General features: G+C 34.9%; 6 protein-coding genes and 1 non-coding gene across 10 annotated transcripts in view; 4 read left to right on the top strand and 3 right to left on the bottom strand.

The window, feature by feature from the left end:
* Positions 1-3,269: 3,269 nt before the first annotated feature.
* Positions 3,270-13,290, bottom strand: LOC132040542 (ubiquitin carboxyl-terminal hydrolase 23). 2 transcript variants are annotated; one of them, XM_059431193.1, is made up of 10 exons: positions 12,698-13,290; positions 9,557-9,671; positions 8,962-9,072; positions 8,262-8,434; positions 7,786-8,112; positions 7,161-7,286; positions 5,947-6,570; positions 4,506-5,151; positions 4,317-4,410; positions 3,270-3,818 (listed from the first exon to the last, which is right to left on the bottom strand). In XM_059431193.1, the coding sequence occupies exons 1-10, from the start codon at positions 12,998-13,000 to the stop codon at positions 3,656-3,658; spliced, it is 2,682 nt and encodes an 893-aa protein (XP_059287176.1). In that variant the 5' UTR covers positions 13,001-13,290; the 3' UTR covers positions 3,270-3,655. The 2 variants fall into 2 exon arrangements, with proteins under 2 accessions (XP_059287176.1, XP_059287177.1); XM_059431194.1 differs by having other exon boundaries at positions 5,968-6,570.
* A 9,569-nt stretch (positions 13,291-22,859) lies between these two features.
* Positions 22,860-23,886, bottom strand: LOC132039190 (protein ANTAGONIST OF LIKE HETEROCHROMATIN PROTEIN 1-like). Its single transcript, XM_059429727.1, has 3 exons — positions 23,535-23,886; positions 23,227-23,451; positions 22,860-23,134 (listed from the first exon to the last, which is right to left on the bottom strand). Exons 1-3 carry the CDS (start codon positions 23,884-23,886, stop codon positions 22,860-22,862), a joined length of 852 nt encoding a protein of 283 aa, XP_059285710.1.
* Positions 23,887-38,085: 14,199 nt separating this feature from the next.
* Positions 38,086-38,191, top strand: LOC132041291 (small nucleolar RNA R71). The gene has a single exon (XR_009410987.1). It is a non-coding gene; the product is annotated as a small nucleolar RNA R71 (small nucleolar RNA).
* Positions 38,192-73,736: 35,545 nt separating this feature from the next.
* LOC132039597 (BTB/POZ domain-containing protein At2g24240-like) lies at positions 73,737-76,049 on the top strand. Its single transcript, XM_059430096.1, has one exon. It carries the CDS (start codon positions 74,421-74,423, stop codon positions 75,747-75,749), a length of 1,329 nt encoding a protein of 442 aa, XP_059286079.1. The 5' UTR covers positions 73,737-74,420; the 3' UTR covers positions 75,750-76,049.
* Positions 76,050-77,551: 1,502 nt separating this feature from the next.
* LOC132041205 (omega-6 fatty acid desaturase, chloroplastic) lies at positions 77,552-85,130 on the bottom strand. 2 transcript variants are annotated; one of them, XM_059432042.1, is made up of 11 exons: positions 84,893-85,130; positions 84,739-84,793; positions 84,205-84,249; positions 83,780-84,018; positions 82,840-82,983; positions 81,934-82,085; positions 80,913-81,035; positions 80,548-80,725; positions 79,945-80,063; positions 78,765-78,879; positions 77,552-78,035 (listed from the first exon to the last, which is right to left on the bottom strand). In XM_059432042.1, exons 1-11 carry the CDS (start codon positions 84,929-84,931, stop codon positions 77,874-77,876), a joined length of 1,371 nt encoding a protein of 456 aa, XP_059288025.1. In that variant the 5' UTR covers positions 84,932-85,130; the 3' UTR covers positions 77,552-77,873. The 2 variants fall into 2 exon arrangements, with proteins under 2 accessions (XP_059288025.1, XP_059288026.1); XM_059432043.1 differs by lacking the exon at positions 84,205-84,249 and having other exon boundaries at positions 84,893-85,129.
* An 11,454-nt stretch (positions 85,131-96,584) lies between these two features.
* On the top strand, positions 96,585-112,919 carry LOC132039540 (formin-like protein 13). 2 transcript variants are annotated; one of them, XM_059430012.1, is made up of 18 exons: positions 96,618-96,863; positions 99,700-100,400; positions 101,077-101,298; positions 101,405-103,824; positions 103,931-104,063; positions 105,965-106,036; positions 107,254-107,352; positions 107,451-107,492; positions 107,607-107,687; positions 107,773-107,823; positions 107,941-108,022; positions 108,934-109,028; positions 109,426-109,497; positions 109,576-109,692; positions 111,094-111,162; positions 111,261-111,327; positions 112,198-112,566; positions 112,645-112,919. In XM_059430012.1, the coding sequence occupies exons 1-17, from the start codon at positions 96,791-96,793 to the stop codon at positions 112,335-112,337; spliced, it is 4,536 nt and encodes a 1,511-aa protein (XP_059285995.1). In that variant the 5' UTR covers positions 96,618-96,790; the 3' UTR covers positions 112,338-112,566; positions 112,645-112,919. The 2 variants fall into 2 exon arrangements, with proteins under 2 accessions (XP_059285996.1, XP_059285995.1); XM_059430013.1 differs by lacking the exons at positions 103,931-104,063; positions 105,965-106,036; positions 107,254-107,352; ... (9 more) ...; positions 112,198-112,566; positions 112,645-112,919 and having other exon boundaries at positions 96,585-96,863; positions 101,388-101,519.
* Positions 112,920-138,899: 25,980 nt separating this feature from the next.
* Positions 138,900-144,179, top strand: part of LOC132040191 (reticulon-like protein B21) — a 6,589-nt gene continuing 1,309 nt past the window's right edge. The window contains exons 1-7 of the mRNA XM_059430815.1: positions 138,900-140,621; positions 140,833-140,898; positions 141,023-141,125; positions 141,395-141,463; positions 141,605-141,752; positions 141,884-141,953; positions 142,693-142,758. Of these exons, the coding sequence (XP_059286798.1) occupies positions 139,181-140,621; positions 140,833-140,898; positions 141,023-141,125; positions 141,395-141,463; positions 141,605-141,752; positions 141,884-141,953; positions 142,693-142,758 (1,963 nt within the window). The 5' untranslated portion in view covers positions 138,900-139,180. The remainder of the gene's footprint in view (positions 140,622-140,832; positions 140,899-141,022; positions 141,126-141,394; positions 141,464-141,604; positions 141,753-141,883; positions 141,954-142,692; positions 142,759-144,179) is intronic.

Below are 144,179 nucleotides of genomic sequence, written 5' to 3'. Positions count from 1 at the left end.
TTGAAGTTCCCTATGAACTTTTTGTGGAATTTTATACTGTTGATATTTGGATTTTCATCTTTAGATTTTGTGGAGGCATAAACAAATATTAAAAACATAGTCAGGATAAACAAACCAGATGTTCTTTTTCTATTTATCCATAACCCTTTGTTTGTTCTCATTGAAAAAACTTATGTTTTGTTTGGGAATCTTGATAAGTAAGAATAGGAATGAATTTGAAATGTTGGAGGAAACTGAGACCAATGGATTCTTACTTGAGAAAATATAGTGTTAAATATAAAATTTTGGATCTTTTTTTGGTAATTAAATTTTTTATTACCAAGGAAAAATATGTATAAGTCAAAACAATACTTGCTAACCAAGGTCATGATAAAAATCCATTTAGGACGTCTTGATTATTACATATCAATCTCCCCCGAAGCACCTTTTGGAATTCCCCTCTAATTTTTGGATTGATTAATTGAACCTCTCCAATAAGTGAATTGTTAAGATATAATATAGTCAAAAAAAGTAAAAAGCGTGATTCTCTCTAACAGTTTAAATTTTTGAATGAGATAGTCACGTGATTACATACTTCAATATGGTCTCAAATCCATGCAGAGGTCGGGATTGGTCGCGTGTCTGCGAAAACACAGACTTACGGTACTAATGGGCTTTGTGTGTTGGCATTGTGGACAAGTTAGTACATGTTGTGAAAGAGTATTTCATGCAATTGAGATTGAGCAATGAAAACTTGCTTCCCCTAATTATAATAGCTACATCAGTATAAAAGAATCAATGTACATAGTGTATAATCAGTATACACTTTGATTATAGGTAATTTACAATAATGACTTTGGAGGTGGGTGATCTTGACTATCAATCTCACTTGATCCATGGCCAAAACTTCAAGTTTAACAAGTTTTGTCCTTTGACCTTGACTTGAGCAGACGTCAAAAGTCAAAACCACCCATTTCTAAGGTTATTAGGTGTAAGTTCCCCCCCCCCCCCCGGAGTACTCATTGCTTATGCATATTAGCTAAAATCTGTAAGACGTGGTTATAGGATTACTCTTTGTTGTGGGTTTTGTTGTTGTGTAAAACATGCATGGGTTCTCTTTCATTGGATCAAACTTTGGACAGAACCAGCCCACATCCAATCCATTAAGGACTGCTTTAAATGGGCCTAAATTATATCTAGAATACGACTAAGAGCCCGTTTGGATTGACTTATAGCTTAAAAGTTGTTTGCGAACATATGTTCTAAAAAATAAGTTGGGGTAGTCCAACTTATTTTTTTCGCTTATAAGCTATTTTCACTTATAAGGTGCTTTAGATAAACTAAGTTAAATGGGTCAATTATTTTTTGAGCTTATTTTAAGCACAAAATGACTTTAAGTTGCTACACCAAACACTCAAAAAAGAAAACGACTTTATAAGCCAACTTATAAGCCAATCCAAACGGGCTCTAAAAAGAAGAATCGAAGCTCAAGAGTAGGGGTGTACATGGACCGGGTTGGTTCGGATTTTTTAAACACCAAATCAAACCAATTGCGTCGGGTTTTAAAATTTATACACCAAACCAAACCAATAAAATTCGGGTTTTTCAAACTCGGATTTTCTCGGGTTGTTCGGATTGTTCGATTTTCTCGGATTTTTCGGGTTTTTTTTCGGAATGGTCTTGATACAAAACATATAACTTTTACTTTAAATATTTCTTTAGTCCTAGTAAGATACAATTATATAATTAAGGTGTTTCTTAAGAAAATAACACAAAATGTGAGAAGAGTGATGACATTGTATTAAAATATTCAACAAAAGCTAATATAATCGGTTAAAAAAATATTGCTAATTAACAAGCCATAAAAGAAAATGACCATAATCTAAAAATACTAAGTCATGCTAAAATAAGTATTAATTATATGACGAGAGAAAAAAACTTAAGTTATGTATTTTTACTCTCTAAATCAATTATGCAAAACTAAAGAATAGATATCCAACATTATTGTCATTTCTACTCTTGGTAAATTGAATTTCTTTTGTTAGGATTAGTGTTGAGTTGGTTTTGGTTTGGACTTTATTTGAGTTACTAACATCCATAGGATATAAAACTTATTGACATTCAAAATTCTAAGTTCAAGCTTGAATAATATGATAATAGATAAAAAACTAAGAAAAAAATTTAAGAAATATTTATAAATTACTTTACAAATAAATATTTTTATGTATAAAATATTTTAAAAATTGAATACATGTAATGTCGGGTTGGTTTGGTTCGGTTTGACTTTTTTTAGTTAAAACCAAACCAAACCAATTATGGTCGGGTTTTTTTTTCCAACACCAAACCAAGTCAAACCAAACCACTAGTCGGGTTTTTTTCTCGGTTTGACTCGGTTTATCGGGTTGGTGCGGTTTGTCGGTTTACTTTGTACACCCCTACTCAAGAGGATAGGAAAGCTGCATTTATGAGCCCATCGAGAAAGAAACTAGGGGCGGATTGTCCTTCGCTGTGGGTGGTCTTTACTTTTGTCTTTCGCTACAAGTCTTTTGGTTTCAGGTTCGACCCGCTCAGTCAAATTTAAAAAAAAACCCGCAAGGCATAAGTTTGGATTCGCAGAACATAAGTTGGACCCCAACTTATGCCTTGGTTTCAAACTCTGCCTTAAGGCGTCAAAAAAAAAAAAAAAAATTGCTGAAATTTTACAAACATCATCCTTAAGGCCTAATTTTGGATAAAAGCCGGCCTAAAGGCATAAGTTGGGGTCTAACTTTTACCTTAAGGCATAAGTTAGGTCCAATTTACTTTTCTTTTTTTTTTGCACGGATTGTCCTTCATTTGGGGTAATCTTTAATTTTTTTTACTGGGAACCTTTGGGAAGGGCAAAAGTTAAAGACCACCATTTTGAGGGTCAAAAATTAAAGACCACCCCCCACGAAAGCAATCCTGCAAATTGCCCTCCAATTTATGCCTTGCGAATCCTAACTTATGGCTTGCGATATTTTTTTTTTTTTTTACTGACCTCTGAATGTTTAGTGAAGGGCAAATACTAAAGACTACCAATTTGCAGGACAAAAATTAAAGACCACCCCAAAAGGACAATCCGCGCAAAAAAATGAGAAACTAGTCTTTTACTGAAAATTGGAATGGTTTATTCATAGAATTAAGTGATCTAAAAAAAAAAAAAGTGATTTCAAGAGACTAATAGCACTAGAAATAATGTATTAGCAGTGACTGCACCTGAATTTTACTTGGAAAAAAGTTGATGATTTATGAGTGAACAATTACCTCAATTGAAATATTCCTCAAAACAACTCTTTTTAATATTTCACCAGTGTTCACAAATACACAAGTATCATTTATGGACAAACAGAAAGTGAATAAGCATTTTCAAACACAAATGTTATTCATTTAATGAGTCATGATCCAATGTCCAGAACGTTACATCTTTCTTAAGACCTCACACAGCCAAAACTGAGGCAAATCACTGGTAACAAAAAAGGTAAGAGCATACACATTACCCAAGCCTTCAAATAGTAGGCTTACAAATAAGCTTAGCAGCCAGAGCTAAATATGGACCAAGCTGGGATGCAAACCGTTGCCATCTCAGTGAAACTCGTGTTCAATTCGTGGGGTTGTGCTTCTCGATAGGTTAAGTCAAAATATGTCCTGGGATTCATTATAATATCCTGAAAGGCCGGTTTGCAGAGCTAGAACGCTCTAGCCTCGCTTTCTTTACCTTTGCCTTTTTGCTTGCAACTTCTTGGAAAAGGTTTGGTCCACCAAATTCAATTTTGGAGCTCCTAATCTTCTTCCTCTTACCTCTGTCATATTCCTCATCCCTGAAAATAGATATGTAGAAGTCAAAAGTTGTACTTTTTATGAGTGAGAAATCGGTCTGGGGCAAACCTTAGGACCAACTGTAACTTTCGAAACTCGGGGAAAATAACACCCCCCCCCCCCAACAACAACATACCCAGTATAATTCCACAAGTGGAACTAGGGAGGGTGGGCTGTACAGAGACCTTACCCCTACTTTTGTGGGTAGAGAGGTTGTTTCCGATAGACCATCGGCTCAAGAGAATCGTTTTTCAGAACAGGTTTGAAAGAAATGCAAGAGTCAAAAGCCAGCCCCTTTACCTTTCTCCATATGTCTACCAGGCTTAGCTCGCATGGCACATGGCTCAGACCTGTGACCTAAGTCACAAGTCCTTCAACCTTCGCCACTTGAACCAAGGCCGGTAAAACTCAATATTACCCCCCAAAAGAAATATGTACGTCGGGCATATGTTTTGTGATCTTTAAACATAAGTAGGACCATAATAGACAGAGAAACTCACCACTCATCTCCAATGTACCCAATGCTGACACAATTCCCATTCTGTGCTTCAACACCATTCAAGGAAGGAACTTCCATGTCATCCCAACGTGGAACTGCGACAATCAAATAGGAAGCAGCTAAGTTTCAGCTGACAAGAGCAACAATAATAAAATCACAAAGGCACGTGTAGTTGGAAATAAGTACTTACCGCTCGACTCCAAACCTCTCGTAAGCATGTTCAACAGACCTTTCTGTGTTGCAATTACTTTAGTCTCTTTAGCATCCGTTGACCGTCTATTGTCACCACCTTGATTTCCTACGGATGCCAAGCTAGAACTTTTTTGTGGTTGCTTGTCATTTGCTAATACAGTGCCATTGTTCACAACCCTCACATCATCAACTGTAGCAGTTTTTGTATCTAAAGTGGAAGCTTTCTCATTGGAACCAAATTTTGATTTCTTTTTTTGAGAAGGCATTGGAAAAGGGATCAAAGTATGGGATAACTTGGATGTAGACGGACCAAGACCAGAAGAGACACTCTCATCCAAGGAACTGGGACTGCTACGCTTTCTCTTTCCAAGTTTATGTTTCATTCGTTTGGGTTTTTTCTTCCTTTTCAGTCCTAAGGTTGGATCTAAGATCATAAAGCTGAGATTCATCTTGGTAACACGACTCTTGAGAGACTTCCTTTTGGCTTTCAAGCAGGTCTTGTCAACAGCTTCCTTTTCCGTCAAGCTAGTTATAGTTGGTTGGCTCACTGCTCTGGCCGATTCAGCAACTGCTTTTCTCTGTCCAACATCGTTATTGACTTTAACAGCTGAATCACCTAAACTTCCATTGGAGATGTCTTTTACCTGAAAGAAAATGGAATTTATCAATAAACAGAAGGCAAAGTAAAGTATCTTCTTTTCCTAGTTTAAGTGGTGGTGGCTTTCCTTCCTTTTTTTTTTTTTTTTTTTTTTTTTTTTTTTGGTTTTTGGGTGGGGGAGGGGGAAGGACAATGCCATCATTGTATTTAGGCACAATTATATAAGTTCCATATTTTTATTAGATGAGTAGGACATTGCTTGATTGCAACAAATACACACTTTTATTATATTATGATAATTGAAGTGACGAAATTATGGGTGGCAAAATTGGCCCATGAAAACATCACCTGCCCTAGTTTGGCGGGCTATTAAACCCCCCATTTCAGCCCATCTAAAGTTGGGCTGCTATGTAGCCCAAATTGACCCATAGAAACCTTGTCAAAATATATTTAAAAAGACATCTTGTATTTGATATGTTATACATAGCCATAATAAAGAAGATAAAAAGTCTCATTAGGTACTTAAAAAAATTATAAAAGAAGAAGAATTAAAATTTAATAAGAAGCGGGTTGGGTTATGACCCGTTTTTAGCCCATTAGACCCATCAATATCCAGTCCCCCCCCTCCCCCACCCACCCACACACAAACAAAACAATTTGACAACGCCCTAGACAAATGGTCGTGCACAATACGGAAACAGTAACCCAACCCCACAACCATAGAGCTAGAAAATTCTGGAATCCCACATGAAAGAAAGAAGATATGACAAAAGGAGGAGCAAAGCACAATAATCGGAAAGAAAAACACACACACACACACACATATATATATATATATTACCACTCGAGAGTTGGTGTTTGCCTTGCTGCTTTCCTCTTGCTTGTGGATATCTATGTTCAACAGTTTTTCAGAAGTACTTGGATCTTTGTCATTAGTCAACTCTTTGACGTTGACATTGCCATTACATAGTGGGGTAGAGTCTACGCATCTTGTTTCCCCCTTGATTTCAAGTTTATGAATTCCATTGGAAACAGGAACTGTTGGATTAGCTTTAATGCATGGTCCACCCTTCGGGTCTACAACAGACTCCTTTGCCTTGTCACCTGTTTCTGGCACTTTCGACAGATTTTCTGGCTGTCCATTAACTACTACACCATTGACCTTTGGGGGTACCAGACCATTTGTTGAAGTTCTCTCCTTTGAAACTTCGGCACTTAATGTCCCCCTTTGATCTTTTGCACCAGAAAAGGAATCCACATTATTCACATGAAATCCATTTTGAACAGTATCCTTAAATCTCTGGCTGTGATTAGAATATATTTTGTTTCCTATGGCATCAGTAATCACATTATCATTGCGGGCAACATTTACCGACTTCTTCGGCACAGGAGATTTCCTATCCCGAACATAGAACAACATGTATGCCTTCTGCTCCAACACTTTTCTCTCACTCACTTGAACCACCTATAAGTACATGGAAGGGTAGAAATATTCAGAAGCTATTTTTACTACAGTCAAAATACATTACGATAAAGTATAAATCATTTGCTTCAAGTTTTTAAAAGACCACAAAAAGAAACATCCTGAAGTCCTGAAACATTTAAAAGCCAAAAGTATTGAACTCAGAGTTATGTGGGTTCTGAGTAGCATGTCAGAAGTAGCAGCGAGGGAGAGGTGTAAGGACTATATGCTACTCCCTCCGTCCCAATTTAAGTGTCTTACTTTCCTTTCTGGTGTGTCCCAAAAAGAGTGCCTCTTTCTATATTTAGTAAGTTGACAATTCAAACATCCTACATGGCAGGTTTATAACCACAAGATTCAAAGGACATTTTAGTACATTCTACACATATTTAATGTAGGACCACACAATTCAAAGTCTATTTATTCCTTAAATTCCGTGCCTAGTCAAACTAAGACACTTAAATTGAATCGGAGGAAGTCATATAAATGGGAAGAAGAAAACAGGAATTTAACATAGTTTCACAATAAATTTTCAAGATAACAAATGTATCCAAAAAGTAATGAACAGTGAATGGGCAATCACATGGCCAAACCTGATTGTCATCAAGGGAGTACCAATTTCCACTTGAAGTGCGAACAAAGCAATAATAATGACCAGAATGGGTGCTCCAACCAGCATGAACCAGCACACCATAGAGAGTGTACTTCATTTCACCACCCTGCAAAATTAGAGGGGGAACCCCATGAGTTCCAAAATATAGAGGGAATTCAAGATATAAAGGAAATACCAAAAAAGTATCACAGAAGTGTTCAAAGCCGGACAATAGCAAGTAAAGCAGGCACCAGAAATAGCATGCATCAGCCAACTTGAATTGCTTCCACTGTTTGTTATGTCAGGTTGATGACTCATCGGTAAAGTCTTAAATAACTACCATACACACAAGAATATCAGCAATGTTGATGAAAAAACATCTTTCAACTACTTGACATGCAATGCAATGATTTCCTGGCTTTGAAATAATTTTGTCAAAGGTTCAAAGTCATCCTAAACCAACTAGCCAGAACATTCACATCAATTAGTCATCCATTTTATATGCTGCTAGTTTTCTTATTTGGAGATTAGTCAAACCAGAAAATAAGAGCTGGTTCACATGACAAATTCTGAATCAAAGAAGGTAAAGGAGTTCTCGACTGCAAGGAGGAAAAACTAATTCTTACATAGGTATCGGATACAAAATCTTTCAAGTCTAAAGCAGGCCCATAATGAATCTTTTTATCAATCTTTTGCCCAGGGACATGTGAACCAAATCGCTTCAAGTGGATGGTTAGGACATGAGGTGCCTTGTCAATCGTCAACCGCTTGATAGCCTTCACTTTCTGTTTGCACTGCTGACATTGGTACTGCCTCTGACCGCCATCTAATAGCTCTCTGGCAGTGAAATGGTCAAGTGCTTTGCGTAGTGAATCTGCCTTGTGAATTTCTAGACTTAAATCCAGAAATGGGTCAAACTTGTCAGAGCAAAATTTACACTGCATGCACTGCACCTGCAGATCATTTGGAAAAGATTCAGATGGTAAAGGAGTCAAAGAACTTTATAAAAAAATGAGGGGGAGGGGGCACAGGAAGTAAAATTTTCGGAACTCCCAAAAGTTACTAGGTCTACCATACTAACAGAAGAGCAAGTGAACTGTACCCGACTGCGAAGATGCCCACCAAATATCTTATGAACCAAACTTTTCTCGTAAGCACTGGGGGATTCACTTGGCACTCCTGAAGGTAAGCAACATTTATGCATCGACTCAAGCAGATTCACCATGTATTCATGTGCATCCTCCTGTCTGGCATTTCGAAAATTCCGGGATATGCCTAACACATTAATTAAGGATTCAACTCTGATAGTCAAATGTCTAAAAAGCCTTCAAATGTGGAATAAGAAGAAAAATTAGAGGCATATCCTGATGCAGTATACTAGGTATAAATCTTCAGGATAGAGAAGCAAGAATCCTGTTGTCAGCCTTCTAAAAAGAATCTCTACCATCCCCTTATTTAACCGAGGCGTAGTTGTTTATATCATACCTTTTTTAACTTCAGAACTTCCTACTAAACAAATATTGTGTGTGGAAATAAAACAAAGAAAGTCAAACCACCAGACTTTGAAAAGTATTGGACAGCGTAGTAGCATGATAACTCAGCATATGCTAACCAAAAGGAAAGCTTTTCAACCTGACTGAAATTGCACTATGAGAAATGACCCTAAGAGAACAAGCGAGATAGAGGTAAATCAAGCATTGGAAGAAAAAGAGATAACCAGGAGGAACAACTTTAAATTGTAGACCAAAAGTGAAAGTCACAGAGTCAACAAATTAATAAACTACAGGGAATCGAAAGGATACATCGCAAGTTTGACACAAGATCCTTGGGAGCCAGTATTTTCCCAGTTGCCTGCAAAGCACGACTCACATGTTTTTGGATGGCACATAAAGCACAAAAACCCGCCATACGACCTTCAATAAAACAATAAAACCCAAGTTAACAAACATATATGCTCAAAAAAATAATGATCCAAATCGAGAACCAAGGTAAAATATATATGCAGAAACCAAAACCCAAGGATAATTTATGTGAATCAGCTCATATACTCTACTCAAATATTCAATTCTACAAAAGACCAAAAAAGTTCATATAGCCCTCAGCATCAACATGTTTATGACCGTGCAATATAGTTAAAAGACAGACGTTTATTTATTTCAAGTACGCTGAGGCTCTCTGCATCTCCAAAAATACATCTGTAAGAAATTGTTCACAGCTCCACTCCTACTATAGCTTAAACTTCTTTGCATGCAGTACACACCATTAAATTTCATATATTGTCCAGTTTCTATCAAATTTACAGTTCTGGAATACAAATTAATATAAACACTTCCTCTAAGGAGGTCAAGATCTTCAAGTCTACCAGAAAACAGACATGCACACGCAGCAGAGACTCACAGGAATTTTGATGTTTCCCACTTTCCAAGTATGCTGCTAAAGGCTCAGTGTATGTTAGACACTGTAACACTGAATTAAGGAAGCATGTATTCCCAAGATTTTGCAAGCCGGCTCCCTGTAACAAAGACAACCGGTCCCATAATTAAGCAACATGGAGACTTGGATAAAAAAGTTTGGTCTTAGTAGACCTCATTGATTCATCAGGTGATTCTTTTCCAGCAACATTCTTGAACTCGAAAGTTAAACGAGAAGAATGTAAAGCATAAAGTAGTTCATTATGCCCGCAATAGATCAAGATCAAATTCCAAAACCCACGTAAGTGCCGTCAGAGAACCAAGAGGAAGAAACTATAAGTTCCACGCATTCCATCAGCTACAATCTCAGAGCTACTTTTGAAATTAAAATAAAAAAATACATGACTGAACATTTAATTAGACCATAATAGTAAACATGTATATCCATTAATTTTCAGAATAAAAAGGAAACTACAAAGGTGCCTCAATTTAAGGAACAAAAGACAAAACCAAAGAAAGAATCACTCTGCAAAAAAGAAAGTCTAATGGTTGGAATGCCCAAAAACCTCCAAAAATCTTGTCTTACAACTACATAACTCAACACTTAACGCACATGTAACTGATTCTTTGGGGTTCACAATGCAGTTTAATGCAGATTTATGATTATGAGATCGTACGACCAAAAATTGGCCCCGATAACATGTGACAGGATATTGGGCCTCCAATCTAAACCTTAAAAAGAACGGCAAAGCGGCATAAGACGTATATAAACTCTTTTTGTCTCTTATTCAACTCGTGCGGGACAACTATATAAGGGGAAAAACACCCTTTTATCTTATCAAATCAGAGCTTTTAACTTCTACAGCCTTTGTATCTTACCGCATCTCTCTTCTTTATCTTACTTTATAAAAAAAGATCCGAGCATGCCGGAATTTCTTGTGGGTTAACATATAGACTTCAATATAAACTTACAATTGCCAGATCAGCTTACCAAAAGTTGATTATGACAAATGTTAAAGAATCTGTGTATCCTGCCTAAATTTTTTAAGGCAGTGAGCGGCCCAAAAGCTTTATAAACCCTTTTACATCCTTACAGAATCCAAGTGGAATAACTATACAACCTACACCCAAAACACAAAGGCTTTAACTCTTTCCGAAGGAGGACAAAGATTGACAATGGAAGATGCTGCAAGTGTGGACTGCTTCGGATGGATTTAATATAGCTAGTTTAGCACATGCTAAGTATTTTCCTGTGTAGCAGGTGCTATAAATATAAAGGAGAGAAGCATATTGTGTTCTAGATCATACTGTCCAATCGTCTGGGAGTTATCAGCTCCTCACATAGTCAAACAAGGAAGCTAAGAGCTTACTTGTATATAAGTTTTGAACATAGCACCCCCTTGGCACCGCATATAATAAGATCACCGTATGTTTTCATGAAAAAAAAAGAGGGACAAAGATGATTAAAATCATTCAAAAACATGATTCAATCAACCCCAAAAAAAAAAAAAAAAAAAAAAAAAAAAAAAAAGAGGAGGGGGAAGGGGGGGGGGGGGGGGGGGGTAGTTGCTGTTGTTTCCAGGTACAAAGAAGCTATTACACTATACATGCAACCACACAATAACATGCTAAATCAGACCAATCTAGTCATGTCAAAATACTTGAAATATTAATATTGAAATGAAACAAAGAGAAATAGAGGAGAAAGAAGAAGAGAAGACCAAATCCCTTTCGGGAAACAATTTTCCTAGATGTTATCATAACTACTGGACTTTAAGTTACCAAAAAAGTAGGGAGGGTCAAATCAAGTTGCCCCGGTACTATCCGAAATTGAGAAACCTTGCACTCCGTTAAGACTTTTGTTATAGTATTATTCCCGCCATCATGAAAAAGTCTCATTTTTGCCCTTGATCCCTAACGGAGCTCCAATATAAGGGCAATTCTAAACCATGCTCGAGAGTTGCGGGTTAAATTTGGACTTTTCCCTGAAGAATTTGGACACATAGAGTCCACTCATTTCATGCAAAAGTCTATTACTTGCTAATGCAAGGATACGAATGGAATTAAAGTGTAACGGAGAGCAAAACTGAGCCATGAATGGGCAAATTTAGACCTTTCACTAAAGAGAAGAAGAGAATAGTGTAAACTCATAGGACAACTAGTGAGAGTAAACATACTTAGAGCTAGTAAAATCAGCAAAAAAAAAAATTAAAAAAACGAAGAAAAATAAAAGAGGCTTTGGAAGCTAACCATCAAAATGAAATTCAGAATCCGCAAAAATTGTGCTCAATAAAAGAACCACAAAGGCGTATCAAATATTAACGAAAACCCAAACATCAAAAGCCAGGAATTCTAACATATCACTATAACTATCAAGTAATATGCACAACCAAATACAAAGTAAAAACAAAAGCTAAAAATAATGAGAAACAACAACAACAACAACAACATACCCACTATAATCCCATAGGTGTGGTCTAGGGAGGATAGGGTGTACCATAGACCCTCGGTTCAAAAGAAAGATTCCGAGCAAGGGTTGCAAGAAAAACTATGACAGCAAAATAGCAACAGACAAAGCAAATGAAGCAACAAACAGTAATACACATTTAAGAATGAGAAACTACGCTGTTACTATATAATACTACTAAGGCTAGTCCCCTACCTCTCCCACATAAATGTGGAACAACACTCGGCTAACTACTAACCTTCTAACCTAATTCTCCATACCTTCCAAAAAATATACTCCTATATATTACTACCTCTGTCCCAATATATGTTACACTCTTTCCTGTTTTAGTTTGTTCCAAAAAAAAATGACACATTTCCATATATTAGTAACAGTTTAACTTCAAAATGCCCCTTTTACCCTTAACGAAATGACTTACAACCACACAAACATTCAATCAAGGCTTATTTTAGACAACAAGCTCCAAAACCCTACTTTTTTTTCTTAAACTCCGTGTCCAGTCAAACAATGCCACATAAATTGGTACGGAGAGAGTAAGCAAATACACACAACCAAATACAAAGTGAAAAACACAAGCTTAAAAACATTAGAAACAGATACAAAATAAGTTATCACAATAAAACATACAATGATATGTATGATTATTAAGTTATCACTCACAATTCTCATAATTTTTCTGAATGCAATACCAAAGCTCACTTCCATATCCATCCCGTTACTTTCCATCGCCACGTCACCACCGCCTTTTTTCCCCGACCCGTTTTCTTTACGGGTCTCAGTATTCGGGTTCAGTGTTTCAAGCTTAAACCCCCCACTATTATTATTTTTCCCACTGTTAATAAAACCATTAAATGGTTTTCTTGCTAAATGAAACTCAATCCTTCTATGAAACAATGATGAACTATCCGAACCCCGATCCGACCCGGATAATTGTGAACCCAAATTCATTATTGCCTCACCCATTAAGCCCCTATTTCTACTTTCAACATAAAAGTATCAAAATCAAGAATATTTTGCTATTTTCCACTTCAAATATATGAATCAAAATGGTTTTTTGAGCACAAATTCAGTAAACAAATATGAAAAACAGAAAAGGGGTTTGAGTTTTCAACATAAAAGTATCAAAAATAAGTTTTTTTCAATAATATTTCACTATTTTACCCTTCAACTATATGAATCAAAATGGGTTTTTTAGCACAAATTCAGTGAACAAATATGAAAAACATAAAAGGGGTTTGAGTTTTCAGCTGTTTCAACATAAAAGTATCAAAATCAAGAATATTTTGCTATTTTTCACTTCAAATATATGAATCAAAATGGGTTTTTGAGCACAAATTCAGTGAACAAATGTGAAATAGAGAAAAGGGGTTTGAGTTTTAGGATCTTTCTCTATTTTCAACATAAAAGTATCAAAAATCAAGCATTTTTTTTCAAGAATCAGTGTTTTTTTCTCTTGTTTTATAGTGTAAAATATATGAATCAAATGGGGTTTTTGAGATAAAATTCAGTGTAACAAATATGAAAATAGAGAGGAGAGGTTTGAGTTTTTTTTTTCGGCTGAAGAGAAAGAGATGAGCTGAAAAAAGAAACCTTAAAACCCTACAAAACTGAAAGAGATATATGTGTCTCCTTACGCTGTTCCGCGTCGCACTGGATAGGGTTTAACATTTGCTTAATAGGTTTTTGACACGTGTACCTATTGGGGGTACTGGTGTCATTATGGTTTGTGTTCTTATTTATGGTTTTTTGTGTTGTAGAAAAAGTCAAGTGTGATAAATTGTGGTAGAAATTGAACGGGGAAAAATGGTCTTGAGAGGGTTTTTATAAGGCAAAAGGTCGAAAATGCCCCTCTACTTTGAGAAAAGGGCTAAAAGTATTTTTCATTTTAAATTTGGGTCAAAAATACTCCTTCCATTATTAAAACTTTTAAATATACTCCTGTCTTAAAGAAAATTTCCAACATAACCCGATTTTATTTTTAAACCCGCTCCATTTAAAGTCGATTCAACTACATGAAAAAAACATATGAGAGCAACTTGTTTCCGAGTCCTACATCTGAAACCACAAGGCACAGGAGCGGGTAACTCATATGGGTTTTTATTTAGTTGGGTTGCGTTTAAATGTAGCGGCTTTAAAAATGAAATCGGATTATGTTGGGGGTTTCCGTTAAGACACGGTTATATTTGAAAACTTTAATGAGGGGAGGGGTGTTTTTTACCCAAATTTGGATGGAGGATATTTTTAGCCATTTTGCCAAAGTAGAGGTGTATTTTTGACCCTTTTCCCTTTTTATAATGTTAAAATCACTTACCAAACATGTTACCTAAATTAAATTTTGAAACTTGCTATGGTTATAAAGTACCCCCTCCATTTTAATTTGTTTGTCTGGTTTTGATTTGGCACGAGTTTAAGAATGTAAAAAAAAGATTTTCAAATTTCTTGATCTTAAACTAAGGATATGTAGAATGTATCAAGAGGTGTTTTAATCTTATGGTCTTAGACATGTCATGTGAAAATTTGAAATTAAAGAGTTTTTTTTTCCCACTCGGTGTGCGAAACCAGCATTGGAGCTCGACTATATCAGAATTCGCATCACGTAGGGCCCTATTCGTTGGGGGAATGCTCCCTACCAAGGATTTTTCAATACCTAGAGCTCGAACCCGAGACCTTCTGGTTAAACGATGAACAATCTCATCCGCTGCACCACATCCTTTAGTAGTGAATTAAAGAGTTGTTAAAAATGGAAAGAGGCGTTTTTTTTTTTTTTCAAACTGATTAAAAAAGAAAGTAAGACAAACAAATTAAAACGGAGAAGTAGCAAAAAAAAAAAAAAGAGGAAGAAGTTAAGAGGGAGTTTGGATTTTAGTCTTGGGAAAACGTAAAAGTTATTATCATGTGAATGAGAGCTCACGCGTTCAAGTCGTGGATAGAAAAATATGAGATAAAATTATGTATAACAAAATCAATGTGTGATCCAAGCTTTTCTATATCCGATCATAACAAGGTTTACTACATTACTCTTTAATTTTGTGGTCTCAAATGTGTCATGTGAGATGTTGGAAATCAAACAGTTGCCAAGTTTTAAAAGATGCGCTCTTTTTTAAACAGACTAAAAAGGTTAGAAAGACAAAAAAATTGAAAAGGAGGAAGTATATGATCTAATTTTGAGATCTGATATTACATCATGACTGTATCCAATATAATACTTGAGATATTGATGAGATTACTTATATATCATAACAATTTATATTGATTTTAGTAATCTTGTTCAATTCTGCGAACGTTTAGTTGTTTCAGCAAAATTTTACATCATGATTTGTCAACTAAACGTAGGAAAGTTAGAGATAAAAATTTAAACCAATTGAGTTTTTTTTTTTTTCTCTGTTAGTGTTTTTAACTTGATTTTTCTTTTTGTTGTAGATGAACATCAAGTGACAAAGAAATGTTAAATTGAAGGTTAAGGATATCCATAACTTGTAGGCACTTTGTAAAAGGAATCAACGAATTCAACAATAACAAACGATTCCTCGTACTAGTGGTGCTAGGAGTTTTTTTCTAGAATAAGAGTTGAGATGGTACTTTAATACAACATGCTTAGCGATAATTCTTTAGATAAAATATGTTTTAATTAATTAATAATATTTTATTTTATTGGAAATTTCAGAAGAATATGATAAAAGAAGTTGATCGAGGAAAATTGTGGACTGAGATTCGTAAGAAGAAAGATGGGAGTTCTGTGAATGACGAGGCTAGAGATATTGGTGTAAATATTAGTTTCTGGAAACTCCTGATACCAACTTTGACAAATAGTTTTCTTTTCTTTTCCTTCCTTTTCAACAGTCATGAGTAACTGTTAATTGTCCTAAAATTTTGTCAATTAATTTGTGCCAGTTTGAACAATATTTGAGTAAATATGTGTGTTGTCACTACTGGCTTGAACAAGAATCTCAAGAATCCATAAGCACTGCCTCCAGTAATTGTTTTTTTTCTTTTCTTCAAATGGATGAAAAATCTTGGATCACTCTTAATTGCCCTAACATTGAACTAGTTGATTCTCATGGCCAATTTGGCTTGAGATGATATCTTGATAATTAAAAAGGGAATTGATCGAGGAAAGTTGTGGATTGAGACTCAAAAGAGAAAAGACGAGAGTTATGTGAATGATGTTGCTAGGGAGATTGATGTAAGTATTAGTTCCTGGAAACTTCTGATACCAATTTTGACAAATAATTTTCTTTTCTTTTCTGAGTATACTGTTAACTATCCTAAAATTTTGACAGTTTGTCACTACGAGTTTGAACAATATTTGAGTAAATATATGTGTTGTCACTACTAGTTTGAACAAGTTATACTCTAGACTATAACTTGTGTTGGTTCCTCCATATAATTAGTATAAGCAATAAGCAATATTGTTCCATGATTCTAGCTACCTAATTTGGCTTGGTACTCAGGTCATTCAAAAGAAAGGAAGTTTCAAGTATCTTGGGTCTATTATTCAAGGAAATGGAGAGATTAATGATACGCTCAAATTACACCTATTAATGGTATAACGCGGACGTTGTCAAATATAGTAACCCAACAAAGTTGGGGTCGAATCCCACAGGGAATATGGTGTGAAAAGGTTACTAAAGTCGTAGGATGCTACGTTTAGGTCTAATGTCTTAATCCGATGATTTTGGTAAAAGTTGATTTTTCTATGACTAATTGCTATCTACTTGCTTTGGTGGAAATTTATGGTAAAAGAAACTAAGGTTGTGTGCCCGTTAGATAGAGTGTATGATCATGGATATTGATCTTGATATACTTCTAATGGATCATTAAATGAATGCACTTAACCTCTATATGAATCTCTACTATTTTCCAATAAATAAAGATTATCTCTTTCTATGATTTTCCAAATATAAGAAAGTAACTATGAAGAACGATTAATTATGCCAAGTAAATTCTTCTTATTCCTAAGTAAATTTATTAAACAAAGTTTAAAGCTTTGAGTCCTTGTTATTTATTCTTACCAACCCTAATTATTTTCCCAAATAAATCAAGGTTTATGGCTTTAATCAATGTTTGCAACCATTAATTATGAATGAAGAATAAATAAACCTTAATAATCTATTATGTGTATATAAATCACAAACCCAATCACAAAACACCCATCAATTGGGTTCACAACCCTAGTAAGGGAATTTAGCTACTCATGACAAAGAACAAGAAATAAGAAATTGAAGAATTCATAATTACTTACTTTGGAAGAAAAGAGGAATTGATAATACTTGAATTGATGTTTGAACCTTCAAAAACTAGAAAGTATTTAATGTTCTAAGCCAAAAGTCAAAATATAATAACTGATAACAATTAAAACCCTACAATGGACTATTTATAGGTTTCAAAACGTAAAATTACAGAATTTGCACTTAAGTCCCAGGCGGCACTTATACGGTCCGTACAACTTTTCACGGACCGTATAAGACTTATACGGCCTTCATCCATGTGTCTGCAAAGAATGATACGAACTGGCCTTCCACGGTTCGTATAACTTTATACGGCTCGTACAATCGCCGTGAAATATCTTCCAACATCGTCACATCTATTTATACGGCCCGTACAATATTGTACGGTCCGTATAGGTGTCCGTGGTTCAAAGATCTATCCACCGTGACATTCGTTACATTTTGCCACCTTTTGTACGACCAGAAATACGGTCCGTGCAACTTTCTACGGACCGTGAAAATCAAGCTTCAGTGCAACTTTTCTGTAACTTCTACTTCTTGAACCCGAACTCTATGATTCACCTGAAACATGACAAAAACACATCAAAACCACACCCACTTGCCTAAAAACAAGTAAAACTTCTCGTAAAAAGGTATCAATTGTGCCTCAATTTCATAAGACATCAACACCCCCAACTTAAAGTCTTTGCTTATCCTCAAGCAAGTAGTGGACACCACTAGGACTTGACTAACACCTAGGTATCATAGAGTAATAATGTCTACATTGGTTTTGACTCTGAACTACCGGCATGCATGTTTTTCTTCCAAGGACCTCCCCCCAAATTTTTCGATTCTCAAACCATATACACCACCCAAAAACGTTATGACTAACAATGAAGCTTCAATGCATGACATTACATTATTGAACATATCATGTTGCACACAAATGCTACTTTAGGCGGTCGCCTTAATTTGCTCAATTCTCATCCTTATGCCCTCTCATAGACCAAAGAATGTCCCAACACACATATGTACAAAGAGAATGGGACGAAGACGAACGAGAAAAGAAAAACACTCACACTCACAAAGAACTTCATATCTACACATGCAAATACCATAGGCTTGCCCTTATTTTCTCTATTTTCATCCTAGGCTTATTCGGTTGTGATCACATTGTGGACTTGTTTTGGCTTGTAATGTAGGCTTAGGGACGGTAGGATACTTTTTGGATATTAGTGACTCACCCTCCTCGAACGCTACAACATCTCTTCACCTTAATTCACTGTTTCTTTCCTTCCAACCCCTTTTGTTTTCTTTCAAGCTTTCAACTTCGATGTGGTTTTATTCCTAAACAACGTACCATCCTTTTTATGTCACAATTTTCTGATTTCCAAATTTATTTATTTTTCATGCCATTACCACATCGACTCTTCACTAGCAAATTCACTATCCCCAACTTGTGCTTTTACATCTACTTCACATTTAATTCACCCACAACTTAGGCATTTTGCCTCATCTATCTAGTAGCGTCAAGGAGGGAACGGGTACGGAGATAGATTAATTGCACAAAGGGTACAATTTCATAATTGGCTAGCCAAAGAAAAGATCCAAGAGGCTCGAAAAGGGAAACTAGGGATATTTGCAATTTGGTGAGGCTTATTTAGGCAAAGTGACTATTTATACAAAGAAAGCCTAAGATCATTTCTCAACCACACTAACTTTCGGATTTCAAACAAGACCAACCGGGCAAGTTCTGTATTATACATGCATAAACAGAAACAAACTAGCAACTCACACACACATTAGCATAAGGACAATTATTTTTACACTTGTGACCTCCCAAGTAGTCATTCATCACACACGATACCCCAACAATAGTAATGTCATATAAAGAATCAAACATGTCAACCAATAACTGTTCTCAACATGCATTTTTTTCAAATTTCGAGGGGTCCACAATTTCCAACAAACAATAACAACATGCCATCAGTTACAAAACAACACCAAATAAGTCAAAACAACTCTACTCAACCTAAGCAACATCCTAAACATGCCAGTTTCAACAAAATAAAACCCCTCAGGAAAAGAACTCTGGCAAAGAAAAGCCGAGGGGGTTCCTAAATTCCTAAACAAATAGTTAGTGGTCGTTTGGTACGCGGACAAATTTATGCTGGGATTATAGTCCTGGGACTGAATAATCCCTGGATTATTTAGTACTAGTCCTTTGTTTGGTTCATTGGATTAAAGGTGGGATATACCATGTATAATCCAAAGCATGTGTTTGGTTTGAAGTTGGATAAAGCTAGATAAAGTTTTCATTTCCAATTTTAACCTTGATATTCCAATGGCTTATTGTGCATAAGTGCAGAAACATGCAAGAGATCCAACCTGGTGCATAGGTTATAAATTACCCATTATAATGAACTCACTAGTTTGTTTCCTTTTTTTTTTCTTCTTACAACTTTGGTTAGTCACTCAAGCTAGTAAATTGGTTGCCTAGAAACCAAAAAAAACTGAAACTGAAACTAGGTGCTGGAAATGCAAGAATTGTGCATAAAACTGTGCAAAAATGATGCAGAAAATGCAAAAATTATGCAGAAAAATGCAAAAACTGAAGCCAAAAAATGCAGAAAACTGTGCAAAAATGATGCAGAAAATGCAGAAACTGTGCAGAAAAATGCAAAAACTGAAGCCAAAAATGCAGAAACTGTGCAAAAATGATGCAGAAACTGTGTAAAAATGATGCAGAAAATGCAGAAACTGTGCAAAAATGATGCAGAAAATGCAAAAACTGTGCAGAAAAATGCAAAAACTGAAGCAAAAAATACAAAAACTGTGCAAAAATGATGCAGAAAATGCAAAAACTGTAAATGATGCAGAAAATGCAAAAACTGTAAATGATGCAGAAACTGTGCAGAAATGATGCAACAACTGTGCAGAAAAATGCAAAAACTGTGAAAAAATGATGCAGAAAATGCATAAACTATGCAAAAATGATGCAGAAATGATGCAGAAACTGTACAAAAATGACTGCAGAAACTAAAACTAAGATTTGTAGAAACATACACAAAATACCATACTATAAGAAAAGTTCAAAATACATGATTAGCATTCATATATAATATTTACATTTGCATCCTCATGCTCTTCTCCGTCACATATCAAGTTTATAGAGCGGATGCATCAAAATATAATACAACCATTAAACCTTTTGAAGATCGTGAATTTAGCAAAAATTATCAACCCATGGCCAACCCGTACAATCATATTATGTACTTGGAAACCTATCATTGACAACCATCCACACATATAACATTGACATCTACATTCTCATGCTCTTCCCGACTACATATCAAGTTTATAGAGCTGAGGCTTCAAAAACAGATACAATCATTAACCCTTTTGAAGGTCGTCAATTTAGCAAAAATATCAACCCATGGTCAGCCCTTACAATCATATTCATATACTTGAAAACATGTCATTGACAATCATCCACACAATGTTTTGACGTTGAAGTTCACCCATTCGTAAGAACAAATCCATTTTTCTAACATCAGAAGTAAGCCCCATTGATGCTTTGATTTGTTGATCTGGACTATACAACTCTCGATAAGTAGGGGATGAAAGGATATCTAAAACTTTTCCACGAATTTCAAATTCATCACTCGCCCCAAACATGTCAATTAAAGCACCTATTGTTTTCTCGTGATTTGTCGTAAATTCCTTCATAACATCAACTAAATCCCTTAAAGCTGTCTCATTAACATCTTCAACAGTTCTTTTTCTTTTTTTGCTTTTCTCTTTATCATTGACATTAGAAGAGGAGCTTCTAGTATTTTTACCTTCTTGTTGGTTTTGTTGATGTTCGGGATATACACTTTCAGAAGCTCTATCTGCACTTTGAGAAGCTCTACTAGGTCTATGAGCATTTTCCGCTTCTCCAGGGGCTACATCAGGTTCATGTCTAGCATCTTCTTCATCATCTTCATCATCAACTTCAATAAGAAATCCTAATCTCCTGTCATTAGAAACTCCTTGACCTTGGCTCCTAATAATTTCCTCAAAAGCATCTTCCGGCCCTTCTGCAAACTCTCCCGTTGCTCTATCTTTTCCAAATATTTCTTCTCAATCCTCTAACAATGGCCATGTCTTGTTTTGCATTCCTTTGGCATTTGGATCAGCCTATAATAAAATAGGATAAAGCAATATATTCAATCAACCTACGTACTTTATAAGTATAGAAATTAATACCACAAACCATACAAATTGATGCAAAGAAAAGGAATAAGTCCAAGAATAGACATGATATTATAGTCTTGACATAAAACAATATTACTTCCTTTAGTTAAGTTAGTGAAGTTCACAATCCTAACATAGAGCTAATGCGTAGTCTTGACATAAAACAATATTACTTCCTTTAGTTAAGTTAGTGACTTTAGAATTTGAGGACAAGCATAGTAAAGAGCCAAACTACTAAAGCCGTATCTCTCTTTTACTTGGCATATGCAACAGAAATCACATGTTAAGAAGCTTTATTAACAACATATTCAATGAGCAGAAAATAAAATTTTCATTACCTTAACAAACTCATCCCATTTGCTTGGATCATCAACTATAATTCTTCCTTCACCATATTGAAAGCCCAAACCACTACGACTTTTTAATAAAGCTATAGTCCCGTAATTCTTCTTCCATGCTTTCATTTTAGAATTAATATGTGGTTGAGATTTCAATTCACAGTTAGGATGGATTTTGTTTAAATAAAGCTCCAATTCTGTCATGTATCCGGGCCTAAAGGTGCCATTATCCGCTTTCCAACCCTTGACACACAAATCCTTTAAACCATCAATAAGAGTGCGTTCTTCTAGTGTCCATGACCTTCGGCTCCGAAAGGTGTTGCTCGGCCGACCTTTTTGATGCTTGGTCAGAAGATGATGTGTGATTACTCATTCCGTCAATATGATCTTGACCAAAGCTGATCAAATAAACAACATAGCAAGAAATGAGCAAGTATTTGCTATTTGCAATCAAATAATTAAGAACCTTAACAAGAAGATGTGAAGTCACTTACTAACTTATGACTCACTTATAAATATTTTATCCATCACCAAAAAAAAAAATATATACAACTAAATTGTTCAGGAAAACTAATAATGTGAGACTAACTCATAGATACACTGCTTATATTAAAAAAAGAAGTAAAAACATACGTAAAGATTCACTACTTGTCTTCAAAAAGATATTGTTAGATATACATTAAGGTGAATTGTCTCCACAGACAACAATGTCAGACATACAAAAAGATTCACTATTTGTCTTCACAAAATATCACTAGCTACTACATCTTCCAATGGACGAAAACCATACCAAAAGTGTACAAGCACCACAAAATGACAACATAACTTAAAAATTACAAAGACTAATTGCTAGATCTTTCATTCCACATAGACTGAGCTAGCTCATCCCTCCAAGTGGTCCGCTCATCCCTCCAAGTGGTCCACTCATCGGATGGTTCAACGGTATCAATATTTCCATGTTCAGGTTCATGTTGATGCTCCATGTTGAATTCTGTTTCCATGTCTAACGGATCAACTTCCATCTCTCTTCGAATGAAATTATGTAACAAATGAAGATGCACTAATGATTCTAGTATGAATCTTAACCGAGTACCACGAAGGACTTCTAAGAATTCCCCAACATCCTTTCAATACACCAAATGCTCTTTCAATAACATTGCGCGCCCTAGTATGCTTCCTATTAAACAGCTCTTCTCGGCATTGAGGTGGTGGATTGTCACCTTGCCAATCCCTTAGCCAGTATCTATATCCTCGATAAGGGGACAGAAAACCATTTCCATTTGTATATCCTCCGTCACATAAATAATAATTGCCTAAAAAATATAAACAATAATATAATTACTTTAAAATATTATTCTATTTTTGAGGTAATAAGAATAGACAAGTCTTTCTATATAAAGCATACCCTCGGGTACTTTCAAACCATTCCTTCGTACAACAGCATCTCGCAATACACGACCATCAGCGGCTGATCCCTCCCAACCAGGTAAGACATAAGTAAAGTTAAGATTTCTATCACAAACCCCCAAGACATTAGTTGCTATATCTCCTTTTTGTGTCCTGTATCTTGGCTTATCTATAGTTCGAACTCTAATGGGAATGTAAGTACCATCCAATGCACCTAGACAACCTTATAAAATAAATTAACAAAATACTTACATGATAATGTTTTAAATCTTTCTATAGTAAATCAAATGTTATATTGAAATTTACCTACCTTAAACCATTTCCATCGATCATCAGTCTCATCTTCGGCCACTGGATTAGGACTAACAAGTAATAATGGAGTTAGTTTGAGAATTGCTCTTAGACATTCATTAAAGGCTTGACTTACACTCCACCTAGATCTAATATAATCAACTTTGATAGACCTGTTCTTCTCGTGATGAGCCAAAATATTTAAGAACATTGCTAGCTTTTCAGTGCTTGACATATTGTTAGTGTCTGTCAATCCTCCAATATTCGTAGCTAAAGAAGCTAAAATGTGAAAGGTCTTTCTATCCACCCTAAGCTTATCAATACATACAATATCACTCTCACGAATGATAGAATTTAGATGAGACATGATTTTAGAAATTCTAGCACCTGTGCTATATCGAGTGACCCGTCTATTTCTAGATTGTCTTCTTAAAATTATGTTGTAAATAGCCATAAAAAGACAAATAAAGACAACATATGAATGCACCATAATATCCTCAAGGATGATAAAGCATTCGACATCGCACAATTGTTGAGGATCCCTAGACACCTATTTGTCATTTAAAAATTGCAAAATCATTATTAAACTGAGTATATATACTGAAACATAGATATTACATAATATAAAACTGAGTTCTTGTTTTCTTCTCATGTACAAATAAATTTCACCATTGTCACCATCGAATAAGTTTCAACTAGAACAAATAAGTTTCACAACGTAGTTACGTTTTTTCACCGCAATACGGTCCTCTTTTATAACCGGTGACAATTAGAAATAGTATAGTCATCTATAAACACAATAGTTCTAGTTGAATCATTACATCAAAAGAAGGTAAAAAACGTTAATATCCCGCTAAATCTCCATCAGTAACATAAAAATAACATTGAAAAATTTGAAGCTTAAAAAAATCAAAACCAGTACAACAAAAATCCAAACCCCAACATTAGTGATTACAAAATGCGAATCTTCCTCTCATTTTCAATTTTTTTTAACCATTTCTCCACATTAGTACTGATAAGAGGAATACAACCGAAGAAATCTAAGAGGAACTCAGATTTAGCATGGTATTACTCCTGAGAGAAACTAAACAATAAGACCTGCTACTTTATTCAATGATCAATAAACATACAAAATTAAAAAAAAAAATTACAAAAAGAGGAAAGTAAAAAAAAAAAAAAAAGAGGAGGAAAACATGAAGTAGAAGGGAGAAGATTTCTTGTGATACCAAAAACTTATCAATTTGTAAGTAGAATGGTAAAGGGTTTTTTTTTTTTAATGATAATAGATACATGGTAAAGTAACAGAAAAGGAGAAGAAAATAAAAGGACAAACTTACAGAGATGGATTTCTTGGAGTATCAATCTGTTGGATTTCTTGGAGTATCAATCTCCCATAGCTGAGTGCCCAAAGCTCTGGTGGGAGAAGTGAAGATGAGAAAAGAAATTTCTGGAACAGCGTAATACGTATATATGAAACAGGTTAAGGGTCAAGATGGTCATGTAGAAAAGTTATCCCAACATATATTAGTACCGGTATTAGTTATACCAACTAGAAAAGGGGATAATGTTATCCCAATTTATGGTATAATTTTGTACCAGTACTAATTAATAACTCAAACCAAACATGGTACTAATTTAACCCAAAAATTTAGTACCAACATATCCTATCTTATACCCTCTACCAAACGACTCCTTACAGTATTAACCTGATCAGGTACCCCCACCCTAACTGAAGATCATGCAATGTCCCCAATGCATCAACTCTAGGTACAATAAAAAATTTGGTAAAGGATACCTGGGCGCCCTAGGCGCTATGTTCCCAGACTCGGGACTGTGCTGCCTCAGATGCAACAATATCAGGCGTCGCCTCTCGTGGCTGGCTGCCCGACACGCCCATTGGATATGGATAATTTTCGCGCAATGAGCACATGCGCGGCTTGCACCATCTCCTCCAGCCATGTGCAGGCCTCTTGTTACTCTCATTCACATCTTCAACTACGGCATCTAGTGGCCGTTTTCCCCGCGCCTTGTCTCCTTCCTCTCCTTCTTCCTCAGAGTCGAGCAGGTTTTGGACCGGGATATCAATATCCAAGTTAGTGTGCGGTGCCAAAACAAGGTCCTCTACTCGCTCGCGCGCCTTCAGCGCCTCCAATTCAGCCTTAAGCTTTTCCAATTCCATATGAAATGCAGCTGAACCGCCCCCAGATTTCGACTGCTCCAAAGCAAACAACCTCGTCTCAAACCCATCCAATCGTGATTGGAAAACCTCGCGAGACTGAGCATATTCCTCCCGAATTTCTCTCTTGGCAATGTTGATTTGCTTAGTTATTTGGGGGCTTTTGTTAAAGATGATCACCTCAATTTGTTTTTCAGCCTTTAATATTTTGAAGGCTAACTCTCGGTAACTCGCTCTCGAAAATGTACACAAATCAACCGCTGATTATCTTTGCAGGAGGTGGAGCAGATGAAGTGGTACGACCCGCAGAAGTGACGGGTGCAGGGTCGGGAGGTGGTGGTGGATCGGTAGCAAGCGCAGTACCGGCCCCCCTCAACGCCGCGCAACTAGGATCGTGGCACGGGCCCGAGCTATAGCATCGCACCACCGCCCGGCATCTCAAGATCGTGGCAATAGTATCTCCCATGGCCCCAGACTCGGACTCGGGTGGAACCTCTATATTTGCCTTAGGTGGGACCACAAATATCTCCGGTGCATCCCTTTTTTTACCCTTCGCCAGTCCCCAAATTTCTTGTTTTTAATGCATTGGCCCCGATCTGGAATACCGATAACCTGAGCTCGTCTGCACAGCTCCGTGATAAGACGCGGGAATGCTAATGAAGTCATAGGTTGGGGTGCTCTCCGTCGAATTTCATCAGCTATCATACGCCTCATGTTCACTGGATACTGGCTCATTATCGCTGCAATACCTACTGCCTGAGCAACCGTGATTGTATTGTCATTCTGGGTCACTAACATCAGGTGCCACCAGAATCAAGCTTCCTTATTGAGTGAACCCATGACAATCTTCGGGCTCTGTTGGGTCACCCAATCTACCTCCAGGTGGGCAATTACTGTAGCCATCCATTTGATCACCGACTGATGATTTCGACATCCAACTTATCAAAGTACTCTTTCTCATCCTCCGGTGCCTGAAAGTCATCCCCGAAATAAACTCTGTTGACAGCCTCAGCTGAGATGTCAACCTTGACATTCCACACCATAATTTCATCCAAAGAACGGGAGAGCAAAGATTAGTCTGACTGGGCTTTTTCATCTTCAACAACTCAGCCCCGTAGTTGGCATAAAACTCCCGCATAATCTCCGGGCAAAACTCCCTAGCAGAGTCAGGAAACACCTCTAACCTGTAGAATCGGAGTGTTTCGGTTGTGTTGCGAAGAGCTTCAAGACCCTCGAACACCAACTGCCTCTCTTCCCATATACTCAATTCCGCTCACCCCCATGCTTGATAGTAGAGAGAGCACTCCTCCTCGTACAGCTCCCTTTGACCCCGAAACTCCAAACCGTAAAGCATCCTCTGGTAGTGTTTTACTTCGTAGAACCAACCGGCGCTTGCCGTGTGCTGATTCTGGTGAAGTATCAGAGTTTGGAGCTCGGGTGTCTGTTGGCTCAGATGAGCCACACTTGTTCGAATCTCCCTCATCATCTGAGGAGTCACCTGTCTCCGTTCCAGCTTCCCCAGATTTTTCTCCTCCCTCCGAGGTGGAAGGAGTCATGGTTGGGGGTTGAGGATTTCTAGCCCCCCTGACTTTTTTCACTGGTATGACCTCATCGTCCGAACCCTCATCCCGCAAACGAAGGTTTGTCTCTGGTTGGTCGCGGGCTCGATCTTGGCCCTTAGCAGCTCGGGGCCCCGAACCCCTTCGTACATTGCATTTTTGAACCATACCTGCAAAAAAACCTATGTTAGTGATGGGTCTCAGAAAGGACAGCTGACTGAAACATAGTTCTCTTTTTTTTTTTTTTTTGGGTAGTATAAGTCTTATACGGTCCGTATAATATTATACGGGTCGTATAAGTCGTGTGGTGTAGGGGAAACAGACTACTCAGAACCCCATTTGTGAACCACGAACAAGTTTCACGAACTGTATAATATTATACGGTCCATATAACAGCCTGACTCGTGTAATTCATAAATAGGCTCTTCTGCTAACCCGTCAATCCTATACGACTTTTTGGTTACATCATATCATCACACACACAGTATTCCATGGTTTCAATTCTTACGAGGGTAGGGTTACTCAGACTTCACCCATTTTCTTTCTATTTTACAATTCATTAGCATTTTTAGGGAATTTGTATTGGCGGGCATAACAACATCCGAATCCAAAAACTTAGATTCTTCAGTTGAAATGCCCTCCGCCTCAGTAGAGTGTGGAATCACCCTATGAGTTCATAACAACCTATTATGCTCATCCCTAATTTAGAAAATCATCAACCATGGAAAAGTTGAGTCACATCTTAAACCCACTGATATCCAATACACAATTTTCACCACTTCAAGCAAAATTTCGGAATGAAACATCAACATACCTGGCTTTGATGATTTTGATAAGAGTCCTTGAAGAACACCTTGTGCCAACAAGGGCAGAAAGAGAAAAGAATAACCAATTTTTTTTTGTTTTTTTATCTTGAACAGAGGGTTTTTAACTGTGGGGATGAATTTATGGGTTTGGGAATGTGGAATTCGAGTGGGTGAAGGTGGGTGATTTTAGGTGATTGTGGGATGGTCTGTGGTCGTCGTGGGTGTAGTGGAGGAAATGAAACAGATGAAATACAACGGGCAAGTGAAAGGTTTAAAAACCCTCTGTTCGCAATTTTTTTTTTTTTAGAGTTATACGGGCCGTATAAAATTATACGGTCCGTTTAACATCAATTTTATTCACTATCCCATGTTTGAGCACATCCTATTTACACGATCATTTATACGGCCCGTATAAAGTTATATGGTCCGTATAATGTTATACGGTCCGTGAAAATGATCGTATTTGGAGGATGTCTTCAAATAGTGTTCTGCCTGATTTCCTTACCTTCCACGACTGGATTATACGGTCCGTATAAGTCCAGTTTTGTCCAGGCTTCAGTGATTTTTTTGTAATTTTTTTTTTACCTGCACCAAAATAAACGTTACCCTATATTCAAACAGAAACAAGAATGAAAATAAACATTACACTTGGGTTGCCTCCCAAGAAGCGCTTGATTTAACGTAGCGGAATGACGGTGGTAGCCATTCACTCCTTATCTGCGTACACCAGATCATTGTTCGTTCCGAAGTGCTTCAACCGGTATCGGTCAACAATTCTATCTTCCGAAACCATCCCGTGGTAGTGTTTCAACCTCTGCCCATTCACCTTAAATGTCCGAGTTCCATCTCCGGACTTTAACTCAATCGCTCCATGGGGTGAAACGCCTACCACCTCAAACGGACCAGACCACCTTGATTTTAGCTTACCGGGTAACAACTTCAACCGAGAGTAAAATGGCAAAACAGGATCACCCTTGTAAAACTCTCGCTTCAAAATCTTCTTATCATGGTATTGCTTCATCCTTTCTTTATATAGTGGTGCACTCTCGTATGCCTGGTACCGAAACTCATCCATCTCATTTAGTTGAAACAACCTGAGCTTGGTTGCTTCCTCCCAATCCATATTCAATTTCTTCAGCGCCCACATAGCCTTGTGCTCAAGTTCAACCAGCAAGTGACAAGATTTTCCGAGCACAATCTTGAAGGGTGAAGTCCTAATTGGAGTCTTGAAAGCAGTCCGGTATGCCCATAGAGCATCATCGAGCTTGCGGGCCTAATCAGTTCTATTTGCATTTACTGTTTTTGCTAGAATACTCTTGATCTCCCTATTAGATACTTCAACCTGCCCACTTGTCTGAGGATGATAAGGTGTTGCCACCCTATGTTTTACACCATATTTCTCCATCAATCCCGAGAAGGCTCTATTACAAAAGTGGGATCCACCATCGCTGATTATAGCCCTCGGAGTACCAAAATGAGTAAATATGTTTTTCTTGAGGAACCCCATAACACTCTTGGCCTCGTTATTAGGTAAAGCCACCGCTTCTACCCATTTTGACACATAATCCACAGCAACCAAGATGTATTTCATGCCACCCGAACTCACAAAGGGTCCCATAAAGTCAATCCCCCAGACATCGAACACTTCTACCTCCATAACAAAATTCATAGGCATCTCTTGCCTTCTGCCTATATTCCTTTGCCTCTGACATTGATCACAAGACCGCACTAATAAATTAGCATCATGAAAGATGGTTGGCCAGTAATAACCGCATTCAAGTACCTTAGCCGCAGTCCAGTTAACACTTATGATGACCCCTGTTGGGCCCCCAACAGGAGAGTCATGGCACGCCTTTAAAATCGCCATCACTTCACTTTCAGGAACACAGCACCGAATGATGTTATCGGCGCATGTTCGAAACAAGTAAGGCTCATCCCAATAGTACTGTCGAGCATCCCGCAAGAACTTCTTCTTTTGGTAAGCTTTGATATCTTTTGGAACTATGCCTGTTACCAAATAATTGGCAATGTCAGCATACCACGGTGCTACCTCCATTGACACAGCCAACACCCTCTCATCTGGAAAAGCATCATCTATATCTAGCTCATCAGAAGGTCTCTAACTTCTTCAAGCCGAGATAGATGGTCGAACCCGATTCTCGGTGCCTCGCGATCCTTCACCTCAAAATCAAACTCTACAATAGTACCCATCGGATCGCCGCGGCTTTGCCTCCTTTTTTGCCATAAGGTATCTCGGTGATGATCGGTGTATACCACGACCGTGAATCCCAACAAATAGGCCCGAAATTTCTCAAAAGCAAACACAATGGCAAGCAGCTCTTGCTCCGTCACCGTGTAATTCATCTGGGCAGCATTCAGTGTTCTGCTTGTATAATAGATCGGGTGCATAATTTTATTGTGCCTCTGCCCAAGCACAGCACCTATTGCGAACCTACTAGCATCACACATCAATTTAAAGGGTAAGAACCAGTCAGGCGCAACAATAATAAGAGCAGTAGTGAGACGCTCTTTTAACTCCTCAAACGCCTTCCGACACTTATCATCAAACACAAACTTAGCCTCTTTTTCAAGAAGCTTGCACATCGGGTTAGCAATCTTGGAGAAATCTTTGATGAAGCGCCTGTAGAAACCAACATGTCCCAAGAAATTTCGGACACCTTTGACTGAGATAGGTCGTAGAAGTTTTGCAATCACATCAATTTTCGCTTGATTGACCTCGATTCCCTTTTCAGAGATTTTGTGACAGAGGACGATCCCTTATTTCACCATAAAATAGCACTTCTCCCAATTTAGCACGAGATTTGTCTCCTCACATCTTTTTAGCACTTGACCCAGATGGTCAAGACAATCTTCAAACGAGTTACCCACAACAGAGAGGTCATCCATGAACACTTCCAAGAAGTCCTCTTCTATCTCAGAGAAGATTGACATCATGCACCTCTGGAAAGTGGCTGCTGCATTACACAAATCAAAAGGCATCCGGCTAAATGCAAACGTTCCACACGGACACATAAAAGTAGTTTTCTCTTGATCTTCTAAAGCAATGTTGATCTGATTGTAGCCTGAATAACCATCAAGGAAACAATAGTAGGAATGCCTGTTATACCCCATTTTAACCGGGTTAAAGAGTACAACATATTGGAGATTCCTAAATTGCTTATTTTAAGGAGTCGCCACCTGATTGATTTTAAGGTGAATTAGGGCACCTATTTTATTAACTAAGGTAAAGCCTAACTAAACCTCCGTTAATGGTCTGCTTAATCTTAATTCTAGGTAAGGGTTCTAATTATCCTAAAGGGAAGGGATTAGGCATCCTCTAGAATCCGTAACTACGGTTATCCGGCCAAACTTAGGTTAATTAATTAAAGTTAAAGATGCAGTGTTTACATTTTAATAAAAAACGGCTAAGAAATATTGCTAAGATTTAAAAAAAAATGTAATAACATTGTTTAAAATAAAATTTACAGAAAAATAATAATTTGCATAAAAAATAACTTTAAATGCAATTTTAGAAGAAAATTTATAAAAATTTGCTTAGACTTTAAATGAAAGCAATAATGATACTATTTAGGATAATGCTTATAAAAATATAGTAACTTGCATAAAAGAAGATTTTAAATGCTATTTAAAATAAAGCTTATAAATGTTGCTAATGCTTCAAATGCAAGTATGCTAATGTTATTCAAAAATAAGATTTGCAAAAATATGATAATTTACGTATAGGCGAAGAAAATGCAAGTTTACGCAATATTGTAAGAAATATTTGAAACAACTCAAATGATGAGATATTAATTGATTTTGCAGTTTAGGAATATAGACAAGATGGAGTTTTCTTTCTCCTTTTCATTACCTTTTATTAACTATGCTTAATTAAGAAAAATGCATGATTAATTCAAACTTGAAGAGTTATTTATAAAATATACTTGAGCTCATATTTGCGTGTTAATGACGTTTTTGAAATTTTAAGATAGTAAAATAAAACCTAATTCCTTTGATTATGTAATCATGCAGCTTTGCAAATCAATTGTTCCAATAAAATAAATATTATATAGGCTATAAATAGTTTAACATAAGAGAAGCTTATAGGACTAATGGTGAGTTTTCTCTTAATTAACTACCCATTATACTAGAGCTAACCCCACTAAATTTACTAGAATTCATCTAAGTTAAGAAAAACAAAACAAAATAGAGAGTTAAACATGCAATGCAAATTAAATACATCAAAAGGAAAATAACAGGGCCGATAGGCTAAATGGGCTCAGCCCATTTTTTGAGGACTGCTACTGCTGTTGTTTTTTTTTTTTAATTTGGGCTTTGGCCCAGAATTGATTTTCTTTCTTTTGGCCGCTGACAGAACTGGACCGAGAGAAGACGACATTTCGTTGGGCTTTAGCCCAACATCGAATGCGGGAGATGAGTCTCTCGGACTCATACGCGATAGTCATGCAAGAAAATGAAAGAAAAGGATTAGTATCTAATCAATGAATAAGGATAAACATATAAAATATAAACTCAAAACAGGTCAAGAATTATATATATACATGTTATGTATATTAAAGTATATCTCATATATACACAAATCACCACCACACACTTATGATATATAAACGGCAATATTCAAACATAGGCCGAATCAAATAGTGTAGCATTTATTGCTCTTAGATATATATAGAATTTGGACATATACGAAGGTGGTATGCACATAATATTCCGGGCATGTAGTCGGTGGCGGATTAGGGTGTTCACCGAACACCCTTTACAAAAAAAAATTAGATGTATATATAGGGTAAATTTTTGTATTTATGTATATATATTAACTTTCGAACACTCTTGGCAAAAAATTACGAAAGTGTATATTTAGCTTCCTTTTTTTTCTGAACACCCTGGATGAAAATCCTGGATCCGCCCCTGTGCATGGTAACATAAGACTCGCAATAATTGTATAGGCAGTGAGATGACATGCTTTATCTGATTCAAGAAAGGCATCGGCACAGTACACATAACATGCATGAATGATAAAAATACCATGTTATCATTTTCAACTCTTGTCCAAACTTTATGCAAGGCGATTTCAAATCAACAAAACCGAATTAATGCATGATAAGCTTGATTGGATCAGTTAACTCAACAAAGGTTCACACGCAGCAGTGGTATTCGACAAGGATATTCATATTTACAAATAGACATATTTAACAGACACAAAGATGGGATGCCAGGTTCAAATATAGAGGACTAACTCATTATACCATACTCTATAATTCATACATATATTCCGAACTCTCAGGTTAACAAAATTCATGCCTAAGCTTGAAACAGGTTTATTTCTCATGTCTTTTAATCCATTTTAATCAAATAAGCAGCAAGATAAAAGCAGGCTGATTATACTATCGTGCCTAACTAAACTGAATCTAATCATGCCTAGACCTTACTACGTAATAATCAACTAACTACTTTTACCATGGTAGTATATTAACACGGGACACGCATTTAAACTGGACAAATAATACTCACATAATGCCCAAAGATATGCTTAAAACGGACCAGGCCAACAACCAGTCATGCTAAGCAAACTAAATGCCTTAAATCTACTGAACAACAAAATGCAACCAAACTAAGGCATATCAAACTGAACCAAAACAAGAAGGTATCTACCAGAAAAGAAACTGAACAAACAGGGGACTAATTGCCCCAAATTGTGTCTAGTAAACTTAACAAAACAGGAAACTCACCAACATAATCTACACATGATAAGCTAATAAAAACAACAGAAAAGCAACTAATTTTTATAAATTAAACATATAAAATGCGAAATATATAAAAAAAAAAAAAAAAAAAAGAGGAATTACCTTCTTCGGGTGCAGCGAAGTGAGGCGAAGGTTTAGATACAACCTCGAACACTTCAAATCTCCGAGTTTGCGTAGACTCGGATGCGGAACAGCAACGGGGCAAAAAATGAGAATAAAACAAATGACTCGACGCTTCGAATATCAAACAGTGAGTTAATATTTTAGGGAAATTGAGGTGGCTAGAGCTAATATTTTTTAAGGGGATTTCCGTGATTAAAACTTGCTTCCCTTTTTAGGGGATTTCTACGGCTAAAAGACTTATTTTCGGGGGGAGGGGGGGGGGTTTGCTGCGGATGAAAAGCGTTTTTTTTTAGGGGATTTCTGCCGCTCCGTCCAGCTTGTTTCAAACGAACCCCAAGACGATTATTTATAGGGAAAGATTTAGGGTTTTTGCTGAGATTCGAATTTTTTGGGCGGGATTCTTGGTCAACACATTCAAATCCAACGTCAGAACCCTTCTGTCACCGATCAGGAACAGCCCAGAAAGAAACAAAATCCATTAAGCCCTTTTGTACCCGAAAGTAAAAAGTGAACCGATGAAAACGATCTGGGTTCATGAACGAACAAAACTCATTAATGCCTTTTCAGATGTAACAGAAGAGGAAGAAGAAGAAAACAAACATTTAGCCTCTCTCTATGGTTGAATCCGGACAGGGGTGTACAGGGTATTAATTTCCCTTCCCCAAATTGACCATGCACGGTCTGGGGAGGGTGAAAGTCGACTGAGACTTTGCCATTTGTGTTGAAGACGAAAGAAAGAGGAAGAGGAAAGAGAGATGAGCGGCTGAAGAGGAAGCAAACGAAGTTTGCACAAAAATGGGAGGTCAAAACTGTCCATGGTTAAAGGGATGGTGGATTTTAGCCGGAAATAAAAGGAAGGGGAAAGAGAGAGGGAGAGATAGCGGAGGAGAGAGAGAGGAGGCGAAAGAGAGAAGAGAGTAAAGGGAAGGAGAGAGCGGATGGGGGCTGAAGATGAAAAAGAAACCCTAGTGGTTTCTTTGTTTAGAAACTCGGGTCGGGTCAATTCTTTTGGGCCGGGTATTAGAACGTGGGCTGGTCTGAAAATTGGGTTGGGGTGAATTAAAATATGGGCTGGCCTGTTTGCAAATTTTAAAATATGGGCTGGTCCGAAAACATTGTTGTTGGTTGTGCTTTTAGATAAGAGACTCTTTAATTAAACTCGGTATTACCGCGTGCTAAAATACTACCTAATATGTAATTATCAGTGCTCAAATAACAATAAAATTTATGACGTCGTAACAGCCGTGCAATAATATTTTTTGAAAGTCAATAGTAAATAAACGCTATTATTTAATTGCGCAGAAATAAATGCAATGCGTGTGCATACGATGGTAAAAAAATCTTTGAAATAATGATAACGCGAATTATAATAATACTGGTAATTAGCAATAAGGGTAAAAATAATGACCGCTAGTGACTGCACTGGAATAGTGAAACGTCGGTAAAAAAATCCAACAGTTATAGTAAAAAAAAATAATAAAAAAAATAAAATAAAATACGAAGAATCATTTTCTTAAATTGCTAAAAATACTGTAAATGTAAATAAATATTTATGTAAGCGGGAAAAAATTGGGTGTCAACAATGCCCCGCTAGCCTGTCAAGCATTTGATCAATAAAAGGCATAGGGAAATGGTCCTTAAAAGGCATAGGGAAATGGTCCTTACATGTGGCTGAGTTGAGCTTGCGATAGTCCATGCAAACTCTTCATCCGGTGACAGTTCTAGTTGGGATTAACTCATTCTTTGCATTCGGCACAACAGTGATGCCGCCCTTCTTAGGAACACATTGGACTGGGCTCACCCATTTACTATCAGCAATTGGATAAACTACTCCCGCATCTAACCATTTGATGATCTCTTTCTTGACGATCTCTTGTATGTTTTCGTTCAGTCGCCTCTGATGCTCTACACTCGGTTTGCTATCCTCCTCCAACTGGATTTTGTGCTCACAAATCCCAGATAAAATACCTCGAATGTCTGCTATGGTCCAACCAATAGCACGCCTATACTCCCGCAACACCTCCAAAAGCTGTAGAATCTGCTCCTCAGTCAGTAGGGCTGAAACAATCACCGATAATGTATTGTCCGGACCAAGGAACTCATACTTCAGATGTGATGGAAGCTACTTAAGCTCCAACTTAGGTGGCTCAATAATCGAAGGCTTTGCTGGAAGAGTTGTTCTATTTTCCAGATCAAGATTTAGCTTCTTTGGGTGGTAAGAATATGAACCCAACCCAACAAGTGAATTAACTGTCTCCACATAACCTTCCATGTTCTCAGCATCAAAGTTCACAAGAATACCAGCTAGAGCTTCCCCCAAACTTTCTTCTTCCATTTTGAACTCTACTGCTTCATCAACAACATCAAACGAATCAATTACCGAAATATTCTCGTAAGCACTTGGTAACTTCATCCCCTTGCTAGCCTGAAAAGTAACTTCTTCATCATTGACTTGGAACTTGATTTCATTTTTCTCCAAATCCATCAGAGCTCTCCCCGTAGCAAGGAAATGTCTCCCCAGAATAATAGGAATGTCCCGATCAACAAGATTACCAAGAATCACAAAATCGACAACATAAACTCACCAACCCGCACAAGTACATCATCAACCACCCCAACAAGTCTTTTGATAAACCTATCAGCCATTTGTAACCTCATAGTAGTTAGCCTTGGCATCCCCAAACCTGATTGTTTGTATATAGCAAGGGGCATCAAATTAATACTCACCCCATTATCACACAATGCACGAGCAAAATCATGGTGCCCAACAGAACAAGGAATGGTGAACGCCCAGATCTCCCTTTTCTCGAACCAGTAGTAGTTGAGATGATGGAACTCACAGTGTGAGTCAAACTTACGGTTTCATGTTGAACCGTTCTCTTCTTGGTCAGCAGGTCCTTCAAATATTTAGGAAAACTAGGCATCTCCTTGACAGCTTCCAAGAAGGGAAAATTTAGAGATAACTGCTTCAACTGATCATAAAACTTCTCGAACTTAGCATCTTCCTTCTTCTTTACCAACCTCTGAGGAAAGGGAGGTTTAGACTTGAAAAGCTGAGTCAAAGGGCGGAGAGCCCCTTTCACAGTCTGCTTGCTCGTGTTATCAGCATCCTTCACTATCTCTGGAATATCAGCAACCTTCTTGTCAGCAGGATTCTCATCAACAATAATGGGTGCTTCAGATTGCACCTCATCCTCTTCTTCTATTGTCTCAAGATCAACCACCTTCTTATCAGCCCCTTGGAGTATTTTACCACTCCTAGTAGTAATGGCAAACACATGGTTTACACAGCCTTCCCCATTCTTCGGATTCGGAATAGTGTCACTCGGAAGTCCTTCCTTTTTAGGAGGGTGTTGCTCTCTAGAAATATCCTTCATCTGTGACTCAAGCTTCTGAATAGCCGCTGTATAGGAACCCACTGTCTCTATCAGTCCAGATAAAGTCCTCCCAGACTTAGACTGATTGGCCATAATCTTCTCAAGCATTGATTCAACCTTCGAACTACCTTGCTCTGTTGACTGCCCTTTGGGTGGTATATAAGGATTGGAACTCTTGTTCCCAAAATTGTTACCGTTGTTATAGATCCCTTGGTTCGCACCACCATAATTATTATTGTAGTTCCCAGAGTTGTTATAAGCACCTTGACTTTGCTGAGGTCTCCATTGATTCTGATTCTGATAACCACCTTGGTAGTTCTATCTTTGGTAACCCCCTTGAGAGTTATTAACATAATTAGTATCTTCAACCTGCATAGGGGGGCCATCATGGAACGGACCATCTTGAGTATGGTACATCCCTTTTGGCAAAACTGTATCATCCTCACAAACATTTACCTTCTTGATCTGGGATTCATCAAACTTCTTTGTTAGCAAGGAAATATTTATTGCAAGTTCTGCCAATGTTTGCTGGGTATCTTGATTCTCCTTTACTATATTATGGATCATAGCACTACCATACGGTACCACATCAGCATTGTTTGAATGCCAAGCCTGATTATGAGTCGTCAGCTTGTTAAGTATGTTGGTCACTCATCGATAAGATTTGTTCATGAAATAACCATCAGCTGCATTATTAGCAACTGACTGCGTCACTGGATCTAGCCCTCTGTAGAACTTCTCCATTAATACGTGATCCGGAAAGCTATGATTCGGACTCTTCTGCAAATACTCCTTGAATCTCTCCCAGGCTTCATATAGTTGTTCCCCGATCGCTGCTTAAATTCATAGATCTTGTCACGAATTTCAGCCTTCTTGCTAGGGGGGTACCATTTTGTGAGAAAAGCAGTCACCATCTCTGCCCATGAAGTAATCGAATTTCGGGGCAGCTTCTCAAACTATGTTCTTGCTTCTCCAGTTAAGGAATATTTGAATAACCTCAACCGAATAGCATCTTGAGGAACGTTGTTCTGGATGTGATTAGCACACACATCCACAAAATTCTGCAAATGATGTTGAGGGTCATTCTCGGTAGAGTTCCGAAAGTAACCCTCAAGCTTCAACAATTGGTATAGAGAGGAGTCAATTTTCACGCTAGCAGCTGCATGCATAGTCCTCCTCCGGAACAAGATCAGCGAAAATATTCTCATCATCTGATTCATTCGCCTGATTGTTCAACCGATTCCCCTGGTTACCAGCACGTTGATTTTGTTGATTCTGATTCATGTTCACCTGGTTTACACAGAGTAGCAAATAAGGTGTGATGGAATAAGCAAAAGACTTCAATCAAAGTAAACACTATTTAGTAATTTTAAAATCGTATTCCCCGGCAATGGCGCCAAAATTTGATACGCTCAAATTACACCTATTAATAGTATAACGCGGACGTTGTCAAATATAGTAACCCAACAAGGTTGGGGTCGAATCCCACAGGGAATATGGCGTGAAAAGGTTACTAAAGTCGTAGGACGCTACGTTTAGGTCTAATGTCTTAATCCGATGATTTTGGTAAAAGTTAATTTTTCTATGACTAATTGCTATCTACTTGCTTTGGTGGAAATTTATGGTAAAAGAAACTAAGGTTGTGTGCCCGTTAGATAGAGTGTATGATCATGGATATTGATCTTGATATACTTCTAATGGATCATTAAATAAATGCACTTAATCTCTATATGAATCTCTACTATTTCCCAATAAATAAAGATTATCTCTTTCTATGATTTTCCCAAATATAAGAAAGTAACTATGAAGAACGATTAATTATGCCAAGTAAATTCTTCTTATTCCTAAGTGAATTTATTAAACAAAGTTTAAAGCTTTGAGTCCTTGTTATTTATTCTTACCAACCCTAATTATTTTCCCAAATAAATCAAGGTTTATGGCTTTAATCAATGTTTGCAACCATTAATTATGAATGAAGAATGAAGAATAAATAAATCCTAATAATCCATTATGTGTATATAAATCACAAAACCAATCACAAAACACCCATCAATTGGGTTCACAACCCTAGTAAGGGAATTTAGCTACTCATGATAAAGAACAAGAAATAAGAAATTGAAGAATTCATAATTGCTTACTTTGGAAGAAAAGAGGAATTGATAATACTTGAATTGATGTTTGAACCTTCAAAAACTAGAAAGTATTTAATGTTCTAAGCCAAAAGTCAAAATATAATAACTGATAACAATTAAAACCCTACAATGGACTATTTATAGGTTTCAAAACGTAAAATTACAGAATTTGCACTTAAGTACCAGGCGGCACTTATATGGTCCGTACAACTTTTCACGGATTGTATAAGACTTATACGGCCTTCATCCATGTGTCTGCAGAGAATGATACGAACTGGCCTTCCACGGTTCGTATAACTTTATATGGCTCGTACAATCCTGCCCGTGAAACATCTTCCAACATCGTCACATCTACTTATACGGCCCGTACAATATTGTATGGTCCGTATAGGTGTCCGTGGTTCAAAGATCTATCCACTTTGTGACATCTCGTTACTTTGCCACCTTTTGTACGACCAGAAATATGGTCCGTGCAACTTTCTACGGACCGTGAAAATCAAGCTTCAGTGCAACTTTTCTGTAACTTCTACTTCTTGAACCCGAACTCTATGATTCACCTGAAACATGACAAAAACACATCAAAACCACACCCACTTGCCAAAAAACAAGTAAAACTTCTCGTAAAAGGTATCAATTGTGCCTCAATTTCTCGGCACATCAATTGACGAGGATGTCACTCATCGCATTGGTGCAGGGTGGATGAAATGGAGGCTTACATCCGGAGTCTTGTGTGATAAGAAGGTATCACCAAAACTTAAAGGCAAGTTTTACAGAGTGGTGGTTAGACCAACTATGTTGTATGGGGTAGAGTATTGGCCAGTCAATAACTCTCACGTTCAGAAGACGCGGAGATGCGGATCTTTGCGATGCATGTGTGGGCATATTAGGAGAGATAGGATAAGAAATAGAAGCATCTAGGACAAGGTGGGAGTGGCCTCTGTGGAGGATAAGATGCGGGAAGCGAGATTGAGATAGTTCGGGCATATGCAGAGGAGATGCGCGGATGCCCCAGTACGGAGGTGTGAGAGGTTGGCTAGGAATGGTTTTAGGAGAGGTAGAGGTAGGCCTAAGAAGTATTGGGGAGAGGTGATTAGATAAGACATTGCTCAGGTCCGACTTACTAAGGACATGACCTTAGATAGGAGGTTATGGAGGGCACGGATTAGGATAGAAGGTTAGTAAGTATTTGAGTGTTGTCTTACTTATCCGCGGAGATGCGGATGCTGCGATGGATGTGTGGGCATACTAGGAGAGATAGAATAAGAAATAGAAGTATCCGGGACAAGGTGGGAGTGGCCTGTGTGGAGGATAAGATGCGGGAAGCGAGATTGAGATGGTTTGGGCATATGCAGAGGAGATGCGGGGATGCCTCAATACGGAAGTGTGAGAGGTTGGCTAGGGATAGTTTTAGGAGAGGTAAAGGTAGGCCTAAGAAGTATTGGGGAGAAGTGATTAGACAAGACATGGCTCAGGAGGTTATGGAGGGCACATATTAGGGTAGAGAGTTAGTAAGTATTTGCGTGTTGTCTTACTTATCCGCGCATACTAGTAGTAGTCGTAGAAAACTATGACTTTCTATCAGCTAAAGGGTCACCAAAAATACTGTATAAGCATATAATAACCAGTTGTCAGATTTTTTGCTTGTTTGCATGTCTCAGCATTCATTCCACTTCTTCCTTCCATTCCAATGGGACTCTATTGATGTTTTACCAGTAGTTTACTCCATACAGTTGCAGAATATGCACAAGAGAAAAATAAACGATCTACATTTTCCTCTTGAGTTTCACAAGGAGAGCATAGGTTAGTATCAATCAAACCCCACTTCATTACCCTGAAGCCGGCCTTGGGTCATGGAGCTGATAAAGAGTTAAAAAGTTTTTCAAATCATAATCAAATAATTATTAAAATTAATTTAATCAGAAATAGGGCTTAACTTCTTGATAAATAATTAGATTGGTATCATCCATGGTTGGATCATTCCAAGTCATTTTCGCTCGTAGGAATGTTTGATTAATTCAGCTTATCATGAAATAATTTTTTTTTATTTTTTTTATATGCGTTATTCTTTTTTCCCCTTTTATGAGTTTTTTCTTTATGTTGATCGTTCTCTGCTTCTATTTTTACATGCCTTTTTGTGTAAAGGAAACTCTGTTAATCAAAATACATGGTCAATAATTTTCTTTCTGGCAATGTTATTCCAATTACTTAATAGATCACTTTAATTAATCTTTCCTTTTATTCATTTGTGCACTTAATTAACAAGAAGTAATTGCACGGTTTTCCCTTCAAATGCACTGGCCTTTAAATTTTGACCTTCAAATGGGTTGGTCTTTAATTTTTGAATTTCAAAATCGAAATTATGCCTCATTAAGGGTGTTGTCATAACTTGTGATAATTATGATGCGTAACTTATACCCCTATAGGTATAAGTTCAATTTTGAAGGCAAAAATGTAGACCAACCCATTTGAAGTCCATATATTAAAAACCAACACAAAATACAAGTCAAATAGCAGGCTCAATGGGCTTGTATTGATTTGGGCCATATGGAATGGGCTCGAAGTAATTGAACGGTTTGTCTAAATGAACTAGCCTTTAATTTTGGGCAATTTGCAGGATTGGCCTTCACTGGGGTGGTCTTTAATTTTTGGCCCTCAAATTGGTGCTCAGTTCTTCCGGATTACCTATCACATGGTTGAAAGCTTCGGAGTCTATGACTCAGGATGAGTTTTCGGTCTTACTATCCATCTTCCCATTCGGGTTTATTCTCTGGGAATTCAACATATGAATCACAATCTTCCGGATCTCATCGCTCAAATTGTGAAGTCCTGTGCCACCTGTATTCACCGTTCCTGTCTCTTCCAGAGTTCCTTCTTTGAAAACTACGATGTTAGCCTGGTAGTTACCTCTACCATGATCGAATCTTGGTCCACTCCTCTGTTGTTGTTGTTGTTGTTGTTGTCGTCGTCCTCATCCTCTTCCTCCGGTTCTTTCGTCTCCTTTTTTATTTCCCGACCACCAATTCGGATAATCAATGAGTCGAAAACATCCGTCCGGATCTCTTGCAATGTGTGCAGAATGCACCATCGTTTTTCCCTTCACCTTGATCACGCCTCAGTGAGTGTTCCATAGTAATCCACTATGGTCCTTCCCTTTTGCTTGCACTCCGCTAGTTCTGCCTTTAATTGTTGCATACGAGGGCCGTAAATAACGGCGAACCACTTTTAGATGCTCGTCCATAATTCTTCGGGTTTAGTTTTATATACTCTTATGGTATTCTTAATTGAGTTTAGTTTTATGTGAAGAATTCAATGATAACTAGTCTTTCAAAACAAGATTTTGTTGAAAAATAATTCAGTTATAATTTAGTGATTGTAATTTTATAAATGATGAATAAAGTTTCTTTTTTTGTGTGTGGGGTTAAATGAAGTATAAAGTTTCAATAACACCAAAGGTCCTTCTTCTTTTTTCTTCTCTTCTTTGTCTTAAGAAAAATTTATGCAAGTTAGATATATATACTGATAGTGTAAATATATTTTAATTAATCATTTTAATCAATGATAACAATTTTATTAAAAATATTTAATTTTAATTATCTAATAAATCACTTGATTATATAAGTATCTTTTATCTTTGTCAGTGTATACAACCAGGGCTGGCTCATGGGGAAGCAACTAAAATTGCTTAAGCGCCCCACCCCCCCCTCCAAAAAAAAATTAAGGGCCCCAATTTTTTATATTATAGAATATTACTATTATATATAAGAGGGAATGTGAGGACTTTTGTAGTCCTCACAATAATTTCCCAAATTTTTAAAAAAAATTTAATTAATTACTTTTATGTCCTAATTTTATTTATTTAAGTCAATTTTTTTGTTTTTTGTTTTTTAAGTCTACTTTTCAAAAGCTATCGAGCCTGGGGACTTTTGTAGTCCTTACAATAATTTTCAAATTTTTTTTTAAAACTTTTTAATTAATTACTTTTAGGTCCTAATCTTATTTATTTATGTCAATTTTTTTGTTTTTGTTTTTAAAGTCTACTTTTCAAAAGCTATCGAACCTCCTACCTCATTTTTCACGTTCTTTGATTTTCTGATTGGTGCTCGATATCCGCATTTGAGCCTAATTAATCCAGATAATTCGCACTGCATCGCGCCTATTCGGAGGGAGCGCTTCCTCCAAAGATTTTTTTCCATATCCATGTTCGAACCCCTAATCCCTAATTAAGAGAGGAAAACTCCATCTAACGCACAAGTTAAATTATGTATTTGTCTTAAAAGTTCATTAACTATGTATAGATTATTTATTTAGAATTAAATAACTTCAGAAAATTAGGATACATAAGTTATAATGTCAAATTGGTTCCAAATTTGATTTGAATTAAATAATTTCATCAAAATGGAAGTTAAAATATTAAAGGAGTGGAATGAAAATTTTGCTTTTATATAACTACCCACTTGTGGGACTACAATGGGGATATGGTTGTTATTGTACACTTGTACTAACACAAATTATATTTCTTTAGTTAAAATATCTGCTTTTATATCTTGAGTTTGGGCCCGGGCTTAGCACGGGCCTCACATAACTAGTATATATATATATATATATATATTTTAGTTTATGCTTGTTTTTTGAAAAATATTATATATACTATGATGTTTGTTGCAAAAATAATCCCGAAACTTTGGTGAATAGAGTTACTAAATAGCTTCAATGGCGGGAGCTAGCAAGTGGTTTAATATGATCAAGATTAGAGGTGGATCCAGAATTTAAATTTTTTGAGTTCAATATTTAAGGGTTTTTTGTATTAAACTCATATTATTTGTAAAACTATGAGTTAGAGTGCCTATTTCTTGCATTTTAGTGATTTTTATACATACATTTATGCTCCGCATTAAAAGTATCGATATAAATAAACCGATATTTACATGTTGCATCCACCACGGGTGAAGATATGTAAAATATAGTCCGTACACGATCATATCAAAACAAAATGAAAAGAAATCAAATAAACATATATAAATTCTATTAAGATCAGGGCCTTTTTTTGAAATCGGCTTTAGGTCACCATTTTCGTTGAGCCGACCCTATATAAAACTAAACTCTAAAATTAAATTACAAAATATAAAGAAATGAGATGCTTTCTTTCTTAGACAAATCAAAATGAAAGAATCATAAATAAGGTATTTAGAACAATTTATTACGTGGCAAAAATATATTTGGTAATGATATAAAATTTCAAGTAATCTCACCTAATTAAGAAGAATCTTTTTCGTAAAAAATATAGAATATTCATATTTGCTACGAAATTCAAGTCACCTTACCAAACATTTGATTTTTAAATTTAGTTACCAAAAAGAATAAATATTCACACTCAATATCTTACTCCTAATTAGCTCCCTAATCTTCCTTATAAATTTGGATTCACTTACCTAATCAATAAACTCATTTCTCAAACTATAAATTTCACTCTCTACCATATCACATATCATTGCATTTTTAATTCAAAGCAAATTCTTCAAAGTCATGACTAATACCATGACTAAGAACACCTTCTTTTTTTCCTTCTTCTTTTGCATTTTTCTATTATTCAACCTTTGTTTTGCGGATACTTTAGTTGAAAATGTAGGTATCAAAAAATTTCATGTGATAAAAAGTGCAAAGATTCAACCACAACGTGTCTCTCTTTCTCCTCCGCCACCACCAAAATCTGCTGGTGACCCAGGTCAACATGTATCTCCGCCACCATTTCTCATAAGAAGAAATGATTAGTTCTATAAGAATTTCTTAGTAGAATTTTGTGTATTTAATTTCTTGTGATAAATGAGAAGGAAATTTAATATTTAGCTTTATATTTCTTGGTTCAATTTAGATCTTCAAATTAGACTATATATATATATATATATATCCTATTATGGTTTTTTATTGCATTTTCTTAACGCAATTATCTTTATTTTGTTTTTTTTGGGGAGCTAATATATGGGAGAAGTAGATTTTTGGTCCTTTATAAACTCTTTTTAGTTTTTATGACCTTTTTACAAGATATTTTCATTTTTTCCACGTAAGAGATCTGAAAAAAACACATAAGAGATCTGAAAAAGACATTTTCTTCTATTCAAACTGTAAGAGGCCAAAAGATCTTATTTCCTTCTAAAATATACCACCATACAGTGTACCTTGGCAGCTTATTTTATTATGATAGTAAAAAAAAAAAAAAATGTCGAACTAAGATAGTATATATTGGATTATCCGCAATATTTTTTCGTACTTATTTGGATGTAACGTTAGGATAATTTGTCTTCCTTGAAATATTAAAATATGATGAGTTCTATAAGAAATTATTCGTTGAGTTTTCTGTACTTTTATGATGATAAATAGGGATAAAGCAATTGCACCGATGACTATCGAACTTCTTTACGACACACCTTACTTTCCCGTGATCCTATTACCCCCTAAACTTATTTAAAACGGAATAATTACCCCCTAAACGCCGATGCCCACTCATATGGGAGAGTGACATACACTCTCCTTGCCACATGTGTATTTATTTGTTTTTTTTTTTTTTTAAATTTTTTCAGCTTACGTGTCAATTTTTTTAAAAATAAAAATAAAAAACTAAATTTTCATTAAAAAAAAATGAGTTTTAAAACCCGTCTTTTTTTTTTAATTTGAAAATTTAATTTTTTTTAAACCCATTTAAAAAAAAAAACTAAAAACATGGATTAAAAAACTGAATTTTCTTTTAAAAAAAGGATTTTTAAAACCCTTTTAAAAAAAAATTGAAAATTTGTTTTTTTTTTTAAAACCCGTTTTTGAAAAAGAAAAAAAAACTGAAAAATGATTTTTTTTTTTAAATATGGAAAAATGGATTTGTTAAAAATATGGAAAACTTGATTATTTTTTTAAAATGTCTTAAAAAAATCTTGATTTTCATGATTTCATTTTCTTAGGACACTTTTATTTTTCAAATAAAATCCGGAAAAGTGTTTTTCTTGCCAAAATGTGAAAAAACTGAATTTTTATAAAATTTTGAAAAAATTAATTATTTTCTTAACATGTGGAAAATCCGTTTTTTAAAACTAAATGTGGAAGACTAGATTTATTTTCAAATTTTTAAGAAAATGCAGATTTTTAAGGAAAAAAAAATTAAGTTTTCCCCTTTTTTATATTTCTCACTCTCTCAAAGAGAATGAAACACACTCTCCTTGCCACGTCAGTATTTGGAGGGGTAATTATTCTGTTTTAAATAAGTTTAGGGGGTAATAGGGCCCAGGGAAAGGTAAGGTGTGTCGTAGCAAATTCGGGTATAGTTCAGGGGGGTAATGGTGCCTTATCCCATGATAAATAAGAAGGGAGGTTTAATATTTATATCCTTTTATGGGTTTTTATTGCATGTTTTTAACGCACCTTCTCTTTATTGTTGGTTTTTTGGCAGCTAATACATCAGTAGCTAGTACTGTATCTTGGCGACTTATTTTATTAATTAATAATAATAATAAAAAAACTTCAAACGACTAAGATAGTACATCGACCATCCGCAATTATTTTCCAGACTTATTTGGAATTTAACATTACAAGAATTCCTCTTTCTTGAAATACTCAAATATTGAGTTGGAATATTCTCATTGCCAAAATATATTGATCATGTATATCAACAGGGGCGGATCTACACTGTTGGGCATGAGTTCCCAGGAACCAGTAACCTTTGTGATGACCTTGTATTTTATAGGGAGAATTGCAGCCAAATACGATTCGACCATCTAGTTTATAAAATATGTACACAGTGTATATGTAGCGTACAGTTTATACTAAATATACATATAATATACATATCTATACACTATCTATACAACCGAAATGTATAGACAGTGTATACTTCGGCCATGTTTGATAAACTAGATAGCCGAAGGGTACATTTCCGTAAGTTTCCCTATTTTATATTGAGAAATTTATCTGATATTATATAGTCTTTTATGTGGGAACCAAAACCAAAACAGGCTTATGTTTCCTTAGTAGAGAGAAATCCACTAAAAGTTTGTTCATAGAACTTTTAACTTTTGTTGCTTTACGAAACACCACACAGAGTCATACAAGTCTCTTTGAATTTTTAAAAAAATAAAAAGTCAAACGAAAGAGATCACCAAAATAAAAGGCTTAATAAATAGCCGGTCCCTTAACCTTATCATGATATTTCATTTACACACTCGAATTAAGCCCTGTTCCAATTGAATACTCGAATTAAGCCTTGTCCAATTGAGTACTTCAACTCCTAATGAAGTGTCTCAGTTAGACACTTTTGGTTCAAATTTTAAAAGTATTTTTTCGTTTGTCTATTAAATAGTTAAGTTAATCAAATAAAATATGACATCTCCTTTAATTATATGAATTCGTATCAACAAGCCGTAAAACCCCATACATTTTCAACTTGAGATTGATTTCGAAGCTTTCCACCAAAAATTATTCTGATTCTGATTCAAATTTTCAGCTTACGATTTCGTCTTCGAAAGTTCCAAACATTAGAGTCTCGAAATGAGCAGTTATTTCCAAAACTCCTTTCAAAGCTTCTCGATTTAATTGCAAGTGAGTTACTTTCTAAGGTACACTAATTTAACTATGCATAAGTTGAGAGTGTTGATATGAGATGCACTTAAGAACCTAATAATGGTCTAAGTGTACTAATTCAACGGAGCTGAGCATTAAATTTTCATACACTAAATATTGCATGAATGATGATTTGATACAATTTTTTTTATCCTAACTCTTCTTATGGTTGCATAGAGAAGATGAATGATGTTTAGAACTTAAATTGCATGGGTGTGTAGTGATTCTTGAGTCTTGACTTCACAGTGTTTTGCAACTTTAGAAGCAGCTTATTCTAACTCTATTGTTCTGTTTGTTAGCTTAACAGAAATTACGAAGGAAAAGAAATTTTGAAGATTCAAATAAATGTGGCAAGGTGAAAGGTTTTGGTCCTACACAGTCTGGTAGGATTGTATTTGTTGCCAACAAAGTTTAGAAGATGCTTTCTAGCAAGTTTTGTAGTCTCCAACTAATGAGAAGTGTTTGGCATAGGCTACATCAAGTATATGCTTATAAGCTAATTATCAAAGTATAGATCACAATTCAAAACAAAAAGGTTGACACTTGCTTAATAATGGATTTTCTTCATGAAAGTTACAATGTTGTTCTCATTAGGAGAATTTTGGTGCAATGTAATATATGTGTTATTAGGTTGATTGTATGTTCATAGTCAGTTTACGTGTCTAAGAACATGTAGGCATTTGATTAAAGCTTGCAGGATTCACATTGCACTGAACTTTGAGAAATCTTAGTATCGGTATTCTACTACATTCACTACTTTAATTTCTTGACTGTTAAAGAAAGATGACAACGAAAATTATGAAATAGATTAAACAACAATTCAACATTTACTTTGCATAGACATAAAAGTTAGGCCTCAAAGCTCGGGTTCCTTATAGTTGTGTTGTCTGTTTGATGAAATCTTCATATTCCTCCAAATTGTTCGTGTGTTTCATATCTCTTTTGTGTTTTGTTCTGAACATTTGACATGGCTATGATTGTAATTGTTAAGGAAAATAGTGACTGGATAGTTACTTATTTTATATTGAATTCAATTATCATTATAGGGTAAATGGTGGATAGCAATTACAATCATACTAAATTGGGATTACATGTGACATATGAAGCTCACGCATACTTGGCAGCGTGGTTGGTCAGTTGAATTACCCTGAATGTTGAGATCATAAATATCGTTTTGAAAAGGTATGTCAGTAACAACTTTAACAATTTTTTGAGCATTTTTCGAAGCATGATCTTGGTATCGGCCTTGTTGGGTAGTATGCCTTTTCTATGTGGTTATCAACCGATTTAGCAACCTAAGGGACTGGTTTGAGCCTTAAAAGTTTCTTAGCTAAACTTAAGTGCAACTTTTAATCTTTATTTTTTCCCAGATAAGATGTTGTGAATGTATTCTCAACAACTCGCTCATGTTTGTTGTGTTGTCAAAATAATCTGTATAAGTTTAAACAAAGTTTCAACAGAATCTGTAAAACACTTAGTAAAACCAGATTACAAGATAAAATATTTAAAACAAGAAATTACAGAAACGGAAAATGAACGAAATGTTGGAAGATAAAAAATATTTCGAGAATATAATCGAGCCCACTTAGTTCAAAGTGTGTCCTTAAGGAAATTATTCCCCTCAAGACTCGAGGTTGATGGAATATCCCTCCCAGATAGAACGATTATCTTACCAAAATAGTAGTACTCCAAATTCGGTAGCGGCGAACCACTCAACAAAACGTAGTGTATCACACAGAATAAAGAAGAGAGTTTTTAGAGAGAAAGATTTGTAAGCGCAGAAAAAAATTCGTACTCAATTCTGGAAAGAATGAAGGAATTTGAGGGTGGATTTTAAGAAAAGTTTGTCCAAAAGATAATCAATCAATCTTCAATCTTTTGACAAATCCAAATCCAAATCCGAAGCCGAAGCCGAAGCCGAAGCCGAAGCCGAGGGTGGATTTTAAGAAAAGTTTGTCCAAAAGATAATCAATCAATCTTTTGACAAATCCAAATCCAAATCCCAATCCGAAGCCGAAGCCGAAGCCGAAGCCGAGCGAGCGACGACGACGGCGCGAGGGGTCCTTGCCCCCTCAACCCTTTTAGCAACTAGATAAGGTGTAATGTAATATATACACCTCTCCTTTCTCTCTCTTTTCCTATGTGGGACGAATGCTTTAACCAAAGCAAAAAGGACCTTTTACATTCCCTTCACTTTTCATCCCATCATTTCCCATTCACCAATATCAAAACCCAACAATCCCCCACATGAATGGGGAATGGCCATAATATAAAAGAATGCGCGGACAAGTGTGATATACAAGCGAAGATTGTTCGCATCTGGATAAGTAGGTTTCCCTTTGAACTTTCCGTAGTGAACTTATATCGGATATACTCGATCAATCGGTAGATTTGATATCTTTGAACCGTCGAACTTTATTGTATACCTAGACAACATAAGTCACACAATCAACCCTCAACCGTTTATGGTTCTCACGGTTGTGTTCGTTTGACCATGAACACCGCCCGGTTTCATGAGTGCATAGAGAATGGGCCTTCATTGTCATTCCCTTTAAAGCGCTTACACTTAACACTCACATAGGTGATTTCTAAACATGTGGTCCTATAGCCACATTATCTGGTCATACATCGCGTATTTAGATAATCATTAAAAAACCTTAATGCTTTATTAACTCATTAACAAGCCATGAAGTTTATCCTTATTTCTGAACATTGTCTTCATCCGAGAATGGGTTGAGTTATTTGACAATGTTGAACCGTCAGTCACAACTTTGTTTGATCTCCTTGAACCTAGCTCTTAGGATCTCCAATGCGCTAGGTAGAGTTACCGCCATGATGACTTGTCCTCGGCCTTAACCCCATTCCCATTGATGATTTACTAACTCCTCTCTAGATAAGCCTTTTGTAAGCGGATCCGCTACGTTATCTCTTGACTTTACATAGTCAATCGTGATAACGCCACTAGAGAAGGAGTTGTCTAACGGTATTGTGTCTCCGTCGTATGTGACGGGATTTTCCATTATACATTACACTCCCCGCCCTACCTATTCTTTCGTCGACCGTCACAATGTATACATATAGGAGCCAAAGGTTTGGGCCGAATGGAATATCTTCTAAGAAATTAGGAGCCATTCAAACTTCTTCACCTACCTTGTCTAAAGCTATGAATTCGTATTCCATAGTGGAACGGGCGATGCAAGTCCGTTTGGATGATTTCAAGACATTGCTCCACTCCCGATTGTGAAAACATATCCACTTGTGGATTTAACTTCAGGTACGATCTGTGATCCAATTTGCATCACTATATCCCTCAATCACTTCGGGATATTTATTATAATGCAAAGCATAGTCTTGAGTATGTTTTAGATACCCCAAAACTCGTTTCATTGCCATCCAATGTGTGTGATTGGGATTACTTGTAAACCGACTCAGTTTGCTAATAGCACATGCTATATCTGGGTCGTGTACAATTCATGATATACATCAGACTTCCCAACACTCTCGCATAGTCCCCTTGTGATTTACTTTCACCTTCATTCTTTTGAAGTGCATAACTCACATCAATTGATGTTCTGGCAATCTTGAAATCCAAGTACTTGAACTTGTCAAGTATTTTCTCTATGTAGTGAGGCCGTGATAATGCTATACCTTGTGGAGTTCTATGAATTCGATTCCTAGGGATTACATCAAAGCAACTCCTAAGTCTTTCATGTCAAATTTGCTAGCCAAAGATGCGCTTTGTAGCATTTATATCTCGCCATATTTTTGCTCATTATCGCATGTCATCAACATACAAACAAACAATGACTTCGTGGCTTCGGAGTGTTTTTAATGTAAACACATTTATCACACTCATTGATTTTAAAGCCATTTGCCAACATGGTTTGGTCAAATTTAGCATGCCATTGTTTGGGTGCTTGTTTAAGTCCATAAAGCGACTTTACAAGTTTGCACACTTTCTTTTCTTTACCAGGAACCACAAAACCCTCGGGTTGTTCCATGTAAATTTCTTCCTCCAAATCACCATTTAAGAAAGCTGTTTTAACGTCCATTTGGTGAATTTCAAGACCATACACGGCTGCCAGAGCCACTAACGCCCGAATGGATGTTATTCTTGTTACAAAGTAGTATGTGTCAAAATAATCAAGACCTTTTTTTTTGTCTATAACCTTTGACCACAAGCCTTGCCTTATATTTGTCAATAGTGCCGTCAGCTTTCATTTTCCTTTTAAAAATCCATTTAGAACCTAAAGGCTTATTTCCAGGAGGAAGATCAACCACTTCCCATGTGTGGTTATCTAAGATTGATTGAATCTCACTATTGCTTGTGAGTACCATAATAATTTCATGTTATTATGTGCTTGTGATTCTTCAAATTGCATTATTTTTGAAACATTTTACTGACGTCTACTTTGGTGTTGGACCATTTTATCAATATTCATTCGCATTAGTTTTAAATTACACATCCCACAGAGCATTTGTTTTCACTATTTGTTTTCGTATTTGATGAATTCAAATGAAAGATTATCGTTTGAACAGTCGTCTTACTTTTTAGACATTGCCTATTTTTTGAGGAAATTTAGAAGGTGGAGCATCTGCATTATTTAATAGTTCTCTAAATGGAGTGATGGATCTGAGTGAGTTTAGAAAAAGAAAAGAGAAGGAAGTGGTTGATTTGTTTCTGTACTATTGAGGATTCAAAGCACGGAGTGCTTTTCTCCCATATAGATAGTTCATCACATTCATAACTACGTGAAGATATTTCCGGAACAACTACAACCAAAGAAACAAAATCTGCATCGATGATGCAGAGAAGACTAGAAATAACGTGGCATTCATGACGCAGAGGAAAAGAGAGCTATGGTTGAAGCCAGTCGAAGAAAAAAAAATTCTTAAAGCAGAGGAGATGGCTGCCAAGTGTACTATGGGGCATATCCTTGAGAAGTTGTTAGACCTTACTACGAAACACTCTTTATTGTATATTTTGACTCGATACACTTACACTGACTTAAAAGTTTGCTAAAAGAAATTCAAATTGTAACACTTATCTAGTTATATTTATATACACTGTAACTCTTATCTTTAATCTTTCTTTGAAAATCACTTCATTGTTACAGTTCTAGAGTCTTTTATTAAGTTCATCACCTCTTCAACAGTGCATAGATTAGTGATGCTCGCCTCTCGAATGCTAACCAACCCTCTGATTGCCATTCTTCCTGTTCAAGATGCTCGTGTCGATAGGGATAGTAATAGATATGTGGTCGTTCACCTCGCCATTTGCCTCTCCTGTCACATATCCTCCCGTCAGCTGAATGAGGTACGTCTTTAGCTGGACATAACAATCAAAGAGCTCCAAGTTGACTCTCTTTCCTTTGAGACTTGAGGCCTCTTTTGCTTGTCTAGTAGAGGCGCCTCTGGTAGTAAACAGTGATAGCGCTGCCTGGTCTTGGACGGCCTACATATTTTATATTCTTCTATTTTGTCATTATTTTCTCCATATTTAATTTTTCTTTCTTTTTGAATATACAGAGGATTTAACTATTTAGTTGTTTTGTTTGTATTTTATTTAAATTTATATATCTTATGTTTTACTATAATTATTTTCTAATGTATTATCCCATATATATTTGTTTTTCATTTCATGCTTGTTATTGATAGTGTGGTATTCTTACGAGGCACGCGCCTTTAAAATCACAACAAACATCATATAGTAATCTTCATTTATATTGGCAAGGGTTAATTCAAATAGTTAAGAAGGTGTTAGCCATGTATTTGCAATACATTAACTTTTATTTACTAATATAAGATTTGAGTAGTTTAATTTAAATATCTAAAATATTTCTACCGTTAAAAACTTGAAAACTTGAAATAAATTTTGAAAAGGAGACTTACTTGACGTCACAATACAAGGAATAGTGTACTTTTTTTATTATTAATTTAAAAAATTTAAATAATGAATAAAAGGAAATAATGAGTTTTTAAATATTGATTGTAACTTTTTGACAGAGGTGATAGTTTTCTAGTGGTTAAGAAAAACCAAAAATGAATTCTAATTATAAAATTGAATAAAAATCTTGAATTAAGAGTTAATGCATTCATATGCTATCTACAAAATAATGAAATTTGTATTAATTAAAATTAAAAGACACGTGAAATAATATTTGCAACTTTCCTAATGTGACTACAAAAGAAGATAATGACTTTTTATTAAATTCATTACTATTCCCACAATTTTAAGAACTTGGAAAGGAGATCTATTGTGAGTCAATCACAGCCTGTTCGTGGTGGCGTTGTTTCTTCTTATTTCTCATTTCGGATTGTGGCATTTGTTCTTTTGTATTCGGGGTCTATCTAGATGTTTCTTCACTGTGTATTAGAGATTCTTGGATTCATTATGTACTCCTTTTTTTACTCGAGACTTCCGCTTTATCGAGAATTTGTCTTTGAACTTATTTTGATTCTCTTATGATTTGCGTATTCCAGTAAAGATGATCTTATTCTGTGTGAATCCGCTTTGAGTTACAACTGTCTAGCTAGGTGCCTCACATCTTCAGATTTGGATCGTGACATATTTGTTGATCATTTGGTTTACTTGAAGTTCGTAATAACCATTTGTGCTTTGTACCAAATTTGTTTGTTTAAATTAGATTCTTTTTGGGAAGACATTGTCATTTTTCTCCCGAAATATCATTGTTAAAAAATGATACTCCAATAAAGATGATTATCAATGGGGAAAACAAATATTTTGGTCCTTGAATTATTGCTTAATTTCATTTTTAGTCCTTGTGTTATACGACTTAGCATATTTATGTTATCCCTATTTCTCTGCAATATTTTTCTGCTTCTCGCAAATCAAATCAAATCTAATTCATCATAAGAGAACCTAAATAACTGTGTATGTCTTTTCTCTTCCATATAGGTCACTTTACATTAGAGGATCCGATTCATTGAATAGGGCATTAAACACGATCATCACCACTTGTCCTACTTCGATGGGTTGGTTAGTGTATCTTAGCACTGTGAAGATGGAATTTCCAGGTTTTGAGTTTCAAACACACTTCAATGACGACGAGGGTAATTTCAACATTTCGCAATTCTCTTTTAGTTGATGGATAACCAAGTTAAAAAATATTCTGACCTATCTTTGTTTGTAGCACCACGATTTGAGACGGGAGATGAAGTTTACCATACTCTGGAGGAATTTAATAGAGATTCACCTTTTTCGTTAGAGCCCAAAGGAACAACAAATGACCAACAACTGATAATGAACCAAGTGGAAGACATGAAGCGCGAGTTGATGACACCTCTTATGGGTTTGACTGATGCTCTCTTGTCACATATCCTTCCGTCAGCTGAATGAGGCACGTATTTATCCGGCCATAACAATCAAAGAGCTCCAAATTGTCTCTCTTTTCTTTGAGACTTGAGGCCTCTTTTGCTCGTCTAGTAGAGACGCCTCTGGTAGTAAACAGTGACAGCGCTGCATGGTCTTGGACGGCTTACATATTTATATTCTTCTATTTTGTCATTATTTCCTCCATATTTAATTTTTCTTTCTTTTTGAATATACAGAGGATTTAACTATTTAGTTGTTTTGTTTGTATTTTATTTAAATTTATATATTTTTAGTATTTAAATTTATATATTTTTAGTTTTACTACAATTATTTTCTGATGTATTATCCTATATATATTTGTTTTTCATTTCGTGCTTGTTATTGATCTTTGTGGTATTCTTACAAGGCACATGCCTTTAAAATCACAACAAACATCAGATAGTAATCTTCATTTATATTGGCAAGGGTTAATTCAAATAGTTAAGAAGATTTTAGCCATGTATTTGCAATACATTCTCTTGGATCGTGGTATAAAAAAATTTATTTACTAATATGAAGATTTGAGGAGTTTAATTTAAATATCTAAAATATTTCTATTGTTAAAAACTTGAAAAATTGAAATAAAATTTTGAAAAATTGAAAAGGAGACTTACTTAATGTCACAATAAAAGGAATAATATACTTTTTTTTCTTAATTTAAAAAATTTAAATAATCAATAAAAGGAAATAATGAGTTTTAAATATTGATTGTAACTTTTTGACAGAGGTGATAGTTTTCTAGTGGTTAAGAAAGTCATTCCATAGAAAACCAAAAATGACTTGTAATTATGAAATTGAATAAAAATCTTGAATTAAGAGTTAATGCATTCATATGCCTTCTACAAAATAATGAAATTTGTATTAAATAAAATTAAAAGACACGTGAAATAATATTTACAACTTTCCTAATGTGACTACAAAAGAAGATAATGACTTTTTATTAAATTTATTGCTATTCCCACAATTTTAAGAACTTGTAAACGAGATCTGTTGTGAGTCAATCACAGTCTGTTCGTGGTGGCGCTATTTCTTCTTATTTCTCATTTCGGATTGTAGCATTTGTTCTTCTGTATTCGGGGTCTATTTAGATGTTTCTTGACTATATCTGTCTTTGAACTTATTTTGAGTCTCTTATGATTTGCGTATTCTAGTAAAGATGATCTTATTCTGTGTGGATCCGTTTTGAGTTACAACTGTCTAGCTAGGTGCCTATCACATCTTCGGATTTGGATCGTGACATATTTGTTGATCATTTGGTTTATTTGAAGTTCTGAATAACCATTTGTGCTTTGTACCAAATTTGTTAGTTTTAATTAGGTTATTTTTGGGAAGACATTGTCATTTTTCTCCCGAAATATCATTGTTAAAAAATGATACTCCAATAAAGATGATTATCAATTTCATTGATTTACCTACCTTAATTGCCTCATTGAAGATACTAAATAAATTTGATTATCAATTTAATTATTCTAATATAATTCCCATTTTCGTTGGTTTAGTCGCATTCTAGATGTTGTAGGATGTTAATATATTTATCATTTTCTGTGTAAAATGCCCACGTTTGGGTTTTACAGAAATAGTAGCCATTTAAAATCAGAGGATTAAAACTACTTAGAAAAAAGTTACAATTAAAAAGAAATAAAAGCTATATATGCCAGATCTTTTATTTTTTATTTTTTATGTATTGTTTGATTTTCCAGACCTTAATCTTTCGAAAACAGAGGCATCAAATGGTTAGGTTGAGTTGAATTTGGTAGGATTAAAATAGATTGAATTAGTAAATAGATGGATATTGACCAGCCCAAAGATTACGGGCACTAAAATAAGTTTGGTCAAGGAGCTCATAAAGAGTTAAACAGTTTATCAAATATTTATTAAAATTAATTTAATCAGAATAGGGCTTAACTTCTTGATAAATAATTAGATCATTTTTTTGCACGGATTGTCCTTCTTTTGGGGTGGTTTTTAAATTTTGCCCTCCGCTTGAAAAGGTCGCCGAAAATACTGAGGTTCTGGGTTCGATCCCCCGCTCAAGCATAAAAAATAAAAATAATTTCGCAAGGCAAGGCTTTGAGAAAAGCCTGCCTTATGCGGCATAGGTTGTCTTAAGGCATAACTAAAGTTATGCCTGATCCGGCATAGGTTGCCTTAAGGCATAACTAAAATTTTGCCTCATAAGGCAACTTATGCTGGATCCGGCATAACTTTAGTTATGCCTTAAGACAACCCATGCTATCAATGGCAGAGGTTCCCTTAAGGCATAACTAAAGTTATGCCGGATCCAGCATAACTTTAGTTATGCCTTAAGGCGCTTATGCCGGATCCGGTATAACTTTCCCCAAGCCTTGCCTTGCGAAATTATTTTTTATTTTTATGCAGGAGCCGGGGTTCGAACCCAGAATCTCAGGATTTCTAGGCTAAGGGCAAGTGACATAAGTTCTTCAAGGGAGCAAACATAACTTGTGAATATTATGATGCATAACTTATGCCCTTCTAGGCATAAGTTCGATTTTGAAGGCAACAATTAAATACTAGCCCATTTGAAGGACAAACATTAAAGACCAGTACAAAATAGTGTCAAAAATGCAAATGGGCTCCTATCGATTTGGCCCATATGGAATGGGCTATCATAAGCAATAGTTCACATGCTTTCTGTAGCTGCCGTGAAATCATCGACCCTATAATAAAAGTTCCATGGTATAATTTACAATTCAATATTCTCATAATGAACAACTCGAAATATGACCATCCTTGTGTGAGAATAATTTAAAAATATATTAACATCAATAAACATGAATTATCAAATCAATCAAAATAGCTATGAATTGTAAATGTTTGCAAAATAGCTATGAATTGTAAATAACTATGAATTATCATGTCTTCCACTTGAGCGGGGGTTCGAACCCAGAACCCATGGATTTTTAGGCGACGAACAAAAATTAAAGACCAGCAATTTAAGGGCCAAAAATTAAAGACCACCCCCGAATAAGAGTAATCGTGCAAATTGTCCATACTTCACATGATTTGGGCTTTGTCCGCTGTATCTGTCCTGATGTCATCGACCCAATGTTAAAATTGACAAGTCAATTATCTCATCGGAGTCTGCAATTAACAACTTGATACAAGACTATACACTTGTGTGTGAATAATTTAAAAGAATATTTACATCAATAAACATGAATTTTCAAATCAATCAAAATATGTATGAATTGTAAACATGAAATTTTTCCTTAATTGGTTATATGTAGGATTTTTGAAAGTCTGAAAGTTTTGTTAAATGGACGAAACACTATTTGAAAGTGGTTATTGTTCTTAAGCATACTAGTATCATCATGTCCTAAAATATACTAGCATCACGAAACATATAGAATGGACATCTCAGCAATAAATTATGGGAAATTTTCACGGGATAGCCCTCTAAGGACCAGTATTTAATTTTTGACCCTATTAAAAAATATTTGCAAAAAAAGCCTTATCCCATAATTTCTCTTCTGCCTTCTCCTTTCTTTTTCTTCTTCTCCTTCGTGGTGTTGTAGAAACTTGAAGACAATTTACTTATTAATGATTGAAATTGAGTAGATAATGTTCAATTAAGATTATATTATTCACCCTTAATGGTTTAGATTGGTTTGGTTAGAAAAGATTGAAGAACGTCATTGTTGGGTACTTGAGTTTTGTTGAACTTGAAAAAAGAACGTGTGAAGATGAAAAAGTGAGTATATTAATTTTCAAAGGTTTAGGATGAATCTAATTATTAGAAGTTGTTGGGATTGTGTATTAGAAGGTTGATATCAAACTAAAATCATTTGGAGTTGATTTGGATAAATTGAATCAGAAACGTGTTGATGAAGTTTTTTACACAACAAGTTTTGGCAATCCATCAAGAATTTTGTGGCCAAATTTTAGTGATTCGTCAGAATTTGTAGTTAAAATTTCAGCGAAATGTCAGGATTTGCTGAAAATTCTAGATTAGTCTAGAAATATGGCGATTTTTATGACAAGGCAAATTTTGTATATCAATTTGAAACCCCGACGAATTACCTAATACTAGCCGCAAATCTATTTTTGTAACTTTTTTAACAAGGTCAGAGCTTAAACGGTGCCAATGAAAGATCCTATTGTGCAAATCTTCCAAAAATTATCACAAATCAATAATTTATGATACACGCTCATTAACATATTAACATTTATACTTCAAAACCTCACAATAAGTTCACAGTAAGAGTTTTAGAGTTTTCTGGATTTAGATATTAAATTAAAATCAGTAAAATAGACCATGCTAATTTTCTTGCTGATAATTAACAATATTAGGAATTCTCAGAGACGGATCTAGGATTATGTGTTCAATTTTTTAAATTTTTTCAGTATTGAACCATTATACATTTAAACTTATGGGTTCATGTCTATTTATTGTAATTTTAGTAAACTTTTACACATAAAGCTATGCCCGCACTGAAAGTTAGGGGTTCAATTGAACTCATAGTTATAGTGCTACATACATCCGCCTGTGGGAATTCTTTTGAAAAATAACTGATTATTAGGTGATAAACTATTAGTTGTGGTAGATGCAACAAGATCGATTCCATAATAATTAGATTACAGATTATATTGTATTTAATATTCAGCTAACTGTATTTAATTATATTTAATACATATAAATAATAGGTTGAATAATTCAAAATTCCAAACGGATTTTTTTTTTTGATGAATAGCTCTTTAATATTGTGCATTAAAGAAAAAAATTGCAGAGTCCTAGATTGTCTGACTTTTAGTACTACTATATATTAAAACCTGACGTGCGGACTGGTTTCTAACGAACAATCATTATACGTTAAACATGCATGCATGACTTTTACTCATAATAATGTTGTTGCCATTTTCATTTGGTGTTCATACACTCGAAAATTCTTCTTTTTTTCCTTTCTTTCCAATTGAGAAATTGACAATGTGTTGGTTAGAAGATATTTGACTGCCCAACCAACTCTTTGAGGTTATGAGTTATGACACTTTGAAGAGACTTTTTGTCTATTCTAGTTTTCATATATAAGCAAAGACTACTAGATAAGTCAATAGCCCCTTATTCACGGGCGGATTTAGTGCAATATGAAGAAATTGCACGGTTTGTCCTTCAAATGGGTTGGTCTTTAAATCTTTAATTTTTGTCTTCCAAAATTGAACTTATGCCTAGCAGGGCATAAGTTCTTTAAGGACACAAGGCATAACTTGTGAGATATTATGATGCGAAAATATTATTTGGTTTGAGGAGCAAAATTAAAGACCAACACAAAATAGGGGCAAAGTGCAAAATGGCCCGTGCAATATTGGTTACGGGCTTACGTAAATTCGGTAGTTTTTGTCTACATTATGTATTTGTATTAAATTATTCACTAAATATATAAAATAAAATAAATTAGTTCAGAATTCAGTTCTTGGGTTCGGTTATTATTGTCTTGAAATCATTGTAGAAACGCATAAATTTGAAATCATAAATCCGCCTTACACGATTTATCAAAAAGACCAGATGACTTAGAGGTTGTGATCATTCCTGATTGACGTAGCTTCGTCATCTTTTTGGTACGAATGAGACAAAATAGCAGCAACCATGCAAGACTTCTGATCTAGGCCTCAGAGAAAAAAAAACTAAGATAATTGTTGGGTTTGTGTAGTGAATGGGAAATTCAATGACTTTCCCGAAGAGGCACTAGGAGTAAAGGATGTGACTTTTCTGTAAAGTTACCACACCTTTTCATAACACCCATTCGTTGGCTATATAAGTTGAAATTCTGCTTTAGATTTTTAATTCATTGAAGCATAAAAAAACTACTAAAAAATAACAGATTTTTATATCTCTTCTCGCTCTTGCATTCTGCATTTTTTTTTTCAAAAGCAAAACGTAAGTGTCCAGTGTGATTTGCTGCCGCCATTTGAATTCGCTAAAGTTCTGCAATTTGCATTGCCGCTATTGCAGAATAGTTTTCCGTTCTATCCTGGGAGAAATTAATCCATTAACCTTGGCAACTGTGAGGGTATTAGATTTCTTAAGGACAACACAAGAAACTTGTGGGCTCGAAAATTTCATCTACCTATTGTTCTTAACATTGTTTCTGGTTCTTTTTATTGTTTAAACAGAAACTAGTTTTGCTAAAATACTGTTTTCTGTGTTCATTTCTACTCCTAAGTTCTTTTGCTCGCTTTAAAGAATATAAAAACTTTTGTCGAGTTAGTAAATTCGGTTTAAAGAATATCAAAACTTTGCTGAAGTTAGAAAATTGTGTTGGTTTGAACAAATAAAATCTTCACTGATTCTCATTGTTGGTAAGATAGAAAAGTTTTTTTTTTTTTTTTTTCCAAAAATGAAAGTACTCTTTCCTAAGATTTTTTTTTAAAAAGCTACTTTTTTGAGGGATAAAAAAAAAAGCTACTATTTCAGGAATTAAAAAATATTTTTTTTTCAGGAATAAAAAGTTACTTTTTTGGAGACTAAAATCTTCGGATTTTCTACTCCAGTTTTGAGATTAAAGTTTTCGTAACTTTCTCCTCATTTGAAGATATAAAAACTTCATCGAGTATAAGTTTGTGCATTCGGTTTGAAGATCTAAAATTTTTACCGATTTAGTAACTTTTAATTGGCTTGAAGATATAAAATCTTCGCTGGTTGTTTATTCGAGTTGAAGAAGATAAAAACTTCACCGTTTTATTAAATTTGTTTGTGTTAGAGATTATTTGGTTTGAAGATATAAAAAATTCGCCAGTTTATTCTCTGACTAAGAAAACAGGTAGATAAAAATCGGAATTTAATTTCGATAGATGACATCAAACAAAACTGTTTGGCCGTGGAACAAGTTTCTTCATTCTTTTGTATTAATTATTGTACATGATATTGGTGTGGCCAGCCACATCGTTGAATTAATTTTATGACACCAACAAATTACGTTGATGGCACTGGTTTAATCACCAACGGGTTGTGCCGTTTGAGAAAAGGGTGTCAGACGTGTATTTTTTGTTTTGTTTGGGTATCACATTTTTCGATGGTCAATCTAACCATTAAAGTGGTGACATAAAGTACTCTTGCAAGTCATTCGTGTGTTTACTGCACATTTGGAGAGAGTACTACTTTTTACATAAGAGGAAAGTAAAGAAAATGAAAGTCCCGTGGACTCTTCGGTCATGAATTCAAGGGTTTGAAAATTGAGAATTAATTAATTATGATAAAGGGTCTTCATGACTTGTTACGAAGGGGAGTTGTTATTTGGTCTAACCAAATTTGTGTTTTTAAAAGGCACGTACAAATATTAATATAAAAGAGTAGATCAATTTGTGGGGAAAAACAAGTTTGGAAAATTTAACGTCCTCTAGTTTAAAGTCTGTGTGAATGGAGCACATGTCGCAAAAACATGTGCTTTGCTTCAAGGATGAATCAATTCAAGAAGAAAACAGTAGAAATCGGGTTCTACTTTCTTTATTCTGCTCGTCTTTTAATTTCTACTCTTTACGATTTATGAAATTCAATTTTTATAAATGTTAGGGTAGACGTGTATTATTTGATGATCTCAAAATATATTCTATTTGCGTGCCACAAAATCAATTAGTTGGTGTATAATTTGGTAACATGCTTGAAATATGTGGAATATTATTTTCAAGGTAGTAAGACATGAATTAGGCTTACATTAATACTTGAAATTTATTCTAGAGATAATGAAAGTAATATGTGTTTGGCTCCAAAAAAAAAAAAAAATAGATGAAACTCCCTGAAAAGCTTTTGTAAAGCAAATTATTTTATTTTTGGGTGTATGCCAAAATTTTGAAATCTGTCCAGAACTATTCTTTAAGATGAAGAAGAATGAAACATCTTCTTTGATTCCTAGACAGTCACTATCTTTGGGGTTAAATGTCTATAGACAAAGTACTTCATCTAATTTACGGCGACTGATCAACGATGGACAGAAGTTGAATCTGTCTGATAAAATTGTTGCGGCAATTAAAAATGAAATGAACAATAGGCATCTTGTTCCATACTTATATTAAGGCTAATTCATTTTCCATCTTTATTAGGTATACTGATAGTTGGTAATATTTTTTTTATCCGTTAAAAATGTGTCTCGTGTGGAGGGTACTTTTACCATGTAGAATGAAAAATATACCATGAAATTTTTAGCAAAATTTGGTGACTTTATAACAAGTTTATGCCTTACTTTTTTTTCCGGGTAATACAAGTATTTTCTTGAATCAATTTGATAAAATAGAAAGATTGAATCCTAATTGGCAGAACCATAAAAAAAAAATGACGGTTTGATGTCTTTAGTAATTGATTTCATTGTTCCAATTTGACAAGATGTTGTTTTGACATTTGATACTAGAGAACTCTGTCACGTCATTCTTGCATATCATCTAGCAAATGAAATCAATCACGACATCTCAAGAAAATTGCTTAAACCAAAAGCCACGTTTGCTACTAAGAAAAGTATTTTGTGTCATACTTTGTGTCATATCATTACAGGATAACTGAAGTGGCTTGATGAAAATAAAAATTGGGTGTTTTGTGTTGCTTTGTGCAAAAATATTTGGCACCAGTAAGAATGATTGCTTAGCATGAAGTTTGGTTAATAAGACTCTAACATCAAAATGTTTGAGGGTATTTTTTGTGTGCATGTTGACTTGGATCATTAATGTGCATTTTGATTTGATGTAATGAAGAGAAATTCGTCATATTTCCTTTAATTTTGAGTTGCCCAAGAACAATGTACTTAAAATATTTGAAATGTGGGGGCTTCCTGGCTTATGAAAAAGTCAATATTAAGTGTTTAATTTGAAATAATAAGAGAGATGAAAAATAATGGCATTCTTGTATATTACGCCAAACCAACAAAATCTTTAATGAATTTTTGATATGGTGGTCGTTGAGATTAACTAGTACCAAATTGATAATTGGTTATATACATGCTCAGACGAGTTATATTATTTCATGAAAGGGTGTCACAAGAAATGTCGTGACTTTTCATGAATACGTGTCTATCAAAATACAATTATCTGTATGGACATGCATGTTGGTGAAAGGCTACCCGTTGTTTATTGTTTGATAAATATTACGTTCAATTAATCAATGATAATAATGAATGCCTTGTTAATAAATTCTTGTTTCCGGTAGAACTTGTGGGAGGAAGCTATCCTTATTACTACCAGAATACTCAATCGAGTGCCTGTAGGAAAACACAATTTATTCCATATGAAAAATGAAAAGGAAGAAAGCCCAATTTGAATTACTTCAAAATGTGTGGGTGTTTGGCTAAAGTGCAAGTTCCTAAACCTATTAGGGTAAAAATAGGACCGAAAATTGTTAATTGTGTTTTAGGATATGCCACCAATGGTAAAGGATATCGGTTTCTGGTTCAAAAATAATAAAAAAAAAAATCGACAGAGCAAACAAAAATGTTGACTTATCGGCATAATTCTATTAAGTCAACCCCACGATATATGTCCTTGGTGGTATTGACATGGTATGCCCTTGGTGGTATGGATATGCTAGTTAGTCAAATATTCACATAACTCGTTCTGTCTTGGTAAAGACTAGTTGATCGAACTACTAATTTGATGAGGTTGATCATATATCTTTCATTATAGGTCATGTTCATTAATTTCGTGAACGGATGTCACTTGAAAGGTTGTGACTTTTCATGATAAAATGTGTCTGTTGAATACAAGACGGTTCATTGAATGTATAAATTCATTGGTTTATAAATCGAAGAACCAATTGATGACAGTGATAAAAATCGATAATAGCTTGGATGTTCACATCGGTGAGAGTGCTATTAGTTGGATATTTGAAGAAGTAGAGTTACAAGAAGTGGAATGGTTGAGAATATATATATTCTTAAAAGGTTGTGGCCACAACTGATGTCAACCATCCACAGGTATCATGATGTCACTTTAAGTGTAGTCAGCAGTCTGCTATATATTATTATTTTATAGGTTTTGTTTTGCATTATAATAAATATCCCACGGTTATTGAGGCGTATAATGATGCAAATTAAATCACCGGGTCAATCGAAATAAAATCCACAAATGGATATGTTGTTACCATTGGTGGAGGAGTAGTGTCTTGAAAATCGTCCAAATAAAATTGTATCGCCCGCTCCACAATGTAGTCTAAGTTCATAGCTTTAGACATGATCGGTGAAGAAGCTGAATGGCTTCGAAATTTCTTGAAAGATTTTTCACTCTGGCTCAAACCGTTGGCACTAATATGCATACATTGCGATAGCCAAGCAGCAATAGGAAGGGCAGAGAGCGTTATGTATAACGGGAAATCTCGTCACATATGACAGAGACACAATACCGTTCAACAACTACTCTCTAGTGAAGTTATCACAAGACTATGTAAAGTCAAGAGATAACGTGTTGGATCCACTTACAAAAGCCCTAACTAGAGAGGCGGTTGAGAAATCATCAAAAGGAATGGAACTATGGCCGAGGACAAGTCAACATAGCGGTAACTTTACCTAGAAGACTGGAGATCCCAAGATCTAGGTTCAAGGAGATCAAACAAAGTTATGATTGACGGTTCAACATTGTCAAACAAATTTTTGGTCCATTCTCATGATGAAGACAATGTTCAATACCAAGGATAAAACATTAAGGCTTTTTAATAGTTTCTAAGTTTGATACAGGGTATATCAAATTGTGTTTCTAAAGGATTACATGTTTAGAAATCACCTATGTAAGTATGAAGTGTAAGCCGCTTCAAGGAGAATTTTGTAAGGCCAATTCTCTACGCACTTACGAGACCAGGCGCGATTCATGGCTGAAACTAACACAACAAAGAGAACCAAAGACAGTTAAAAGATTGATTGTGTGACATGTGGTTGTCTAGGTATACCCTAAAGTTCGACGGTTCAAAGATATCAAATCTACTGATTAATTGAGTACATCCGACATGTGTGCACTTTGGAAAGTTCAAAGGCAAACCTACTTATCCAGATGCGATTAATCCTTGCTTGCATATCACACAGTTTTTCATGCATGTTTTCATCAGATAGCCATTCCCCATTCATGTGGCGGGATTGTTGGGTTTGTGTAGTGTGAATGGGAAATTCAGTGACTTCCCGAAGAGGCACTAGGAGCAACAAAGGATGTGACTTTTCTGTAAAGTCACCACACCTTTTCATAACACCCATTCGTTGGCTATATAAGTTGAAATTCTGCTTCAGATTTTTAATTCATTGAAACATAAACAAACTACTGAAAAATAACAGATTTTATATCTCCTCTCACTCTTGCATTCTGCATTTTTTTTTTTCAAAAGCAAAACGTAAGTTTAGTCAAATTACCTATTTTTGCCTAGAAATTAGTATTTTCTTAATGTGTGTGCATATGGCTAAGTGGACACTCTTTTTTATCAGGAGGGAGTAATGAATTCGGAGACCTTTTTTTTTTTTGTAAGCTGATGTTTATATTTTTGTTTAGGAAGGTCATTTCCACTCTAATCAACCTATCATATGTTTTAACATAACTATTGTTCACCTAAGATGTCACATTTTAGATAACGATTGTTTAGCTAACACATAGAAGTTCGTACACAGAAAATAAAAGTTAATTATGGGAAAAGGAAAAAGAAGACCCACATATAAGAAAAAGATTGCTCAATAAATTTTAGATATAAAAGGAAAAAAGTTAACATTGGCTCCTTGACTACCGGAACAAACAAAGGTGTTAACTATAACTGACATTAAGACCAAAAAAAATCTTCTTCATTAAATATATGATCATCCGTCGAAATGGATTATCGGTCTATATGAAATTACTAATAAACTTATAGTAAACTTTTATGATGCATAATGTCCAAATTTTCATGTACTAGTCGAATTTGCTCATTTTAACCCTTAGTTATGCTTTGGACTCATTCATACTCTTGTCATTAAAACCGCTTCGTATTTTCCCATGCCGTTAATGAAGTTCCTGCATGAAATGGATGGACATTACATGTCAAAATATCTCGACAAAAAAAAAAAAAATCAAATTTATCCCCTTACTTTTGACTATGATTTAAAAGCATTCTCACCTTAGAGTTCTGTAAGGAGTCAAGGGAAAAATTAGTCTTTTTGCTAACAGCGAGAGTAAGAATAGACTCAAAATATAACGGAAAACGAAATAGCTCAATTTCCAATAGCAGAAGGCCAAGTTTAACCATTTTTCCTGCATTTTAAATGAATGGACTTTTTCACTTTAGACATTCAAATCAAAAAGTCTAGGAGGACCAAATTGCACGTAAAATGACAGTTAAGTCTACGACGATCTTTCTATGTTTTTTCATCACTCGATTGCTAAGCTAGTCAACTTCAAAATTCAACTAAATATAGATAAATGCCGAAATAAGGCATTTAATCTTTTACAGCAGGTTAAATTCCACTGATTGTATAAACAATTATTTCCAGAAATATAAGATAAATCCTTGTATTTTTGGTCTGTTATCAAAATGAAATAGAATGGATCGAATGAAGGGTTCTGAGTTTAATAGTATTTTCATTTGTAAAACCATCAAAATATACAGTGACCTTGTAACTCCTATTTGCCAAACTGCAAATTGACATTGACCAAGTCAAAATTGGAAGTCTTTCTTATCTTTCTGTCTTCCTTTAAAATAAAAAAAGTCTTCATTATTTTATTTTATTTTGAATTTTAGCACAAATTTTGTTATCCAACTTGAATTCAAAATCACTTAGTTCCAAATGGAAAGTTCATAACCTGACCCTACTCCAACCTAAAAAGCAGCCACAAAACCTGAAAAAGAAAATAATAAAAAAAAGTGGTGTGATAGAAAGTTGGCTAAAACAACTCATAGTTATTTATAGCTTAATTATCTGGTCTGCTCTAACAAGACTTTAACTTAGTGATTTAAGGGTGAAAATTCCGACTCTTTATAAGATTTATGAAGACGTGTGTATCAAAAAAAAAAAAAATAGCGAAAACAACTTCCTATATAACGCTAAACAATAAAAATATGTCGCTAATTCTATTTGACGATGAATTAGCAATGTATTACAAAAAAAAATTAGCAATGTATTACAAAAGAAAAATTATGTAAATTACGAGCTATTTAACGATAGATTAGCGAAAGATTTCATAACTAATTCCTGTATTTTTTAACTATGTCCCACTTGTATGTATGTGACTAGTTTTCAATTTATAGTGTAAAGTGTCTATTGTCACCAAAGAATCCATCATAAAATAGTTCAGTCTTTTGTTTTTGATTTTACTTTGACTAGAAGCACTAATGGACTTGGCGAACCGTGTGAAAATTGACAAGCACTAAACTAAAAACCAACCTTTGAGAGTCACCAAAACCCCACAAGCATTCAATGTTACTTGCCATTTGAATTCCCAATTTTAGCAAAACAAAGAAAAATAAAAATTTATTTTATTTAACAATACATGTAGTAGCAGAATTAATGTGAACTTGCATGCATTAAACGGTATTTTTTTTCCAGTACATTAAACGGTATAAACCGGTGGTCAATAGAGTAGGAAGAAAACAAAAAGATCTTTTGGCCACACTATTTTGGCCATAATGGCCCAAATGAAGTAAATTCATATGACTATTTAGGTCAAATTTAATAATCTATGTTTACTTAATGTCATTTCTATCTTTTCTTCTTAAAGTTTATCTTAATTTAAAATTACACAATAGAGGTTATGGTGATTTTTACATAAGCGTGGCCAAATTTAAGTCAAATTGGTGTGGCCATTTAGCAACACTCGGAAGAAAATTATGGAAGATATTAAGGGTTCAAATCCAGCATACACAACAAAATCATATAATGATTACTTCTTATTGTTTAAGCTTTGATAAACACGGTTATCAAGTGCGTATCTTTGCTGGTGAGATAGTAGGTACATGATAGAATAATTGAGGTACCTATAAGTACGGGTAGAGCCACATAAATTAAAGAATGGTCAGTTGTGCACCGTTTGAAAAATTATACTTATTAATATAAAAAATTATTCTGTATATGTAGGTCAAAAATTACTTTTTATACATAAATACTGTATATCTTGAACACCCTTGACGAAAAGCTTGATTTTGTTACTGGGTATATATAATTTAGTCCGGACTTCACCATTACCCCAAGAAAAGAACACGTATGCACCTATATATCAACGTAATTCCTAAACAAGATGAATGTTGATGGCCATCATGATGAGAACTTAAGTAATTAAGGGCACATGATAATGAAATAATTAAGTTTCATGGATCTAACAAACCTATTGTCTCCTTGAGAATGTAATTTGGTTTACCAAACAGCACTATTTCTGGAAGTGTCCATTGAATTGCAATCAAACATGAATCTATCTAATCAAGAAACATGGATTATTGGAACATTTTCTTTTAGATTCAAGCTTAAGCAACCCATAAATTGAAAATTCTACTTAATTAGCTATCAATTCTTTAATCATAATCCATAACAACTCTCACTAGTAGCTATCACATATTATCACGAGACACAGTAGTTGCATCTACCAATTCCACTTTACTTACTTGAAAATTATAAGTTTCCTACTAAAACAAATTAAAGACCACATCCCCAAATAATTTAATTTAATCAATAAAGGAAAAATAGGAATGTGGAGAAGAACATCTAATATTATTAGTAACTCTGAAGGAACAGTTGTAATTTGCTACAAATCCCAAATTGTAACTAACCTAACTTTCCAGCAGTTTAAAGTGATAAGGGTGCAAGAGGAAAAAGATGAAAGTTTTCACATCCTTATCTTGAAAGACACCTCAATACACGAAATATTTCGCGTTTATACAGGATTTTGAAGAAAAGCCGCAACTCAAAGGTATAAGATCTAAACAATTTATTTTAATTAATATAAACATTAGTGGCTAATCTTATAAAAGTTTTGACATTCTAATCTAAAAGGGCAACTCGTACACAAAATATTCGACATTCACGTAGTTCTGGAAATGTAAGCAGTCTTCTCTATTTCAATTATTAATGATTGATTTCACGACTCAAACACGGATAATAACACGAAAATAATTTTATCATTGCTCCAAAATTCTCTATCCTATCCTTATCTTAAAGATTGATAAATAATCTGAAATAACTTTAAAGGTAGCATGGGGCTTCAGGTTTTTTTTACTAAGGAAAAGAAAAAGTGAAGAGGTCTTTTACTGGTTTGCGTCCTCTTGAAGTCTTCTATTAATTCCGTGTCACTTTTCTCTATGAAAAAGTTACAAAATAGTAATAAATGTAATTTCTTCCCACAAGGCTTAAAGCCCCTATAAGTGAAAGCTTTCGACAAATTCTAACATATCTCATGCTACCAATAATTAAAATTTTGGAGTTTCATATTTGACAATAATATGATTATAAAAATAATCGAGATATAATATATTTTCTACATAAAATCACAAACACATATTTTTAACTAATTGAAAATTAAATGTGCTTTGTCAAATATTACGAGGACTAAAATTAAAATTTACCAACAATTTTAAGAGACCAAAGTGATACTATTATACCAATTATCAAAGAACAGGTAAAAACTTACCCGCACCGAGTTTTTACATTAAACCAATAGGTGCATGTGCCATGTGTAAGAATATATAATAACATTACTTAATCGTGGTCAATAAATGTATATATTTACTAAATTAAATTACTTAACTACATTAAATTACACTAATTTGATGTAAACACTCGGTGTGGGTAAATATCTACCGAACAGAACAGCCTAAAGAAAGAATATGGTAGAGATTGTGTTTTTCAAGAATTTGATACAATTGGAGGTGACGGAACCTCTTATATATATACTTATAAAGGAAAGAAATGAGGGGAAAAAAATATAGGAAAGAAATGGACATCCATAAATTAATACAACTATTTTTTGCACCTTTATTTATTCAATATAGTTATTAGTTGCAAAACTAATCGAGTTTGAAGGATACTAAGTTCATCTAACAAACACTTTGTCATCACATGGTAAGGAGTTTTTGCAACAACTTTTATAAGTAAAACATTTAAGGTAATATATGACAGATTTAGTTTGTTCATGATTTTATAGTACAGTTGTGTTTTCTTTGTCTCTTTCATGTGTTTGTTACACAGTTTTGTTTATATCGATTTGTAGTTACTGAGCTTTTCAATATTCATTCCACCTCTTCGTCGGAAATACATAATTTCTAATTTCACCAGGTCAAATAAGATAAAACTATAGAGAAAAGAGTACTTGACCTACATTTAACTATAGTTATAACACCAAACATTTTTCTATGACATTTTGCACAACCCCCCCCCCCCCCCACCCCGCCACCGCCACCCCAACCACCCGCCCTTTGATGTTTTTTAAACGCATTTGATGATTGTGAATTCGTTTGACATATATGTTTACTTATGGATGGGTTTTTCAGAAGGAATTATACTCGAATGAGAAAGTTGATATTGATGTATATAGCATTAGAGGCGGATTCAAAATTTGAATTTTATGAATTTTGAATTCTAGGATAGCAAACTCAAGCTCTGACCTCAGTAACTCAATTCGAAATTTAATTTATACATTTTAAGTGAATTTCCTAAAACATATACAAGGTTTGAGCTAAACTTAGTGAGTTTTATCGAATCTATAGATTAAAAGCTACCTTTGCTCATGTACAACATAGAATGATAAAAAAGCTTACAAAAGCATCAAATTTGCCCTTGTATTATTTCAAATTGAGTAGCAACAACACACCAGTGTAATCCCACAAAGTGGGGTCTGCAGAGGGTAGAGTGTACGCAGACTTTATCCACTTTGAAAGGTAGAGAGCTTGTTTCAAAAAGACCCACGGCTCAACATAATTAAAAGTTGAGGGTAAACTTGAATATTTTTCGCCAAGAATTTGTACACTTGTAATCCACTTATTTTACTTGAAGCTCCATTAATGACATAGGCAAATATGATACGCTAATAACAAGAGTATGAAATAGATGAAAAGTGAGCAATATAGAAACAGATTTGAATATTTTTCCATTCATTAAAATGAAAACTAATCTTTCACAGCCTCAAAAAGAAAATAGGAACTGAAAAGAGAAAGGTGCTTATCTTAACTTTTAAAAAAAACCAAAAACAAAACAACAAAAAAAGAAGGATGAGAATGATGGCTCAATTGATAACTTATTTTAGTACACATATAATTATTGAACAGTCTCCAAGACTTAATAATTTGTCACAATCTCCAATTTTTCCATGACAACTTCCTAAAAGTTCTATTCCATTAAAGAAACAACCATTGGGAAAAATAAACAAACACCTAACGCACAAGACACGCTCTCTTCTTCTTACGCCCAAATGAGCTGACTTTTCCTTTGAAGAAGAATGTAGACTTAACTAACCAACAAACAAATAAATTAATTAACAAATAAATGGGATATTAGCACTTTTAAACCTCAAATATCGTCAAAATCTAATTTTTGAGCTTTTTAATTAAGCACCTTCTTTTATAACGGTGATATCCGAATCAGCTTGCACGCACTTCAATTAATTTCACGGGATACCTGCTAGCTACCTCGTACTGGATAACTATATTTACCAAGGCTTGAATAGATGAAAGAAATCACCGAGTGTTTTTGTCTTGCTAGGAATTGAACCTGAGACCTTATGGTTCTCAATCAACTTCATTGATCACTAGGCCACACTTTTAGGAGCTTTTTATTAAGCACAGTTAACATTTAATTAAGAGATATGTGCATTTTTGATCCCTCTATTTTGAATCTTTATAAATATAACGAATTATTAAGTGCTAAACCATTCAATAATCGACATATTATGTTAAATTTATATTGTTATTTCATATTTGAAGGTCAATTAGTTCTAAAGATACTCTACATATCACATATTTCAGACATAAAGAGACCAAAAACACAGTTAATTGAAGGTTAAATCTATTTAAACAAATATCCCAAAAATCAAAATCAAAATTCTTTAGTAACTAGGACCAACAAAAATATACCCAGTGTAGTCCCATAACTTGAGATCTGAATAGGGTAGAATATACAGTAACCTTTACTCCCATCTTTATGAGGTAGAGAAGTTATTTCTGATAGACTCTTGACTCAACACAAACTAGAACCAAAAGTCCAATTATCCCAAAATAAATATATGAAACGCCATTTAACCATTTTTTAAGAGTACAATACAACCACCTTATTTTTCTTGACCATTTGATCAAAAACCCAAATAATCAAAAGGCCAATAACAAAAGGCAGTTAAGTGGGACCCACATCAGACAATCAATTTATAAAAGAGCTTAGCTTGTGTTCAGACTTAAGCAAGACCTCAAAAAACAAAAAAACAAGAGACTAGAAAAGAAAAGGAAAAAAAAGATCAAAGGAGAAAACACAACAAGATTCAATTTTTGAAACCAAATACCCTCCAAATCCAATTTCTAAACCAAAATTCTCACAAAAAGATTCAAAACCCATCTCTAAAATCCTTCAATCTTCAATACTCAAATCATAGATTTTGTTAAATTTGAATTTTTTTTTTTTTATCTATTTTTCTCTTTTTTCCATCATTTTCCTCTGTTTTTTTTTTTCATCATCATGATAGGTGTCTTGCTAGGACCATCAACTTTAAAAATCTGTTCTTTTTCATGTGATTTGGTATTTCAAGATGTATCCTCTTAATTATTTCATCCATATTGGTCCTTTATTGGAGTCTTGAATTCAAAAAAATTCAAAATTTTCAGTTGAATTTATTGCTTGTTCTTAAAAATTCCCTTTTTATAGAAATTATTGGTTTTTAATCCTTGGTTTCTCTGTTTGTAGTCATATTAGGTGTTTTTCAGTTCAAATTATTGGTCCTTGTATAGAATCTTGAATTTAAATTTCAGTAAAATTTTATTGATTGAGTCTTTGTTTGTATCTTTTTTTTTTTTCAACTTAGGTGTTTTTCAGTTCAATTCTTGATTTCAAGTCCCCTGTTTTTGTATCAAATTCTGAAATTTGAGTTATGGGGATTCAAAAAGACAAGGTGAAATTCAATGTGGGAGGTAGAATTTTTGAAACAACAGCAACAACCTTAGCAAATGCTGGTCGAAATTCACTATTTGGAGCAATGTTTGATGATGAATGGAACCTGAATTCTGATGCAACAACTAATGAACATTTCATTGATAGGAACTCTGATTGTTTTTCAGTACTTCTTGATTTGCTCAGGACAGGAGAGCTTTATTTACCTCAAAATATCCCTGAAAAGTTGTTGTATAGAGAGGCCTTGTTTTATGGCCTTTTGGATCATGTCAGGTCAGCTAAGTGGGGCCCGTTCGATGGGAACAGGCTCCTCCCGGCCCGTTCTGTGACGGGCCGGGCTCCGGGAGACGGCACGGCCATCCGGGCTGGCCCGGATGGCGGGTGCTGTGTGGCTCATGGGAGTATGGTACATGTGTATGATTGGATGATGGAGGAGCACCCTCCTATTAATCTTGATTATCAAAGGGTTAATGATGCTGGTTGGGTTGATTCTGAGAGTATTGTGTTAAGTGCTTGTGAAAGATTAGGTAAAGGTGATGGTGGAATGGGATTGTTTAGTGTATCTACTGGGGATTTAAGGTACAAATTTCATGTGAAACATGAAAATCAAGTCAAGAGTTATACTGCTGGTGCACTTAGTTTTAGTTCAGATTACAAGTTGTTTTCTAGTTGTAAAGGTAGAAGTAATGAGTATGGTATTGGTGTATGGGACCAAGTTACTGGAAAACAGATTGATTTTTTCTATGAGCCACCTGGTTGGTCACTTGGTGAAGCTGATAAGTTGCAATGGTTACATGGTACTAACTGTTTGTTAGTTGCTTCTTTGTTTCCAAGGAAGGACAATTGTTACATAAGTTTGTTGGATTTTAGGGATAAAAGTAATATGGTTTGGTCGTGGTCCGATGTTGGAGCGCCTATAACGGATGAGAGGAGAGTTAGGGACGCGATAGCAATGGAGGAAACGAGTTCGATTTGTGTGGTCAACGAGTATGAAGATTTAGGGTTTATGGATTTGAGGAGGAGCTCGGGAACTCCGAGGTGGTGTTCGAGAAGCAGGTTGATGAAAGGGAAAATGCCTGATGAACCGTGTTATCCTAAGTTGGCATTGCACGAGGGGCAATTGTTCTCATCGATGAATGACTGCATCTCTGTGTTTTGTGGGCCCGATTGGGTTCTTACATCAAGGCTTCGACGGAGTTATGGTGGTTCAATTTGTGATTTCTCGATTGGTGGTGACCGTCTTTTCGCTCTTCATAGTGAAGAAAATGTATTCGATATATGGGAGACGTCGCCTCCACCAATTATATGATTTTTATGAGTGATTTTGTATTGTTAAAGAGTGATGCATCAAAAAAAAGTAAAGCAGATGTTTTTAGGATAGAAAAACTAAATAGAAATGAGTGTTTGTAATACTATTTATGAGTGATTTTATATGGTTAAAGAGTGATGCATCAAAAAAAAAAAAAAAACCCGTAAGGCAGGTGTTTTTAGGATAGAAAAACTAAATAGAAATGAGTGTTTGTAATACTATCTAGATTTTGTTTGTGTATGCATATGAAACTGACATGTTAAAAGGAAACTGATTGCTTAGCAATCAATATCTCAAATTTCACCTTTGCTTTGCTTCTAATAGATGCATTCTTTCAATATCTAATACACTTGTCAGTAAATATATTAACTGTCAGGCTAAACTGAAAACTTCTTTCATTTTTGTTATCTTGAATGGACCACACCTTATGATAAAGTACTGGTAAGTCTCTTTTGAACAAACCCCATACAACAACTTTTCTCTTGACCTAAGCTTTAACAAAGATTATTCCTCTTTATGTAGTTGTAAAACACAATGTAACTTAAAGTTCCGTAAAGATAAATAAGTACTCTTTCATCGTTAACTAGAGGTTTCAAATTCAAACCCCTAGATATGGAGTCACCTTTTTTAGGAAGCTTTTTACCCTCAATGTTGGACTTCACGGCACAAATTCGGATTTAGTCGAGTCCCAATGCGGTACCGGACACTAGGTGAATAACCAAAATAATACTTAAATTTCCCAGTAAGATTCCAGATTGCCCACACTGAAAAGAGTTGTTGAGAGGTGATGTGGGGAGGTGATACCATTTGCATGTGAGCAGTTGTAGCTACTCAGCCAGGCTGCAAATTATTTATTACTGAGTGTTTATCTAAAGGAAAAGCAGGTAAAGTTTTGCTTTATTTTTTCATTTCAGTAGGGTATCTCAGTTTCTGTCCTGTGAAACATAGGGGCATCTTTTTCTCTCTTTATTTGTTTTTCAAAAGGCTGAGTTTGTACCAGTTTACGCGCATCTCAACTATTCCATTGGCATAGAGCTACCAAGCAATTTTGTCCAAGCAGATGGAAAGAAATCACCTAATATTTTTGTTCCTACCGAGAAATCACCAATTCTCTCAGGGGTTTATCCACTTCATTAACCAATAAGCTACACCCCTGAGTGCGGGGCGTCGTTTTCTTCTTTTGCAGTTAAAACAACATAAATCAACAAATGTTGTAGGATCAAAAGGGGGTGGCTAACTATACAACATAAATCAACAAATGTTGTAGGATCAAAAGGGGGTGGCTAACTATAAAAACAATATACTCATATCAACTAATGTTGACTCTTGCATTTTAGTCTGCCATTCATAAAATCTGAAGCCGGCATTATTTGTTTAATGGGACCACTAATCACTTCTTTATGATTAACAATAATATTCATCGAATGGCACGACGCCTAATAACACGACAAAATTTCAAATTTATCATAATAAAATTTCAAATTTATCATAATGCAGATCATTAAAATAAGTTCAAGCTTCTATAATGGGAGCAAATCCCTATTTCAGAAGCCTCACAAACACTAAAAATTCATCCACTCTTTGACTTTCGTCAGCGTATTTCAAGCTTCAAAAACAATCTAGAAAAGCATTATCTCAAAACAAGGGTCATTAAACAATGCAATCAGGATTACTTAAAGTATGACAATACTTTAATGTAAGTGCATCAGATTTACAATGCAAAATAACAACGGACAGAGACATTGTGTAAGAGAAATCACTGTCAACCATCTTTGTTTACATATCTAAAACAAGATTGAGGATACTGACATAACATCAGTCTTGGCAGATTATATTGAATCTATCTCATAAAGAAGAATATAATGAAACTTTAGTATTAAATAAGCAACATGTTATTCATGGGTACTTAATCAAAAAAAGAAGACAAAATGCGATAATAATTGAGAAACTTAAATTATTGTATACTACTACACTTATACTACCAAGAAGTGTCAAAAAAGGTCATCTAATATTTGTGAGAACTTGGCATTTGGGCCTGGACCGCTTGACCGGACCCAAAAAATGGAACGATACCTTCCCAAAGAATGAAGCAAGTGCAAATCGACCTTTTGAGGTGCCCGCTAATCAAGCATAGTCGGGCATTACTTTTTTAAGGAATGTGATTGGCTGGGCTTCTTCAGGGGCGACTTCGTCAAAGGGAACGTAGTTCTGCTCCTTATCATAGACGTGACATATTGTCAATATTGTCTTCATTAGACGCCAGTTCCATGTAGCCTCATTCAGGTACTGTTAGGGTGTCAAGAACAAAATGTCAATGTTGTCAATAGCTATGGAAGAAAATTTTAGAGATCATAATGAAATATTTAGGGATAATTGCACTTTTGGTCCCTCGATTATTGATGAATTCTCATTTTTGTCCTTGTAATATTTGACTTAGAACATTTAACCTTCAACTAACTAAATTGTGTGTTTTTGGTCCCTTTATATAAAATAAATATGTGATTTTTAGACTATTTTTCGAACTATATTACTCTCAAAATATGGAGTAAAAGTATAAACTTAATATAATACATCGATAACTGAATGATTTAAACTTAATGATTCATTAAAGTTGTGAAAATTCACAGTTATAGACTTATAGGGATCAAAAGTGCATATCTCAATTAATTGAAGGTTAAATGTGCTTAACCAAAAATCATAAGGATCAAAATCAGAATTAATCAATTTTTGAGGGACTAAAAGTGCTAATTTCCCAAATATTTATATTCAGTTTTAGTCCTCACTCCTGCTTTTTCTGTCCCCCCCTCCCCCCCAAACCAAACGTGTATGTGTGGGGTGACAAATTTTAGGTGTTGAAAAAACAGGTAGTCTAATTTCATAAAGCATACTGCAAACAAACATGCACCCCCCCCCCCTCCCCTCCTCCCCTCCCAAACCAAAAAAAAAACTGATACCCCATTCAAAGGTCATTAAAAGAAATGAAACAGTGTTATAGAAAATGACGAGTCACGATACCCTTCCCCAATTCTGTTGGAGAGATTGATGAGCTGCCCGAAGATTATAACTTGGTATTCTGGGGGATATGTGGTGGGGAATATGAACATTGATATCATGACAAAGAACCTCAATCCTGTTGAAAAGAAACAGCATATATCAGAAAATAAAAATATGAGACCGGTAAATGAATACTTGCCTAATCTTCAGTATCTTTTTACTTTTATTACTCCTATAATGTGTCCTTCTATAGTGTCCTTTCATTTTTCAGCTTTCTTTAATCTTTGGCTAAAAGGAAAATGCCAAGGTTGCCACTAATAATGGAATAGCCAACCTAGAATCCCATTCCACATTTTAGGTGGGATATGTTTTGGTGGTTCAATATTTCTTGGGCAATGCCAAGAAGTGTGAAAGAGTTGATGGTCAGTTGGAAGAGAAGACGAAGGGCTTGGAAAGTGGTTCCGCTTGCTTTGATGTGGGTAGTTTGGAATGAGAGAAACAAGAGAGTTTTTGAAGGAATAGAGTCACGTTTTTCTCAGTTGAGGAGTAGTCTCCGCTCCCTTATTTTCTTTTGGTGTAATCAGAAAGTTCTGTATAGAGGATTGGGCGAAGTTTGTAGAGAATCATATTTTGTAGATTCTTTATCTTTTGGTATATCCCTTGCATACGGCTGTTTTCCTTTTGGCCATGATTATGAATGAAAATACTTTTACTTGATCAAACAAAAGAATCCCATTCCACATTCTCCATAATCACAATACCAAACTTGGTTTCAAGATCTTATATTGTCACCAGAATAAGCTCAATTAATCTCATGGGCAAAAAGGCAATTAAGAGAGCTTTTTTTTCTTCAAATAATAGTGGTGAGCTGGACTATTTTGCACACTTCGATTATCCCACCGACTACGTGCATCATCCACTAAAGCAAATATCGGCTAACTCTATCCACCAAGACTCATGCAGATGGGAAATTCACCTAGTTTTTGCCTCTATTGGATTCGAATTCTTATATCTGTGATAACTTTTCAACTTCAGTGACCTAAGCCACCCCGGTTGGGTGCGAAGTGGATCTTACTTTTGGTCAAATCCTCGCAACCCCCCCCCCCCCTCCCCCTCCCAAACCCCAAACTAAAGTATTTACAGTTAATTCATACAAGATTAGCCAGTAATTTCGCGGAAGAGGAAAAGAGAGATCAATTACCAACTAGGATAGTCACAGTGAACTGTGCCATTCAGCTGGGCCTGAGCAGCATTCCACTCATCAGAATCTTTGAAGGGTATGTGAGGTGCTGTATGATGAACCATTGTAAAAGTACTCATCTGATCATTTGAATCAAATACGAAAATATTAGTACAGATATTTTTCTAGGGCAAATCTTCAAAAATGAAGTACCAAGATACTAGTCTGTTTGCCCAAGCTTCTAAAATCAACTTATTTTGAAAAATGTTTTTCCGAAAGTATTTTTCCAAAAAGTACTTTGGTGAGAAGCAATTTGTGTTAGGCTAATCAATTTGAAAAACACTTTGGAGCAACAATCAGTGTTTGGCCAAGCTTTTAAAAAGTCCTAAGTTTTTCTCAAAAGTGCTTTTCAAAAAGGACTTTTCGTGGGAAGCTACTTCTTTCCGCTTCCCGAAAACAACTTTTACTTCTACTCAAAAGCACTTCTTCTTCTCCTAAAAGCTTGGCCAAACACCTCAACTTTGAAAAGGAAGCACTTTTTGTAAGGAAAAAAAAAAAAGCACTTTTGGCCTTGGAGAAGCTTGGCCAAACATGCTAGTACAGGGGAGAGCAAATTGCCATTACCCAAAAATGATAACCCAACCATGGCATTAACCAGAACTTGACCCATCCAATAATCCCTGTTTTCCAGATTATCAACGGCCAGCCAATTGCCATAAAAGCAAAGACGCAACCCAAACTTATTTTCACCCTGTTAATTTCATTTGGTCTGAACTTCTTCAAATTGAAATGACAAAGCCACCTAAACCAAGATTTGAAATAGTAGATATGAATCAAGAAGTTAACAGAAGCCAAGAAATTATAAAAGCCCAAAAAAATAATAGCCTGCACACACACACACGCATATACATAATCAGTTTAGATGTACGCCCGTAATTAATTTCGGCCGACGGGCCAAAAATGAAAAACACCCTAGTTATTATGCATACCAATGAGCTATAGACATCCAAGGTCGAAAGGGGCCGTAACCATATACAATTGCCTTCCTTAGAGCAGGGACTGAATCGAACTCCTCCTTCCAAACAGGCTGCCAAGCTGTGTCTTCGTGCAACCTGGAATAGAGAAAAATGTGAAAGTTATAGTTTTGGGATAATAGCACCTCTAGTCCCTAAGTTACTGGTAGATTTTGTTTTTGGTCCTTGTGATATACGACTCGGCATATTTAACCTTTAATTAATTAAAACGTGTGTGGTTGGTCCCTTCGTGTATAAAATATGTTATATTTCACTATTTATATAACTATATTACTGTCAAATATGGAGCAACAATACAAACTTAACATAACACATGAGTAATTAAGTGGTGGAACGGTTAATAATTATGGTACGTTTGTGAATACACGCAAGCAAAGGGATCAAAAGTGCATAATTTAACTAGTTGGAGGTTTAATGTGCTTAGTCAGGTATAACAGATACTAAAATCATAATTTACCAAAAATTGAGGGACTAAAAGTGCTATTAACCTTATATTTTTATGTAGATGAATAATGAGTATGAAGTGCCACAGTCTAATATACTAAACAATTGCAAGGGAAGTGCTATTGATAGACAAAGATTTCTTCAAGTGGCTGTTTTAGACTCTTTTAGTTACCATTACTGGTAAGAGCTGGCATACTATATTAATCTGCAAGTCGGCGACTACTTTTTACCACTTTTAGACATGAAGAGCAAATTTGAACACCAATGAAGCTGATCTCCATTTATTTGAAGCTGTCAACCACATTTATGACTATTCTCCGACTTGTGTAATTGTGTAGGATCAGTTGGAAAAAGTTCTTTGGGTCAAAAAGGTTAGAAAATAAAGTTAGTGTTACAATATTGGCAAGCTATTAAACATCTTCGGAACAGCTAAATGCAATGGAATAAGTCGCTGACATTTCACAGCCCATGCCACAAATAAAGATGTAATTAATTTGAAGAAAATAAATGGAATAGGGTAATTTGAACGAACATATTTGTTTTCGCGTGATGCCGATCATGCTTGAACCGCCATGGCTCATAGGGATATACCAATGGCAAAAAGGCCAGAGTTCCAACAATATCTTCCAATAATTTGTTCTTTGAGAAGGATTTGTGAGCGCAATCATGTCCTATTACAAAGAACTTCACAAATAACACCAAACAAAGAAAATTGACTTTGAGTTTTATGGTTAACAAAAAGGATATAAATGAAAAAGTAAATACGCTAAATCCAGTTTTGGAGCTCGGAAGAAGACGGGCAAGATAATCAAGAAATAGAAAGAGCAGATAGACACGAAAAAGTTGAGAATGACAAAAACGGTCCCTTATGTTTGAGGAGAGGTTCAAAATAGTCCCTTAAGTATGCATCAAACAATTTGGTCCTTTAAGTTCATCAAAAGTTAACACGTCTAATATCCGTCAAATATTTTACCGGACTCCATATGTTAGATTTGATGGGAACTATGAAAAAAAAAAAAAAAAAGGAAATTAGCGGGAACTCACATTTAGAGTTCCAAATTTTGTAGCTTCTACTATTTTTGATTTATTTCTAGAGTCCGACACAGTATTTTGAGGTGTAATTTCTGCTTCTTCCTTTTTTTTCTTTATCTTTGGGCGTCTAGTGCAGTTTGTGTCGCATATATTTGTTGATGAGATTTTCTTGGTGTTTATGGTTAAAAATCTTTTTTCCCATTATTTCTGTCATATCTAACAAACATAATTGTTAGATATTTGATGAAGACTAAAAGTATAAACTGTTGGCTAAGTTAAGCGACCAAAATTGTTCAGTGCATATTTAAGGAACTATTTTGAACCTGCCCTCAAACATGAGGCTCCATTTTCTGTCACTTTCTCTGCTGCTTCAGAGATCACACGGAAAAAGAAAAACAGAACTCACCCCTGTAACTGCCGTTCCGGTCCAAGCCCAGGCCAGCGGAAGTAGATACCATGGAGCTTTGGCAATCATGAAGAGCCCCAGAGTGTATGAAGTTACTGATATCAAAACTGACTTCAATGCCTTTCCGTCGTCAATCTCGAATACCTAACACGGCAAACATATTCTAAAATGAAAGTTGCACCGCGGATAGCAACTTACTTAACAATGAAAACGAAATATTATTTCTGCTTTGGCCGCTATACATGTCCATTTGGTCCCTTCATATTAACAGGGTCAAGTTACACATTTGACCGGTCAGTCAAAAATAATTACATTCGCTAGCCAAATATACAAAAAATACACACTATTATGTATCAATAATGTATATTTTATGTATATATATATTGATATAAAAAAATATACATTTGTTGACTATTATTTTGGTGGGCCGCTATTTGCGTCACTTTTCTCTTTTAACAAAGGAGACTGACTTGAAGATATTTCATCAAAAGGGACTGGATACTCATTTTGTATTTTTTTACATAAGCAGTACATCTCATTCAAAAAAAAGTGTGAGCAACTAATTTACAAATGTCAATCACCAGATTCTAAAGGAAATAAGCGGAACATTTAGTACGCGTTTGACCATAGATTCCAAATATTTTCACTTTATTTGAAATTTATGAAGTTGGAATTAAGATAGAGTAGTGTTTGGTTATATTTTTGCAAAGGAGAGAAGAGAGCACTATATTTGGCATTTATGAAGATGGAGTTGGAAAACAGGTTTGAAACACTTCTCCAAATTTGGAATCCAACTCCAAGTTGGATTTGAAGCTTTTATAAACAAACACTGATTTGGAAAAGAAAAAAAAGTGAAAAATTATTCCGGAAAAAAGTGTAATTCTCATGGACAAACGGCTCCTTAGATTTTCAAAATCCATGTCAGAGGAAATAATAGTACCTTCTTTGGGAGTGTCTCAGTAATATCTCTCATTGTAACGTTATCAGGTAGTGGTTCTCCAATTTGTCTAAAACCATATTTTTCACTTAACCATTTCCTATCCTCTGCACTGTCTAATGGAGAAGGTGCTATCGGAACTGCAACAGCTTGTATGACATTTGTCTTTCTTGAGGAAATTAAGCCGCCTTTCTGTTTCGAGCCTATCTTAGGTAGACTTTCCCACTTTAAACAATATGATCCTGTTCATATGCGCAAACATAAAATTGTCAGACACAATGCAAAATCCATCCAAGGCTTCAATACTTTCAAGCACAGAGATCAAATAGATTCAGCAATTGACATGGTTTTCAGCTCAGTTACTAAAGTTGGCCTAAAACCGTGCAATGCATGGTAATATTAATATTCATATCTTAAAGGTTTAATACCTTGACAACCCCTTAAACGAGCTATGGCTTGTTCCAATTGAGCACCTAACACATGATAAAGTGATCCTATTAGACATTCTAGATTCAAATTTTGAAAAAACTTTTGAGTGTGTTCTCAAGCGTCTATTAGGTGTTAAATTAACCACATAAAATATGACATCTCCTTTAATTATAAACATCAGCCTCAATTGAAACAGGCCTGAGTTTTTATGGCTTATTGAGGTTAATGTGCATAATGAAAAGAGATGATATATTTTAAGTGGTTAACTTATCTACATAATGGGCACCTGAGAACAAACGCAACAAAAAATTCCAAAAAATTTGAACCGAAAGTCTCTAATAGGAATTCTTTATTGTGTGTCCAGGTGCAATTACCATTCAAAGAAGCTACATTTGGGTGTTCCATTATCAAAAAAAAAAAAAAAACACACACACACACACACAATTAACCCAACAACAATGCAGATGAAAATTAACTCAGTTCAAGCAACAATGCAACTCACAAGAAAATACTAACAATTTTCATAAACATACCTGAAGAAGCAAGTTGGTTAATTCTAGTACTATGAATTGGTCTTCTCTTAGGAACCTAAACATTAAAAAACCACAATAACAAAAAACATAAGCTTGCAATTAAAAACTCACCATTACAAGAATAATGCAATGAAAAAAAAAAATGGGATTTTACCAAGAATAGGAAACCAGAGTCTGCAACACTACAAGCCATTAATAGAGCAAATTAGCAGCACAAGAACTCACAAAAATCAAATCTTTGGCCCTTTTTTCCTTACCCTTAACCTTTTTAACCAATAAAAACTGATTCTTTAAAATAAAAATTGGTTTTTTTATTGAAGATAAAGGGTGAAGGGATGAGAAAGGACCAAGAATTTTATTTGTGTTGTTGTATTAGGCTAAGGCCTAAGTGGGGTTAAAATTTTCACATGGGGTTATTTATAGCACTTTGAATTTGAGGTATATACCACATCAAATTGGACATGGCCAATAGCTACGTGGGCTAAGTGTGGATAGAAATTGTTGTGGGATTTTGCGGCCACACTTAGCAGTCTTTTTGTGGTCAATTTGTAATTTGTCAATTTCTTTGGTTCATTAGAGTTCACTAAATTTTCAAATATTGTAGGCTTTTTAATGTAGTAGTAGCACTAGTCCTAAAGCCCGTTTGGATTGGCTTATTTTAGGTGTTTTTAAGAACAAAATAGCTTTTAAGCACTTTTGTAGTGTTTGGCTAAAAGTTAAAAAAAATACTTTTAAGCACTTGTTTTTAAATTAAAATGACAAAAATAAGCTAAAAATCATAAGTTAGAATTCCTAACTTATGGCTTTTGGATAAGCCCATCCAAACAGGCTCTTCTCCTGGGCCGCTAGCAGAAATTTGGGTAATTTACAAGAATGGCCTTTGAGACGAGTGGTTTTGAGTTTTTAACCCTGTTTGTCCGATGACAAAACTTCAATTTTACTAGTAATATTTCATAATCAATTACAAGTTCGTCGTGTGAAAAAGTATTCATAAGGAATGTGTAGGAGCTTTTTCAAGAGATATATAGTTGTAACTCAGAAGTCGGAAAAAGATAAGAAAGTGAAGATTAATTTTTCAACGCCACAAAAACACCTTGAATATTGTAGAAAAACGACATATAGATCTAAGTATATTATTAAAAGAATACACAAATCCAAGTATTAATTACTTGAACCCATATAAACACAACTAACACTCTTAAAATATGATAGAAAGAAAGGATTAGAGCAGGTATAAAATGAAACTAGTGAACTCATGTAGAAACAAATTATTTTAGCATTCAAAAAATGGACATAATCCAGGGGATGAGGGAAATTAAACTCATACAAAATTAACTACCAATAATTGTTCAGAAAAGGTTTAAGTGTAGAAGTTTGGCACATTTTCCCAACTCTCTTTACCATTCATCCTAAAAATCAAACTTAGGTAAGAAAGATCCACTATCCTATATTAGGTCCCAAGCTCTTAAAAAATTATTAAAATACCCTCTAGTTAGGGCTTTTTTAAAAATCAAGTGCTTGAAGCTTATTTTACTTTTGGACCTTTTCCCACTTTAAATATCCATAGAAGCATATTATGGGTCTTAAATGAACACACAACGAGCTAAAGTAATGAGCCGATGGTTATATATTCCTCGAGTTTATTTGACGTGATTTTATGTGAAACTAGAGATATTATGTGTGAATGTTTCTAAATTGACTTGTTTTTAAGTAGGCGAAGACGAATCCTATTTGAAAGCAAGAAGAATGGAGTTACGGAAGAAACAAGTGGGCTCTTGGAAGAAAAAATAGTGCATGACCGTGCACCTTGAAGTCCCACCGTGCAACAGAGGTAGAGGAGCAATAGTCACTGGACGCTCTACGCGGTCATTGCGCGTTTGAGGCTTCAGCTGCGCGACTGCGCAACAGCTTATCAAGGAATATTAAATTAAGGTCAATTCGGGAATTTGTTTGACTTACCTCAATGCTATATAAGGTCCTGACTCGTTCAATTAGGGTATCTTGGATGCTTGGATCAACTTTCGGGAAAAAGAACACACGGAGATGACGAGCAATAGAAGCATTCAATAGTTGCAATTCAATAGTTGCAATTCAATATGAGAGTTTGATTCGACAAATTGGTAGTGATGTCTTTTAGCTTGTTAATTCTAATAGTGATGTATTTTTCCTCCTTCGTGGATTAATTTTTATTGTGGGAACTTGATGATAATTTAATTTAGTCTTTAGTTTCTTGGTTTAATACCTATTGTGTATGCTTGATGGTATATTCCTTGGGATCAACTCTAATCATCTTGATTTCTCTTTAGTATTGACACAGTCAGATTAATTTTTGATAACTTTTTTTAAAAAAAAAACGTCATGTAAGAGTTACAAGTAGAAGTAAGAAAAAAATACCATGCATACTTTCATAGTACTCTGGCAAAAATTCTTTAGACATTTTTTTTTGTTAAACTGAAAAAATTATTTAACCAAATAGGCCAATATGTACAACTAGCTCATGAAACTGAGGCCACTTAATAGCAATGCCAACTTTAACAATTATAACAACTGTGTAAAACAAACATCAGCCAACTAATAAAACAACTAAAACCATTTATTTACAAGTAGGAAACCTATTCAGAGTATCTATAACTGTTATCCATTTTTTCTTCCTTTGGTGTAACTGCAAGACAATATCCTTGATTCTAAATCCGGGGGCTTTGCTTTGTTGTTGAAATCTGCGAGAATTTCTCACTCCATATGTGATATATAGATGCTGCAAATAGAAAACATATAATGTTGTCACTACATTTTCACTGTTTAATAGGTCATAAGTCGAAAGAAATGAAAGACCATCATAATGGAGATCCATCCCACTATTCTATAGTATCTTAAAATAAAATAAAGGAATTTCTCTTCCCTTTCCAGTCACTTTTACACTGAATACTCGTAAGTTAGAGAAATTTTCATAGCTATCGTCCACAGACTATTCTTTCTAATGTTCCACTCGTTTAAAAATACTCATACAACCAAAGAAAATGAACAACACTCGTATGAATGGTGCTAATTCTTATGTTCTTTTTAGTTTCGTTTGTTTCGAGAGCCTCCCTTTCTTTGTCGCTTACTAGTCTTTTGAAAGCTGTCATCCTAAATTTTCTTTCTGTATGCCGGGGAAAGTACCTCACCTCACATTTCTAAATTTATTATTATATAAAATTTCTTAGGGTCTCCTATAAAACAAAATGAAAAGCCTGGGTGGAAGCATAAACAAAAGGAGACAAAAAAAAAGTAGAAAAGTACCTTATTTATTATAGATGTTTCTTGCCGATTGAGCACTATGAAGAAGAAATAGTTCTTTAATATAAAGGTATAGTTAGAAACAATTACTACTAATTATTGTCTTGAATTTCTAAAGCGATTATTATTTTGGGACAAATTTTTTTTGCTAAAATAATACTTATTTTGAAACGGACGGAATACTATTTTAGCATGGATCTACGTCGGATAAATTTAAATTAGTCGGATCAGTAAATTTCAAATTTAGAATGTTCGAAGAAAAACAAAAAGAATCAGGATTCATGGATGGAACGTTTATCATGTGCAATGTAGCACATTTATAATGTTTTAAGATTTCGATCATTCTATTGGACCCTAAAAAAGTTGTCCACCACTTAACTAGGAAGTGCAATGTTAGGCATGGTCGGTGCGACTGTGCTACAAACGGCTCCCTTCTAGAAATGTTAATTATATTTAATTACACAAATCTGAAGATCTTTTCTTTAATTTAGTTTACAAATGAAGAGACGCAATTTGAAGAAATGACGTCAAATCTTTGTGTACTTTCCCTCAATTTAATTATTTAAGATGTTGAAGTGTATCCCATGTCAATTAAACAATTATTTAGTCGATTTTGATAGTTCGAATATGAGGAATGTCTAAATAATTATTTAGTCAATTTTGATTGTTCAAATACGAGTAGTGTCACTGAATTAAATAAGATTTTGGATGTTGTGTTTAAGCCCTAACATCAGAGTTAAATGAAGTAAGAACATGTTCTAGGGAGTTTGAACTTTATGCACGGTCACTGTAAAGATTTTTTTATATCATCATATTACTTATAAGGTAATTGCAAGTAAGTTGCGTGATAAGCATTAATTATTAAGTGGTAGAATCTAGAAATGTTCTAAAACTATCACTACTAGAAATAGAGTTTTTTCTCACCGACATTCAGTGGGAAATTTGTGTTATTAAACATGATTTTTCACCTCATTCCGACCGAACCAGTTTATTGAAAAACGCATAGTGAGAAACATGTTCCCATTGAAACGCTGAGAAATTTTCTAATTTTTCCGTGTGAAAATACTACTACTATTATGTTTTTCCCACCAACATTCTGTGAAAATAGCCATTGAACATTTTTCAGTAGGAAAAATCATAATTTTTTAATAGTGTATTTTATTCTAAAAGAAATTTCAAGAATAGAATTATTCTTTTTCGTGTGTCTCCAATAACTTCATATTGAGATTAACGTAATCTACCTTTACCATTAACAATATGCAGAGTGTAATACCAAAAACTATTTAAAATCTTGGCTGACAATGCTAATAGCAAATTTAATTTTGCATGGTAAATTTTTACTTCTACCTTCTTGTGTATTTAGTACACTCCCCCTTTTTGCTCTAGGTAGTAAGTCATATAATTATAGACGCAATAGTAGCCAAAGGAAGTTAAACTGAAGCCATCATAGCTAGAAACTACAGTCAAACCTATCTATAATTGCCATTCATTATAACGGCATTTCACTATAACAACATGATTTTCTCCAGAACCGATTTTTCATGTTATATTTTACTTCTCTATAACAGCATTCTACCTATAATAGCAGTGACGTTCATTATAGCAGTACACTCTTTGTAAAATTACCTCTCTATAATAGCCATACTTAGATATTGTGTAATACTCCCTCCAATTCAAAAAGAGTGTCCACTTAGCCCTTATTTTTTGGTTCAAAAAGGGTGTCCACTTAACTAATCAAGAAAGAATTAACATTATTTTTTCAGATTAGGTATTAAGTGACCAAGTCCCAATACTTATTTAATTTGGGATAGTTTAGTCAAATGACCCATTTTTGCCTGGAAATTAGTATTTTCTTAAGAGGTGTGCAAATGGCTAAGTGGACAATCTTTTTGAACTAGGGGAAGTAATCTTTTGTAAGAAATATATTATGTATAAAAATTAAGAGGTGTGCAAGTGGCTAAGTGGACAATCTTTTTGAACTAGGGGAAGTAATCTTTTGTAAGAAATATATTATGTATAAAAATAAAATATTAAAATATTTATGGCAATCATCAAGAGAAAGCTATTGAATTCCTTTTTGCTGAAAGTTTGGACAAAAATCTTCGTTAATTCAAGCGTCATATTATCACTAAGAGACTGGAGTTTACGAAACAATCTACAATTGTAGAATTCTTACGTCAAACTTGAAATATTTAAATTTTCAATTAATTTAAAATGCATATGCTCCTTAATACGGTACAACTAGTTATGAATTTATTAGTCACTTCAATTTTTATTAATGAAACAGAAAAATCAATCGAGATTATAAATTAACAAGTATTTTGTTTTCGTTTATAGCATATATAAAAAAAGTATAGAAAAATAAATTTATGCGTACTTTTGTTTATAACAGCTAAATGAGATGGGAGAATAACCTATATATACATAAGAATAGAGTATATTTACAAAATGTGACGATACTTTTCAGTTTACAAAATATACCAATAGATTTCTTACAAAACATATACGAAAATTTGTGTATGAAATGTATATATCTCGCTTAAAGCTTAAAATTTTCTCTCAAAATTTTGTGTATGAAAACTGTATGAAATATGTATATCTCGTTCAAGGCTTAAAAATTTCGCTCAACTTTTGTGTATGAAAACTATATGAAATATGTATATCTCGCTCAAGGCTTAGAATTCTCATATTTTTCGTGTATGAAAACTGTAGAGAAACAGTATGGAATATGTATATAACTGTATAAAATTTGTAAAAAGTTCATGTTAGGTTTTTGGAAATTTAATATGACTACAAAAATATTGTACACAACTTTCATACAAATTTAATGCAAATTTTGAATCTCGCTTCAAAATTCGACTGAAATTTAATACAATTACAACAACATTGTATATAACTTTCATACAATACTAATACAATTACAACAAAATATAAAACTTAAAAAATAACTTTCATACAAACTCAACATATAATTATCATACAACTTTAATACAATTTGAATCTCACTTCAAAATTTGAAGAGAAACAAATCTCATCAGATCCACAATCAGTCTGCTAATTTTTCTTCGTTCTAAATCCGCATAGTGCGATAATCGAATTTGAGATTAACAGAAAGTTTCATATTCTTGAAATTTCCCGATTTGATAGTTGAATTTTCGAGTAATTTAATTATTTTTGCGATGTTTGGAGTTGTTTTCAATCCTTTGAGACCAGCGCTTAACACTACTTTTAGCCTGTACTTAAGACCAAAGAGGAAATTATAATTTGAAAAAAGGAAGTAGAAAGAGGAATTCCTAATGTCTCATATTCAAATAACGGAGACCGAAAACAACAAGTAGAAAAAAAAAATTAAACAAGAACAAAAAAGAAGAGGAATTCAAGTGGGTGGACAAGACGGAGGTATTTGCCACATAAAGGGAACTTTCGTAATGGTACAAACGTGATCTGAACCTAAACTCTAAATTCCTGGATCTGCATTGCCTATATATGATTTGGTATATAGTTGGTAATTTTGAAGAATGGCTTCATTCTCTCAGTATTTTGATTTGGTATATAGTTGCTAATTTTGAAGAATGGCTTCATTCTCTCAGTATTTTTTCTAGATCTGCGCTTTTTCAAATCATGTTTGTTTAGATCTGTCACCAAAGCGTGGCTTCAACTCGCCAAAGAAGACGTCAGAGAAAGGTGGGCGGTGAAATTTTTGGAGGAAACAGAAAATGGGAAGAAAGGGAATTGGGAAAGGAAAGGTGGGGTGGCTCTGTTTTGGATGAAACAGAGAATGGGAAAAAAGGGAAGGGAAGGGTGGACTTTTATGTTTTTCCAGATCCGTTATGCTTTGTAATTAAATTGGTATATTTTGTAAATAAGGAAAAATATTCTTATGTTTTGTAATATGGAGTCTTAAGTGGTATTATTAGGTCATTTTCCCAAATGAGATCCAAACATCAAATGTCAGTATACATACATAATAGCACCTCACTATAGCAGCTATGAAATTTTCGGACAAACGCTGTCACTATAGAGATTTCACTGTATAATAAATAGATAGCTTTTTGGTTAATTGAAATAGAAGCAACTAAATTGCAAATAAAAACCAAATTTCTTTTTCAGTCTTTGTTTTAGGACATATAAAACGTAAAAAGAATTATCACTGATTTGTTCGGAGTCTGGAAATTAGATGCAAAACATATTTATTTAATCTTGGCTATTTATTGATTGAAAAGTAGAAATCATTTTCTTTAGCTCCTTAATGTCTTTACACAATTTGCTATAGCCACATTTTTCTGTTTCTTACACATACACACATGCACATTTATGTTTTCCCGTGAAAACGGATTAAATCAGAAAATATTAGAAAATCAGTTAGAGATTTGTTTTTATAGGGGTTAAAGACAAGTGAATCGTATCCAATCCTGGAAATTAGAGTGACAGTTAGTGCTACGAGTAAAGCACAAAGCGGGATAAAAAGCAAGAAATGATTCAAGAATGTAACTATCGAAAATAATGGATGATCTTGTGTATATTGCTTAGAGAGAAAAGAGAGATAGGGAATGAGTAGGGGTAAAGCACAAAGCGGGATAAAAAGCAAGAAATGATTCAAGAATGTAACTGTTGGAAATAATGGATGATCTTGTGTATATTGCTTAGAGAGAAAAGAGAAGATAGGGTTATAAGGTGTGAGCCAGATGATCTTCCTTCCATCCTAAGCTACCCTTATATAAGCCAAAGTTAGACTTTTCCACCCTAAGGTACGAGTGATATGACGTGTCTGTCGCACCTACGTGATCTGTGCTACAGCACTCTGATCGAGGTTGACAGATGTGACCCGAGTTGGTAAGAGTGGAAGCCAGTTGTATGAACCCTCCGATTACTCTGAGCATCCGGTCACATGAGCTAACTCCGGGTGCACTTTTCACCCAATACAATGTATATAAATGATTAATATATTTGCATACGTAGTTTTTAAAAGACTCAATATTTTATGGTAACATCAAGAAAAATGGCTTCAAAGGACGGAAAAAATTGGTCCCTAGATATCTAATTTTGGTCCTAAAGGTCGGTAGCAACCAGAATTATGCTTAGTGGTATCACGAAGTTGCGTTTAATTAGCTAGAGATGCTACTGATTAATACATTATTATATGTGCCTCAATGAAAGTATTTTCAATGATGTCTCTTTATTGGCACTTTTCGTAATTAATAACTAAAAAACTTTCCTTGTTGAAGTCAACCTCTAGCTAGTAAACTGTTAACATTGGAACTTTGCGTGAAGTAAGAAAATGTTTATTTTTCTTTGAATAGATAACATAGGAAGAATGGTAACTTTTTGTACATTTCCTCGTGTAACAAGTCTTTAAATTTTATATTCAAAGGAGAGATAAAGTAATTAATAAAGTCCGATGAAAATAACAGGAGGATCAACGTTTGAATTTCAATCAAAATAAAAAATCGATCTTTTAGATGATTTTTTTCATACACTAAGTCTTGATGGATAAAATTATCCATTACCTTACTGCCGAGAGGTAACAAGTACACAGTCAAATAACTGAGTGTGTACGAGCTGGCCGACACACCACTTAATTATTAATAAAGTAAGAAAATATATCGTGACAACATATATATTTAACTATTACTATTAAATATTGATTGATCATGGTCAAGTGATAGAAGTAAATATGCAAACACATGTTATATATCTATAAACTTGATATAATTATCCGGTGCTGGTAAGTTTTACCCCTCTAATCTATCTCAACAGTGCACAGTTAGTTAGGCTAATATATTGCAATTAAGGAGAACACAATTCAATGCCTCGAAGCACATGGATCTGATGGACGCACAACTATTCATGTAAAATATTTCCCTTAACGTTGAAAAGTTAATCTGATTTACAATTTGTGGTGCACTTTTAGTATAAATATGATTAAGACCATTTTCACCTTATTAATCATGAACAGATGATAGGACAATCATGTAGTGACTAATTATGATTTCCTTAAACAAAGTCAACTAAAATTACTTCATTAATGCTCAAAAAAGATAAATAATATCTGATGCAGAATTGAACAAACTAGTAATACTAGTGAAAAAAAAAAAATCGTAGTGCTCTATTATTGTACCAAAAAAGGTTTGTGCTTTATAATTTCATCAGATTGTTATATCATTGTGTCAACTAGTCAATATATATGTACCTCGATGCACTAGACTAGTGATGTTGCCACTTCAATACCAAGTTTTAAAATATATGGTAGCCCAACGACCACCCACGTGTCCGCCATTTTTTTTTTTATTATTATTAATCTTATTACATGAGGAAAATGAATAGAAACTTATGTGATGATAAAATATAAGGGGATTTAGAATTTGAAATATATATATTATTGTATTAATTAATTTATAACTTGCTTCTAAATCAAAAAATAATTTATTGTGCGTAAAAAGTTTTTATCGAGATTACTAGAGTGCAAACATTGTCCACCACCGTCCAAAAGAAATTTTCACATAAACAAATTTGCTTTACTCCCCATTAATTGACTTGTCACATCAATTTACACCCAAAAAAAAACTACAATTTGTGACTGATCGCCAATAGCAAATTATATTTGCTTAATTGCTTTTACTCGTAAGACATCTTTGGTTAGAGTCTCGTTGTCATGACGTGAGCCAATTAAATTGCGTTATTCGTTTATTTTACTATTCTTCCCTAAAAGTAGACAGGCAGTAAAAATCATTGGCATGTTCCAGTTGACGTTGACATGTTATAATTAAAGAAATTGACATATTTTATGTTATTAATTTATTTGCATAATGAATACTTAAAAATACATGCAAAATAATAACACTTTAATATGTATTTAGATATTTAATTAAAATATATCATAATTCAAATATCTATCGATGGATTCCGTCTTTCTCCCCTTTTTTACATTACTTATGAAGGAACGCAAAGTCTCATTGAGAGTAGTAGTACTCTAATAATTCTAAAACGAACTTGTAAAATGGCTTATCGGCCATTAATATTTTCAATGGCCTTGGTATATTCCATCTTAGGACAACTTCCCATATGAATACATAACCGGACGATGTGGTAAATTAGATATAATTTCTCCGTCCTCGATCAGAAGTCTTGTTCCAATCTAGAGAATAAGAAAATCCTAATAGAAATTGCTACTACATCTTTTTTAATAAACATTAAATAACTATAATTTGAATTAAGCAAGACTCCAAAGCTAATATTCCCCCGTTCTCAAATTATTTGCCTTGCAAATAATAGTCTCAAACTATTTATCGTTTTAGAAGTTTAAGACAAAATTAATTATTATTTTTCCATTGTACCTTTAGTAGGATTTTTCGTGAATTCTACAAACTCTTTTATTATGGGGAGTTTAGCTAATATCATTAATGAATATGAAACATAAATATTAGAGTAAACATTTAACGGAAAAAGATTATAACTTAGACATAAATAAGCGTAAAATAATAAAAAAGCCCTCCTAATTAATATTTTTTAAGAGACAAATAAACTAAAAAAAACGATAGATAATTTAAGACATGAAATACCAATAATCAAGTGCAAAACTTAAAGAAAAAACCTCCAATATGGATATAATTATGCTAAAAATAGAGTAATTTCCTATTAAATGACAAAACTTCCAATATGGATATATCTTGAAGTGGAGATAACATTAACACGTTTCTTTTTCCAAAGTCCACGTTAGCAACTTTCTAAATTTGTCGTAAATGCCTTCACGACGCACACGTCGTCGTTTACAAAATTGTACCGACTCCAAGAGTTCTTCCTGTTGTAAAAATGACAAAATGGTCCATTATTTTGAAAATAGTTTAAAAATAGTCCCGTAATTATGCACTTAGCAGTTCTGATCCTTTAAGTTTGCCAAAAGTTAATACTTTTAGTATCTCCGTCAAATATTTATCAAATTCTGTTTATTAATTTGACAGAGACAGTGGAAGATAAGAAAATTAGACTAAACTCACATTTAGAGGTACAATTTTTGTAGTTTCTGATATCTCTGATTTATTTTTAGACTCTATTGCAACTTATTGCTATGTAATTTACATTATCTTTTTTAGCCTATCTCAAAAAAAAAAAAATGATACATTTAACTTATGAACTTTTCCTTTTACTCTTAATGAAATATTTTACGGCCACACAAATATCTATGACTTATTTTAGACTATAAGCTTCAAAAGTGTTCCTTTCTATCTTTCTTAAAACTCTGTACCTAGACAAACTATATCACATAAATTGGGAGAGAAAAAATATTTTTAAATACTTCTTAGTGTCTGTTGTAGTTTTTTTGTTGCATATTTTAAAATTGGATGAGACTTTCTCGATGTTTATAGTTTAATTCTTTTTTTTTTACATAGTTCCGATCAAATATAATAGACAGAGTTCAGTAAAGAGTGTTAACTTTTGGCAAAATTAAAGGACTAAAACTATTAAGTACAATACTTAAGACACTACTCTGAACCTATCCTCAAACATAAGGGATCATTTTTGTCATTTTTCTCTTTCTCCTGTTAAAATTCGTTAAGGCGATCCCTCAACATCTCTTTCTTCTTCAACAAAACAACAATTCTCCATTTTCAAACAAATACACACACACACACATATACATATAGAAATTGTATATACATACACACACACACATATATACATATTGTATATTATGAATATATATTTATAGTTATACATATATATTGTTAAGTTTTTGGAATTAAAAAGAAGAAAAAAAGGTGTTGAATTATAAGAAGAAATGGCATTATTAAGGAAATTGTTCTATAGGAAACCACCTGATGGACTATTAGAGATCTGTGAAAGAGTTTACGGTACGTTCATATTTTTATTATTATTATTATTATTATTTGGTTTTTGCTTTGGTATTCTGTTGGAGCTGTGCTTTTTTTTTTTAAAAAAAAATATATTAATGAAGGTTATGAAATTCTGGAGATTTTTGTAGTTTATTGAGATCGAGCTGGAATAAATAGAGAAGTTTTTTTTTTTTTTTTTTTTTAGTTGTTATTATAATTCAATTTTTGAAACATGTATTGTAATGAGGAAATGGAATTGTAAACAAGTGATTATTATCTATTATGTGGCGCTTTTTCCTTTTTAGTCACTTTTTTGCAAGTTTCTTACCTGAACTGTCACCCAGGGGCGGAGCCAAGTGTAACCGAGGGGGAACCCCCTCGGCAGAAAATTACAGTGTATATTGAAGGTTAAAATTATTTTTTTTATGTATATATGGTAGGTATTGAACCCCCTTGGCTTCTTCGTATGTTTACATCTTCATATTTTTGAACCCCCTTACAGAAAATCCTGGCTCCGCCACTGCTGTCACCGGCCATTTATTAAAATACACCCCGACTAGTATGTGATGGTGCGTGGAGTATGATCTCTTTTCTGTTTAAAAATGGTGCCAAATGGCACTCCATGCAGATAATTTAAAGAATTAATTGGAAAAAAAAAATTAAGAGATAATGGTCATTTGCGAGTTTCTTACCTGAACTATCACTAACTATTTATCAAAACACACTTCGACAAGTATGTGATGGCACGTGGTGTACACCCTCTATTTTTGTTTAAAAATGGTGCTAAATGGCACTCCACACAGATAATTGAAAGAATTAATTGGAAAAAAAAATTAAGAGATAATGGTCATTTGCGAGTTTCCTACCTGAATTATCAGGTGTTTGTGTTTCCTACCTGACCTATTACCAACTATTTAGCAAAACAGACCTCGAAACTGAGTAGACCATTGTTGCCACTTTGGGGCCAGATAAGGAAAGGAGCTTTGTTGTTATTGAAATTGAGGAGGAAGGTATCTATATCTTTAATACTATTAAGACTAGACTCTAGCTACTTTTGAATTGATTAAAAATATTTCTACTGTATGCTAAAATTTAATTTGAAGTACTGCAGTACCTGTTTCGAATCGTATGCTAGCTGGCGGATTTTTCAGTTATAAAAAAGTACCGAAATATGGTACGTTAAGTTGGAAGTGTGAGTGGACGGAGAGAGTTATAGCAAAATGCAAGTTAACTTGCAATGAAGAGACTGTCTAATACTTTAATTCAACTAAGCTGAAGGGCCAACTCAACACCCTTTGTACTCTTGGGGCCAGGGGTGGAGCTAAGTGGTTGGGAGGGGGTTCATCCCTTCGGCGAAAAATTACACTATATATGTAAGGTTAAAATTATTTTTTATGTATATATAGTAGATGTTGAATCTCATTGGCTTCTTCATGTGTTTACCTTTTTATATTTTGAACCCCCTTAGTGAAAATCCTGACTCCGCCACTGCTTGGGCTAGGAAAGTGATGTTGTTGTGCTCTTGTTGTGATGACATTATTGACTGCTGTGAAGTTGACAACATTTGGCATGCCAGCTGAGCTGCGTCGAAGCATAACCTGCTTCACCGGCAGGGGATTCAGCTCGTCTTTTTGTCCAAAATACTCTAATGTAATACTTAGGATGCTTAGGGATCTCATTGAAACAGCGGGAATGGAAGAGGGAGAAAAATGTGTTTAGACAATTCAAAGCCTGCTTGTGCTTTATTTGGTAGAATTAATAATATTTCTAAGTTTATGCTAATTTAGTTTGAACTTCGAAGGGTGGTTGTGTTGGACAAGTAACGCATAATGCGGTTTCATTTAATCCCCCGGTTTCTGATAGCACAATTGCTTAATTCAACTATTATAGATGAATGAAGGCTAAAGAAGTGGTGTAGCTATGAATGTGTTCTGATGACTAATGCAAATGATTTTAATCTTAGAATATTTTGAAGCAAAAGCAGCCAGTGGTTATGGCCTAGTGGTCAATGAAGTGGGAGGAGAACCATGAGGTCTTAGTTTCAAATTTTAGTGCAGGCCCAAAAAAAAAAAATAGGTGTGGTGGAATAGTCGAGGTGCACGCAAGCTGGCGCTGACACCACCATCATTCAAGACAAAAGAAAAAATTGAAGCGGAAGACTCAGCCACTTAAGAGGCAGAGGATTGAACTGATTCTTTAGGTTAAGACGGGTTCTCTATTAGGGTTAGATGAAAGGAAAACTATATCAGGCGGCAGCATAAGGTTGCTTTCCAGCAATGTAAACTTGTGAGTTATAGAGTTTTGATCAGTCATACTTTGATGTGTAGAACAAAAAAGGCAAAAATACTTGAGGAATTGATGCCTTTTATAATCTTCAATCAGTATTGATTTTTCAATTTTATTAAGTTTTGAGTACATGTGAATTAGGTATCTTACTCTTGCGTGACCTAGAAAAAAGGCGGAAGGAATGGAGAAGATATTGAATCTAATTAAGTCAACAACTCAAAATGTGAGGTTATTCGATCAACGCCTTTTAAAAGTAAAAGGGAAGCTGACAAGGAACACCTTGAAGGTTTCAAACAGTATTGTGACAACAGAACCCAAATTTCTATTCTTAAAAAAAAAGGGAGAAAAACGGAACAGTACTGTGGCAAGAGAAAGTGTGTTTCTCTGTTAAAAAATTTCTGAAAATATTTATGTTTAGAGCTTGACATAATGCAGGAGGCCGAGATTATTACAGCTGATTCATGTCATCTCTGTTTTATCACCACAAAAGTATATTTTTTGTGACTCTTAAAAAAAAAAGCCTGTTGTATGCCAGTTTCGCTAATAATTGCTTCTGTTTTATATGCAGTGTTTGATTGCTGTTTCACCACTGATGTTTGGGAGGAAGAAAATTACAAAGGCTATGCTGGAGGTGTGATTAGTCAACTTAAGGATCATTACCCTGACGCACAAATAATGGTTTTTAATTTTCGTGAGGGTGAGTCGCAGAGCCTGATGGCAAATATTCTGTCTGAGTATGATCTGACAATAATGGACTACCCTCGGCACTATGAGGGTTGTCCCTTGCTTTCAATGGAGGTGATACACCATTTTCTGAGATCTGGTGAAAGTTGGCTCTCACTTGGGCAACAAAATGTGCTTTTAATGCACTGTGAACGGGGTGGTTGGCCAGTTTTGGCATTTATGTTGGCTGCATTATTGATATACAGGAAACATTACACTGGAGAACAGAAGACCTTAGACATGATTTATAAGCAGGCTCCTCGCGAGCTTTTGTACTTGCTGCAGCCACTGAATCCAATTCCTTCTCAGCTAAGATACCTACAGTATGTAGCCAGGAGGAATGTGAACATGCAGTGGCCTCCATTGGACAGAGCACTCACTTTGGATTGCATCATTATTAGGGCGATACCTAATTTTGATGGCGAGGGTGGTTGCCGGCCAATTTTTCGTATCTTTGGACAGGATCCATTTCTAGTTTCTGATCGATCGCCAAAAATTTTGTTCTCAACTCCAAAGAAGAATAAAGTTGTCCGTCATTACAAGCAGGTAATATGGGGTTTCCTCTACTAAAATCATATTTTACTTACAAAGGGTTTATGCTATCTTTGTGGAAGGGTATCTTTATTCTATTCTGTTGATTAAACGTGCTTGTTTCTAGGACTGACATATAGACCTTGTCAAATTCATCTAAAGTTGAAAAAAAAAAAAAAAAAGCATGTAAATAATCTGCAAATAGAGCAAGGAACATACGGGGGAACTTTATCTATGATAGTACAACTTATGTTCTTTCAGTGATTAATATGTTTGACCTCGAGTGGATCAACTATCTAATATTTGATTTCTACAGCTTATATCTTCTGACATCTTCCCAGGGAAGCAATTTTACGGCTTTTCGTCTATTCTCTGACCTTGTTAATTTGTCAAGTAGTGGTCTACATTGGGATTGAGATGTTTGATTTAGACTGAAATGGACTATTTAACAAGTTTTACCACTGAAGCTTCTGACATTTTGTTCGAATGGCATTGTTCTTATGGTTTTCCTCAAGTGAGGTCCAGTTGAATTAGGTTGTACTTGGCCCTGGTTATATGCACATGCCTGAAAACGCATGTACATGTTATATGTAGCCTTTCTCCCTCACCCCCTCTTTCCCATTCTTGTTGTGCATGACCTCGTAGGACACAGCTGACTATTGATCTGACATTCTTTATAATATCATTTCAGGCAGAATGCGAATTGGTTAAGATTGATATCAATTGCCATATTCAAGGCGATGTTGTGTTGGAATGTATTTGCTTGCACGATGATTTGGAGCGGGAACAGATGATGTTTAGGACCATGTTTAACACAGCTTTTATTAGGTCAAACATTTTGATAGTTAATCGTGATGAACTTGACACTTTATGGGATGCTAAAGATCAATTTCCAAAAGATTTCAGAGCAGAGGTATCATCGTTCATATAAGATGCATGTTTTTTTTTTTTTTTTTTTTTGGGGTATTCTCCAGCTAGAAGCATATTGTAATTTTATGAAAGTTGTGCTCTGGATGAAGGTTCTTTTCTCAGAGATGGACACTGCTGCTTCTGTTCTTCCTGTAGATTTGTCCTGTTTTGAGGAGAAGGATGGCCTACCAGTGGAGGCATTTGCCAAGGTTCAGGAGATCTTTAGTTGTGTGGATTGGATAAGTCCGAAGGCTGTTGCTGCTCGTAATGTACTCCAACAAATAACCACTTCAGGTTTAATACAGGAAAATTTGGAATCCACTCCTCCCCAGTATACAGACATTAGCATGCTCCTCGATCAAACAAATTTGGAGACGCCCGGAGAGAAGAAGGGACTCGCACTAGTGGACAATAATGCTAAAGGCTCGTCACCATTTATGTTGGACCAGCAGTCTATATCATCCATCAAATCACCGTCCAAAGTGCACCAAAGCGACCAACAGAAAGCTGAATCTCAATTTGTTGGGACCAAAAGTGAGATGAAGGTGTCAAAATTGCAGCCATCAATTCCTCTTTCAGAACCTTCTCCTGTTGACCTTAGTACAGAACCTAGTGCTTCTTCTGTGTCATCACAACTATCTCCATATGTTCTCCCAACGTCGGAGCGTCCTCCGCTTATAAAAGAGTTGGATCCTCATGTACGAGAATGTGGTGAGCCTAATGACTTCCTTTCCCTACCTGAAACCAGGACGCCGCCATTCAAGGCCAGTATTCCACCTCCACCTCCACCTCCACCTCCATCCTCACCCTTACCTGGAAAGGGTCAGGGTATTAGTACTGGACTATCTCCATCACCAGCACCGCTCACTCCTCCTGTGAAGGATAAATTAGTCACTGGAACTGTACCTTCTGCATCTCCGGCTACTCCACCTAGAACCCAAGGTCCTCCAATTGGATCCTCGAAGGATGACACACCTACTACATCTCAACCAACAGCACAGCTGTCAGCTCATGAAGGGGAACCTAGTTCACCTCCTCATCTTACTGGATTATCTCTATCTCCTTCGCCGGTGGCATCATCTCCGCACACTCCTCCCGTGAAGGATAAATTAGTCACTGGAACTGTACCTTCTGCAGCTCAGGCTACTCCACCCAGAACCCAAGGTCCTCCAGTTGTATCCTTGAAGGATGATAAACCTACTACGTCTCAACCAACAGCGCAGCAGCCAGCTCATGAAGGGGAACCTTGTTCACCTCCTCATCTGACTGGATTATCTCTATCTCCTTCACCGGTGGCACCATCACCACACACTCCTCCTGTGAAGGATAAATTAGTCACACGAACTGTACCTTCTGCAGCTCAGGCTACTCCACCCAGAACCCAAGGTCCTCCAATTGTATCCTTGAAGGATGATAGACCTACTGCTTCTCAACCTGATACATCTCTGCTTCCTCGAACATCGCAGCAGCCAGCTGATGAAGCTGCTAAAAGGGAACCTACTCGACCTCTTCATCCTTCTAGAAGTTGCCCTCCATCTCTTGCGCCTTCTAGTTCCTCTTCTCCATCAGCTGCCACTCCATTTGTCAAACCTTCAGAACAAAAAATCGTCCATAGTAGTAATTTTTCAATATCACCACCGCCTCCGCCCCCGCCACCTCCACAATATCCAACCCCTCCATTGAACGAGAATGTTGCTTCTGTTGGTGGATCACCTCAGCCACCTGCTCCTCCTACCCCACCTTTGAAGGAACATTCAATTTTCAGAGGTGTGCCATCACCACCACCTCCTCCTCGAGACTCATGCACATTATTTACAACCCCAGTATTGAACAAGAATTCTGCCTGTACTAGTGGACCACTTGAACCAGTCCCAACTTTGAAGGAAAGTTCAGCTTTTAGAGATAAGCCACCGCCACTACCACCACCTCCTCCTCCACCTCCACGCCAGTTAACGACAACCCAAGTATTGAATGCAAATTCTTCCTCTATTACTGAACCACCTCAACCTCCACCTCCACCTACTCCACCTTTGAAGGAAAAAGTTGTTTCCCAAACTGGAGCGCCGCCACCTCCGCCTCCACCTCTTCCTGGGCAACCTATGAAGGAGAACTCCTCGTTCAATGGTGGACCCTCTCCACCTCCACCCCCTCCTTTGCCTGCTTCACAAACTCCTAAGCCTGCAAACATATCTGTTATGCCGCCTCCTCCTCCTCCTCCTCCTGTGTTGGGTTCTCCACAGAGTGTTCCTTCCGCTCCCCCTCCTCCAGTCCCTTCTCTTAAGGGGGATCTAAAAGCAGGTTCCGGTCTGATACAGTCGGCATCAAAAGGTAGTAATCTCCCTGGTTCTCCGTCTCCACCCCCGCCTTCTGCTCCTCCACCTGGCTTAAAGGGGCGAGGACCCTTGTCTCGTACCATGAATTCAAGAAGCCAGTCATCAAAGAAACTGAAGCCATTACATTGGTTAAAGATATCTAGAGCAGTCTCAGGAAGCTTGTGGGCTGAGGCTCAGAAATGTGGTGATGCTCCCAAGTAGGTGCTAACCATGAGTGTGAAAGTAGCCATTTGTCAATCTTTTTTATTTTTTAAGATTCTTTCCAGAAATAACATCTCATGTCCTTCAATTTCTCTTTGATAGGGCACCAGAGATTGATATATCAGAGCTTGAATCCCTCTTTTCAGCTGCAATTCCAACTTCAGGACAAGGCAGTTCAGGAGGGAAAAGGAATTCGAGGACCTCACTGGGGCAGAAGCCGGAGAAAGTGCAACTGGTAAGTGTTTATGTCTATATGATATCTGAGGTTCCTTATAGATATATGCGCAAAGTTTCCCTAAATCTTTTTATCTCGGGAAAGTCATTTGCACGGTTCCTGGGGTTCCATTGTTTGACATAAATCTCTGAATCTTAAATATTATGAACAGCCTACTTCTAACATACACTTTCTGATCTTGGTCTTGTACTTTGGTATCTTCCTTTAGTGCAGCCTGTTCCCCAATCCCTCTTTCTTGACACGATTCTGTCTTTGCAAGTGGTTCCTTTTTAGATCAGCTAGTTTTCAGCTTAAGAAACTTCGTTTTCAGAAGGGTTTCTGGAATGAAGTTTTTTGGCTGAAATTCGGTGGAGCTTTATTCCTAAAAACCTGAGTTTGTAAAAGGACAAGCACAGTGCTGACATGTCGTAGTGATGCCTCTCAACTCTAGGCATGCTTGCTCTCGGTGATCTTTATTTCCTGTTTAATGTAGTATCACTTAATATATAGAATGTTTAGATAGGAGGTCATACTGATTAATTAAAACATACTTAAATATCCATCTATCATAAATATTAATTATAGAATGTTTAGATAGGAGGTCATACTGATTACTTAAAACATACTTAAATATCCATCTATCATAAATATTAATTCCAGAATGAACGATGCTTGGATTGTCAAGAATATTAAAGACACTAGGAGTAGTTTTGATGATGCCAAACCTTATGGCAGTTGGTCCTTTTCTTTAAAAGAAAATTATTGGAAAAAAGGAATTGCCTAGGTCGGTGCACAGTACTGAGGCAGCCCTGTTATTGGATTTTTAAGCTTTATCACATTGTTTAAATCAAGGGTCAATAGAATTTTCATACTCATAATTGAGGCAGCTTGGTGATTAGATATCAGTTGTGTAATGTTTAACACATTATTTAAATGAGGGGTTATGACGCCCCTTGGGGGTCGGCCCTTCCCGGACCTTGCGTGAGTGCATGATGCTTTGTGCACCGGACGGCCCTTTTGTTTAAATGAGGGGTCAGTAAAATATAAGCTATTGCTCCCACCTTTGGGTGTGGCCTAGTGGTCAATGAAGTGGAAGGAGAATCATGAGGTCTCATGTTTAGAATCCATCCGAGGCAAAAGCACTAGGTGATATTTCGTCCGATCTATCTAAGCCTTAGCGGACAATGTCACCGGTATCTGTGCTGGTGGGAGGTAGCAGGTACGCGGTGGAATAGCCAAGGTGCGCATGTTGTCCAGACACCACCGTCATAGAAAAGACTATTGCTTTTATTCAGATAAATAGTTTCATTGTTCTGTATCTTAAAATATCTAATTAATACTCCCTCTGTCCTAAAAAGATTGTCTTGACTCTGATTACGAGTTAGTCAAACTAACTAATGTTTGGTGTGAATTCCGACATAGAATCTTTAATTTTTTTTTAAAATAAAACTTACATATTTAGAAACTATATAAAAAGTAGTATAAGTTACATTAGTTAACAATTCAAAATATTTAGAAAGTATTTGAAAAAATTATGGTCAAAGAAAATATCCTTGGACTGTCCAAATAGTAACTAAGACAATCTTTTTGGGACGGAGGGAGTAAATTCTTTTTCTTAGGCATGTAGATTGGTATGTTTTGCAGCTATGTAACAGCATGCTGGTTTGACAAACAATATCTTTTAATTCTGCTTCCCAAGTTTGTTTCCACAAATTATCCAAGGTTCTTTGTCAAGGATTCAGTGAAAACCTATTCACGAGTAACATCTCATATAACCCATCTCCACCTGATACTCGTATAGCTCTGTGGAAGCCACTGCCTGTTCTCTCCTCACATATAGCTGTGGAGAAACGATGGAAGTGTGGAACTATTTCATCTCTTCCAAGTTTAAGAGAGAATTTATGTTAACTCTATTTTGGCAGGTTGATCATAGACGAGCTTATAATTGTGAAATCATGCTTTCTAAGGTGAAAATACCACTGCATGACATGCTGGTAAGCTGTATTCGTATACAATTGACTTTCTTTTTGGATAATCTAGTTATTCTAGAATATATATCTGACATACAGCTGGATGTACCAATTGTTTGTGTTCATCTCTGCCATCTTATCTTGGGTAATCATTTATTTACTTCTGTATACCTGCAGTAGGGTGGTGCTGTTATCACAATGATTCATTTAACATTCAAATAAAATTTAAAGCACGTTACGTATCCCATAATTTTATAGCTGCCAGTTTCTGATTGATTTTTGTGTTCCTAATAAGCAATTATGGTGTGGTGAACCGTCTCCTGTTGCGCCTAGATCTGTTCGTGTATATAATTTTTGCTCCTTCTCTATTTTCTCCATTGTTGTATTAAACTTCCTCTCAAAAATAACAAACAGATAGTTGACCTTGTTGGAGATTCTTTGCGAGATATTCAATTTCCAAATAAACCTCTGTAGTAACAATATTCACGCTTAAATGGGGGCATACAGTTGATTTGGACTTTATACTGCTTAACTGTATTGGTAAAAGACTTACGTTTTTTTACTATCCTAAGACTGTACTTTATTGTATAACCAATGTACATTTCATGCTGATGTAAGTATAATCTGATATCTAAAGAAAGCAAAGCTTTTCGAGTGTCACCTATCCCAAAATAAAAGGTATTTGTACGTATTGAATCTTGTAATAAAAAATTTTGGTCCTGTTTGTGCACTTTTTGCATGCTAGATATTCTCCTTATTTATCATCTCTCTTTGTGATGTTCCGTGGACCATATACTCTTGCATATAGTCGAGTTATATTGAAATGTGATTATTTCCAAGAATGATGTAAGCCGCCCATCTCCCCCCCACCCACCCACCGACACACACACATCCCTACACACATGAGCTAGCTTTTGGGGTTGAGGTAGGCCCAAGGTCCATTTTCTCTCATGAATATACATATACAGTTATTTGAGCCGGGGGTCTTTCGGAAATAGCATCTCTACCTCCATGAGGTAGAGGTAAGGGCTGCGCACACTTTACCCTCCCCAGACCCCACTTGTGGGATTACACTGGTTATGTTGTTGTTGTTGTGTTGTTGAATATACATATACAGTATATATGTGTGTGTGTGTTTATGTTTATATGAATATAATTGTCAATGTGTATGGATAATGCTCTGTTAAAAGTTGGATTACACTTCTAATTGTTAGCTATCACTTTTCTAATAATTTCAACAGAGCTCAGTGCTTGCACTGGAAGATTCAGCATTAGATGTGGATCAAGTGGATAATCTGATTAAGTTTTGCCCGACTAAGGAGGAAATGGAAACTCTCAAGGTGAAAGATCTGATTGAAAAGAATAAGGAAAACTAATAATTCAACGTACATAGAAACAATGTGAAATAACCTTGTTTAGTTGAATATTTCTGTTTCAGGGTTATAAAGGAGAGAAGGAGAAGTTGGGTCGATGTGAACAGGTCTGTCCATTGTGAACTAACCTTATTTCCTTATTCTTGTTTAGTATCCCAATGCATGGAGTGGATTGGACCATTATAGTAACATCTGATTCTAAGACCTCTTCGTTGTCACAGTTTATGTTAGAGTTGATGCAAGTACCACGAATAGAGTCCAAGCTGCGAGTTTTTTCGTTTAAGATTCAGTTTGAATCTCAGGTGAGAATATGGCATATCTGCTCATCTTTGCTGCAATGGGAGTATTTCACTTGCTGATGGCACATTTGTTCTCTTTTAATATCAGGTTTCTGAGCTAAGGAAGAGTCTGAATGTTGTGAATTCAGCAGCTGATCAGGTACATTTTTTTACTCTTTTTCTAAATTTTTTTTTTTTTTACCACTTTTAGATGAGACTAGGGGTCTCTTTCTTGATGCTGTCCTTGATTATATCTTTTCTTTAATGTTGTAATCAGATCAAAGGTTCATCAAAATTGAAAAGGATTATGCAAACAATTCTCTCTCTCGGAAATGCTTTGAACCAGGGAACCGCTAGAGGTTGGGTTTAACATCTCTTTTGTTTTCAAGCATATCTTGCTTTCTTCATTGTGACGTCCTATTTTTCTCAGTGGGGGAGTGAGTTGAAGAGTTCCCCCACCCAAAAGAAAAGGAGTGACCTGTTTGATAAGTGACAAAAGAAATTACACAATCTTTAGGGGTTTGGAATTGAGGAATTAAATGCACATTATCAACACTTTATCCTATTAGCTAGAATGTTGACCTATCAACTCTAGCTTTCTATAGAAGATTAACTGATTGCGTTCCTGCTGACGGCCATCTGAACTTTCTTTTATTTAACCTTTGTAGGGTGGAAACCGACAGCCGGCATGTCTGTTATTTGACTAGGTCTAGTTCTTAGGGGGATTTATTCAATTAATCCCTCCGTCCCAAAATAAGTGTCACTTTAGGAGTTCAAGACAAAAAATGACAAGTATTTTCAACTATGCCCTTCGCATTAAAGAAGCAGTCTTCTTTAATATTGTCCAATTCTCAAAAAACATCCAATAAATAGGGGTAGTTTAGTGAACTTCACATTGTATTTATTGATTTCTAATGAACGTAATTTTTGCTAAGGTGACATTTATTTTGGGACGGAGGGAGTATGTTTTCTGAAAAATATGGAAATTGGTCTCACTAATAGATTTCCAAGTTGAGAACACTTCTTCAGCAGTAGAAATATTAACTCTAGATGAGGAAAACATGTCAAATAAATCAACCGGGTATCTCTCAAAGCTTTTCTGGTGAAATGATATATCTCTGCAATTGTCATCTCCATTGGCTTTTCTGGTCTTGAAATTATTGAACAATCCCTGCTTCATTTAGATGATAAATGCATTTCTTCCAAATGATTTATTATCTTTGAGCAACTATCTTTGTTTAATCTAATAATCTCTTGCTGATTTGTGTAGGTTCTGCTGTTGGATTCAGGTTAGATAGCCTCCTTAAACTAACAGAGACACGTGCACGGAACAATAAGATGACTCTCATGCATTATCTTTGCAAGGTACAGCCTTTGATTGGTAATCTTCTTGATGAGAGCATAATGATGTGGTTGACTTTTCGTGTACGTTGTTATCAGTTTCCTCGCATTTGTCAAATCAATCTATATAATTATCTCTATCCTTAAAAATTGCATGGCGCATGGTACTTCCAGATTTCTTATCCTATTGATGTTAGATTGTCCTCTAGCACTTAGACGCTGACTGGTATGAACCTTTTCCTTATAAATTGCTGCCGTAACAACTACATGTCTTTATATTCACTTTTTTCTCGTCATTGTGCTGGTATCTAACTATTTGTAACTCAAGATTTTCACTTGGCAAAATGCATTTGAATTAGACTTTACAATATTCTAGCAACCATCATATTTTACAAGACGCTAAAGAAATTTTCTCTGCCAGGTACTTTTTGACAAATTGCCAGAACTGCTAGATTTTTCTAAAGATCTTTCTAGCTTGGAACCTTGCGCAAAGGTATCGTTATTTGGACTGACTAATGGCAAATTTGTAGAAATATTACTGACAGTGGTCTGATTAGAAAAAATTATGCAGATACAACTGAAATTTCTCGCAGAGGAAATGCAAGCTATTAGCAAAGGACTTGAGAAAGTTGTACAAGAACTGTCCATGTCTGAAAACGACGGAGTTGTGTCTGAGAACTTTCGTAAGGTAAGCTGTGACTACAGTGATCTACATAATGCTGATTTCTGCATACTGTCAGATCGTTTGATCTTATCCCCTTTCTGGGCCACTCTACCACTCAATCACAAAATGAAAATAAATAAGCGTGATGTTGGCATCCACAGTGATGTGCCTAAGTAGTTAAAGTTTTTATCACATTAGGTAATAGCGCATATCGAGAAGATGAATCCTCCTTGATTCCACTATGCAATTGAGAACTGAAAATTCTCTTATGATGAAGGCTCTAATTCACCTTTTCTTTCTAATGGAAAGTGAGAAAGAAAAAGAATTCTGAGTCAAGACACTACTTGGTAATATATGATGTTGAACAGGAAGAGCAAAAGGTTCTCACTGTAATAAAGAACACAAAGAGCAGAATGGGGATCTGTGGAAGACTAAAGATCCTGGTAGATGTGCATTATACCAAATTGAAATCTAGAGAGGTGAAGAATATAGGAAAAGTAGTGTTGAGAGAGGAACCACAAACAAACTTAGAGGGGGAAAAAAAAAGTAAAACCTAATAAAACAGATTTAAGGAATTGTATATTATCAGTGTAATGCTGTGCTTCATTTGTATGGACAAATTTTAGATGTAAAGGATAATAAGGCCTTTCTTCCTTTCACCTTTGCCGACAATGAGAACTACTAAAATTGGGGAGAAGGCTTATTCCATATGTTTTAAGGTGGTAGATCTAGTCTCTGATGATTTTTCAAGAATTCAATACAAATGCCTCCGGCCTGATGTTTTGTCTTATTAAGTTCTCAGTGACTACTCACGGTTATTTTTTGTGCTCTCAGTTCGACTATGAGGTAACTTTGTGTACAAACTCATCTCCTCTAACTATGCTAGGAGTTGGAAGTCCCATATGCTAGCAACATCATTTACCGAATTTGTCCTACACCAAGACTGATTTTAGAATAGATATGGATGCTGCTCTCCTTTGGGAAATCTCTGATATCCTTTCTATTTAACTATCCAAAATATGCATTAATCGGTTCGCCAGGTGATGAAAAGTTGGATAAAAATGAATTTGGATCCTAAAGAGAAAGGGGTTTGCAGGACTGCTGCTTTCTGCACCTCTTGGTTGATATCAGGAGAAAGTGAAGAAGGAACTCCATTCATTGTATTAAAAAAAAAAAAAAAATACTCTGTCGTATCCCTCTATTGTGTATGAAGTCTTTGGTTTCTTTGATGTGCATCCAATCACCTGATTTAGCGGAATAAATCTTATTTGAAAAGCACATAAGATAAAGATTAGGTGGGCTCCCACGCAAATAAGATAAAAGATTAGATAGGCTCCCACTGGCAAGAACGGATTAAGAAGTATGACTTTTTTAGTGTATCTACTTTCTGATTTCTCATTGATTGGTATAATTTCCATTTGCCAGGCCTTGAAGGAGTTTCTTTGTTATGCTGAAGGTGAAGTGAGGTCCTTGGCTCAACTTTATTCCGGTGTGGTAGGTCTTATTCCTAACAGAAATTTTTGTGGTCGTTTGGTGTCTACCACATTGAGATGTTCCTGATGGCGTGTTTTTTCTCTGTACATACCCAACAGGGTAGAAATGTTGATACATTGATTCTTTACTTTGGAGAAGATCCAGCTCGTTGCCCATTTGAACAAGGTAATGTTTGATAATTTATCATCCTTATATGAAGAAATTTTGAATCTAAAAAAGATGTCGATTAAGCAGTCATCTGTTATCTCTTATTCTCCTTTGTTGACAGAAGATTCTCCGTGGTATGAGCTTTTTTCTTCTCAATTCTGATTGGTCTAACAGATTAACAATTCAGTTGATCAAATTACTTGTCCGCTTCCTAGCTTTAGGGTGTGTTTGGTATGAAGGAAAATGTTTTCTTATAAAATGTTTTCTACTGGGTTTCTTGCTTATTTTCTAGTGTTTGATAAGAAAACAAAAAAAATATTAACCCAAAAGCATTTATATTGTAATCTAGCAAAACACTATGGGGTGCGATGGGGTGGGGTTCGGTGGTGGTGGGGGGTGGAATGGTCAAGGGGTGGGGAGGATACAATGAACTTGGAATGTCACTTGTGGGACTTGTTTTCCCTACATCCATTAGGGAAGTTATTTTCCTTATTTTTAAGGAACGTGTCTTCCTAAAGAAAATGTTTTCGAAAACATTTTGAGCAACCAAACAGGGAAAATTGGTTTTCCTCCATACCAAACACACCCTTAATCTGTATTGTCTGTGCTTCAGAGGTAATCCCCAGAACTGTATTTCTTGCTGCTCCTTTTCTGTGATTGACGCTTTCTAACTCCTGTTTGTTCCGGTATGGAGTAGCAAGAGAATGCAGTTCTGGGGATTAATTCATTGTGGTGTAGTTCATTCGTATAACATAAAAGTTTTGAATTGTACTATACTACATTGATACAGACCATGCGAAGTGTGTCCTATTATCATGTGAGCATAGTTTAAACCTGTGGAAATAAACTAGTTTCCCAGCTTAACTTCATTCCTCTTTTTTCCTCTAGTTATCTCAACGTTAAACAACTTCCGAAGGATGTTCAATCAAGCCCTAGAGGAAAATCGAAAGCAGCTGGAGTTCGAGAGAAAGAAAGCAGAGAAAGAAGCATTGGAGAAGCAGAAGATGAGTAATTCAGAGAAAACTTGACCCCGTCTGCGTAGTCTGAAATAATGTACTCATATACGAAAACATCAGCATGTCCGCACACAAAACACAAAGGAAACTGTTCTTTATCATGGCAAAGCTTCGCCGAGATTGAAGGGTTACATGACGGTATAAAGACGATGTACATTTTCTGCGGAAAAATTGGAGATACGTTGGTGTAGGTTCGAATGCGACCCACAGTGTTCCTCTTTTATTCTTGTTTATATAAGAGGTAATTTCCAAAACTGCATGCTTTTTACTCTTTCTAGCTCCTGTTTTTCTGGTTTAATTCATTTCAATTTTCTTGCAGAATCTGAGAGTTTATGGAGATGGAATTACTTTGGGGCGGTAGGCAAATTGTACATATTTACTAGGAAGAATGTAGAAGTTCTTGGAGAAGATGGCTTTTTTTATTTTTTTTATTTGTAATAACATAGAAATTTGTTTTTCATCATTTTGTTTGCTTTCAGCTATTAGTTTCATTTTTTATTATCCTAGGTACATCTAGTTGTGGTCATCATCCTGTTAAAAATAAAATTAGTTCTTCAAGATAAGTTCCTTTTTTAGCCAACTATAATTCATAAATCAGGTACTCTTTGGCATTTGCTTAGGTGATGTTGGATGTATACTCCTTTGTCTTCCCCTTGTATCATTTTTATAATAAAGTCATGTATTGAACGCAGCAAAGTTCAAAAAGTCTCTTGAGAAACTTTTTTTTTTTTTTTCGACTTTAGAAGGGACACTCACAATTGTTTTGCCCTCTCGTTCAAGTCTCCATTTTTTAACCATCGCATAATATAATTCGCTTGTTTAGTCAGGCTTGGAAAGTGTTTTTGGTCAGAAGTGTGTGTCGAAAAGTTATTTTTGTAGAGTAGTCGTTCATTTTTGACTAATCACTGAACCAAGTAAATGAGTTTGTAGCAAATGACAATGACTCATTTTAATATCAAATTAACATTTTATATGGACAAGTAAATAAGTTTCCCTGGGTAAAAAATATACGACCTATCCAAGAAGTATGTATATTATACCCAGTGTAATATCTAGTGTTGTTGTTCTTGTCAAATATAATGACCAACTAATATTGTAGACAGTAAACACTAATTAACTTTAAAATAAAAACACTAACCTCCAAGAGGTACTTTTGTCTGAATTACTAATCGTTAAGAAATCTAACCACTACAAATTTAATTTCTGTAACCATCAGCACGTGTGAATATACTTTAGAATTTAGGATTTATTTCATTTTAAAAATAATAAAAAACGTATATATTAAAATTCTTTATTTCAAAAGGGTTTCAATACCTTATATATAACCAAAGAAGTTTTTACTTTTACCCTATTTACACGTTGCTATAATTTTCTGCCTTGCTCCTCATGAACGAGGTTGACTGTCTAATTCATATTGAGAAGATTTAACAAGTGAATTTAATTAGGTATCATGCATGTTGTCTTAGTTCAATTGTTTTTTTTACTTTCTCCTTTTTTTCATGGGAATTCTTTACGTATTGGCCATATTTTTTTTCCTGATTACTCTATTTATATTACTACTTCGCACATGTTGTTGTAATACATGCATGTAGGTTTTTGGGTTTTGCTTCTTTATGACTTTATGTATATAATAATTACTGGAAAAGATTTGTTGTTTAGGTTGTTTTGATGGACCTCAGAAAGAATTTTGGTTATTGTGTTAAGAGTGAGCCAAAGGAGTTGGACTCTACTGCTACTCAACCAGTAACCAAGAAGATCAAGATAGAGATAAAGGAGGAACATGTTAAACAACAACATAAATTGTAAGTTCTAACTTCTTCTTCTTTTTTTTTTTTTTTTGTTATTTTTTATAATCATGGTGTCTCTTGGCCAGCTTGTGTGCACCTCGACTAATTCCATGAGATACCTGCTACCCCCTATGTTTGTGGCGTCCGGGTCAAGTTGCATGCATCTCGACTATTCACTATTCAATCGAATACATGCTAATTCCCACCCGCACAACTACAAAGTAACTCCACGTACCAAGCCTTAGGTTACACCTTGTTTAGATGGTTGTTACATATCATTTTATATTGTATTGTGTTGTTAGTTTAAATACAATATTCTTTTGATTGTGACTTAATTGTATCTAACACAATAAGTAACAACCATCCAAACAAGCTAGCATTGAACTCGTGTTTTTAAAATTATGGGTTCAGAATATAGTATCTCTTGAAATTTTTCGTAGATATATCTATTTCATGTATAAAATATTGGGTTCGGTTAAACCCCTAATCAATACTCTACATTCACCATACCATTGGCTTGGACAGATGAGAAAAATCAGAACGTGAGACCGCAAGATTGCATACTTTGTGTTCTTTTTTAATATACTATCCCTTTGTTCGACAGACAAGAATCGAGTGATTTGAAAAAGGAAGAAGATTCCAAATTCAAGGTCAAGAAGGAGTGTATAAACCTAGATTCTTTTAGAAGGCATGTAAAAGAGGAACTTGTTAAACAAGAACATAAACTGTAAATTTAACTTAAAATTACATTGTTGAAGACCTTGTATTGTTGCTTTTTCTTCTTTTTTAATATTCGCTTCCCCCCACCTCTCCCAATGAGGGTGGTATCCGGATCAGCTTGCGCGCATCTTAACTATTTCACCGGGAAGGTAACTCTGCCTATCAAGTTTACGCAAAAATGAAGATATCACCTAGTGTTTTTTGGCCTCAGTTGAGATTTAAACTTGAGACCTCATGGTTCTCCCACTTCATTGACCACTTTTTATTATTATTTGAACCACCCACAGTGTAGGTGTTTTCCGTTGATAATAAAAAAGATACAAAAGCTGAGGAACTGATGGTCAAAAAAACACTCCTCCAGGTCTAGCTGCAAACTCTATATTGCCTAGACCAAACTAAATACAATCAACTAACAAAAAAACTAGCCTTATCATATCTACTTCTAAAGCTTGGCATTTGCCATTTATCAAGTTGGAAAGAACCCTTGGCATTTCTAGGAAACTGTGGAAATACTCAGCATCCTCCAGATTAGTAGCATGTTTAGCTAAGGAATCGACCACTTGGTTTGTATCCCTATAGCAATGTGAAACGTTAACTCTAGCCTGGTGTAAAATCTTGATGCCTCCTCCAAAATATCCTTTAGTCTTGCATTGGCAGTGCTTGGTCTATCGGAAACAGCCTCTCTACCTGCCAAGGTAGGGTAAGGTCTGCGTACACTCTACCCTTCCCAGACCCCACTTGTGGGATTCCACTGGGTATGTTGTTGTTTCTTGTTGTTGCTTGCATGTGCAATGCTCTTTCTTTCCAGTATACTAGCAATTAACGTTGAATCAACTTGAAGTTCAAAAGCTGTTATTCCTTGTGAGCATAGTTGCACCCCTGCTCTGGCCGCTAAGGCCTCTGCCATGTTGTTCCTATTGCAACTGATTGGTATTGAGAAGGCGATAATAATATCCCCATGCTTATTTCTAAGAATACCTCCAATCCCAGCTATACCTTTCTCCTTCATGAAGCTTCCATCTGTTTTTCGCCTATATGTTTCCATATCTATTGCTGCACTCATATTATACATTACCATTTTGTTGTCTCCTTTTCCTTATTTTCTTGCACGGTTACATCTATATTGAGCTGAGGGTCTATCAGAAACATCCTCTCTACCTCACAAGTGGGGTTGTTGTTGTTGTTGTAGCTTCCATCTGTATTCATCCTTAACTTACCTGTTGCAGGCAAAATCCGTGTGACTGAAATCACATTTTGAGTGGCTTTGAGTCTCTAAATAACTTCACAGAGTTTACTCCAAGGCCAAGTGAAAACAAAGTTGGGAAAGCTAAGGCTTAAAGAGCCTTAATGTTCCAACACATATCATACTCCATGCTACTTTACAAAAACTTTTTTTGGGTGCCATATTTACATGAACACCTACTTTTCCAAATTTCCCAAATGATCATGAGAGGGGTAATAAGCACTAGATATTTATGTACCTCATTTCTTGGGCTTATTGCCCACCACTGGTTCATTAGAGTTCTAATATTGAATCTCTGATTTTTGAACTCCAAGTGGATTACCAACTAAATTGCGCGGACTCTTCACTTTCGGTGCCGCACCCGTGTCAGATTCTCAAAATATACACTACTTTTGGAGAATCTGACATGCACCCGTTGACATTTTTAAAGAATCCGAGCAACATAGATTACCAAATCTCCTCCAAATGTAATTAGCAGGATGACTTTCAACAAAAACATGCTGAGCATTTTCACAATTGGGCACACGACACCATACACAACTTGATACCAACTGGTTTCCAAATCTGTTACACCTCGAAAAATTTTCCGTTAATGCACAGTGAATAGACTAACGAAGGGCGCGAAGTATACGATGTTTCAATAAGTAAGAAATAACATTTGATGATCCTAATTGAGATTTCAAAGACATTCAAGGTAAGAGAAGAAAGTTTGCCAAGAAAGGCAAGGTATACGTTATGTATCAGATAAGATTTACGAGTAAAAAGTTAATGATGACTTAATGATGTTTTGGAGAAGAGTTATAACATCCCTTAGATTGTTAATGAGGTGTTAAACAAGTGTTAAGAAGGTTCCATAAGGATTGGAGATCGAACGAGTCGTCGAGAACGAGTTTCGGAATAGCTGGGCATTATACGGTCCAACATCTTTGCCGTATAAAATATACTGGCCGTATGTTAGGCCGTATATTCTGCCTAGAAATGCAGCCCTATCTGGACCAAATCTATGGCCACACATACGGTCCATATAAATTATACGGACCGTATGTTGGTCCGTCGAACTGAGTCGGGACAGGTTCTAAATTAATATGAGGGACCCAAGTTTATTTCATTTCATTTCATCCTCACTCCCCTTCTCTCAAGAACTCTCTAGAATATTTCTCCACACTTCTTCCACAAGAACTCAAGAGAAATTGATGATCAACTTCATCAAACCAAGAGAATCAAGTGCCAGAAACTCATTAAGGTTCATCCAAGACAAGAAATCCCATTGGAGGTGAACTAGGGTTTTGCTCAAGTGAAGTGTTTCCAACCAAAGTCCATTCCTACACCCTCTAAGGTAAGTTTTATGGTCATTCCATGTTGTTTAAGGTATTGAGAGGTTGAAAGACTTGGATTGTAGAAGGAGATAGAAAATGGGCCATGAATGTGAGAATAGTGGCATTTTTGAGTAGTAGCTTGGAATGAGTCATGATTCTTGATATGTTGTGATTATAATTATGTTATGAATGACATTAAGAACATGGGATAGTCATTGTATATGAGTGAATGTAATAGTGTGCTATGACCATGGTTATGGATGATTTGAAGTGAATGAGGAAATATGGATAATGTAGGTGAATAAAGGTTATGGCTTATGATGTTGTGAGTGTTATTATAAATGTTTGAGAGTTGATATATGATATGGAAAAGTTGTATAAACAAAGAAGATCTTTGCCCAATTTTCTCTAGCTTTAGTCAAGTATGCTAAGCTATCGATTATCTAATGTTAGTCTAAACTCTAATGAAGGTAGAAACGTGAGCATTGAAGGAGAACGTTCAAGCGATAGAATAGCTAAACGAAAAGGTATGTAAGGCTAACCCTTCTTTCAATAAGGCATGGTTCCTTGGCTATATATCTATCCTTTCATGAGTCTATAATGTCCTCCAAATGATTCTATCTTTAAAGCTACTAAAGCTCATGATTCTCGTTATGTTTACGATTATACTTCCTGATATGATAGGTGATCCTCTAAGGATAAATGTAATGAAACAATGATAGTAATGATGCCGAAGATGCTTATGAGCTCTTATGTATATGTGTCTATGTATGACTATTATGTAACACCGAGCTTGTACGACCGGGTATGATATGTATTGCGCGCACGCCACGGCAGATGGGTACGGATAACCCTGAGCCTTGGTAGGGCCAGGTATGTATAATCACTGAGCCTTGCCATGGCCGGGTATGTGAAACACCGAACCTTCATGGTCGGGTAAGCTATGAATACGAATATGAATATGAATATGAATATGAATATGAATATAGATATAAATACGGATACAAATACGGATACAGATATGGATGTATGTATATGTACATGTGTATGTACACAATCACGCATTAGAAATGGAAGGCCCCTATGAAAAGCAAGTAAGTGTTTATGATCTTTGGTTCTACTACCTCCCATCTTATGCTATTTCTTATGTTGTCTCTTATGCTTCTATAATGATGTTGATTATGCTTTACATACTCAGTACATTCTTCGTCGACGTCCTTTTGTTTGTGGATGCTGCGTCATGCCCGCAGGTGGCCAGGGAGACAGGCTTGATCCATAGCTTTATTACTCAGGGACTACGTAGAGGAGCTCCATTTCATTCATTCGGAGCTATAGCTTTTGGTATCTATTCTTTTGTGTACATACTTATGGGCATGGCAGGGTCCTGTCCCGCCTATATGATATGACATACTTTTTTTAGAGGCTCGTAGACATGTGTATATGGTTAGATGTATTTAGCCTTGTCGGCTTATATTTTGTATATCATTTTGTTAGGCTTGTCGGCTTATGTACATTGATATGGGCATAGTTGTTGATGGTGATATAAATGTATTGTTGCCCAATGGGATTAGTATGAATGATGGATAGAAAGTATGATTAAGTTACGTGGCTCACCTAGATGTAAATGTGAATGTACGATAAGAGGTGCCCGGGTGGGTTAGCACCGGGTATCCGTCATGGCCCTCCGGTTGGGTCGTGACAAAATCACATCAAAAGGCAATTTATTTTTGAGAAATCTCCAAACTAGAAAGGATATTTTGGTGGATGTTCTTGTTCCATAATATTTTAAGCACCATATTGGAGGTATATGACTTATGAGGAAGCAAAAACCAAATGTTTGCTCCTTTTTTTTTTTTTTTTTTATATCCAAGATGCCAAGTGCATGCGTACACTAAGGTCGAGTAAACTTTGTAGTTGAATTATTTTCTCTATTATTTTCATGAATGTGTTCAATAAAAGTTTCCTTTTCTTACTATGCTAACTTTGCATAATGCATGACCTTGGGTTTAACATTGTCACTGCAATTTGAATTTGAAAGGTTTATATTTGGGCTCGACGGGCTTTTGTGGTTAGACTATGTGCATAGCAGCATAGGCAAATCAATGATTTGACTTTATGAGTTCAGGATGTTAGACCAACGATGCTAAGTGCTAATAACTGGATTCGAAATTTAATATTTATATATATTTAATGCAGTTTGTAACACATATATAGCTTTTCGGCCAAAGCTATGGGTCCCTTATTACGTGTTTGCCCACAAGTAGATTATTGTTTCAGCCTCTCTTCTTCCGTAATGAAAATCCTGCTTTTTTTATCTGTCTCTCTTTAGCTGAGCTGTCTATGTGGGTGTTTCTTCATCTTTCATGTGTTTCCATTTAATCTTTCTTTGTTTGTTTTTTCCTACTAGGTGTCTGATACCCGCAATGGGCCCCGACTAATTCACATTTGCGCCAGGTAAGACCTATTTAAGGGGAAAGTGCTCCCTAACAGGATTTTTTCTATGTTTCCATTTAATCTTATGTTGCTAGTTCACCTACTTTATGTTAAATCTTTGTTTGTCTATATTTGAATGACCTGCATCTTTTTCTTTAACTGGAGTAAGTTGTATGAGTATCATACATCCAATTGTTCTATTCAACACACATATTGCTATTTTCCTTAACATCATAATCATGAGGATACCAATAATATTCTTTAATCAGATATTTTGTTGTCAGCTTTAAGTTCTTTTTGGTTTAGATTTGCTTCTCTACAGTATTTGGTAGGCATATATGCAGCTCATTTATTCATCTAAATAATGTTTGATCTTTTAAATGATGCACATATGTTTATTAAATATAATATGCTTTTGCACTTATGGTAGTAAAAGATGACAAGAAATGCTCATCCTCTTTAACATGCTCATTTTCATAGAGCTAGGAACTTGTTGAAAGATGAAGTTGGTGATGGTAAAACAAGGAACTACTATGTAGAATCAAGGATCCTTATGCCTCCTTATCAACTTGATATGCCATATCTAATTCTATTATTCTTTCTGCTGCGTTGGCTAGCTTTACTATTTTTGTTGTCAATACTCTCTTTTATTCGATATTTTCATCATAACTTTTTACTCCTATATTTCTCAAACCTCTTTTGAAATATGCTTTTCTTGAGCCGAGGGGTCTATGGGGAACAACATCTTTATCCTCTGCGTATACCTCACCCTCTCCCAAGACCCCACTTGTGGGATCACACTGTGTATGTTGTTGTCATATGTTTATTAAATATAATAGTAGTATCCTCTTTAACATGCTCATCATTTTCATATTGTTCCTTATCAAGTTATGCTTTTGTAGTTAGAGAGAAACCAAAATCCTATAGCTAGGAGGAGCTTGGCGAAAACAAGGAGCTACTATTATCCACTTGATTTTGCATTTCAAATTCATAGCCGATGGGAGGGCTTGACAGAGAAAGAGTTTTTAGGACGTGAAATTTGGAATTTCAAACCAAACCTTGAGCTGTTACTGCAAGATATGACTGATGATCACAACACTGGCATGCCTGAGCAATTAGAGGCAAGAAAAGCTTTTTACAATAAGATTAGAAAGAGAGTGGAAAGGCGGTTAAAAGGAGAGCACAAGGAAGATGTGCTTTTTGCATTCGCAGTATATTTGTAAGTAATCATTTTTCCTCGACTCTTTTATTTGGAAACAACCGGGGTAGGGATAAAGGTATGCGTACACTCTATCCTTCCCCCAGACTCCACTTGTGAGATTATACGGGCTATGTTGTTGTTCAATTTTATTCTCCAAGCATTGTTTTCTAGAGAAAACGACGGAAATGGTCCCTTACGTGTGAGGGTAGGCTCAAAATAGTCATTTAAGATGCGCTGAACAGTTTTGTTCCTTTAAGTTTATCAAAAGTTGAGCTTTTAAATTTTTACCGAACTATGTATGTTAGATTTGACTAGAACTATGGGAAAAAAAGAGGAAAGTAGCGGAACTCCCATTTAGAGGTATAATTTTTGTAGTTTCTACTATTTTTTTAAGATGACTAAACCTCATCACTTTTCTCAGTCTCGAGACTCAAAAGGATGTCAGAGATTTTTTTCCAGCTATGACAAGACAGGCGGTGGAGGAGCTATTTTTTCTCTCTTTTGAAGTACCCTATGTCCCACTTATGTGGCACCGTTCGAATTTCGGGAGTCAAATTTGTTAATTTTGATCATGTATTTAGACATAAAAAAATTTAATTTTTTGAAATAAAATTTATGTATTTAAAATCTACACGATTAGTAATATAAGTCACAATAACCAATAATTTAAAATATTTTGAAGGCATATGAAAAAATTGATTTAAAAAAAAAAAACTCGTTTGACTCTCGAAATCCGAAAGATGCCTTGTAAATTGGGACGGGAGTACTTTTTATTGTGACCCTTTATTTTATTTTTCTCTTTTGAATTATTCCCTTTATCCCAATTTATGTTGCAGCGTTTGAATTTTGAGAGTTAAATTTGTTGTTTTGATCGTGAATTCAGTCATCAAAATTTTAAATTTTAAAAAATAAAATTTACATAGTTAAAAACTACACGATTAGTACTATCCGTCACAATAATTAACAATTTAAAATATTTTAAAGACATGAAAAAATTGCGGTCAAAGAAAAACTCATGTGACTCTCGAAAGATGCCACATAAATTGGGACGAAGCGAGTACCTTTTAATTGTTGATGCTCATTTTTTTTGTGTTGTTTTTAAGGTATATGATGCATGCCTTCCACGCTACTTTGCAATGGATAAGAAAAAGCAAAAAAATATATGAGGAGAAACGACAAACTGAGAACAATTGGATAAATAAGCATCGTTTCAATATGTTCCAGAAAGAACGGGTAAGTCTATATATTTTATCATTATATGGTGTTGCTCTGATCCCACATGGTGGGATTATACTGGGCTTCTTGTTGTTGTTGTTGTTGATGGTGTTGCTCTACACATCCATTTCCTGAAAAAGTGACAAAAATGGTCATTTATGTTTGAGGGTAGGTTTAAAATAGTCCTTAAGTCTACACTAAACAGTTTTGGTTCTCTAAGTTTGCCAAAAGTTAACACCTTTAATCTTCATCCACTACTAAAAATAATGGTTTTTCCCACCGACATTCAGTGGAAAAGTTGTGCTACAAAACATGATTTTCCACCTCACTTCCACCGAATCAGCTCACTGGCAAAACGCATGGTGAGAAACAGGTTCCTATTGAAATCTTTGGGATCCTTTTTAATTTTTCCGTGTGAAAACACTATTATTTAGGTTTTTCCCACCGACATTTAGTGGGAAATAGCCACTGAACATTTTTCAGTGGGAAATGAGTAGGAAAATGGAGATTTTTTAGTAGTGGTCAAATAGTTAGCGAACTCTGTTTGTTAGATTTAACGGGAACTATGGAAAAAATTAGCGTGAACTCACATTTATAACCACCATTTTTGTAGTTTCTTCTATTTTTAATTTATTAAAAGAGTCCGATGCAGCTTTTTAAGGTGTAATTTCTGTTATTTAAAAAAAAAAAAAAATAGTGTCTAGTGTAGCTTATTTTGTTGCATATTTTAGGATTTGATTAGATTTTTCTTGGTGTTTATAGTTAAATCTTTTTTTTTCCCACTGTTTTCGTCAAATCTAAATATTTGACGGAGATTAAAAGTATTAAAATTTTGGCAAACTTAAAGGAATAAAATGATTAAGTGCATACTTAAGGGACTATTTTGAACATACCCTCAAACATTACGGACCATTTTTGTTATTTTCTCACTGTTATCTCTATGATATTGTTTCGCACTTAAGTTCAATCCACTAACTTCCTGTGAATCTTTTTGATGATTTTAAGTTGTATGTACTGACGTGTTAAAATGTATTTGTTCAACCAAGCCACTCAAAAGACAACTATGGTAACTTGATAAAGAAAATGATGAAATTATATGATAAACATTGATTGGTAACTTTAAAGAAGTGGTGCGTATAATTGTTTAGCAAGTTATATAAAAAAAATGCTATGACAGTAAAATTGCACTGCTATAAACATAACTTTGTTGCTAGTACCATTTGCTTACAATGCCTTTTAGTGTGATATTATTGCTGACTAAATACTTGCTGAGCTCATTAGTTTAGAATTATCGTTGCATGACGTGAGAATTCAGTATGTTTACTTATCTAAAAATGATATTACTTGATTAATGGGGATGTTTCGTGCACCAGGCCTTTTTAATATTACCTGATAATATGCGTATTTGCAACATTACTCCGTCTCTTCCCTACTTTTATGTTTAGCTCTGTTTGTTATTTTGAGGCTCACCTAGTAAAGTGCTTTTCTTTACTCAACGGTCCCTTCCAAATATTCATTATTGAATGTCAATTTGGTGTCAAAAAGACGTACAATTTTGTATGTAACTCAGCTCGTGTCAGTGGCAGAACTAGGAATTTACACAAAAGAATAGAATATGCGGCACTTGAGATTTGATCTTGTGACGTCATGTAATTTTTTTAACCCCTTTGCCCACTTCATCAGACTTTTTTTCTTGTTTCAAGGGGATTCAACCGCTTAAAATAGAACCAAAAACCCGTTCCTGCTTTATTTGCATTGTATAATTTGGTGATTCATGAATTACTGTTCTTGGCATTTTCATTGTCCATATAAGAATATAATTAATCTTGTTGTAAGGTTTCTAGTAGTTATCATCGGTTCTTGGTCAAAATATATGGGAGTTGTACTAAATAGTGTATACAATGTTTGGTCTTTACCTCACAAGCCAACGTACTGTTTTCGCTTATGTGGCTATATATATATATATATATATATTAATGCCATATTAACACTCAAGGGTGTAGCCTAATGGTCATAACATAATCCCTTCCCTTCTTACAGTAGAACAATATTATAATTCCAGTGTTGATAACTTCTTTTGAGACTATTCGATTGCATTTTTTTTATATTCTGGGATAAAAAGTGTATTTTTGGTCATTAAAGGACTCATATTTCATGTGATGTAAGTTTGATCGAGATTTTTTTGTTTTTAATAAATATTTTGCAGTTACGGAGGACTGTAAATCCTAAAGTGAACCACTTTACAAAGGAGGAAATTGAAGCTTACATAAAGCAGATGCCAAGAACAATAGAACTTGAGCTAGGAGAAAGGGAAGGACGACAATTTATAAACGTCCTGGATATTAAATGGAAATAACCTCTTGCAGAAACGCAGGAGTGATCCCCCCTTCCCCTATGCTAGTAAATCATATCAACTGTAGGTGGAAGGATTTGACAGCAGAAAAGAATTTTCAGTATGAAGTAACTCGGGCTCTTGGAGGGGCGATATTGATGGAAGATATTAACGAGGCTTGGAGAAATTTGGGAAACGACATGAAGGTGAAAAACCTAGAGCAAACAAGGTCAAAAGTAGAGTTTTTCACTAGGACTAAATTTGTGATGGAGAGAGAGCAGAAAGAAGTGCTTTACTCCTCTTCATATTTGTGAGTAGTAATAATTTCTGTTCATCTCTTGTTATTCTTTTGCAATATTTGAAAGTAAATTTCTGACATTGGGTAATATTTTTCTCTTTCTGCATTTGCGAGTTTGAGAACGTTATCAAAACTGAATTTCCTGATATGACAGAAGCAGAGGTGAGCGAGTGATGAATCCATGTTTGATTTCCTTTTCAGTTCTTTTCTAACTTTTTTTTTTTTTTTTTTAATTTTTTTTAAGGTATATGATACTTGTTTTCTACGTTGCATTGCGTGACCATATTGGGAGATCAGATGGATGTATGAAATACTCAGCACAAGAGAGGAGTGCAAAAAATTGTATCGCTTTGGGAGAACTCCATGGGCCTAATAAGTTGAATTTTATGTTTTGTGCATTAGATTGTTCTATACTTCTATGCATATGTACTTTCTTCCACATAGCTTGTAAGCTTTTGGTGACTAAATAGTCGAATTTGCTTCTGCTTTAGTTGTTATCATAGAGTGGTCTTCTGTTCTTACCGCTAGAACGACCAATGCTTGGGTCATTCGCACCAATGCCCTTATTTGCGGGTGGTCTTTAATTTTTGCCTTTCGGCACTTTAAGTGGCCGAAAATACCCCTGAGATTCTGGGTTCGAATCCCAACAGAGTAAAAAAATATATATATATATATGCCTTGTGAAATTTCACAAGGCAAACTTTTGCCATAAGGCAGAATTTTGGTGAAACCTTGCCTTGCGAATTTTTTTATTTTATTTTACTGAGCGAGAATTCGAACCCAAAATCTCAAAGTATTTTCAATCACTTTTTTAAGCAAAGGGTAAAAATTATCACTTTTTTAAGCGAAGGGCAAAAATTAAAGACCAGCGCCTTTGAAGGACAATCCGCGCAAAACTTTGACTATTTATAAGCCCATCTGGATTGAATCTATGTAAAAGCAGCAGCTAATCCACAAATGTTTTGCATATTACTATTTTATGTAATGTAATTTATTTTTTTAGTTTGTTCTAAAAAGTGATATTTTTATATCTAACTTATAAATTTATTTGTAGTTGCGGTCCAAGATTCTGTGTCAAAGTTGATGTGAGCTTATAAACAGCTAATTTTATGAAGCAAACAGCTTTATATTTAATTTTTATTTGTCCCCAGAAGCTTTATATTTTATTATTAATTTGTCGATTGTGGAGTAAACTACTTTATTTATGTAACATAGATTTGGGCATTTGGCTATATCACGTGCCGTCAACGCTCAGCATGTGGAGCAAAGTTCAAACCAAGAAACTAATATTTTTTTAGTGGAAGCAATAAACTAATAAACTTTTTATATAGCTTAGATACGATAATCCCAACAGTTGTGCACACTCTTTCAAGTCTTAATTCCATATATAATGGAAGTCTCGAGCCCACAAGATGAAAAAAATATAGTATATACGTGCTTTTTAATTACACAATTTTGAGAGATTATGAGAGTGAGAATAAAAAGTAAACAAGCACGTTTTCACGATTCAAGTTTATGTCATGTATATAAAATAAAAGAAATACTGCAACAGTAAAAAACTTTTTTCTCTCTCTACCAACGGATACATCCTCCATTATTAGGCGAGTGAATCTCACTCTCCGGCACCATGGGGACGCCGGAGGTGCCGATTCCGGCGCGTCTCAACATGCCTCCAACAGTAACCACTATTCCGACCACAGCCACGGCACAAATTCCCTCTAATTACAACTATGCTAAAGCAATTCAAAACCCTAAAGCTCCTATCTTGAAACAAAATCGATTGGGTAACCCAGAAATTACCGCCAAATACACCACTCATAATGGAGTACCAGTTGTGCTATTCAACAACGGGGAATATTATGGTGTAATGTCTGATGAATGTAAATTTACTTTGGTTGGGAAGTTTATTCGATCAAGGCCACAAATAGAAAAGCTACGAGCAAGATTTGCAGAGATAATCACTGTTAGAGGTAAAGTTACAATTGGTGTTTATGATTATCGTACAGTCTTTCTAGATTTCTCAAATGAGGATGATTTTAAGACAGTTTGGTATAGACGCTCCATTGAAATTGATGAACAAGTTATGTGGTTAGAAAAGTAGACGGAGTTCAAACCGTGAGGATTCTCCGGTAGTTCTGTTTGGGTTCTTTACTGGTTTGCCCTTTCACTTACATTCATGGAATTATATAAAACAAATAGTAGCCCCGATAGGAACCTCTTATGATGGATCTGCCACCGAGAATAGGACCGGAGCCAAGTATGGCAAAAGTGAGAGTCGAGGTCAATCTCACCAAGACTAAAATTAACTCCATCTTCATTGGTACTGAAAATGAAAATTGCCCTCGCAAAGGATTCTATCAGAAGCTTGAATATGAGAATGCCCCCAAGTTTTGTACTCATTGTAAAATGCTAGGGCATTCAATCATCCAATGTAGAAGGGTGGAAAAGGAAAAGGAAAGGGATCAGAAGCTGGCAGCGGAAGTACAGCCCAGGCAGAATCAGTTCGAAAAAGGGGAAAAACAACAACAAAATTCGAATACTGGAAAAAATCAGGAAAATAACGATGGATATGATACCATCAAAGGCGAAAATGATCCAAATACCTCAAATTTGGATAGGACTAAACATGAGGAGGATGGTTTCATCGAAGTTAACGAGGAGGAAAATAAGAAGGTTTTAAAGAATACCAACACTCGGAATGAAAACGATTATGCTAGAGGAACTGGGAAAAAGTGCCAAAACAAATAGAGAAGAAGCGGGGAATCAGAGGACTATTCAAATTAATCAACAGGCTATTCCTCAGGTTGAGGGGCAGGGGATTAAAAGCATACACACCAGTAGAAAACAAGCTGATCGACCAAGCGACCAATATGCGATTGCCGCTGCCATACATCGGAAACGGCGTGCGGCCGGCCAACTGCCCTGCCATCGGAAACAACAAAGCGGCCTATCCACTAAAAACGCAAAAACAGCAAGCATGGTAACGAAATAAATCCTGCTGAGATGCAAAAACCTGAAGAAGAAAACAAACAACATGAAAACAAAAGTAGGAGCGCAAAGGTCCAAAATTTGTCAAGCAAAAGAAGAGTAAAAAAACTAATTTTCTTTGCTAGATGCAAAAATGTTACGAAGAAAACAAGCAATATGAAAACAAAGGTGTAGGAACCAAAGGCCGAAAAAGAAAAACCTTTAGAAGAAAAAAAAAAAAGGTTACTGCAGCTAGATTTCTCAAGAACATGTTATGGGTAAAACAAAAACCAAGATCAGAAGTGAATGAAACAGCGGATAGCCAGGGCAGCAGTTCAAGAGGAATACAAAAGGATCATATGTCTCCTACAACAGCAGATACCGAGTGTTTACAACTTAAAGGAGGCAGGATAGAGATTGATTTGGGGAACATTGAGTTCATTCCCCCTGTAAATAGACAAGGCACTGATCTGGAAAATAATTCGGATCATGAGTATTGCTACGATACCAGTGAAGAGCAAATTGCCGAAATATCTTCGGACGAGGAAGTGCCTGATAGTTTCTTAGACGTTTCTGAAGAAGAAGAAGAAGCACAAATCCTCGACAGTTTATTTGAAGTCTTTGCTCCAACTCCAAAAGAATGCAAGGACCCTATTACACAAGAAAGAGATCAAGTAATATTACAACAAGGTTTGTCACCAAGAGGTAACAAAAACAAGAAAGGTAGGAAGAACAAAAAGGAAACAAAAATAATTTGTCGGAAAAACGGAACAATCTGAAAAGGTTGTCTTATCCGCCGAAGTTCCTTTATGATTAAATACATAATTTGGAATATTAGAGGGATAACCTCCAAGGGTGCTTTGGACAGACTTATTAAGATTGTTAGACTTCACAAAATTGATTTTATAACTTTACAAGAACCTTTTCATACTAGTAACAAAATCGAGAAGTTTAGGAGAAGGATGGGGTTCGACCATGCCATCTCCAACTCTCATAGTAAAATTTGGATATTTTGGAATTCTAACTTTGTTTGTTCAGTGGTCTCCAAAACTAGACAACAAGTTACCTTGCAGATTCATTTACAGGGGAGCACGGATAATTTCTGGATAACAACTATTTATGCCAGATCTAAAGCAAACAAAAGGAGGTATCTTTGGCAGAAGTTAAGAGACTTGAATTCCATCATTGATGGCCCATGGGCCATCGGGGGAGATTTTAACTCTATAATGGAAGCCGAAGAAAAGAAAGGGGGTGTTCCTTTTAGATTAAGTACCTGTTTTGATTTTATAAATTGTATGGATGATTGTGGTATGACAGATGCTGGTTTTGTAGGTAATATTCACACTTGGTGCAATGGGAGAGGAGGTACGGAGAGAATTCATATGAGATTAGATAGGTTGCTACACAATGAAGAATGGAGTACTAGATTCCCAAACATAAATGTGGAGCACTTATCTAAGACTGGGTTTGATCATAATTTACTACTTGTCAATTGCACTAATGACAACCAACAGGTAATTAAATACTTCAAATTTCTTAATTTTTGGACTGACTAAAAAGATTTTCTTCCTTTGGTTAAAACAGTCTGGGAAACAGAAGTATATGGAAACCCTATGTGGATATTACAACAAAAGCAGAAAACTTTGGCTAGAGAGCTTAGTAAGTGGTCCAGAAACAGTATTGGTGATGTGTTTGAAAATGTCAAGAAATTTGAGAAGGAAGTTTCAGATGCAGAAACTGCATACTTAAACTCTGATGCTGATACTGATAGAATGCGGCTAAATAAGACAAAAGCTGAATACATCAAATGGTTGAAAATGGAAGATTCTATTTTAAGACAAAAAGCTAGAATCAAATGGGCAGAAGAAGGGGATTCCAATACGAAGTACTTTCACAGTACTATCAAGGCGAGGAGAAGAAGAGCCCAAATTTATAAGATTAAAGATCGAAATGATCAATGGGTCGAAGGTAACGCAAATATCTCCAAAGCTGCAATTGATCATTTCAGTGAAATTTTCACTGGGAACTCAAGGGATATGAATTTGGACTTTATTAGAGGATGTGATAATCTGGTCAGTACTGAGGACAACTACCTTTTAACAAGATATCCCACAGCAGAAGAGATTAAAATGGCAATAGATTCTATGGACCCTAACAGTTGTGCAGGACCAGATGGATTTAATGGTCATTTTTTTCAACACTGCTGGGACATCATCAAAAGAGAGGTAATATCCTTTGTTCTTTCATTCTTTCATGGTTCTGAACTCACAAAGTTCTATACTCATTCTTGTTTGACTCTGATTCCTAAGGTTACTTCTCCTGATTGTTTCTCTAAGCTCAGACCTATTAGTCTTAGTAATTTTTCAAACAAAATTCTGTCTAAAATTCTTGCTTTAAGGATTAACAGTATTTTGCCTAAGATTATATCTGAGAATCAATCTGGTTTTGTGAAAGGTAGGCAAATTACCGAGAATATTCTCTTAACACAAGAGATCATTCATGGTATTAGACCCAACCCGGAGAGCTGCAATGTTGTTTTTAAATTAGATATGTCCAAAGCTTATGATAAATTGTCTTGGAATTTCCTTATTTCTGTTCTTAGAAAGATGGGATTTGATGAATTTTTTATCAAGATTGTTTTTAGATTGATCTCTAACAACTGGTATTCTGTCATAATAAATGGTGTTAGATATGGTTTCTTTAAATCATCTAGAGGCTTAAAACAGGGAGACCCCCTATCTCCTGCTCTTTTTATTATTGCTGCTGAAACTCTGTCAAGAACCTTGAATCATCTTAATCAAAATGATAAGTTCATTAATTTTTCCATGCATAAAAAAGGGCCCCAAATTAATCACCTTAGCTATGCTGATGACCTTGTCCTTTTCACTTCTGCTGATAAATTTTCTATTAAGCTCATAATGAATCTGCTAAGGTTATATCAAAATGCTTCTGGACAGGAGATTAACAATGATAAGACCTTCTTTATCACCCATAGTAAGACTAACATGATTTATAACAGGAGGATAAGAAGGTGGACCGGTTACAAACAATCTTCTTTCCCCTTCACTTATTTAGGTTGTCCTATATACAGTGGTAGGAAAAGAATCTCTTATCTTTATGATATTTCCAAAAAGGTTCTTAATAAGATTGCAGGTTGGCAAGGAAGATTCTTATCCCCGAGAGGTAAGGCCACCATTATTAAGCATGTTCTACAATCACAAGCCTTACATATATTTGCTGCTTTAATGCCACCTGTTACAACACTCTACGAGATTGAAATGCGTTTGCTAATTCTTTTGGGGAGAGAAAGACGGGAAAAATAGTTATCATTGGTCCTCTTGGGATAACATGAGTTATCCTACCAAAGAAGGGGGCCTGGGTTTCAGGAGTTTACTTGACATCTGTCATACTTTTGCTGCTAAAAGATGGTGGAGATTGAGAACAGAACCTTCTTTGTGGGCACAATTTATTAGAGCAAAGTATTGCCAGAGAAGCAATCTCAACTCTAAGATAATTGCTCCAAAAGACTCGGCTGCCTGGAAAGATTTACTTCATATCAGAGATAAAATTGAGGCCAACATCAGTTGGAACATTAACTCTGGTAATATTCTTTTTTGGTGGGATAACTGGACTCAACAAGGGTCTCTTTATCAGATGCTAAATCCTACTGTCAAGCCAGGTAATGTAAAAGTTAAATATTTCTTAGTGAATCAGCAATGGGAGCTGGATGATAATCCTTTTTCCTTATCAAGAGATACTTTGAATTTGATCAAAAGTATTCACATTGGTAAGGAAGATGAAAAGGACCAGGCTATTTGGAATCCGAATAGCAATGGACTTTTTACATGTTCCAGTGCTTTTGATTTACTGAGAAATAAACGAGTAGCCCCTCCCATCTATAATTACATATGGATAAAAGAAATTCCTTTCAAGGTTTCTTTCTTCATGTGGAAGCTTTTAAAGAAAAATCTCCCTCTGGATGCTAATCTCTCAAGATTTAACATTGACAAAGGTGCTAGTTGTTGTTGTTGCAGGACTGCATGTGTGGAAACTGGTAATCATGTTTTTGCACAAAGTGAGCTTGCAAAACAAACATGGCAAATCATTACCAGACCTCTGGGGATTAGCATTACTGGCTCAACAGTCCAAACAGTTCTTTGGCAGTGGTGGAGACAAAAACCAAGAAATATTGTTCACAAATTCCTCCTACTTATCACTCCAATGATAGTATGCTGGGAAATTTGGAGAGCAAGGTGCACTAAGAAATTTGAATTCAAAAATATTACTGCTTCTAATATATGTTTTCAATCTTTATTTCAGATCAAGGTGGCAATCAGAAAGAAATTCAAATCCATAGACTACACCTGGAACTGGAGCAAAGTTTGTTTACAAGCGGAAAATTTCAAAGCAGTGATAACAAGTAAGATGATCAGGTGGAGCAAACCAATAGGTAACACTTGGAAGCTCAACACGGATGGCAGCTACATGGAAAATCAAAACAAAGCAGGAGCCGGAGGTATTGTTAGGAACAGAAATGGGGATATGGTCATGGCCTTTGCACATCCATCCCAATTCTGCACTAACAATTATAGTGAAGCATATGCAGCGCTAGTAGGTATTGCTTGGTGTGTCAATCATCCCTTCGAAGCCCTTGAAGTAGAATTGGATTCCAAGATGGTTGTACAAATGATTGAGGGTTCCCTTAAACCTCCTTGGAGGTTACATGGCATCATAGAAAGCATTAAGTCAAAGATGGCTCATAGAAACATCTCAATTCAACATTGCTATAGAGAAGGAAATGAGGTGGCAAATGCCCTAGCTAAATATGCAACAAGAATACAAGTCCCTAGAATTTTTTTGAATGAAGGTGACTTGCCGATGGAAGCTAGAGGACCACTCAGAATGAATAAGCTCAACCTTTCTTCCTTTAGGAGGAGAGTTAAAAAGAATGCAGGTTGGTACTTTGAACCTCCGTGAGGTGACTTAGGCGAAATGCATTAACTGACTTAAAGTTTCAATGCATTAGTATATCTTTTGTATAGTTTTGAATGTAATCTTGTGTAAGGAGGTAAGGTACCATGTCCCCCTCCAATGTATTTGTATTTTGGAATCAATGGACATGGTAGGGGTCCTGCCAAACCCCCCATCACTACGATGGTGATGGATTTTGGAAAAAAAAAAAGTTTATGTCATGTATTATTTGTTTTGGGTCTAGAATCACACGAATTTGTTTTTTAAAATATGTCATATCGAACCTAAAAATCATGCTTACCATGTAAACTTGGATTATGCTTTACAAACCTTATACTTTTTTCTTGCCGATTTGAAATTCATCTAAGGCAGTGGCGGATCCACTCATGGCCAAGGGTGGTCACCTGCACACCCTTGGCTGGAAAATGGTACTAGTATATGAATTAGATATTATCGTTAATTGGATAAAAATTAAATTTTGAACACTCTTAAAATAATTGAGATAGAGAGCTTAGAGGTAAAGGGTGTTCAATTTTACCTAAAAGTCACAGTTTAAAGCTTGCGTCAAACGTTGGTCATCTTCTTTCTTTAAAAGAAAATACACAAACAATGTCTTAAGCTACTTGGTTGATTTGTATTTGTACTTATTTTCTTCCATGTTCCGACTAAACTTATTTGTATTTGAGTTATGATTAATTTGCATTTGGTTTATTCCTATGTTGGTTTAGAGTTACGTTGGACTCATTTGTTAAAGCTTCTTTAGTCTTTCTTCTTTCCTAGCTTGCTATTTCCTAGAAAAGAAGATGACGTATTGTTAAAAAGAAGACTACGAGATCTAATAGCAAGTTAGCAACCACTTATTCTGTTCTCTTTTCTTTTTTAATTACTTCTGTGAACATTTTAATTATCCAACTTTGTTCTCTCTTTTTTTTTTTTCAAAGAATATTAATTAGTCGTTATCTCTCGCTTTGTAACATTCTCGGAATGCCCCTTGTTGTTCTCCACTTGTGGGATTACGTACACTGGGTATGTGGTTGTCATTTGAAACTGTAATCATCATGAGAGTTTTCTAGCAATGAAATTTATCAAGAATAACTTGCGAAATCAAATGGACCATAAATATTTAGGCGAGTGTGCAATGATGATGTTAAAAAAAAATTGTTGCACTCATTCATCGGAAAAAAATTATATACTCGTCAACATTTGAACAACCTTACTAAAATTTCTAGTTCCGCCATTGATCTAAGGTGTCATGAACAGTGCTCATTTCAGAAGCTTATCAGTCTAGAAGCCTATAAATCATATGTGAAAGGCATTTGTGAAAATCAGTCGTGAAACCTCAAGCATGTTCTAGTTGAGGATGATGTGTATAATTAAAGGAGATGTCATATTTTAAGTGGTTAACTTTTCTAGGTAATGGTCATTGAGATGACGCGCAAAAGCAAAATTTAAACTGAAAGTGCCTAATAGTAACACCTTATCATGTTCAGATGCTCAGCAGAAATAACCGTAGTTCGAATGGCTAAATGAAATTTACTTACTAGCTTGAGAGCTATCGATAAAACAAACCATTAATTTATCAATATATAAAAAAAAAAAAATTAAAAAAAAAAAAATATATATATATATATATATATATATATATTATCATGTCATTCAAAGAATATTTACTAATAAATTTTTTCTTAAATTAGAAATTTACAATATTGAAAATAAATCAAATTACCTACTACAACAGACAATATAACCTGATTATGTAAAAATTTCTCACACTAATCGTGTATATAATTTAAATTCAAACAAATTATGAAAAACTTAAAAGGAAAGGGTGTGGGGATAAAAAGCAAAAAATGACCAATTGAATGTGAAGCAAACAAACGACCATAAAGCAAAACAGTATCATAGGAAGGTGGCTCTAATTTTACGTGTCGGTGGAACATACATATCACAAAACAACTTTATTGTCGTGATCCAAATGCCTTAACTACACAAATGATTTAACTTTTAACTTCACATGGCTTAAAAAGGGGAAAAGAAAAATTGAAAATAACTCTTTTTCTACATGCATCACAACATTCTTCACTTTTTTTTATTTTTATTTAAAATGAGTTATGAATTGGAATGTGATAAGTATAATGTTGAGCCGCCAACTGATCAAGATACGGTACAGTAGTACAATACCATCGTGTTTAATGGTTGATAATTTCAAAGTTTTTAGGAGTTAACTTATATACGTTGACTAGTTATGTGAGGCCGTCTTTGTGGAAAATTTTGGCTGAATATATAAAAGCGAGATATTTTAACTAAAGAAATATAATTTGTGTTAGTACAAGTGTACAATAACAACAACAACAACCATATACCCATTGTAGTCCACAAGTGGGTAGTTATATAAAGCAAAATTTTCATTCCATTTCCTTTAATATTTTAACTTCCATTTTGATGAAATTATTTAATTCAAATCAAATTTGGAACGGAATTTGACATTATAACTTATGTATCCTAATTTCTAAAGTTATTTAGTTCTAAATAAATAATCTATACATAGTTAATGAACTTTTAAGACAAATACATAATTTAACTTGTGCAGCAGATGGAGCTGCTCCTCTCTTAATCAGGGATTAGGGGTTCGAACATGGATATGGAAAAAAAATCTTTGGAGGAAGCGCTCCCCCCGAATAGGCGCGATGCAATGCGAATTATCGGATTAATTGGGCTCAAAATGCTGATATCGAGGACCAATCAGAAAATCAAAGAACGTGAAAAATGAGATAGGAGGTTCGATAGCTTTTGAAAAGTAGACTTTAAAAACAAAAACAAAAAAATTGACATAAATAAATAAGATTAGGACCTAAAAGTAATTAATTAAAAAGTTTTAAAAAATTTGAAAATTATTGTAAGGACTACAAAAGTCACGGAGTTCGATAGCTTTTGAAAAGTAGACTTTAAAAACAAAAAACAAAAAAATTGACTTAAATAAATAAAATTAGGACATAAAAGTAATTAATGAAAAAGTTTTTAAAAATTTGGGAAATTATTGTGAGGACTACAAAAGTCCTCACATTCCCTCTTATATATAATAGTAATATGTACAACTACAGCAATAACTTACCCAGTCACATAGTGGGGTCTGGGGATGGTAGGATGGCGGAGCCAGAATTTTCGTCTAGGGGGTTCAAAAATTCTAAAAGGTAAATACATTAAGAAGTCGGGGGGGGGGGGGGGGGGGGGGTCAACATTTACTATATATACATAATAAAATAATTTTAACTTTGAAAATACACTGTAATTTTTCGCCGAGGGGGTTCGGATACCCCCTGGAGTTAACGTGGCTCCGCCACTGATGGTAGACTGTAGAGTGCACGCAGACTTTACTCTTATCTTGGGAGGTAGAGAGGTTGTTTCCGGTAGACTCTCGGCATGCACAAGGACAAGCAATATATACCTCGATACGTCTTGGAAAAAATTATTAATATAAATGTTTTAACTGTTATAGTAGATTATTTAATATTTACTGTAATGGTAAAGTTGTGTATGTTTGACTTATATGTCATGTGTTTGAGTGGTGAAATTAACTATTAATGCTTGTGATAGAGTAGGCTGCCTGCGTTACATCTTCTTACCCCAAGACTATATATGTATAAGAGATTACAACTCATTCTCTCTGTCAATATGAATTTTGATACTTCTTCACACGCTTAGAATTGGAAAATTAGAGTATATTAGTAATATAATACATGAATCCAACATTAAAAATACAATAATAGAAATCGATGAATCTGACTTTAATATCATATTTGAGCTTAACTAAAACTCAAAAATCCATTTGTAAATAAAAAATTGCTCAAGATTATATAAGAAAACCACAACTTCATCCATTAAACAACATGGCATTGACATGAATTTACACATACATCTATGTGGGAGAAAAGGCGAGAATCTATTGGAAATAGCCTTTCTAGTGCACAAAATAGGGATAAGATTTGCGTATACGTCATTCTCCTCAAACTCCACTTATAAAATTATACGGGGTATGTTGTTATTGTTGCAGTACTATCTATGTGGGAGTGGGTAGACTATTAATTATATGCGGTAGAAAGTCAAAGAAAATTGTTGAAGGCTGAAAAAATAAAGAGGAAAAACATAATAAATAATGTTTTTGTACTAATAAAAGTACAAAGACAAATTGGAACATGGCATGTGAGGAGCAAGACTTTTGTTAGCCTCGATTTAAGAGAGTCACAGATATCCTTTGACATGAAAGTGAGTGTACAAATTTACCAAAGAATCTCTAATTCTCCCTCATATTACCTCAATCATTACTCCCCACATTACACCCTCACATTTTTGACCCTTTTCACTTTTGTCCACTCTTCTTTAATGAGTAACTACACAGAATAAATGAAAGAGGAATCTACTTTAAATACACTGATAAGGTAAATAATTTTTAAGTTATTTGCATATTTTAATTGATTGTATCATGTTATTTGTTAGACTTTTTGTGTTATTAAATTGAGAATTTCATTAAACAAGGAGCGATTTGATTTATTGATTCATTTATAAATGTTATTTTAGTTATATAAATTTTGTAGAAAATAAATAATGAAAATAATATCAAGGATGAGTAAATAAACACCGAAATTTTTTTTGTAGAGTCAATTTCTACATTTAAACGGTAACCGGTCATAGAAGATCATTTCCTCATAATAAAGAGTTACATATCGTTGTAAGTTAGTTTAACAGTATAAAAGGTTGTATATTTATGCATACCAAAGTTAAACTCTTTTTTTTCTTGCTTTTTCACCAGGTGTTCAGTACGGGCCCGACTATATTTGGATTCGCACTGAGAAGTAATACATAATTAGAGGTAAAGTACTCTCTTTGATGCACAAGGCTTGAATCCGAGAACTCTGATTAAGGTTCGAACCCGATAACTCTAATTAAAGATGAAGGAATACTTGTTACGCCACCACTACTGTTGTTGGCAAAATTGAACTCATTAAAGAAACACAAACATAAGGATTAAAAAAAAATGTTAATGAAATCATCAGAAAGAAGAAAAAGCAAAAATGAATACTCTTCTCTTCTCTTTCTTACTGGTGTACTATGGGATCCCAATGTTTGTTATTCATAACTTCCATCACACCCCTCACCATTTTCCTGAAGCTGAAATCTGTTACTCCATAAAACTACAGACAAGGGAAATACTTCTTTAGATTATTAAATCGGAAAAGGCTCAGATATGCCATTGAACTATCGGAAATGGCTCATTTATGCCACTCGTCAATAGTTTGGCTCAGTTATGCCATCAAACTATCAGAAATGGCTCATCCATGCCATTTTTCATTAATGCAGGTTTTAAAATATCAGATATGACACTTGGCCTCCAATTAGAGGTCCATGCCGTTTATTTAAATCAGCACAAATTTGTGGGTCGGGTTTTAGTTTAATTTAGGATTTAGTTTGTGTTGGTTTAATTAAATGACGTGGACCTCTAATTGGTGACCAAGTGTCATATCTGGTATTGTAAAACCGACTTTATAGAAAAATGGCATGGATGAGCCATTTCTGATAGTTCGATGGCATAACTAAGCCAAACTATTGACGAGTGACATAAATGAGCTATTTCTGATAGTTCGATGGCGTATTTGAACCTTTTCCGTTATTAAATTAAGGATTACAGTGATCAATAGAGGAATATTTGGTTTTTTTGTAATTTATTACAAATATTAATTTAATTATATGACCCCTCTTTAGAAAATCAATAAAAAATAATATCACAGATGAGTAAATAAATACACATAAGATATTTATAGGGTCAATTGCTACTATGCAAATTGTAACTGGCCATAGAAGATGTTTCCTCATAATAAAGAGTTGCTACATAAATTAGTTTAACAATATAAAAAGATAGAATATTTACGGGTATAAAGTTAAACTCTCTTTTTTTCACGGTATTTCAATTAAATTTGAATTCGCGCAGGGAAGATAATTTCCTACTCAGAACTGGAACGCAATATCTCCGTTAAAGATAAAGGGATACTTATCACTCCATGACAATCAATATTGGTATAGTTACACTCAATAAAGAAACACAAATATAAAGAAATGAGAAAAATAAAAAAGATAAATGAAATCACCACATTAAAAAAAAAAAAAAAAAAGCAAAAATGAATAGAGACTCTCTCTCTTTCTGGTGTTAATAGGATCCCAAAGTTATTCATTACTTTCATCACACTCTCCAATTGTTGAGCTGAAATCTTTTACTTCCATTAATACATTACCAGTTAGTGAGCCCACCTCCACCAAAAGTAGTCATTATTATATAGTATTTATAATCAAGAATCTATAATCACACAGAAAGAAAAAAAAATGGAAGTGGCTAGTAGGAGAAAGGGCAAAATTTCAAGAAATGGCGTGGTTGATGAAGTTAAAGGTGGGATTAATGTATATAGTGAAAAAGAAGAAACCTCACAAGTTGAAAATGATGAAAAAATTAGTACTACTAGTGGAGACAACAACAATCAAGTTCATAAAAAGTTGGAAATGGGGCCAAAGCCAAATGTTGGTGTTGTTGGTGGTGGTGGTGTGATGAGTTGCAAGAGAAAAAGTTGGAAATCTGAGAGTAATTTAGAAGGCAAACCAATTCAGATTGTTAAAAAAAGATCTGAATTAAACAAGAATTTGGATGAACAAAGTAAAGAGTTGACTACTGTTATATCTGCTGACAATGCAATGAAGAAAAGTCCAATTCAAAGCAAGAAATGTGGAACTGAGAAAAGCCCAGTTAAAACAATGAAGGCAAAATTTGGTGAATCAAGTGATGGAAATGAGAGAAATGGAATTCAGCTAAGGAAAGTGAAATCAGAGGCAAATAAGGAAGGAAATGAGAAGAATTCTGAATTAAGAAAAGTGAAATCTGTTTCTCTTCAAATGGTGAAAACAAAATCAGCATCAAGTAAAGAACTTGAAGAAGAAAAATGTAAGAATTTTGAGGAAAATAAGGTTGTTGTTGATGATGTTCTTGATGAGTCAAAGAAGAATCTTGAAGGGTCATTTGAGGGAAATGAGAAGAATTGTGAATTAAGGAAGGTGAAATCTGTGTGTCTTGATGGGAATTTGAGGAATTCAGTGGAAGCAAAATCAGAGAAATGTAAAAAGATTTTTGAGGAAAATAAGGTTGTTGTTGTTGATGATGTTCTTGATGAGTCAAAGAAGAATCTTGAAGAAAATGAGGATGGAAATGAGAAGAATTGTGAATTAAGGAAGTTGAAATCTGTGTGTCTTGATGGGAATTTGAGGGATTCACTTCAAATGGTGAAAACAAGATCAGAGAAATGTAAGAATGGTTTTGAGGAAAATAAGGTTGTTGTTGATGATATTATTGATGAGTCAAAAAGGGATCTTGAAGGGTCATTTGAGGGAATTCAGAGGAAAAGATCTACTGAAGAAAACTGTAAGGAATTTGATGTGTGTGAAGAGAAAGTTATAACAACAAGCAATGTGGAATCTCAAGTGAAATCTCCACTTAAAGAAGAGTCAAATCTTGAAAGTGAAGAAGAAGAAGAAGAAGATCAAGAAGATATTGATGAGAAAATTGAAAAGGGAAGTGTTGATGTTAAAGAAGTAGCAGAACAGATTTTTAAGCCTAAAAAGATTGTGATTGAAGAGAATAACAAAGTTCATATTAGTAACAATGAGAAAAAACAAGTGCCCATTTCTCCAATTATCAAGAAACAACCTCCTCCAATTTCAGGCCAATCAAGAATTCATCATCATCATCATCATCCAAGTCCAACAAGAACCAAACCAGGCAAATTGATTTCTTTAATTTTTTTTTTTTTTTTTAAATTTTCCACTCGATGTTCGGTTCCCGTATTGAAGTACGACTAAATTCGAGTTCGCGCCGGAAAATCTCACGTTGGGAGTAAAACACTCCCTAACAAAGGCGACTTCATACCCAATGATTCTGTTTTTTAAGGTTGTATTCTGAATCCCTTATCAATTTTATGCTGCATTTTCAGTTCCAACATCAGATGAAGAATTTCAGAGCAATATCCCAAGACAACATAGCAACCTACAAAGCTTCGGTAATTTATTTATTTTTTAATTATTATTTTTTTTTGTATAGTTTCTTTGCAAGCAAAAAAAAATGTCATTTCTGCAAATGTTGATTCTAATCTTCTCTTCTTTGGTTTTGGAAATTTATTTCAGTTGATTTGATTATGTGGAGAGATGCATCAAAATCAGCATTAATCTTTGGATTTGGAACATTTGTCATCATTTCATCTTCTTATACTCAAGATCTCAATATCAGGTAATTAACAACTTTTTTTTTTTTTGGTTTACCATCTTGTGTCTGGTACATGTATCGGGGCCCGATTAAATTCATATTCGTGCCTTGAAGTCCCATATCGGGGGTAAAGAGTTCTCTGATAAAGGCAACTTTATGCTTGGGGCTCGAGTTGGTTAAGGAGAACTTGCACCAAGGAAAATGAATCAGATTTTTCTTTCGATATTCTTGAAATAACCAAAGAAAAAAAAAATACTAAAGTAAAATTAATGGTTTTTTTCTTTTTTTTACAGCTTCATTTCTGTGATTTCCTACTTGGGTCTGGTCTACCTTGCTACAATCTTTTTATTTAGATCCCTCAGGTAAAAAACTTGTTACAGTAGGTAAAGTTCAATTACTTTAACGTGACGAAAAATAACATTGTATTAACTTTATCGTTATAGTAGATAACATTATTTCTTTTACCTAATTTTTATTATTTGTTTTCTTTGTTGGGTAAATAGGGGTGCAAATGATATAGGTGAATCAAGTGAATATGTATTAGGGGAAGAAGAAGCAGTATGGGTACTGAAATTGATACTGCCTTATGTAAATGAATGTCTCTTGAAAATTAGAGCCCTTTTTTCTGGGGATCCTGCTACTACAATGAAGGTAAAGAAAAAAACAAATTTTCCCATTTCACTTTTTTTGTCCTCTTTTAGAAAAAATTCCTTCTGACTTAAATTATATTTTCTCAATATTTTGAAAATCACTAGAAAGTTGACAAAATTTTGCCTCTACAGATGGCAGTTCTGCTGTTTATTTTTGCAAGATGTGGCAGCTCTATAACTATTTGGAAAATGTCTAAATTGGGTGAGTTTTTCTGCATCTACATGGTTAAAAAAATATTTTTTTACTGTTTTGTTTTTCCCTTTTGTTAGAAAAAAAATATACCAAAGAGAATGGAACTTTGGAAACTTTTTTGGTTGTGAATCTGTTTTTTTTTTTTTTTTTTTTTTTTGGGTAATAGCAGGAAGAGTTTTTAAGTAAGGAATTTTATATTTGCCTTTTAGATGGAGCCACATAGACCTAAGGCTAGTCAGTTGAATATTCTTTTGCCGAAAATTTTATAATACTATATATAAGTTAAATACACCTTTTTATATACACCTTTTTATACAAATGTATTAGAGTAAATGATCATAAGAACTCTTGAATACCTTAGTAAAAGTCTTGATTTTGCCACTATTTATATAAATCCACTTTTGTAATTCTTCCTAACAATATTTCAGATTTTTCCGGCTTTGGTTATCTTTATATATAAGCTTAAAGATCCAAAACGGGAAAATATAGCATATTTCATGAAGTACATCTTTCAAAAGGGGTCATTTTATTTATTTTTCCCCTAACGGAAAAGGAAAAGAAAATGAAAGTTTATCAAGGAAATTGGATAAAAGAAAATAATTAAATCCATAGAGTATTTAGTACATATTTTCCAGGAAAAAAAAGTACATATTTTGCAGTAGATCAAGCAGAGTTAAATAATTGAATATTCTGTTTTCACCTCTCAACATAGCTGTTGCTGACACACTGTATTTTTAACTGTTTGTAGGCTTTTTTGGAGTTTTCATCGGACCAAAAGTCTGTTCTTCTTATTCCACACAGCTAACTGCCTATGGTAAAATATCTCTCACCATGCTCTCCTTTTTCTTTTTTACTTTTCTGGCTTGATTTTTCGAATTCATTGGGGTAAATGAATCCATTTTGAAGTTTCGTCGATTCCAATAGATCCGAAATATGATATAAGAAGTAGTTGAGTTGTTGGTTCGGTTCCCGAGGAATTTGGGAAACTCTTTCTTTGGGGGCAAAACGCTTTTTATCAAAGATTATCATTCCCAAGATTCGACCCAAAACACTAGTTAAGAATGGACGGATACTTAATTACCACCCCACCATAACTTTTAAATAATTTTTATAGCAATTTAACTTAAATAATATATATATATATATATATATATATATATGCTAATAGTTTAAAATAATATTTAGAAATTAAAAAAAAAAAAAAACTATAGATCAACTTCTATACTAAATGGAGTTAATTAGTAACTTAGAATATGCAACAAGTTGCTTGTTAATTACAACGAGTTAAAAATATGTTCATAATGATTTTTTTTTCACCTAGTCAGTGTATATATATATAAATTAAATTCTTTTTATACTCTCACTTTGTACAATACTTTGACCGTATTTCTTTGGTTCCAGCCTTGTGTTTGGTACCCATTTTGGGGTTCGACTGATCTGGAATCGCGTCAGGAATTCCATTTTAAAAAATAAAGTGCTCTCTACCAAAATTAATATCATTTTCGAGACTCGAACCCGAAACTTATGCCCCCCCCCCCGCAAACACACACACACACAACCTATGTTAGTATATTTTGCAAGTATAACTGAAAGGCAATTTTTAAAACGAAGGTAAGTAAAAATTAAGATCTACAAAACATTTTTATGATAACTATAAAATTTTACCAGCTTCGTTTTTTTTTTTTTTTTAGGAATTCTTAGTTGGTGAAGTTATAACAATACCGTTAAATAGATTAACCAAATTTTGGAATATTTAATAAATTGTAGTACACATCGTTGGATGAACTACATAACGTCTCTTTTATGAATTTGTCAATTAGTTGGTTGTTATAAATGTGGTCACAGTATTTGTTTTTGTTGCATTAATGAGTACAAATGAAGAAAGTGAATTTCCGTATACAAAGTGGTCCATTTCAATCTTTCTAAAATTTAGCATTCTTTATTTTTATCTCTACATTGTGTAAGGATAATGTAAGCAAAAGTTTAATTTATTAAGAAACTTGTATATTATCAATGTTTGGCTACCTAGTCTTGCTCTTGCATCACATTTAGAATTCGATGAAATAAAGTTTACTAATCACTTTTTAGTCGTATTTTTGAAAAATAGTCATTGTCACATAGTTTCAAACTTCACAAGCGAAATTTCATGAGTATATATTGGAGTTTGACTTATAAAATTAGAACTCTAATAATAGTGGCTATTTTTCAACTGCAAAGGCTGAAAGTGATTATTTA

Source organism: Lycium ferocissimum, chromosome 12 (assembly GCF_029784015.1).
Source record: "Lycium ferocissimum isolate CSIRO_LF1 chromosome 12, AGI_CSIRO_Lferr_CH_V1, whole genome shotgun sequence".
Lineage (NCBI taxonomy): Eukaryota > Viridiplantae > Streptophyta > Magnoliopsida > Solanales > Solanaceae > Lycium > Lycium ferocissimum.
This window is presented reverse-complemented; position numbering and strand designations above follow the sequence as displayed.

Bases quoted from the DNA above. Each gene is read 5' to 3' on its own strand.
- LOC132040542 (XM_059431193.1), bottom strand. From the start codon at position 13,000: ATGGGTGAGGCAATAATGAATTTGGGTTCACAATTATCCGGGTCGGAT. The intron at 9,073-9,556 runs GTGAGTCTCTGC...GTTTTATTGAAG, and splicing joins TGGGAAACATCAAAATTCCT to GTCGTATGGCGGGTTTTTGT. The intron at 5,152-5,946 runs GTAATATATATA...ATTTTCTTTCAG, and splicing joins CAAACACCAACTCTCGAGTG to GTAAAAGACATCTCCAATGG.
- LOC132039190 (XM_059429727.1), bottom strand. From the start codon at position 23,886: ATGTCTCATCTAAATTCTATCATTCGTGAGAGTGATATTGTATGTATT. The intron at 23,452-23,534 runs GTAAATTTCAAT...TTATTTTATAAG, and splicing joins ATGGAAATGGTTTAAGGTAG to GTTGTCTAGGTGCATTGGAT. The intron at 23,135-23,226 runs GTATGCTTTATA...TATATTTTTTAG, and splicing joins TGGTTTGAAAGTACCCGAGG to GCAATTATTATTTATGTGAC.
- LOC132039597 (XM_059430096.1), top strand. From the start codon at position 74,421: ATGGGGATTCAAAAAGACAAGGTGAAATTCAATGTGGGAGGTAGAATT.
- LOC132041205 (XM_059432042.1), bottom strand. From the start codon at position 84,931: ATGGCTTGTAGTGTTGCAGACTCTGGTTTCCTATTCTTG. The intron at 84,794-84,892 runs GTAAAATCCCAT...TTTAATGTTTAG, and splicing joins ACTCTGGTTTCCTATTCTTG to GTTCCTAAGAGAAGACCAAT. The intron at 82,086-82,839 runs GTGAGTTCTGTT...TTATTTGTGAAG, and splicing joins CCGGAACGGCAGTTACAGGG to TTCTTTGTAATAGGACATGA.
- LOC132039540 (XM_059430012.1), top strand. From the start codon at position 96,791: ATGGCATTATTAAGGAAATTGTTCTATAGGAAACCACCTGATGGACTA. The intron at 107,824-107,940 runs GTACATTTTTTT...TGTTGTAATCAG, and splicing joins TGAATTCAGCAGCTGATCAG to ATCAAAGGTTCATCAAAATT. The intron at 109,029-109,425 runs GTACAGCCTTTG...TTTCTCTGCCAG, and splicing joins TCATGCATTATCTTTGCAAG to GTACTTTTTGACAAATTGCC.